The sequence below is a fragment of the Lampetra planeri genome, chromosome 50 (genome assembly GCF_965212315.1).
Source record: "Lampetra planeri chromosome 50, kcLamPlan1.2.h2, whole genome shotgun sequence".
Lineage (NCBI taxonomy): Eukaryota > Metazoa > Chordata > Hyperoartia > Petromyzontiformes > Petromyzontidae > Lampetra > Lampetra planeri.
The window spans coordinates 4005661-4149013 of record NC_136156.1 but is presented as its reverse complement, the minus strand read 5'-3'; the positions used below and the strand labels follow the sequence as shown (position 1 = coordinate 4149013).

At 51.3% G+C, this 143353-nt stretch overlaps 6 protein-coding genes across 7 annotated transcripts; 5 read left to right on the top strand and 1 right to left on the bottom strand.

Annotated features, from left to right (window-relative positions):
- Positions 1-24594: 24594 nt before the first annotated feature.
- Positions 24595-32486, top strand: LOC144734235 (thread biopolymer filament subunit alpha-like). The gene is made up of 10 exons (XM_078616359.1): positions 24595-25368; positions 25900-26111; positions 27138-27198; positions 27999-28094; positions 28574-28750; positions 29204-29329; positions 29911-30024; positions 30674-30780; positions 30968-31389; positions 32210-32486. Exons 1-10 carry the CDS (start codon positions 24682-24684, stop codon positions 32233-32235), a joined length of 2028 nt encoding a protein of 675 aa, XP_078472485.1. The 5' UTR covers positions 24595-24681; the 3' UTR covers positions 32236-32486.
- Positions 32487-38745: 6259 nt separating this feature from the next.
- On the top strand, positions 38746-63795 carry LOC144734249 (uncharacterized). The gene is made up of 7 exons (XM_078616372.1): positions 38746-39121; positions 44546-44751; positions 54665-54825; positions 60623-60851; positions 62073-62133; positions 62846-62918; positions 63510-63795. The coding sequence occupies exons 2-7, from the start codon at positions 44576-44578 to the stop codon at positions 63791-63793; spliced, it is 984 nt and encodes a 327-aa protein (XP_078472498.1). The 5' UTR covers positions 38746-39121; positions 44546-44575; the 3' UTR covers positions 63794-63795.
- On the top strand, positions 63795-71080 carry LOC144734246 (uncharacterized). Its single transcript, XM_078616370.1, has one exon. It carries the CDS (start codon positions 64845-64847, stop codon positions 68679-68681), a length of 3837 nt encoding a protein of 1278 aa, XP_078472496.1. The 5' UTR covers positions 63795-64844; the 3' UTR covers positions 68682-71080.
- Positions 71081-72125: 1045 nt separating this feature from the next.
- On the bottom strand, positions 72126-81181 carry SNIP1 (Smad nuclear interacting protein 1). Its single transcript, XM_078616371.1, has 3 exons — positions 80912-81181; positions 77592-78502; positions 72126-76472 (listed from the first exon to the last, which is right to left on the bottom strand). Exons 1-3 carry the CDS (start codon positions 80966-80968, stop codon positions 76124-76126), a joined length of 1317 nt encoding a protein of 438 aa, XP_078472497.1. The 5' UTR covers positions 80969-81181; the 3' UTR covers positions 72126-76123.
- A 210-nt stretch (positions 81182-81391) lies between these two features.
- Positions 81392-111521, top strand: C50H11orf65 (chromosome 50 C11orf65 homolog). 2 transcript variants are annotated; one of them, XM_078616199.1, is made up of 9 exons: positions 81392-81555; positions 87110-87173; positions 94154-94271; positions 94738-94830; positions 99372-99425; positions 101726-101998; positions 105556-105704; positions 106482-106601; positions 107662-111521. In XM_078616199.1, the coding sequence occupies exons 2-9, from the start codon at positions 87118-87120 to the stop codon at positions 107741-107743; spliced, it is 945 nt and encodes a 314-aa protein (XP_078472325.1). In that variant the 5' UTR covers positions 81392-81555; positions 87110-87117; the 3' UTR covers positions 107744-111521. The 2 variants fall into 2 exon arrangements, with proteins under 2 accessions (XP_078472325.1, XP_078472324.1); XM_078616198.1 differs by lacking the exon at positions 81392-81555 and having other exon boundaries at positions 87100-87173.
- Positions 111522-113033: 1512 nt separating this feature from the next.
- Positions 113034-129941, top strand: MBTPS2 (membrane bound transcription factor peptidase, site 2). The gene is made up of 11 exons (XM_078616195.1): positions 113034-113627; positions 115937-116082; positions 117580-117727; positions 118769-118872; positions 120952-121079; positions 121763-121881; positions 123582-123768; positions 124783-124886; positions 125512-125746; positions 127193-127268; positions 127971-129941. The coding sequence occupies exons 1-11, from the start codon at positions 113553-113555 to the stop codon at positions 128176-128178; spliced, it is 1530 nt and encodes a 509-aa protein (XP_078472321.1). The 5' UTR covers positions 113034-113552; the 3' UTR covers positions 128179-129941.
- The last annotated feature ends 13412 nt before the right edge of the window (positions 129942-143353 follow it).

Here is a 143353-nt window from a genome sequence, read left to right as displayed (position 1 = left end):
AGACTGTTAGGCCAAGTGCTGTTAGAGAGCACCTAAGAAGGCCGGAATGGCACACGAGGGGGGGGGGGATGGCCAGCACCACTCCCGGCCACCTTCGTCTCTCGAGTGGCAATATTTTACACATCGCACCAGGTGCTCATTTGAGGCCGAGTCGACCTAGGGGAGACCCAGGACCGGTTGATATAACCGTCAGTGGTATTGGCTGTGAGCGGGAATCGAACTCGGGACGCCGGCTTCGTAGCGCAGTCCACGCTAACCCATCCACTACCGCTCCCCATACATACACGAAAATATTCACGTGCACACAGGCATGCATACACACACACACACACGTGTGTACATGCGTGTGTGCATGTATGTACAAGTAGGCTGCGCTAGGATGGGCTATAAGCTATGACAATGCTGTACAGCATGAGGCTGTGGTAAACTGTGCCAAGAGGTTAATCATATATGCTTTAGCACACAGCTGACTATGTTAGGCTATGCTATAGCCTCATTATATAGGCTGTTTGGTATGCTATACGATAGGCTGCAATGGTGCTTTATATGGCATTGCTGTTACCAGTGCTGAACTGTGCTGGACAGCTCCAGGTTGTGTAACATTCGCTTCTCATTGGCTCGTCAAAGACAAATATCCTACCCCCGCCCGCCCTGAATCGCCTTAACCGACTTTCGGGGCAAGTTCTGTTTGCCAGCACCCTATGAAGGAAGGCCTGGGCATGGCGCACGGGCGGGTGAGTGGCCAATACCACGCCCGACCGCCTTTGTTTCTACAGTGCACGTAATTACACACTGCATCGGGTACTCGTTTAAGGCCGAGTCGACCCAGAAGGGGCCCGGGATCGCCTAAAATGTGCCGATATTATTGGTCGTGAGTGGGAATCGAACTCGCACACACACACACACCGACACATACATATCTATCCCAATCATCCATGAAGACAAATACAACACACACACACATGCAAGGATGCTGCCAAATGTAATTATTAGAAAATAGTTTTTCAGAAATCTCCGGTCCGATCTCCTGACGAGGCAGTTAAAACAATGGGTCAAGCTACTCTGGTGCGGACAATTGTGGTGGTGGCTCAAAACCACGCCGGACCGCCTTTGTATCCCCATTGCTGGTGTTTGCACACAACACCGGGTACCAGTTTAAGGACGAGTCTGCCTAGAAGGAGCGGCGTGCCAGGACCAGTTCAGATATATTCGTCACTGGCGTTTGGATCTTGAGCGGGAATCGAACTCGGGTTTTGCCTGGGATCGTAGCGCAGCGCGCTAACCACTGCGCCACCGCTCACCCACCACAAAGACAAAGGGCCCCCGTATAGCCCTAACAGACCGTTTGGTTTCGATTTAAAGCTTTCGTGACTGCAGGGATTCATCTTCTTGGTTCTTTCGGTAAAGTCACGTAGAAGCGAAATAATAAAATAATAAAAATAAAACGTAATAAAATACAATTCTCACGACGTTTCGGCCACAACGCAAGCAGCCGTCCTCAGGTGAAGAACAGGGCTGTCGGAAAGACAGCGTCTGAATGAACCGTTTGGTTCAAGTGCTATTGGCGAGCATCTTTGAAGGCCGGCACGGTACACAAGGAGTGGGGGGGGGGTGTGGGCCAACACCACTCCAGGCCGCCTTTGTCTACCCAGTGGCGATGTTTTACACACCACGCCAGGTACAGATTTGAGGCCGGGTTGTCCCCACCACGCACACGGGCACCGATAGTAATGCATTCAGAAGGTGGCGGCTGCTGCTGCTGCTGCTGCTGCTACTCCTGCCGGCGCTAAGTGTCGATTACAAATGCTTTTAGCAGGATTGCTGTATATTGCTGTGACGGTTCCACCTGAAAACGGAAGCTTGTGTTGCCTCCGAAACATCGTGATTTTATTTTTTATTTGACTTTTATTAATTTTAATTTATTTTTTACCTACGTGACTTTACCGAAAAAAACCTATGAGTATGAATCCTTGCAGTCACGAAAGCTTCAAATCTAGAATTACAAATGCTGTCCACTCGTGACACGCGCCCTTCATTCCCTAAATGCCCCCCCCCCTCCCTTTAGCCCCCCCCCCCTCCTCCACCTGGCCGCACGGGCTAGCCGCCTCGTGGCAGCGCGCGGGACACCCACGGCAAATCGACGAGCGATGACGATTGGCGATGCGATCAGTGGGCACGAGTGTGGAGGGTTGGCAAGGAATTAAATTGAGGGGCCTCTCCACCACCTCCCCCCCCCAGTCCCCTCCTCGTCCAATCGCCCCCCCCCCCCTCCGTCCCTTTCTACCTCGACCCCAAGGCGCCTGGCTCCGATTGAGTGCAGTTGCGCTGCCTGCGCACGCGACAGAGCGGGTTGTGCTGCAGAGAGCTTTGAGATGCTGGGGCATTTAAACGCTCAATGAATGCAAATCCTTAATTCCTTAATACCTTACAGTGAACAACACCGACGACTGAACCCTAGGGGAGCCTTAGCCTGGCTCTATGAGCCTCAGTGATGAGCTACCGAACCCTAGGGGAGCCTTAGCCTGGCTCTATGAGCCTCAGTGATGAGCTACTGAACCCTAGGGGAGCCATAGCCTGGCTCTATGAGCCTCAGTGATGAGCTACTGAACCCTGGGGGAGACTTAGCCTGGCTCTATGAGCCTCAGTGATGAGCTACTGAACCCTGGGAGAGCCTTAGCCTAGCTCTATGAGCCTCAGTGATGAGCTACTAACTCCTGGGGGAGCCTTAGCCTGGCTCTATGAGCCTCAGTGATGAGCTACTGAACCCTAGGGGAGCCTTAGCCTGGCTCTATGAGCCTCAGTGATGAGCTACTGAACCCTGGGGGAGCCTTAGCCTGGCTCTATGAGCCTCAGTGATGAGCTACTGAACCCTGGGGGAGCCTTAGCCTGGCTCTATGAGCCTCAGTGATGAGCTACTGAACCCTAGGGGAGCCTTAGCCTGGCTCTGTGAGCCTCAGCCTAGCTCTATGAGCCTCAGTGATGAGCTACTGAACCCTGGGGGAGCCTTAGCCTGGCTCTATAAGCCTCAGTGATGAGCTACTGAACCCTGGGGGAGCCTTAGCATGGCTCTATAAGCCTCAGTGATGAGCTACTGAACCCTGGGGGAGCCTTAGCCTGGCTCTACGAGCCTCAGTGATGAGCTACTGAACCCTAGGGGAGCCTTAGCCTGGCTCTATGAGCCTCAGCCTGGCTCTATGAGCCTCAGCCTGGCTCTATGAGCCTCAGTGATGAGCTACTGAACCCTGGGGGAGCCTTAGCCTGGCTCTATGAGCCTCAGTGATGAGCTACTGAACCCTAGGGGAGCCTTAGCCTGGCTCAATGAGCCTCAGCCTAGCTCTATGAGCCTCAGTGATGAGCTACTGAACCCTGGGGGAGCCTTAGCCTGGCTCTATAAGCCTCAGTGATGAGCTACTGAACCCTGGGGGAGCCTTAGCATGGCTCTATAAGCCTCAGTGATGAGCTACTGAACCCTGGGGGAGCCTTAGCCTGGCTCTACGAGCTTCAGTGATGAGCTACTGAACCCTAGGGGAGCCTTAGCCTGGCTCTATGAGCCTCAGTGATGAGCTACTGAACCCTGGGGGAGCCTTAGCCTGGCTCTATGAGCCTCAGTGATGAGCTACTGAACCCTGGGGGAGCCTTAGCCTGGCTCTATGAGCCTCAGTGATGAGCTACTGAACCCTAGGGGAGCCTTAGCCTGGCTCTGTGAGCCTCAGCCTAGCTCTATGAGCCTCAGTGATGAGCTACTGAACCCTGGGGGAGCCTTAGCCTGGCTCTATAAGCCTCAGTGATGAGCTACTGAACCCTGGGGGAGCCTTAGCATGGCTCTATAAGCCTCAGTGATGAGCTACTGAACCCTGGGGGAGCCTTAGCCTGGCTCTACGAGCCTCAGTGATGAGCTACTGAACCCTAGGGGAGCCTTAGCCTGGCTCTATGAGCCTCAGCCTGGCTCTATGAGCCTCAGCCTGGCTCTATGAGCCTCAGTGATGAGCTACTGAACCCTGGGGGAGCCTTAGCCTGGCTCTATGAGCCTCAGTAATGAGCTACTGAACCCTAGGGGAGCCTTAGCCTGGCTCAATGAGCCTCAGCCTAGCTCTATGAGCCTCAGTGATGAGCTACTGAACCCTGGGGGAGCCTTAGCCTGGCTCTATAAGCCTCAGTGATGAGCTACTGAACCCTGGGGGAGCCTTAGCCTGGCTCTACGAGCTTCAGTGATGAGCTACTGAACCCTAAGGGAGCCTTAGCCTGGCTCTATGAGCCTCAGCCTGGCTCTATGAGCCTCAGCCTGGCTCTATGAGCCTCAGTGATGAGCTACTGAACCCTGGGGGAGCCTTAGCCTGGCTCTATGAGCCTCAGTGATGAGCTACTGAACCCTGGGGGAGCCTTAGCCTGGCTCTATGAGCCTCAGCCTGGCTCTATGAGCCTCAGCCTGGCTCTAGGAGCCTCAGTGATGAGCTACTGAACCCTGGGGGAGCCTTAGCCTGGCTCTATGAGCCTCAGTGATGAGCTACTGAACCCTGGGGGAGCCTTAGCCTGGCTCTACGAGCCTCAGTGATGAGCTACTGAACCCTAGGGGAGCCTTGGCCTGGCTTTATGAGCCTCAGCCTGGCTCTATGAGCCTCAGCCTGGCTCTATGAGCCTCAGTGATGAGCTACTGAACCCTGGGGGAGCCTTAGCCTGGCTCTATGAGCCTCAGTGATGAGCTACTGAACCCTGGGGGAGCCTTAGCCTGGCTCTATAAGCCTCAGCCTGGCTCTATGAGCCTCAGTGATGAGCTACTGAACCCTGGGGGAGCCTTAGCATGGCTCTATAAGCCTCAGCCTGGCTCTATGAGCCTCAGTGATGAGCTACTGAACCCTGGGGGAGCCTTAGCCTGGCTCTATGAGCCTCAGTGATGAGCTACTAAACCCTAGGGGAGCCTTAGCCTGGCTCTATGAGCCTCAGTGATGAGCTATTGAACCCTGGGGGAGCATTAGCTTGGCTCTATGAGCCTCAGTGATGAGCTACTGAACCCTGGGGGAGCCTTAGCCTGGCTCTATGAGCCTCAATGATGAGCTACTGAACCCTGGGGGAGCCTTAGCCTGGCTCTATGAGCCTCAGTGATGAGCTACTGAACCCTAGGGGAGCCTTAGCCTGGCTCTATGAGCCTCAGCCTAGCTCTATGAGCCTCAGTGATGAGCTACTGAACCCTGGGGGAGCCTTAGCCTGGCTCTATAAGCCTCAGTGATGAGCTACTGAACCCTGGAGGAGCCTTAGCATGGCTCTATAAGCCTCAGTGATGAGCTACTGAACCCTGGGGGAGCCTTAGCCTGGCTCTACGAGCCTCAGTGATGAGCTACTGAACCCTAGGGGAGCCTTAGCCTGGCTCTATGAGCCTCAGCCTGGCTCTATGAGCCTCAGCCTGGCTCTATGAGCCTCAGTGATGAGCTACTGAACCCTGGGGGAGCCTTAGCCTGGCTCTATGAGCCTCAGTGATGAGCTACTGAACCCTGGGGGAGCCTTAGCCTGGCTCTATGAGCCTCAGTGATGAGCTACTGAACCCTGGGGGAGCCTTAGCCTGGCTCTATGAGCCTCAGTGATGAGCTACTGAACCCTAGGGGAGCCTTAGCCTGGCTCTATGAGCCTCAGCCTAGCTCTATGAGCCTCAGTGATGAGCTACTGAACCCTGGGGGAGCCTTAGCCTGGCTCTATAAGCCTCAGTGATGAGCTACTGAACCCTGGAGGAGCCTTAGCATGGCTCTATAAGCCTCAGTGATGAGCTACTGAACCCTGGGGGAGCCTTAGCCTGGCTCTACGAGCCTCAGTGATGAGCTACTGAACCCTAGGGGAGCCTTAGCCTGGCTCTATGAGCCTCAGCCTGGCTCTATGAGCCTCAGCCTGGCTCTATGAGCCTCAGTGATGAGCTACTGAACCCTGGGGGAGCCTTAGCCTGGCTCTATGAGCCTCAGTGATGAGCTACTGAACCCTGGGGGAGCCTTAGCCTGGCTCTATGAGCCTCAGTGATGAGCTACTGAACCCTGGGGGAGCTCACCCCTGTCAAATATATACCCCCCGCCCCCTCTTCCCATGCTGGGACTCGGTGCATTTTCACCGCCTGCACCCCCCGTAACTAACGCCACTTTGAACTCTGAAAATCATTGTGGTGAGTGTCATCGACCTCGAGTGGCTGACCGGTGTCACGTGACCCCCATCACACACATACATACAACATACATGTTGCTGTCGGATGAAGGCCTCTCCTCCCCCCCGCCCGCCCCACGTTGCGTCGTTTTTGGCCAAATGCCGTGCACCCCGATGTCTATTGCGAGCTTATTCAATCGATCGCCGATGATAATCGATGACAACCGATTATTATATTTTTTCGGTGCAAAGTTACACCCCCCGCCCCCCCCCGCCCCCAACCTCACCTAACCCCCGTGTGACGTCACCCCGCTGTTGTGCAGACGTGAAACGTAACGTCGGTGTCGCCTCTCTGCCTCCCTCCCTCCCACAACCCCCCCCCCCCTTCTCGTGTGTTGCGAGGATAGCCACCACTCGGGGTGGTGGTGGTGGGGGGGGAGAGGAGGAGAACTTGGGGGTGGTGGTGAGAGGGACAAGTCTCCTCCGGGAGCAACCCCTACCGCTGACAAGACATCGCCACGGCACGCGCGAGATATTTCCCCATCCGGAAGATCATCAAGCGTGGGGATAAAAATACGTGGACGAGAGCACGCACACGCCTGCAGTGGTAACGGTGAGATCGAGGAGCTCCTGCGGGACGTCGACAACGCACGGAAGCTACCTGCGCGGCGCGTTGAGACCCCAAGTTTGTTTGTTTGTTTTTTTTTTACCACGGAGCGGATCTGCGCGTTGGCCACACGTCCAAGAAAAAGTAGCCACTGAGCGCCAAAGGTGGGAGGCGGCTGGTGGTCGCGGCCGGCAGTGGAGTGAGGGGTGTTAGGGGGGCTAGTGCTATTGGCTGGTTAGTAAGGGGTAGGGGGCTAGTACGAGTGGCTAGTTTATTAGGGCTAGTCCTATTGGCTAGTTTATTAGGGCTAGTACTAGTGGCTAGTTTATAAGTGGTAGGGGGCTAGTCCTATTGGCTAGTTTGTTAGGGCTAGTACGAGTGGCTAGTTTATTAGGGCTAGTACCAGTGGCTAGTTTATTAGGGCTAGTCCTATTGGCTAGTTTATTAGGGCTAGTCCTATTGGCTAGTTTGTTAGGGCTAGTACCAGTGGCTAGTTTATTAGGGCTAGTCCTATTGGCTAGTTTATTAGGGCTAGTCCTATTGGCTAGTTTGTTAGGGCTAGTACCAGTGGCTAGTTTATTAGGGCTAGTCCTATTGGCTAGTTTATTAGGGCTAGTACTAGTGGCTGATTAGTTATTCGAGTCGAGCTCGTCATTGTAACCGTTAGTCGAGGTTCGGGTAAGGTTTGGTAGTAGTGTCTGATTGGCCAGGTGGGTGGTTGGCACCGTCTCTTCCCCCAGCATCACAACTCATCATCATAGCATCTACAGTCCAAAGCGTCACCAAAGCTCAACGATGGAGGCTGCCACCTTCGAAACAACCACCACAACAACCACCACAACCACCACCACCGCCGCCGCCACCAACTCGGCCGTCAACCAAACCGTGGCCGAAGCCGTCAGCACTTGGCCGCCGCCTCGGGATCGAATTTGGCCGAGCGAGGAGGGACTTCTCTCCCGCTTGCATGCTGCGTCACAGCCCCGGCAGCCGCTGCAGTATCTGCAGCAGGTGGTCCAGCAGCAGCAGCACGAGGAGCAGCAGCAGCTGCTTCAGCAGACACACATAGCTCCCTCGTCGCTGCTCGTGCTGTGCCTGCTGCTGTCCCTGCTGTGCCTGCTGCTGTTCGCGTCTCTCGCCGCCTTCTGCTGTCGCCGGCGCGGAGTCAAGGAACGGGAACTGCGACGCGCACAGGAAGAGTTTGAGCGCGACCAGGGGGGCGGCCCCAGGGGGTCGCGGCCTCCGACCCGCGACGCGCCCAGTCGCGGGGGGCCACCCGATAGATTGGCCTGAGAGCGGCGGTGGTTGTGGAAAGGTGGGGAGGGGGGGGGGGCGGTGGTGGTGGGGTGGTGGGGGCCCCGAGTAGAGCGGGCAGCACGTGAAGACGACGCTGCACACAAAGACAAAGGTTCCCCGTGAAGCCGGGCGAACTGTGAGGGCAAGTGCTGTGAGCACGCATCGAGTGGTAATAAGGTCGGAGCGAAGCACGGGGGGGGGGGGGGGGTGCTGCCGTGGACAGCACGACGACGCCCGACCGCCTTTGTCTCCCCGCTGCTGCAGATGTTGTTTTATTCGCCGCATCGGTTACTCATGTTCAGGCTGCCGACCATTCAAGGGAGGCCAAAGCGACTGGTTCGTGGATGTGATTTCTCGCTACTGATGTTAGCCGTGGCCTGGACTCGAACTCAGGTTGCCGGGGTTCGTATCGCTCCCATGTATACTGTACACATACACTCAAACACACACACTCATAAAGACAAAGATCCCCCGTATAGCCTTTAACAGACTGTTGAGGCAAGTGCTATTAGCGAGCACATATGAAGGCCGGCACGGCACACGAGGGGGTGGGTGAGCAGAACCACGCCCGGCCGCCTTTGTCTCCCCAGTGGCAATGTTTACACATCGCACCACGTATCACTTTGAGGCCGAGTCGACCTCGGGGAGGCCCAGCACAGCTTAAGATATTCGTCATTGGTGTTGGTTAGATAAACACAGGGACACGCGCGCGCGCACACACACACAAACCCTACACACGACACAACAACGCTTGTGCCAGGCTAGGTGCAACTTTGAGACGATCACGTGGAGTGGTGGTGAAGGCTTGCTGGCAGGAGTTCACGCGTACGCACACCCAGGTGTTATAGGTTACCCGACGTGGATGACTGCCGGAGATACGCACACACACTCGTGCACACTCGTACGTGCGACACGTGTGCGATATACTGAATTGCTATATATTGCTTAACGTATCCGAACTACTATTTATATATGCAGACATGCTTACAAACGCACACACACACACACACGTATGTACATACACATGCATGTACACATCCCTGTGTCAATCCACTGCTGGATGAGTGCATCTCCACTCCGCCGTGCGAGCCGTGGAGACGGCGGGAGGAGGAGGGGTGGGAGGGCTATTTGACCATACTTCACCTCGCTGGGTCACTTCTGGTTTGGTGAACTTCAGGAGGGGAGCATAGACGTGGAGGGGGGGGGGATAGAAGTTCAGTACAACGGTGGATTTGGCTGCACTGCTGCTCTGCTGTCTATACATACACAGCGTGGGCGACGGGTCCTACAAAGAGGGCTATTCCATCCCATCGGTTTCCACCAACCCTGACACCATCGACGTATCGATTTACCCGCGACAACGAGATAATCAGTAGCCTCGATTCGATTCGGGCTCACGATTCGAAACAAACGAACATCGATGGGGCGGTGTACTGCTGTTCCCGACGACTCCGCGTGTCCTTTATCTGTTGATCCCAACGCCTATCCACTGCTGGATGATAGCCCCCCCCGCCCCCCCCGCATGTCGAGTGGAGGTCCGCACGTCCTATCAATGCAATGCCACCCTCACCCCTCCCCTCTATCCACCCATGCACTCCGACAGCCCTCCCCTCAAGCCTTACCCATCCGCTCCAACAACCCCCCCCCCCAGAGGCCCCCCTCCCCCCCAGTGCCCCGCCCCCCCAGAACCACGTGGGAGCGGGATTAATTGGTTGCGCGCACGCACGCGCACGAAGGATCCTACCCCCCCCCCCTACATCCCCACACTGCCAAAGTCGCCATGGCAACCATTAATTGCTTCTCTGAATATATATACACAAATGGTGAAGTATGGTTAAAAGGAATCTCACCACTTCTCGAGTCAATGGGTTGTCGCGATGCAATAATTATTAATCGATTTTATTGTGGGTGGGTTTTTTTTTCTTTCGGGACCTTGCGAGGAATGCAGCGGCCTCTAGTGGCTACAGAGAACGCATCGCATAGAACGATTAATAAACACATTGTCCTGCGGAGGGAGCTGGTAGGAACGTTGGGTTGCTCGGTCAATGGCCTGCAGGGTCAACGGCGGCGTGGTGTATTCCGCAAATATGGCCGACTGTGAGGGCGGGCACAAGCCGGCGTGAGTAGGTTAAACGTTGAGTTTTATGAGGGCACCACGGGGTGACCAGCCCCTCCCCACTCAGCCCCAACCCCTCCCACCCCCCACCCAGCCCCTCCCCACCCTCGCCACCCAGCCCCTCCCTCCCCTCCCCACCCAGCACCACCCTCCCCGCCGATCCCCTCCCCACCCAGCCCCTCCCTACCCAGCCCCTCCCTGCACGACGAACACAATAATCCCTTGTGGGCTGGTGTAACCAGGAGGTTCCTACCAGTATAATGTACAGCGTTTCGTGTCAATCCTCCCACCATGCCATGCGGGTCCGTCGATGTTATTAGACCATACTTCACCACGATGGTCAACGGAGATTTGGTGGCTTCCAGGCGGGGGCGTGGAGGCACAGTCCGGCAATGGATTTGTTTACTTAAGGTTTGACAGAAAAGCTGTCCGTAACGCCTGCTCTGTGCGTGTGTGTATAGAGAGGTGGTCACCCATCTAATTGGGAGCGGTAGTGTAGCGGTTAGTGCGCTGCGCTACGAAGCCAGCGTCCCGGATTCGATGTCCGCTCATGGCCAACACCAGTGACGATTACTTGAACGGGCCCTGCGCCCCTAGGTCGACTCGGCCTCAAATAAGTACCTGGTGCGGTGTGTAAACATCGTCACTGGGGAGACAAAGGCGACCGGGCGTGGTGTTGGCCACCCACTCCCTCGTGTGCCGTGCCGGCCTTCATACGTGCACGCTAACAGCACTTTCGACCAAGTCTGTAAAGGCTATACGGGGGATCTTTGTTTTTCATTTCTGGTCACCAATCTAAAGCATTATCCCAGGCTAAACCCAAAATCGCTGGGGAGACAAAGACGGCCGGGCGTGCATCATGGCCACAGGCACAACACACACACAGTCACGCGTACGGCAGGGCGTTATAACCAGGCTAATACTTAATTGATGATGCATTAATTGGCTTTAATTACGCGTGTCACTAATTAGCGACACGCGCGGTCTGCTGCACAGTGAACAGTTAAAGATCCAGTGACGTCATTACGCATGAGGCGTGCCCATTGCGTGCCTACGTCACGGCGCTCCGCGTTTTTTCAATTTTTGCAAAAAAAAATTACCACGCAGATTACCGAGGTTAGGATTCCACAGCCTTAACAGACTGTTGGGGCAAGTGTTGTTATCGAGCACCTTATGAAGGCGGGCATGGCACCAAAGGGGGTGGGGGGGTGTCCAGCACCACGCCGCACCAGGTATTTATTTGAGGCCGAGTCGACCTAGGGGAGGGCCCAGGACCGGGTTCAGATACACGTCACTGCTGTTGATCGTGTGCGGGAATCGAACTCGGGTCGCCGGGTTTCGTAGCGCAGCGCGCTAACCACGACGCTACCGCTCCACCCTTGGGATTTCACAAAGGCAAATATCCCCCGTATAGCCTTAACAAACTTTTTGAGGCAAGTGCTGTTAGCGAGCACCTATGAAGGCCAGAACGGCACACGAGGGGGTGGGTGGGCCAGCTCCTCGCCTAGCCGCCTTTGTCTCTCTCGTGGCGACGTTTACACACCGCACCAGGTACTAATTTTAGGCCAAATAGACCTAGGGGAGGCCCAGGACCGGCTCAGATAATCGTCACGCTGGTGTTGGCCGTCAGCGGGAATCGAACCCGGGTCGCTAGGTTCGCAGCGCAGCGCGCTAACCGCTACACCACCGCTCCCCCACCACACACAGCTGCTCCTAACCTGGTCCTTTGAGTTGGCACATGGTTACAACCAAATCAATTTGAGAGCTCAACTCACACAGCCATCATCCGATTCACTCAACTCCCCACTCGCCTGCTCCTTTATTTAATGCGCTTCGCTCGTTCATTCACTCGCTCGTGGCAAACGAGACCGCTCGCCCTGGTCTCGTCTCTTGGGTTCTTCTCAGCCGGTTAGACAAGTTAAACTTGTATGAAGAGTTATAATTAAACCACATTAATCATCGTCGCTGATCTTCGACGGCAAATATATTTTTATAATAATCATGAGCCCTGATTGATCCACTGCTGGATGAAGCCCCCCCCCCCGCCAAAGCTGTCGCCACCCCCATCTCACTCCGCACGCGAACGGATCTCACCTCTGCATCTCAAATGTACACAGGCACAGCTACCCGGTATAGCCTACATAACCATGTGGGGCAAGTGCTGTCAGCGAGCACCTATTGAGTCCGACACGCCTTCACGAGCCGTTTTGCTGTGGCCAGCACTCCACGCCCAGCCGCCTTTGTCTCCCCAGCATAAGTCGATCTCGTGGAGGCCCAGAAACGGTTCGGTCATTTTCTTGGGTCTGTCGCCTCGACAGACCTGGTTTTCACCTGAGGACGGCTGCTTGCGTTGTGGCCGAAACGTCGTGAGAATTGTTTTATTATGTTTTATTGTTATTATTTTATTATTTCCCTTCTACGTGACTTTACCGAAAGAACCAAGAAGATGAATCCCTGCAGTCACGGAAGCTTTAAATCGAAATTTAGGTTCGGTCATTATCATGGCTGTGAATCCTGAGATTGCTGGAGGCTCCTGTGCGCTAACCACTGCGCCACCGCTCATAACATCGTGACACACACAACACATACACTATACACGCAATTACATCCAATTAAAGCAGACACGTGTGGGTGAGTGTATTGATTGCTGAAATGTGTTGAAGTCCATGCGTACATGTTTAGTCCACTGCTGGATGAAGACATCTCCACGCCGACACAATAAAAAAAACACACAACGCTCTCAATTCTGTTCGAGGTGGTCGAAAAGTCTCTATACCCCTGCCGTATAAGCTGCTCACACCGTTTCCCTAGACTCGTATCGTTAAAGGGGTACAGGGACTTCCCGCCCACATCTGTACAGCGTACTGTACCTCGTTACGTCACCCCCTGAAGCCACTAGATGCCGCTATATTATAATTATATTAAGCAATTAGTAACCCGTTGATTGCAAACAAAAATAATGGATTACATTTGGGGGAGGGGTGGAGTATGGGGGATTCTATTAACGCAGAGGGCGTAGCATACATCACACATCGCCTGTACACTATAATAATCACTTTAGAATAATTAAAATGATAATTACTTCTCAGCCCCGTTGTCAATCCACTGCTGGATGATTTTAAGGCCTCCCCCACCGCCGTGTGCTGGTCATTGAGGGGAGGGGGTGTTCATTGTGTTTGACCATACTTCACCACGCTGGTCAGTGCGGGTTAGTGGCGGTAATCATATTGTTATTATTATAATTGCAGTATTATCAGTGTTGAAGTATCTATTATCATGATTACTATTCCTACAGTGCTATACTATCACCCAAATGGCAATATGCACATGGTCTGATATATTTGCCTTTACGTATTCATTTACCTATTAAAATCGTGCTAATGGGTTAGCTAGAGTATTGTTAGTTACTTAGATAATTAAGCGACATAAGAGGGACAGGAAAATGATTATGAGAACGTGAACAATAAAAGTTGATGATTTTGTGGTTAATGCCGATGTGCATGTCCTCTTTGTCTTCACAAATGTAAGACGTTTCCCGTATATCCTTCAAGACACTCAAGATTGTGTGCGTTTATTTCGCGTGCTGCCCCGCGTGCTCCTGACACAAACCAGGATGATGGTTAAAGCCACGATGGGTTGGAGGCAGGGTAGCCTGCATCGGACTCCCTCTCTGGGGTCCACGATTGTGACCATGTAACCCAAAGTATGGACCATTTGAGAATCTTTATACTGGTAGGAACCCACTGGTTCCACCAGCCCACAGAGGATTATTGTGTCCGTCCATCCGTCATGCAGGGAGGGGCTGGGTGGGGAGGGTTGGGAGGGTGGTGGAGGGTGGGGAGGGTGGGGAGGGAGGGGCTGGGTGGGGAGGGAGGGTGGGGAGGGTGGAGAAGGGCTGGGTGGGGAGGATGGGGCTGGGTGGGGGGTGGGAGGGGTGGGGCTGGGTGGGGAGGGGCTGGTCACCCCGTGGTGCCCTTATAAATCTCAACGTTTTACCTACTCACGCCGGCTTGTGCCCGCCCTCACAGTCGGGCATATTTGCGGAATACACCACGCCGCCGTTGACCCTGGCCATTGACCGAGCAACCCAACGTTCCTACCAGTTCCCTCCGCAGGAATGTGTTTTAGACTGCAAGAGGAGTAATCCGATGAGCTATGAATCTCTTTTATTTCCACAGATGTCCCATATGGGCACGGGTTTCAGCGTGTTACAACAGCGAACACTACAAAACACGATTGGAGTGCAACAGAGAAAAATCTAAGCAGGTCGTTCAATATGAATTTATTATAAATTAATTACTTCTACAAATCCGATTTATCAAGGCTGGGGCAAGGCAACAAAAAAACAGCCCCAGACCACACCGAGATGACACCACACAGAAGTCCCTCAGCAAAAATTGCATTAATATTGAACTATCGATAATATAATTACACAGGCAATGACCAACGTTACAAATCACATTTGCAAGTGTGACTGCAGTAATCCAGCACTAACCTTCTGCTTCAGGATATCTTGACTTTTTTAAAGGGAAGATTTACGATGTTCAAGGGAGGAAACAAGGTTGTTGTTGTTGTTCTAGTGAACCCACTGTGGTCTGCGCTCATTCAATGGAGGGGGAAACAGCAAGACGGCACGAACTCTCGTTGTGACCACCACGAGGCCCTGGACAGATTTGGGCCATCATACCGCCAACACGCAATAGAACACAAACCATAGTTCTCACTCGAGCTACGAGGACGTCACTTGTGCCAGGCTAGGTGCACTTTGAGGCGACTCACACTCTCTACCCAGACACCCACCTCACTCAACTGCCCCCCCCCTCTCTCGTGTCTCCATGATCTCTGCTGCTGTAAACCCAGGGGAGCGCTGTTGAAGTAAGACGCGTTCGGACAGCAGGAGATTCATCCCCAACATCATCAACATCAGTTTAACACGTAGGCTTTCGCGACCTATATCATCCATAAAATTTACGCAATCTAACCCAAACAAACCTCGATTATGGATCATCAACAACATCATCAACATCATCATCAACAACATCATCAACAACAACAACAACATCGTCATCCGCGCGGAGATGAATCACCGACCTTGCTCCTTCTCTTCTCTCGTTCGCTCTCCTCCTCTTCCCCATCGTCTCCCAATTCCTCCTCCTCCTCCTCTTCTGACCTCGTCAGCCCCTGGCCATGATGGCTTTGGCTACGTCACCATCTACTGATAAGCCCTCGATGACGTCACGAGTTGTTGAACATCCACACATGGCCAATCAAGCTGCAGACTTAAACATGAATAATATTACACTGGTCTCGATTTAAAGCTTTCGTGACTGCAGGGATTCATCTTCTTGGTTCTTCTTGGTTCTTTCGGTAAAGTCACGTAGAAGGGAAGTAATAAAATAATTAAAATAAAACATTAAAAATAAAACATTATTATGTTTTTTATTATGTTTTTTATTATGTTTTATTTTTATTATTTTATTACTTCCCTTCTACGTGACTTTACCGAAAGAACCAAGAAGATTACACTGGTCAAAAAAAAAAAACTTTTTTCTGGCCTGGACTTTTGCAGCTGTTTTAGACTATTTTCAGGGTGCTGATTCAAAATCTGATCTCAGATTTGCTCTATCACATCTCATTTTTATGCTATCGGCATACCCCATTTTCATTTATTTTACGCGAAATTAACTCAGTCATTTATGATTGCAAGTTGTTGCGAGTCAGTGACTGCTTTAGTGTTAAAATATGGTGCTGTATTTTTAGGATAGTGTGTTTATAATATCATTTTATGTAGATATCCACATTTATTTAATATTTTTCTTCTGCAGTTTTTATTGAAAATGCAATATTTGATATCTAAAAAACCTGATGTTATAGACAAAAACTGATGCCAGATTTGGAATCAGCACCCCAAAATTACCTTAAAACCGTTGGAATACTTAATGCAAGAAAAAGTGTGTTGACCAGTGATAATCGGTGACGTTTCAGGCAATGACCCCTTCTCCAGAGCACATAACGAAACGTTGCCAGAAACACACATGATGTGCTTTGAAAAAGGGCCATTACCTGAAACGTCGCCAATTATATATATTTCCCCATCAAGAAGGCACACTGTTTCTTTTCTTTCAGGAATGCGTATGGGAGCTTATGGGATGATTTAGTACATCGCAACGATTCAATTCCTACAGATGTGGCGATTCCATTAAATACAGATAGGCTCACGATCGGTCACCACGTGTTTGTCTCTCCACAAACGCAACACATATATAAATATATAAACTGTAATGCATGTTCATTCCCCCACCCTCCCACCTACGGCCTTCTGGGAGTGCATTCCAGGCCACGGCTAAGATCAGTGGTGAATGATAACCAACCCGCTCCTGGGGCCTCCAATGTTGTTGTTGTGCGTGTGTGTGTGTACACGTGTGTGTGTGTACACGTGTGTGTGTGTACACGTGTGTGTGTGTACACGTGTGTGTGTGTACACGTGTGTGTGTGTACACGTGTGTGTGTGTACACGTGTGTGTGTGTACACGTGTGTGTGTGTACACGTGTGTGTGTGTACACGTGTGTGTGTGTACACGTGTGTGTGTGTACACGTGTGTGTGTGTACACGTGTGTGTGTGTACACGCTGCGCCACGTACCCGGCCACCCGAGTTCGAATCCCGCTCCGAGTCCTCCGTTTTCCCCTCCACATTTCGACTCAAAACGCACGTTGAGAATATTTGACTCCAATACATTTCCACGCGATAAGCCACTTCGTTAAGCTATCATTTTTGATAGTCGGGTCGCTTCTGAAAAAAAAATCGCTACATAAAATAAAACAAATATTGAAATGATTTTGTTGTATTCCTGAGTGTTTACCTGCGGAATAAAAACTGTAGCACTGGAGAAACCTCCACACGTGCGAAGAGGTGAAGCTATCCAGTACAGACTAAACATTATTTATAGTCTACAAAGTATACATTATTTGTTTTATCTTACCAGATAAGGCCCACTGAGCTAATAATAGCTCAACGAAGTGGCTAATCATGTAAGAAATGTATAGCAGCCGAATACTCTAAACGCGTGATGTTGATTCTAAAACGTGGAAGGAAAAAACCAGAGGACCCGGAGAGAAATCACGGAGACAAAGAGAGACACCCGAAGACTTCAAATATACAGCAGCAGGCGTCAGGGTCGGGGATCGAACCCACGACCTCCTGCATACCAGGCGAGGTCGTTAACATCTCTTAGCCACCGACTCGATGACGACGTGGACCCAGCGCTTAGACCGTTCGCCACTTGTCGCAGAGATGTTCCACTGTGTCGAATCCAACAGGCTGCCCTGGTAAATGCTGCCAGGATGGGGGGGGGGGTTAATTAACCGTACAGATACGCGCCGGTCTGCTGCACAGCGAACGTTCAAAAGACGTTCGCCCAACGTCATTCGGAACGGGTGGGCCAATGCGTTGGAAAATGCCAACTGCTTGAATTAGCACAACGTGATGAATGTATGAAAAAAACAATTCGAGAAAGGCTCACGGTATAGATTTCCTGGGCGCGCGATGAGATAAACGAGAGACGGTGCGTGAGCGCGTATAGACCGACCGGGGACATTCGAGGTAACCGCGATATGCCCGGAGGAAGATGGCGAATTGAGTTCGCGCAGAGAGCAGCTTGAGCGAGCGAGCGAGCGGACACGCGACCGGGAAGAGAAATTCTGATGCGACGTTGTAGAGTGAAGATCGTGGACAGAGCAATGGGTGGAGATTGAGGGGGGGCAGGGGGGGAGGCACATGGTGGCAATGCACCCCCCCCCCCGCCCCCCCAAACTGGACACCTTTATAGATTTATTTTCAGTAGTTTACAATTAAGATTCAAAATTAATACATTCATTATATGCACCCGCAATTCCTAATTTTGGGGGACAAAACGAACCCCTGCCCCCCCCCCCCCCAAATATAGAAGTCAACCTCCGGCTATGGACAGAGCTGCACAGATGGAATGCCACGAGCAACCGCGTCTGCGAGGACGGACACGGCCCATGGGGAGAGAGTGAGAATACTGCACGTGACTCATTGGGGTCAGATCTGACGAAATCCCCGAAGGAATTTGCTTCTCAGCATCCGCGCTCTCTCGAAGTCGACTCAGCCTTGAATGAGCACCCGGAACTAGGGAGACAAAGGCGGCCGGGCGTTGTGATGGCCACCGCACCCCCCCCCCCCCCCCCTCGTGTGCCCGCTGCGGCCTGCAGTGGTTTGCTCGCTCACGAGCACTTGCCCCAACAGCCCGTTAAGGCTTTACGGGGGATCTTTGTCGTTGTGCGTGTGCGAGGAGTGGTGGCGCAGTGGTTAGTGCACCGCGCTTCTAACCCATCACTTGAGTTCGAGTCCTGGCCACGGCTAACATCAGTGGCGAGTGTGATATCTGAACCTGCTCTGAGCCTCCACTACATCGACTCAGCCTTAAATGAGTATACCTGGTGCGATGTGTAATCAACAAAAGCACTGGGGAGACAAAGGCGGTCTGGCGTTGTTTTGACCACACCACCACGTGGGTGCGCGGTAACAGCCTTAATAGGTGCTCGCTAACAGCGTTCGTTCCAACATTCTCTCTGTCTGTCTAAGTTCGATTGTCTGTCCCGTGCCCTCTAGGTCAACTCAGCCGGAACTTATCCAAGCTTCACCGGTTCGATTATATCTCCCGGCGCGGCTGGTAAAACAATACGAATGGAAAGCCGGACAGTCCAGCGTAGGAGTGCATAGTACAGCAATTATACTCGTTGGTTCTTTCGGTAAAGTCACGTAGCTATAAAATAAAATAAAATACCAAGTGATATTCTTAGGTTTTATCGGTAAAGTCACGTAGGTAAAAGGTTAAAATTCAAATTAATAAAAGTAAAATTAATAAAAGTAAAATTAAAATAAAATAAAGATCACGACGTTTCGGAGGCAACACAAGCTTCCATCTTCAGGTGGAACCGTCACAGCACGATAGCTGTATAAAGTTACAGCTATCGTGCTGTGACGGTTCTTGATACAGCTATCGTGCTGTGACGGTTCCACCTGAAGACGGAAGCTTGTGTTGCCCCCGAAACGTCGTGATTTTAATTGTATTTTTATTTTACTTTTATAAATTTTAATTTTTTACCTACGTGACTTTACCGAAAAAAAACCTAAGAATATGAATCCTTGCAGTCACGAAAGCTTCAAATCTAGAATTAATACCCACGTGACTTTACCGAAGGTAACCCAATGAGTATGGATTCCTGCAGCCACGGAAGCTTCAAATCAAGTGCAATTGTCGACGTTGACTCTTGTTTACGCAGTTGTATCGTTCGTAGCGTGCGTACCTTATAACTCTAGCGCAGGGGTCGACAGCCTGCGGCTCAGCAACCACGTGGGGCTCTGTGAGCACCGCTTTGTGACGTCATCTATCAATGACTTCGTCGTCTCGTATTCACCACGATGCATTGAAACTCTTTTTTTTTACCGAATTCAGCAAAAAATGTTTTTATTCTTAGTGTTATTTTGGTCTAGTGGTAGTGCCTTACGCCGACATCCCCTGCTCCAAGCGAGCGCAGCTTCAGCGGCGTTCCGGCAAATATCGAGCGAGAAATCCATCTCCGCCCCGCTACATTATACACCATTATACAGTCCACACATCAACAGTGGGAGAGAGAGACAAAGGCGGCCGGGCGCGGTACCGTCCACACCGCCACCACCACCAGGTTCCGTGATCCGTGTGCCTGACTTAATAAGCACTCGCAATCAGCACCCCCACGGGGGTTCTGGTGGGGGGTGGGGTGGGGGGCGCGGGGGGGAGGGGCAAGCAGAGAGGGGGGGTGTGAAGGGGATGACTTTGTGTCTGATAGTTCTGCTGAGTTGGCGGTGAAAGGAGGTGAGCGATGTTTGTGAGCGTGTCAGGGCAGACACGGAAGAATTTGAGCAACTCTGTGACCGTGGCGTCTCGGGGAGATGATGGTGGTGGTGGCGGTGATGATGATGATGCGAATTCTGCATCACGCAGCAAGAGTAGACGACACGGCTCGGCATTATTGGAGGCAGCGCAACGCGCCTATCCGGTGTATGATGTCGAATCGCGGAGCGCATCACGCGCGAGCCTCTTCTAAAATGGTGCAGTGGATAAGCAAAGAGGGATATCAAAAATCACCCGGATAGCCTCGGCAGATTGTTGGCGCAAGTGCTGTTAGCGGGCACCTGTGATGGCCGAGACGGGTTTTGTCTCCCAAGTGGCTTTGTTTACGCACCGCACCAGGTTCTCATTTGAGGTTGAGTGGACCTAGGGGAGGCACATGAGCAATTCAGATAATCATCACCGGTGTTGGCCGTAAGCGGGAAGTAAACTCGGGTGGCCGGGTTCGTAGCGCAGCGCGCTAACCGTTGCACTACCGCTCCCCAACATACACACACCACCACAAAGACAAAGATCCCCCGTATAGCTTTACAATACTGTTGAGGCAAGTGTTGTTAGCGAGCACCTATGAAGGCCGGCCCGGCACACGAGGGGGTGGGTGGCCAACACCACGCCCGGCTGTCTTTGTCTCCAAAGTGGCGATGTTTACACACCGCACCAGGTACTCGTTTAAGGTTGAGTCAACCTAGGGGAGGCCCACGACCAATTCAGATAATCGTCACCGGTGTTGGCCGTGAGCGGGAATCGAACTCGGGTGGCCGGGTTCGTAGCGCAACGTGCTAACCGCTACACCACCGCTCCCACCACCACACAAAGACCCACACAGACATTCATCCACACACACCTGAATACGTCTTTGTTTCTCTTCCAAGCCAAGACAACATTCCAATCGTCGGTGGAATTGAAAATGATTTGGAGGGGGAAAAAGGGGGATGGGTGGGGGCGGCTGCATTGCACCCAACTAAACGCAGGTTACAACACCACGCTCACCCACCCACTCGCTCAGCCACTCACCCACCCACTCACTCAGCCACTCACCCACTCGTTCAGCCACTCACCCACCCACTCACTCACTCAGCCACTCACCCACTCGTTCAGCCACCCACCCACTCGTTCAGCCACTCACCCACTCGTTCAGCCACTCACCCACTCGTTCAGCCACTCACCCACTCGTTCAGCCACTCACCCACTCGTTCAGCCACTCACCCACTCGTTCAGCCACTCACCCACTCGTTCAGCCACTCACCCACCCACTCGCTCAGCCACCCACCCACTCGCTCAGCCACTCACCCACTCGTTCAGCCACTCACCCACTCGTTCAGCCACTCACCCACTCGTTCAGCCACTCACCCACTCGTTCAGCCACTCACCCACTCGTTCAGCCACTCACCCACTCGTTCAGCCACTCACCCACTCGTTCAGCCACTCACCCACTCGTTCAGCCAATCACCCACTCGTTCAGCCACTCACCCACTCGTTCAGCCACTCACCCACTCGTTCAGCCACTCACCCACCCACTCGCTCAGCCACTCACCCACTCGTTCAGCCACTCACCCACCCACTCGCTCAGCCACTCACCCACCCACTCGTTCAGCCACTCACCCACCCACTCGCTCAGCCACTCACTCACCCACTCACTCACCCACTCGCTTAACCACTCACTCGACAATTCAACCAACCACTCACTATACCGCCTCAGTCAGCCACTCGCTCAGCCACTCACCCACCCACTCGCTCAGCCACTCACTCACCCACTCACTCACCCACTCGCTTAACCACTCACTCGACAATTAAATCAACCACTCACTATACCGCCTCAGTCAGCCACTCGTTCAGCCACTCACTCATCCACTCAATAAACCACTCGCTCAGCCACTCGCTCAACTACTCACTCACCCACTCACACACCCACTCACCCACTCACTCACCCACCCACTCACACACTCACCCACTCACTCACCCACCCACCCACTCACACACTCACACACCCACTCACACGCCCACTCACCCGCTCACTCACCCGCTCACACACCCGCTCACACACCCGCTCACACACCCGCTCACTCACCCGCTCACTCACCCGCTCACTCACCCGCCCACTCACTCGCTCACCCACTCGCTCAGCCACTCGCTCAACTACTCACTCAGCCACTTAGGACACCCCGAAGGTGGATATAGAAACATGCCGAGTTGAACGGTCCCGAAAGTTCAAGCTTTTTTAAAAAGTGCCAAACATACATAATAGTGAGGGGGGCGCCCCCCCCCATCCCTATGCATTTATATAGGTCTCTATTTATCTCTATGAGTACCTATTAATCACTTTGGGTCTCTATGGTCTGTACGAGTCTCTATGAGTTTACTAAATGGTCCATGGTTTGGGTTGCATGGCCACGATCGCACTGCTGTGGCTTGTCTTTAATGCGTCTCCATGGGTCTCGATGTATCTCTGTGGGTCTATAGGACCCTCTATTCATCTCTTTGAGTCCAGATAAAAATTTACATTTGTAAGGCGCGTTTCATCCATGGATCCCAATGCGCCGTATATCGAAAGCAGGAAATAATACAGAGCCAGCGCTAAACGACCAAAACTATTGGGGAAAGGCCCTTTTAAAGAGGTGAGTTTTCAGGGCAGATTTAAATAGCTCTTAAGATCACGATTGGCTTATTATCTAGAGGCCAACGCGTTTCATAGTCTTGGAGCTGCACTGGCAAAAGCCCCGCTTACTAGGTCAATACGGGACCTTATCATTCAGCAGAAGGAAGTCAGAGGATCTCAAGGACCTCACTGGTGATGGATATAAGTTGATCAGTTCTTGTAATGTGGGGCTAAGCCCGTGACAGCCTTGTAGGTCAATACGGGACCTTATCATCAATTCGATATTTGATTGATAGTCAACGCAGGGACAAGAGAATGGGTGTGATGTGCTCACGAAGTGGAGTCCGTTTAAAGCATTCGAGCAAGCAGCATTCGGAACGAGCTTGAAGTCTACCGAGCACTTTAGTCCGGCATCCCGATCAGTAATTGCGTTGCAATGGTCACGTTTGGGAGGACACGAACGCGTGGTCCGCTCTCTGTAAATCATCGGGCGACAGGCTTCGATGCAGTCGGACAATGATGTGGAGCCTCAAAGGACAAAGGCCGATCAAATTTGACACCAAGATTTGTGACCCCCTGCGATGGACAGACAGCGTGACCCATCTACAGACACACACAGTGAACTGATTTTTAAACAACCTGGTAAGGGCGAACCAATGAATATGAACTCCGTTTTTTGTCGGCATTTAATGAGAGAACGTTCTTCCGAAGCTACGATCTCACTAAGGCAGGGGTCGGCAACCAAAATAACAAGAAGAGCCATTTCTTTCCAATTCGGTACAAAATTCAGTATTTCAAGAGCCGCAATGCATCTGAGTACATACGTACATATCGTCAAGAAGCAGCCCGTAAAGAGCCGCATGCGGCTCCGGAGCCGTAGGTTGCCGACCCCTGCACTAAGGGATAACGATGCAGACAAAGCGACTGCACTCACCCAATCGGAGCCTATGCGGACGTGAATTTGCGTGTCATCGGCATAGCAGCGATATGACAAGCCCCGATGTCGTAGCAAAATGCCCAGAGGTGCCATACAGACATTGACTAAAGTGGGGGTTTGGGGGGCAAGTACAGGTCCCTGTGCAACACCGCATTGAACCGATCTAATTGGAGATGTATAACCATCAATTGTAACATAATAGGAGTGAAACCACTGTAAAGCAAAACGAGAAATTCCCACTGAGTCTCCCAGTCGATGGTTGTCAAACGCAGCACTGAGATCTATCAGGATAAGCACGCTCGCCTGCCCCCTGTCCACTTGCAGGAACACATCGTTGGTCACCCTCCCGGGAGCTGTCTCGGTGCTGTGTGCAGCCCTGTATCTCTTCGAGTCTCTATGCATAATCTCTATGGGTCTCTACATATCTCCACAAGTCCCTACGGCTTCACGATATGGCCCCACAGACCTGCTTGGGCTGCATGGACACAATCTCTTTCGCAATGGACCACGTTACGACACTTGAGCGGAGTTACTTTGGAGTCCACCCCACAATCATCCCCATCCTCTCCCCCCCTCGCCCCCACGAGTCTCTTCTGAGCATCGTTGTTGGCGGACGACGACGACGCGCGGTTTCAGGGCTTTGGTGGACGGGCGCGCATAGCTCGCATCGCGAACGTCGCTTAGGAATCGGGTCGAGACACGCGGGCGACGCGGCGAGGGGCTGCGTGGCCCCTCTGGCTGAACGCGGCGCTGAACAAGGAGCGCCGTTGAGTCGAGGAATTGCGAATTAACGCTGAGTCGGGCGCGACGCTCGCCAGGACGATCTCGAGCTGAGCAGACGCGGCCAAGACCTGCCCCCCCCTTCATCCTCCCACCAGCTCCCACCACCCCCACGCTTCGTTCCATCTTTCTGGGGCGAGCCCCATAAATACAGCAGGGCAGACGTGACCAGAAGCACACAGCATCAACAGCTCGGAGGACCAGAGGCAGCTGCGAGCAAAGCCACCTCAGCCACTCACACGACTCCGACTCTTCCTCACCCTCCTCACCGACCGACTCCTCCGAACCCCCCTTCGTGTCGAGACAACCGCAGACCGCAATGGCAGAAAAGATGCGTATCCGGGGAGCTTCCGTGCGCTACGGCGGAAGCTACGGCGGGCAGCTGAGCAGCGTGCTGGGCAGCGGCGTGTCCAGAGGGTTTGGAGCAGCGTCATCCTTCGGGATGGGCAGCAGCCTGGGACTGGGGGGCGGCCTGGGATTGGGGGGCGGCCTGGGTCTGGGGGGCGGCCTGGGACTGGGGGGCGGCCTGGGATTGGGGGGCGGCCTGGGTCTGGGGGGCGGCTTGGGGGGCGGCCTAGGGATGGCGCGGGCTCTCGGCGGAGGCTTCAGGGGGGCTGGTTTTGGGATCGGTGTGGGTCTCGGATTAGGCGGCGCTTCGAGGGGGGCCATGGCCGCCGGGTTGAATCTTAGGGGGCTGGGGAGCCTCGGAGGTGGATACGGAGTCGGCCTTGGCGGGGTGGGTCGAGTGGGGGGTTTGGGCGGCCCGGGAGCCGGTTTCGTATCGCCTCGCCGGCACCTGGGTGGACGTGGGTTCATGGTCGGGGGCTATGGCGTCAGCCCCGGGTTCCTGTACCCATCTGGCGCCGGGGGTCTGCCAAGCATGCCCTCCCTGCCCACCATCGACGTGGCCAACCTGCCCTCGCTCGACTTCGTGCAGGGCGTGAGGCTCAAGGAGAAGCTGGACATGCAGAGCTTGAACAACAAGTTCGCCACCTTCATTGACAAGGTGGGCGAGAAGCCGTCGACTCGGCCTCGGGTTTCGTGCCTCGGTGCGGCCGGGCAAGCGTCGCCACGAGGGAGACAAAGGCGGCCGGGCGTGGTGCTGTCCACTCACCACCACCGCCTCCCCTCGTGTGCGCCGTTGCCGATCTTAATAGGTGCTCGCTAACGGCACTTGCCCCTATAAGTCTGTTAAGGCTATACGGGGGAGCTTCGCCTTGCGTGTAGATTTAGGTGAGCGCTACAAACCTGGCGACTCGAAGTTGATTCCCGCTCACGACCGACAACGGTGAGGGATGTTTGAATCGGTCCTGGGCCTCCCCTAAGGTCGACCCAGCCTTAAATGAACAATACCCAGTGCTGTGTGTGTAAACATACGCACTGGGGAGACAAAGGCGGTCGGGCGTCATGCAGGCCAATCACCCCCTCGTATACCGCGCCGGTCTTCGTGGGCGCTACTCGCGAACAGCAGCACTTGCCCCAAAACGTCCGGTGAGGCTACACGGGGTGGGGGATCTTTGTCTTTGTGTGAGTGCAGGTGCGTCTGCTGGAGCAGCAGAACGCGATTCTGAAGGCGCAGATCTCCATGTTCTCAAACAACGACCCGAGCGGGCCCAGTAGCCCCGCGGTGGTCATCAGCGCCGTGACGGCCAGCTACAACTCACAGATCGAGTTCCTCAAGCAGACCAAGGCGGCCCTCACGGCTGAGATCCAGCACTACAACTCCATCATCTCGGAGTACACCACCAAGTAAGGACGACGAGGAGCCCAGCCAGCAGCCAGCCACGAAACTCGAGGCGTAGATGAGTTTTTTTTTATTGGTAGCAGCAGGAGCAGGATTAATCGTCACGCTGCCGTTAGGGTTAATGCGTGGCCTCGAGTTTAATTGGCTGGCCGCGTGCAGCCATTGTGACGTCACCGCCGCTCGGTGGCTGAGCGGGAAGCACGCGGAGGCTGCGCGTCGTGGGGCTGGCGGGTTCAAATCCAACCTTTTGTTTTGTTAATTAAATCACCAAAAAAATCTAGAAAAGTAAAACTTTCTCAAATTGTCCTCTCCACTCCAACAAATCAAAGCAATCCCACTGATGTCAGCGCGCGATTGTCCGCAACTGTCTCCATCCTCGGCACATTTAAGACGGGGGGTGTCGTCTTCGTCGATTGCTGTTGTGAACGAAGAGAATGGTGACCCCCTCCCCCCCCCCCCCCGTAAATGTGGGGAACGGTGGCGCAGCGGTTAGCGCTACGCTACGCGACGAACCCCGTCGCTGACCCGAGTTCGCTCCCCCAACACCGGTGACGATTATCTCAACCGGTCCTGGGCATCGCCTAGGTCGACTCAGCCTCAAATACGTAAACGTCGCTACTCGGGGAGACAAAGGCGGCCCGGCGTGGCACTGGCCATACCCCCCCCCCCCTCGTGTCTTGTACCGGCCCTAACAGGTTCTCGCTAACAGCACTCGTCCCAAGTCTGATGAAGGCTACATGGGGGATCTTTGTATCTTATCTGTGTTACATGATGATATGGAGTGGACATGTTACATTCCTATGACAGGTCCAGTGTATACATTCTACACGTCTATAAAACAATGTGACAATTCCACGTTCTTATGACAGGAGCAGTCCATTTCTAACTAAAATGCTGTTGATGTCCCCAAAATTGTCAGCCTATTGTATACAAGATGATGATTAAGATTGTGGTGCAGATGACCACGATGGTGATACTGATGATGATGATGATGATGTTGTTGCTGATGATGATCTTCGTCTTGAATGCAGGTACACGGAAGAGGTTGAGACGACGCGAGTTCTCGAGGTCGAATGGACCAACCTCAAGGAGGTAATTCGCATGCGGTCGGCTGATCACGCAGAGATATGCGAGATTCTAAAACCCTCGGGGCTGCAAGGCGATGTCCATGAGATGGAAGCACGGGGAGTATGTTCGTGAACCCGTATGTGTGGACCTTTATTTGTCCAGGAAGACCTCACTGAGTCCCGGGACACGCTTTAAGGAGGGTCCTGCTACATCGGGATGGTTTGGTCACGAACACATAGATGAAAAGAAAACGAATGTTAAAAAGGAAAATTATTTCATAGGTGATGTTTCACGCGATTGTTATTCTCCATATGCAACGAAGAAAGGCTATAGCCCGAAACGTCACCTATTGTATTATTTAGGACTACAGTGTTATTGACGAATGTGCCGATGCTTATCGGTGTTATTGTTCGCTGTGCTTGTGCACCGCTGCCAACTTGTACAATACTCTTTGGTTCTTTCGGTAAAGTCACGTAGGTATAAGAATAAAACAACACAAGCGGTCGTCTTTGCTTCTTTCGGTGACTTTACCGAAAGAACCAACGAGTATGGATTCCTGCAGTCACGAAAGCTTCAAATCAACTTGTACAATGTTGAGAATGATGCCGATGATGATGATTTTGCGATGCAAAGATAAACCCTGAACGTGCGCTGAGTGATAGAGGCGAGGGGGGGGGGGGGAACGAGATGATGGGTGGGAGACAGAGGAAAGAGGAGAGGGTGGGTGATTCGGTGAAATTAGTAGGTTACCTGAAGGCGATAAGATAAAGTCAAATATCCCTCCTATAGCCTTTGACAGGTCGTGCGTGACTCCTCTCTGCCAGGATATTGACTCGATCTACCTGGGCATCGTGGACCTGCAGACCAAGGTCACGGGCCTGGAGGATCAGATCACGCTCACCAAGCAGCTTTACACCGCGGTGAGTGGCGCTGTCGCTCACCCGCTCGCTGGACCCGCGCACTCACCCCGCCTCGACGCGTCAACTCGCTCACTCGCCCATTCACTCGATCGTGCTTACAGCCCACTCAACTCGGCCACTCACCAACTAGTCGACTCGTCCACTCAACAGCTCAATTACACCCCGAGCTCACCTGGGTCAATCACTCACCCGCCCTCCCTCGTTTCTCTTTTCCTCCATCACACCCTTTCCTCGCTGCATCTCCCCGATCTCCGCCTCTCCCCCCCCCCCTCCCACCTTTGCCTTCCTCCCTTCCCCTCTCCCGCCTCTGCCCCCCCCTTCCCCCCCTACCCCCCTTCGCCTTTCCCCTCTCTCTGCCTCCATCCCTCCCTTCCCTCTTCCTCCCTCCCCCCTCCGCCTCTCCGCCTCTCTTCCCTCTCTCTGCCTCCATCCCTCCCTTCCCTCGCCTCCTCTGCCCCCCCCCCCTCGCCCACCCACAGAAAACTCGCGAGATCCAGGCCCTGCTTGCCGGAGGCTCCACCACGGCCGTGTCCATCACGGTGGACAACTCGGCGCAGGCGCTGGACCTCACCACGGCGCTGCAGGAGGTCAAGTCGCACTACGAGCTCCTGGCGGCCAAGAGCAAGGAGGAGGCGTTTGCGGCCGTGCAGCAGAAGGTAGATTGGGGGGGTTCGCACCCCGACCCGGGCTCTGTCAAAGTCGCTCACCTTGCGCAAGGAGCCGTGCTCGACATTGCCCGGCGCTAGCGTAGGGACAGCTGCTGCCACTGACGATGAACTGACAGCTGAATTGATGATGATGATGATGATCAATCTATTGGAGGCTGTTGAAGAATTACATGTATTTGATGATTATCTGATTAACGTAGAGGTGATGATTACGATGATGACAATTATGGTGATGGTGGTGATGACGGTAACGGCGGTGATGACGATAACCACCACGATGACTTTGACGGAGTCCACCTTTGTTAAAAGTCATCCGTGGACCATGAAACAGAAGTCCAGGGGCCGTTTCACCCAACAATGGGAGGAGAAAGCCACGCGTTTTGACTTCTCATAGTGACCGGGTCACCACCCCCACTCCTAACCCCCCCCCACCCCCGCCAGATCACGGCGGTGAGCGGAGTGTCTCAATCGAGCGTGCAAGTGCTGACCCAGTCGAGGGAGGAGCTGCGCACCTACAAGCTCCAGTTGGAGTCCATCACCCGCGAGATCGAGCGCATCCGTAGCGTGGTAAGGAGCACATCATCAGCAGCAGCAGCAGCAGCCGTGGTCAATCCACTGCTGGATAAACGTCTCTCCAAAGCCGCCACCGCCGCCTCCACCTCTTCACGATTCCACGATGCAACAATCCACCGCTAGACACCGCTAGAGATGATGTTGCTGCTGCGCGCCTCTCTCCGCGACGCTGTTGCGCCGTGTTTTCGTGAATGCCTTACGTGTCATTCTGCAACACGTGTCATCGCGGGCGAGACGCGCGATTTGCCGCTCGAATGAACATTGAGGTATTGGTGCCCTATCTCCTAAGCAATGGCAATTCCACGTTCGTGTGGCGGGAGCGATTGAAGCACAACACAACCACTGTTGATCTTCTCTCACAAAGTGGTACCTTTATCGACCCCCGGAGGGAGGGATGATGGGTCGAGTCAACCCCGGTCAATCTGGATTGGAACTTGCCGCTCGTTCTGCCGCTGAGCCACCAGGCTGGATTTGATGATGATGATGATAATTACGCTGATGCTTTTGGTGTATAAATAATATTCATTAAAAACGTTGACTTTAAACTCACGGCTGTCGCGTTCCCCGCGGTGCAGAACGTGAAGCTGGAGTCGCAGGTGAAGGAGCTGGAGGTGAGCAGCACCACGGAGGTGGACCAGTGGCAGAGCAAGGTGACCGTGCTCAAAGCCTCGCTCGACGAAGTCCGCAAGGTGAGTGCGCCTTCGTCTGGCTCCACGAGCCGCCTCGCGCGTCAACACTGAACCCTACCGAGACACTCACGAACCTACAGGTGACTTCGTCTGGCTCCACGCGACTCGTGCCATCACAATGAACCCCACGAAGTCCCTAAGAACGTAACGGGTATATTTACACCATTGGAACCTCATTTGCCAGTAAAAAAATATAATAGATGTTTTACCCTTCTATCTGGCAACAAAACTGATAGAAGGGTAAAAAAACAATTATATTTTTTACTGGCAAATGAGGTCCCGATGGTGTAAATGCTTACCCCGAGCTCTCATACTCTGATGGTGCATTGTCTTTGAGTTGTACGCCTTTTGGCGTCATCTGGTCTAACCCATGTGAGACTAGGCTCTAAGGAAAGCTGTCTCGGGTGTGGACCAATCAACTTCAAGGACAGTGCATTCATTATCAGAGTTATGTTTTTTGTTTGCATTATGACTGTAGGTATTGTGGTCTATGCAAACATGACTCCTTGTAAAAAAAAGGTGTCAGTTTTGTTGCCAGATAGAAGGGTAAAAAAACTATTATAATGTAACGGGTTCTTTAGTCTCACGACACCCGAACGCGTTGGTGACCCACAAACCCCGGCTCTAACGCGGGACCCGTGCCCAACAGGACATCGCGCACTACGCACAAGAATACCAGGACCTCCTGGCCACCAAGATGTCCCTGGACATCGAAATCGCCGCCTACAGGAAGCTTCTGGACAGCGAGGAGGCCAGGTGAGAACGCTCAGCGTTTCAAAACATTCATCGTCGGCCACGATCGAGCCACTGCCGGACGAAGGCCTCCCTTCCCCACGGCCGTCGCGATCCCTTACTGCTGTTATCTCGGTCGCTTTGCGATGGTTTGGCATTGAGCTGTATCACCGTCGTGGTCATCGTCGGTGTCTTTTTTGCTCGCGCGCAGGCTGAGCAGCGGCGGCGGCATCACCGTCGTCACCCGGGGAGGAGGAGGCGTCGGAGGTTTCGGCGTTGGTGCCGGCCTGGGCTACGGTGGTGCCGGCTTGGGTCTGGTCGGTGCCGGCCTGGGTTACGGCGGCGGTGCCGGTCTGGGTTACGGTGGCGGTGTCGGCTTGGGTCTGGGCTACGGTGGTGCCGGCTTGGGTCTGGGCGGTGCCGGCCTGAGTTACGGCGCTGGCGGCTTGGGTCTGGGGGGATACGGGCTGGGCAGCGGGCTGGGCAGCGGGCTGGGCAGCGGGCTGGGACTCGGACTTGGCGGTGGCATCGGGCTGGCCGGCGGTTACGGGGCCTCTTCCATGGGCAGCTTCTCGACGGCAAGAGGCTACGGGGGCAGCAGCAGCTTGTACGGGGCACGGTCCCGCTTCTCCGGTACTTGAAACGATTCGATATTGTTTGTTGTTAGTTTTGGGGAGAGGGGATGGGTGGGTTGCTTTGTGATGCTCGTTGTAATTACTGGCGAAGCGTCGCACTCGAATTGTAAATGCTGTGGGTTTACTCTCCAACGCAGCGGTGCCGCTGGACTAGTAGCGAATTTGCACGTTTTGTTGACGTGACAAACCTTACTAATTGGCTGTGTCGGGTGGTGGCGGGTTTAACGACACATTTATATTTTTGCGATTTAACCACCCAAAAAACCCCTCTATTGTACATTTTTTTTCTTTCATTTTATTTTACCAGGTAATGGCCCACTGAGCTGCATTCCAGCTCTTTTTTTTTCAAAAGCGACTTGGCCATCACCAAATGATAGCTCATCGAAGTGGCTTATCGTCACGTGCAAATGCATAGCAGCCAAATGCTCTGAATGCACTTCGGAGGACCCGGAGAAAAATCCACCCGACCGCGGGGAGACACCGCAAAATTCCCAAATATACAGCAGCAGGCTTCATGGTCGAGGGTCGAACCCACGACCTCCTGTATACCAGGCGAGAAAATTAACATCTTTGGCACTGGTACTTCATATAGACCACCCACGCCATCCCCCATCACCCCCACTCATCGGAAGAGGGCATTGAAGCAACATCCATTGTTGTACTGTGCCGCTATGCTCCCCACAACCCCCTCCGCCATGCACGAATGACCGGCATGGCGTGCGGGTGGACACCTCATCCAGCAGCAGATTGTGCATGGTCACACATTTTGTTTGTTGTTAAACCAAAGTTCTTGTCTCTGTCTCTCTCTCTCTCTCCAGCGTCCTCTTCGGGCTACGGGATGTGAGTCCATCGCTCAGCTCGCCTCTCCTCTCCACGACCCTGGTTCGAACTCACGCTTCCAATGTCTCCGGCTCCTGCCGGTCGCTGCCAACTCCTGGCTGATTCGCGGCTCGGCTTAGCCTTAGATGATGACGGCGATGATCAACGATGACGACGATGATCAACGATGATGATGATTTTCACTTCTATCGTGATTAGCACTGGAGGTAACCGGACCATAACCGCTACTCAACACAATTGGCCACGCGGTTGGGATTTGCACGAGCAAAGTGTGTAATTGATTACATCGCTACCCCCTCCCCTCGCCCCCCCCCCCACTCCCCCACTGCCCCCCCCCCAACCACACTCACTCACCACCACTCACCAACCAGAAAGTTCAGTTCAATTCCCCCCCCCCCCCCCCAAAAGTCCGTGCTGAGTCTTCACGTGTTCCGCGTGGTGGCGTCGGGTTGAGTTCTGGTCGCTGGGAACTGAGAACTAATCGCTTGGTTGATGTTGATGTTGTTGTTGTTGTTGTGGTTGTTGTTGTTGATGCTTTGGTCCGTCATATTGTTTGAGCAGAAACTCGTGGCTCAACGCGCGCGCGGCTCTTGGCAATAAAAGTTGATCTTGAAGCTACGGAACTTGTCATGTTGTGTTCTTGATGGTCACCCGGCAACTGTTATTACCTAAGGTCAACTTCAGTGGCGTAGTGACTACATTATCAGTGGGAGTCACTACATTATCAGTGGGAGTCACTACATTATCAGTGACGTAGTGACTACATTATCAGTGACGTAGTCACTACATTATCAGTGAGAGTCACTACATTATCAGTGGTAGTCACTACATTATCAGTGGGAGTCACTACATTATCAGTGACGTAGTGACTACATTATCAATGACGTAGTCACTACATTATCAGTGGGAGTCACTACATTATCAGTGGGAGTCACTACATTATCAGTGGGAGTCACTACATTTTCAGTGACGTAGTGACTACATTATCAGTGGTAGTCACTACATTATCAGTGACGTAGTGACTATATTATCAGTGATGTAGTCACTACATTATGAGTGACGTAGTGACTACATTATCAGTGGGAGTCACTACATTATCAGTGACGTAGTGACTACATTATGAGTGACGTAGTGACTACATTATGAGTGACGTAGTGAATACATTATCAGTGACGTAGTCACTACATTATGAGTGGGAGACACTACATTATGAGTGACGTATTCACTACATTATCAGTGACGTAGTCACTACATTATGAGTGGGAGTCACTACATTGTGAGTGACGTAGTGACCGCATTATGAGTGACGTATTCACTACATTATCAGCTCGGGGGGTGCGGCAATCGGTCAGGTGGGGCCCCCCAATATTTGATTTGTCTCGTACGGCCGCACCCAGGCGATTATACACCGCGACTCCTCTTGCCTCACCACATCATTACTACCCAGGTGTTAGTTTACACTGATGTTGAAGACAAATCTCATGGTGGTTGTCAAGGGGGCGAGGCAGGGCAGCCCCCTTGCCCAGCCACGCGCGTGACGCCACTGGGCAACTCTGTCATCTCACCTGGATAGGGCCCTCACCTCGAGCCTCACCTCACCTGAGACTGACGCTCCACCTAACACGCACGGCGCTGCGTTCCCGACACCGTCAGCACACCTCACCTGGGACTGAAATATCGACCTCACCTGGGAATCAACACACATCACCTGGTGCTGCTGCTGCTGCGTTGGAAGTGGTGGCGCAGAAGCACGCAGCAACAACAACAACAACAACTCGGCACGTACAGTGTCAATAACACCGTGTGCGTGGCCTTCAAAGGAAAATGTAGATAATAATTGACACTTCGGGCAATGGGCCTCCAAAGCACATTGGACATGTGCTATGGAGCGCCATTCCTATTGGTCACGTGATTTGCCACTAGGAGGCATCAGAGGCACGTGGCGCGCTCGACAACCCAAAAACTACAAAGACAAAGACCACCCGTTTAGCCTTAACCCACTTTTCAGGTCAAGTGCTATTAGCGAGCATATATATAAAGGCCGGCACAACACACGAGGGGGTGGGTGGCCAGCACCACACCCGACCGCCTTTGTCTCTCCCCAGTGGAGATGTTGACACATTGCACCAACTGCTCAATTGAGGCTGAGTCGACCTAGGGGAGACCCGGCGCCGAAGTTGAGATAACCGTCATCGTTGTTTGGTGGCCGTGAGCGGGAATCGAACTCGGGTGGTCGGGGTTCGTAGCGCAGGAGGGTCCTGCTCTAGTGGTGCGTTTGGCGAGTGGGCCTCATTCGTAAACGAGAGTTTTCTCGCGCAGATGGAGCAGATGGAGATTAGTCCACCCTTCCCCGTGCTCTAACTCGTGGCGGGTAGAGCGGGGCAGGGTAACGGCTTCTCGACTCTCACGCGAAAGCTGGCTTCCCAACATTTGTGCGATCCACTGACCCTTGATGAGCAGGCAGCCTCTCTAATTTAAATTTGCCAAACTAATTAGCGTAGCTGTTTAGTGCGTACCCGTACACTATATACATCAAGACTACAAATAGAGGCCCTTCATCTATCCACGGCTGGATTAAGGCCTCCCCACACCGTGTAGGTCATTGAGGGTCGTTTGACCATACTTCACCACGCTGGTCTGTGCCGGTTGGATGAAGTTGTGGGTTCGGATATCACTCGACATTAATGTCAGCTGTGCCAGGAATCTCACTTAGGTTGTCAGGTTGAGTGCCCCGTTTGTTAACAACTGCCCCATCAACTTGCAAATACAAGATTATTATTATTTTTAAGTTTACATAGTATTGGTTCAAATATGTATATTTGCATATTTGTCAATATTGATGTAAGAAAAAAATTATTCAACAAACGCAAAAGAATGTTTGCACAATGTTGATAGCACACATAGATAAAAACAAAGATTCCCCGGGTAGCCGACACAGGCTGCTGGAGGCAAGTGCTGTTGTTAGCGAGCACTCACGAAGGCCGGGACGGCATGACCAGACCTCACCGCCACCACCGCCACCACCACCGCCACCGCCACCGCCACCACCTCCACCACCACCACCACCACCACCACCCCCACCACCTCCATCACCGCGACCACTACCACCACCACCACCACCGCCACCACCACCACCTCCGCTACCGCCACCACCGCTACCACCACCATCGCTATCGCCACCACCATCGTCACCGTCCCCGCCACCACCATCGCCACCACCGCCGCCACCACTACTGCCACCACCTCCACCACCGTTACCGCCACCACCTCCACCAACGCCATTGCTACCGTCACCGCCACTACCACTACTGCCACCACATCCACCACCGCTACCACCACCATCGCTATCGCCACCACCGTCACCGCCACCACCATCGTCACCGTCACCGCCACCACCTCCTCTCGGCGATGGTCCTCAATTTCGGCCCACTAACCCCCGTCAGGTGCTCAACTCAACCCCGCGATCTTTGCGACAGCTGTTCATTCAAGGTATCACTCTTTTGACCGATCCTAGCCTTTGGGTTTTTCTTGATTTATACATTGCTTTCATGTCTATTAATATATATATTAATTTTAAAACAAAAACTGCAACAACTGCGCAATTGTGTCACCGACAGCAGAGGCGAGGCGATCGGCATGGCAGCGAGTGCAAACATCACTCCGCAGCTGTCAAAATCAACGCCTCTGCCGGAATATTTTACACCGTGCTCTACACGAGCATCTGCCACCATACATCCAATGGCTGGACGGATGCGTCCTCCAGAGCCATGGTCTTCTCGATGAGAAAATCCACCGAAGATTGCTGATTTAATCGCTCCATCTCTCGGCGGCGTACGTCCTCTCTCCCGTGATGCCCCCCCCTCCATCCTGCTGCCACTCCGTAGCGAACCGCACCTCCGATTAGCATGGTTGGCTACGTACGGTACGTAAGAAGTTCAACATCCAGGGACTCCTCGATGTACGAACATTCGACTTACGTACTTTCAGAGATACGAACAAACCTGACGTGTGTCCAGTTGCCTGTACAGACCAAGTGTGGTAAGTTCAACCGCCACGCAATAGCTGACGGTGCTGGCATCTACATCTGCAGAACATGAATAACCAGTGGCATCTACATCTACATGCAATTAAACAACTTTTAAAGCCATTCCCCCGTTTTTAGTGAACACGCCGTACAACATGTTTGCAATCGACAGGAGTAAAGTTGGACTTACGAACAATTCGACTTACGAACAGACCTCTAGAACCTAACTCGTTCGTAAGTAGAGGAGTCCCAGTACATACGCAGATGAATCCAGACCGTAATCCATCATCTCTTCTCGCCATGGCCAAACCCTACTTCCTTTTTTGAAATTGTCACTTTGATGCACTTTATTTTACGTGTTTTTTTTACATTTGACATTTATGGTGACGCAAGTCGTCGCTCTTGGCGAACGAGACTCTATTCTTGCCGAACTTGACTTGCCGAACTTGACTTGCCGAACTTGACTTGCCGAACTTGACTTGCCGAACTTGACTTGCCGAACTTGACTCCCTATTCGAGACTCAATTCGAGTCTCTTCGAGACTCTTGCCAAACGCGATGCACTATTCCTGGTCTCTTGAGTTTTCCTCTTGGTTCAACGCAACGGAGCTGTACGACTCGGCAATTCTCAGCTGGTCAAACTCCCCGTGTGGGGTGTGGGGGTGGGGGTCACAGACTATAAAAGATTCGGATTTAAATTTTAGTTTGTTTGCTCTGATTTGCAATTGTTTTTCCACTCGTGCAAATCGACGTCACGTCGTGTTTATAATTAAGGAATCGCCCTCTTTCGGACAACAACAACAACAGCAGCCGCCACAGTATGTTAAAGGCAATATTTAACACGTTATTTAGTTGATACAGGAGAAGAAGACATCGGCACACTGAGTTGTAGGGCTCGCTATCACGAGAGCGCTGCCTGCTGCTGCTGCTGCAACAATGAGTTGATTATTCATTTTGAAAATGTTTCCAGCCAATGCACGACGACGAGTCGCGTCTATTATTCGCGTGATGGTGTCGGGAAACCTGAGCACCCGGAGAGAAAAAAACCCACGCCATTGCGCGAGGGAGCAACGCTCGATCCCCCCGTACAGATGGAATACACAGATGGGGGTGAGTCCAAAATTGCTGTACCGCCTCCTCTAGGCGAGCCCGGACTACCCGGCATCTTCTCCGCTCTCACGGCAGAAGGGGAGTTTCACAACATTCGAGTGATGATCCATCAACCCTCCCTGCTGCTGCTGCTGTCACTGCCTCCAAAGCGCAGTGTCGCAGGCGCCCTGTGGACCTTTGTCTTCGTAAAGGTGAGGCCAGCGCGTCGTTAACAAAATCAATGATTGACACTGGTGTGAGCGCAGATTCAAATATAGAACACACACGTACAACGCGCACTTTGAAACATACACCCCCTCCCACGCACACACACAGATACAAACAACAAAGACAAAGATCCCCCGTATAGCCTTTAAACAGACGTTCGGGGCAAGTGCTGTTAGCGAGCACCTATGAAGGTCGAAAATGGCACACAAGGGGGTGGGTGGCCAGAATCACGCCCGGCCGCCTTTGTCTCCCCAGTGGCCATGTTTACACATTACACCAGTTACTCATTTGAGGCTGGGGAAGCCCAGGACCGGTTCAAATAATCGGCACTGGTGTTGGCCGTGAGCGGGAATCGAACTGCGGCCGTGGGGTTCGTAGCGCAGCGCGCTAACCACTGCACCACAGCTCACACACACGCACAGTCACACTCACAATTGGAAGATTTCAAAGGTCAAAAACTGTGCTGCGTTGGTCGCGTTTCCGCCCATCAATTAGACGGGCGCTGTCTCAACAGCAGCAGCAGCAGCAACAACATCAGCAGCAGCAACAACAGCAGCATCGGTAACAGCAACACCAACACGAGTACAGTAGTTGTAACAACAGCAGTTTCAGCAACATTAGCAGCAGCAGCGTAATGATGATCAGCTGTCAGTAAAACACCAACAGCATTAACAGCAACAGCAGGAAGAGCAGCAGCAGCACTAACAGCAGCAGCATTAGCAGCATCAGTATTAACAGCAGCAGTAGCAGCAGCATTAACAGCAGCAGTAGTAGCAGCAGCATTAGCAGAAGCACCACTAACAGCAGCAGCAGCACTAACAGCAGCAGCATTAGCAGCATCAGTATTAACAGCAGCAGTAGCAGCAGCATTAACAGCAGCAGTAGTAGCAGCAGCATTAGCAGAAGCACCACTAACAGCAGCAGCAGCACTAACAGCAGCAGTAGCAGCAGCATTAGCAGCAGCAGCAACATTAGCAGCAGCAGCAACATTAGCAGCAGCAGCACTAACAGCAGCAGTAGCAGCAGCATTAGCAGAAGCACCACTAACAGCAGCAGCAGCACTAACAGCAGCAGTAGCAGCAGCATTAGCAGCAGCAGCAACATTAGCAGCAGCAGCAACATTAGCAGCAGCAGCACTAACAGCAGCAGTAGCAGCAGCATTAGCAGCAGCAGCAACATTAGCAGCAGCAGCAACATTAGCAACAGCAGCAGCATTAACAGCAGCAGTAGCAGCATTAGCAGCAACATTAGCAGCAGCAGCGGCAGTAGTGTCAACAGCAGGAAGACCGCCAACATCAGCAGCGTTCACAGCGGGAGCAGCAGCGTCGGGATCCGAGCGAACCGGTCTGGCGAGCTTGGCGTGTGTGTTGTGTGTGTGTCTGTGTGTTGCGTGTGTGTGTCTGTGTTGTGTGTGTGTCAAGGTGGGCGAGTGGGAGTGCACTGACGCATCACAGAGGGGCTTCCTGTCGCAGTTGAACACGCGGCACGGACTCCGTGCGGATTGTTCCGGGACGCCGGGCGCGGATTAAAGAGGCAGCACCAGTCGAGAAGTAGGGACTCGAGCCTGCTCTGTGTGTGTGTGTGTGTGGAACTGGTCCTGGGCGTCCCCTAGGTCGACTCGGCCTTTAAAACGAGTACCTGGCGCGGTGTGTAAAGTAGCGCCGCTGGGCAGACAAAGACGGAATGGTCGTGGTGCTGCCAAACACTGAATTCTCAACCCGTGCGCCGTGTTGGCCTTCCTAGGTGCTCACTCACAGAACTTGCCCCAGCAGTCTGGTCAGGGCTACATGGAGGGGGGGGATCTGTGTATTTTATTTGTGAATGGGTTAAAGTGTTTGCGTAAAAGGTGGGTGTATGTGTAAGAATGCATGTGATTGTACGTGTCGGTGAGCGTGTTTGCCTTTGGGAGTGACTGTGCGCGCGCGTGTGTGTGGTTTGCGACCTTCAATAGGTGCTCGCTAACAGCACTTGTCCCAAAAGTCGGTTAAAGGCTACACGGGAGATCTTTGTCTTTGTGTTGCCCCGTGATCTCTTGCGAGCGAGCCTTCGACACTTCACGTGGCCTCAAGGTGCACATAGCCTGGCACAAGCGCCGTGGTAGCGTCACAACTACTAAGTGGCGAATATCGGTTGTTGTTGTCTGCGTGTCCACACATGGTGCGGTGTGTACACGTCACCATTGGGGAGACACAGGCGGCCGGGCGGAGTGTTGGCCACCTATTTCCCCACGTGTGCCGTTCCGGTCTTCATAAGTGCTACTCGCGAACAGGACTTGCACCAAAGGTGCGAGTGCGTTGTTGGGTTTGATATTTTTTTCGTGGTTTAGTGGTGATTTATTCTTGGTTCTTTCGGTAAAGTCACATAGAAGGGAAATAATAAAAAATAAAACATAATAAATTTGTTTTTATTATTTCCCTTCTACGTGACTTTGCCGAAAGAACCAAGAATATGAATCCCTGCAATCACGAAAGCTTTAAATCGAAATTTAGTGGTGATTTATTTGAAGGTGGAAGGGGTGGTTACCAGCCCCGCGCACCCGTCCAAAGCCCCCTTTGGCCGCTGTGGTGGCTACAAACGCCATGAGGGCAATGGCCAATCGTAATGGGTCCCCCGCCCCCCCCCCCCCCCCATGGCACTGCTCACCAAAGCGTTACCGTCCGGCACCAACGAGGAGGTTGGGGGCAGTTTTGCTGGACAAGGTCCCATCGGTGAGCTCCTCCGGCAGGCAAGGCTGCGTTGGCTGGGTCACGTAGCCCGCGTGCCAAGCCACCGCATGCCTAAACAGCTTTTGTTCGGCCGGATCGAGGGGGCTAAACGGGCGCGGCACGGGCTAGAGAAGAGATGGAGTGACGTGGTACAGGAGGACGTGGAGCTGAGTGGACTTGCTGATGACTGGTATCAGCGGTGTCAAGATCGGCCTCTGTGGAGGAGCCTCGTGAATGACGCTGCTACTGGGCAGTTGGAGGCAGTCGCCCTCCAACAACAACGGAGGGCAGAGGAGCGACGCTCACAACAACGAGTGAAGCGCCGGGTGGCTAAACCACAGCAAGATGGCAAAGTAGGGGGCACAGGTGGTGCATCAGCCAGTCATCTCAGTCATCTCAGTCAGTCGACCCGTGGCACTTGGGTTTGCCGCGTGACCTCCTGCCAGCGGGCGTTCGACTCTCCACGTGGCCTCAACGTGCACCTAGCCTGGCACAAGCGTCGTGGTGACGTCGCCGCCACTTAGTGGCGAATGGCGCTTGTTGTCGTTGCGTGAGTGTACGCGTGAGTTCGCGTGCGTCCTTGCGTTTCCCTCTGCCCTTGTGTTTAGCTCCGCGCGCGAGAGCTTTAGTGCACAAGTGCGTGAGTGTACAGCATCGGTGACAACAACAAAACAACCCGTTCCTGATCCTCGCCTAGATCAACTCGGCCTTAAATGCGGTGTGTAAACATCCGCACCGCAGGGGAGGCACAGTTTCAGCCGGGCGTGGTGCCCGGCCACAACCACTTCCGTCTGGCACTCGCAATCATTGATAGGCGCTCAGTGATAGTGACAGCACCTGCCCCGGTGGTCGACACAACCGTCCAGGTGATCTTTTGTGAGCGAGAGTGATCGGTGTCTGCCGCGTGTGCGTAGGAATACGAGTGCGTGCTTGGCTTTGTCGCGTGTTGGTTCGATTGCCATCCCCCCCACCCACCCCCATTTTTGGAGGTCTCGCAGTCTGCGTGAGTGCGTCTCTTACCCGTGTAAGAGCGTGCGGTGTGAGACATCGGTGCTCGCTAACAGCCTATACGGGGGGGGATCTTCGCCTTTGTTATTGATAGTCAGTGCTTGTTAACAACACATTCCCCAATAGGCTGTTAAAGTGCTATACGGGGGAATCTTTGTCTGTGCGACGTTGAATTGGTGTATTGCTTGTGTGTGTGTGGTTATTCCAATGTGCGGGGGAGCGGTAGTGTAGCGGTTAGCACGCTGCGCTATGAACCTGGCGACCCGGGTTCGATTCCCGCTCACGGTCAACACCAGTGACGATTATCTGAACCGGTCCTGGGCCTCCCCTAGGTCGACTCAGCCTTAAATGAGTACCTGGTGCGGTGTGTAAACATTGCCAATGGGGAGACAAAGGCGGTAGGGCGTGGTGCTGGCCACCCACCCCCTCGTGTACCATTCCGGCCTTCATAGGTACTCGCTAACAGCACTTGCCCCTACAGTCTGTTAAGACTATACGGGGGATTTTTGTCTTTGTATTTTTGTGTAAACCTCTACACTGGGGAGACAAAGGCGGCCGGACGTGGTGATTGCCACACCAACCCTTTATGCGCCTTAATAGGTTATCGCTAACAACATTTTCCCCAACAATCTGTGTAGGCTATACGGATGATATTTGTCTTCGCTGGTACGGTTTCTGTGTGATTGTGTGTGTCTATGAGATGAGTATGCGTGTGAGAGTGACAGAGTGTGAGTGAATCTGCGTTAATGCGCGCGTGTGTAAAGGTGAGACTCTCTCTGTGTTACGTGAGTGGCCTTAATAGGTGCTCGCTAATTCTAACTTGCCCCAACGGATGTATAAGCTATACGGGTGATCTTTATCAGTGTTTTTGTGTGAACGAGTACCCGTTAGAAATGAGTTTTTTAAATTAATATTTAGATATTGGGCGCACATTTTGGATGCAATTTAATGTGTTTTTGTAAATCTATTGCAGTGGAATAACTTGCCTCCGAAACGTCGTGATTTTATTGTTTTTATTTTGTATTAATTTTTATTTAATTTTTTACCTACGTGACTTTATCGAAAGAACTAAGAGTATCTTCTTAGGTTTTTTTTTCGGTAAAGTCACGTAGAAAGTAAAATAAAATAAAAACAAAAATCACGACGTTTCGGAGGCAACACAAGTCTCCGTCATCAGGTGGTTTTTATTTTATTTTACTTTCTACGTGACTTTACCGAAAAAACCTAAGAAGATGATTCCTTGCAGTCACGAAAGCTTCAAAACTAAGAGTATGAATCCTTGCAGTCACGAAAGCTTCAAATCTAGAATGGAATAACTTTGCTTGTGCAGTACATTTAATAATTTTAATGTAAAATATTAGCTGTTTTTTTTGTAACATCGAGTTTCGTCGATTGCTTTTCCATGTTAATCCTTTAAAGTGACGTCACCCATCGCCAAATTTCCATCACGTGACCGCGCTGTCAGTCGAGGAAAAGGAACGACGCCACGTGGCTGTGACGTCACTCACTGTGAGGTCACACTTTAGGATTCACCGAAAGCGAAAAATGTAACATTCGGAAAGTCCCAAACCTCCCCCCCCCCCACACACACATTTAGATTATAGCAATTCCTCGTTTAACGCGCAAGATGCGTTCCTGAAAAGTGAGGAATTGCTGAGTTACTTAGTCGCATTTGTGCTCTAAACTCAGCCGTGCAGTCACCACATGGCGTGCCGTATCATTGCGCTCAGCCGTGCAGCTCAAGAAAGCGTTGCAACAGTGCGTGCAGTCTGCATTGTGGAAAAAAAGTGTTCCGTGATGGAAGAACAGCGGTGAGCAAAAACGCGCTGTGTGAACACGCGTTAAGCGAGCACTTGCCGTATTTGTTTGTATACAAAAGAAAATCACAAACACACCCCCAGTGGTCACATACATCACGCAAGTCTATGTCGTGACGTTTCCCGTCTAAAGAAGTGATTTCCTGCTCAAATGAGCAATGGTGATTTAGTGTGCACCACCTGCTTTTAGCCCTGCAGGATAAGCAGTGGACATTCCACGTTCCAGTGGCGGGGGCGAGTCGACCCATAGGATAATCGACTTCACCACAAAGTGGTACTGATTTTTATCGACGCCCGATGGATGATGATGATGATGGGCCGAGTCAACCCCGAACCAAGATTTGAACTCGTGACCTTCTGATTGCTGTGAGCCGGCCTCTCTCTCTCTGTCACCTAGCGACCTGGCCAGGTGTCTGTGTAGGCTGTGCGGGAGGTGTTGGTTTCAAGAGTGAGTGAATTTGTGGTCACCAAGATGACAATCAAAATCTATTTTTTTTTAAATCGGTATCTATTTAAATACAATGCACAGCGGTGAAGGAAAGGAAAAAATATGAAATATATTTTCACAAAAAAATGTAATATGAAATTCTTTTCATGCTCATCGTATAAAATCCTGCCTTAAACACAACGTATATGAAATCCGACGTTTCGGGCAATGGCCCTTCTTCATAACGCATACATAGCTATACCAGAGAGATAATGAGGGCTTCTAATGATGTGCTATGAAAAAGGGCCATTGCCCGAAACGTTGCGTATGAAATACTTTTTTCTTTTGAAGGCTGTTATTGATGTACATAATCTCGCGTGTTTGTGTGTGGCCTGCGCACCAGTTGGCAACGCAGAGTCGCCAAATCGTCGCATAACGACAATCAAGCCACGTAAACATTAAACACACATCGGGTGACTATTGTACTAATATGTAACCAGGCAAGGGCGTCACATACTCGTGTGTACGTGTGTGTGAGTGATTCGTCCGTCCGTCCATCCGTATCTGAGCGGTTGCGCAGCGATGAGCGCACTGCGCTGCGAACCCGGCGACCCCGAGTTCGATTCCCGGACCAACAACCGTGGCGAATATCTGAACCGCTCCCTGTGCCTCCCCTAAGTCGACTCGGCCTCAAATGAGTACCCGGTGTCGCGTGTCAACATCAGCATCGGGGAGACAAAGGCGGCCGGCCGGTCGTGTTGCCGGCCACCCACCTCCTCGTGTGCTGTGTCCGGCCTTCATTAGGTGCTGCTCGCGAACAGCACTTGCCCCAACAGTCCGTTGAGGCTATCCGGGGGGGGGGGGGGTGGAGATCTTTGCATTTTCTTGGTTCTTTCGGTAAAGTCACGTGACTTTACCGAAAGAACCAAGACGATGAATCCCTGCAGTCACGAAAGCTTTAAATCGAAATCTTTGCATTTGTTTGCACACCCATTTGCCCTCCTTATCCCCAAACAGTGGCGCCTGCGGAGCTCCCGGCATGGGAACATGGATCTCGACGCCGCGAGTAGCCAAGTCCACCGCTCCGCCCGTGACGGCGGGGTACGGGCGGGTCGGCGCGAGATGATCGACTGGAGCTGCCTGAGCGAGGAAGAGAGGGAGTCCATCCGGCGGGTCCTGGAGCGCGACGCCAAACTGCGGCAGAGGGAGTCCAGCCGACTCAGGTGACGACAACGACAGCGACTATGAATTAGATCGTAAAATCACTCGCGCAATGGTTTATTATACATCCATAATGCAAGTGGTTAATAATTCATGAATGGCGCTGTCACGGCTTCTGTCATAGAGAGACTCAAGGTTGCTTTGCATCAGTGGCATTGTGGGGGAATCGATTCACATTCACGGACAACACCGGTGACGATTATCTGAACCGGTCCTGGGCCTCCCCTAGGTCGACTCAGCCTCAAATGAGTACCTGATGCGGCCGGGCGTGGTGTTGGCCACCCACCTCCTCCGCGTGCCGTGCCGGCCTTCATCGGTGTTACTCGCTGACAGCACTCGCCCCAACACACCTGTTAAGGCTACACGGGGGCTCTTTGTTTGTGTGTGCTTGTGTGTGCTTGTGTGCAAACGTTGTAGTATTCCTTACGTCGGCGTAACGTCACGTGAGTTCCCCATCTTCTGGTGGGGGGAAAACAAAAATCTGCGGCGTTTCTGCTGCGAACATCGCCGGGGAACTTTGCCCGGAAAAAATAATAAACACCCCACAAACGTTGTCTTCAAAGAGAGCAGAGAGGAACGCTGAGGTCATTCATCAGTCGCGGTCTCTCTCTTAGGCAAAATTCGTAAATGTCCACGCCTCAGGTCGTCCTCCGGCTTGTCGCTGTGAACAGTTTGGGAGACGGATTCGTGAGCGCCTTCTCGCGACGCCAGATCGTGTTGCTTGTGATTCAACGTTGTAGCCCGCGGCACACACCACGACCACCACAAGAAAGGGTAGTAGAGTCCAGGATGTAATGAGTGGTGGGGGCGGTGGGAGAATGAGGAAGGACATGCAGAGGGAAGGCCATTCGCACCTTGCTGTCCAATTATTTCACGTTTCTTGAGCCAGCTGGGCCAGGGATTGGGAAAACTCGAGCACCACTTTTCACCCAGCCACATGGAGAGCGCACGCTGCTGCAAACCCGGTTGGTGCTGGGGGCCGTCTCAAGCGAAACGTCGGACGACAAAATGTTGTTAATTGTTTTTTTTACCCTTTTATCTGGCAACAAAACTGACACCTTTTTTAACAAGGAGTCATGTTTGCATTGACCACAATACCTGCAGTCGGAATGCAAACAAAAAACATAACTCTGATAATGTATGCACTGTCCTTGAAATTGATTGGTCCACACCCGAGACAGCTTTCCTTAGAGCCTAGTCTCACATGGTGTTGGACCAGATGGCGCCAAAAGTGCGCATTTTGGCGTCATCTGGTCCAGATAAAAGGGTAAAAAAAACAATGATCATATTTTGCTACTGGCAAATGAGGTTCCAATGGGGACACAATGTTGCTCGCAAAAAAATTGCTGCTCGCTCTCACAACGCGACCGGTGTTGCTGAATGAACCCAAATCAATCGGCGTACACTTGCAGAATCGGAATATTTTTTTTATCGTGCAGGAATCCGATGAGCTATGAAGCTCTTTTTCACATGTGCCCAGTAGTGGCGGGTAAGAACGTTACAACAACAAGCAGTGCAAACACATGATAGCTGTGTCCCATGTGACAACTTCATCTGTTTTTGGCTACGTTGGGTGGTGGAGGGTACACGCATCTCTAATGTGCGTTTTAGCCACACACGATCTAACACAAAAAGGAAAGCTATCATGAATGATAAAAAAACAAAAACATTCGTTAATGTATGTTGAACTTCTGAGCATCGTACGTAGCCGACCGTGCGAATCGGAGGTGTGGGGGGAAGGACAACAAACTAAACACAAGAAGCAGTTCTAGAGAAATGAGTTTTCGATCTAGATGATTTAAAAGTGGCATAGCTCCAGCGGCTTCCTAGTATCGAAAGGGGAAGAGCGTTCCAGACGGCCGCAGAAGTGCATCTTAAAGCGCCGCGTGATGACGCGGTGACCACCGTCTTTACTCGATGGGCAGCCAGAAGCCGCTGCTGCTGCTGCAGCTGCTGCAGCTGCTGCAGCAGAAGCCGCTGCTGCAGCTGCTGCAGCAGAAGCCGCTGCTGCTGCTGCAGCTGCTGCAGCAGAAGCCGCTGCTGCTGCAGCTGCTGCAGCAGCTGCAGCTGCTGCGAGGATGACCGGAGTGAATAACCACGTGTGGCCTGAAACGGGAAAGACGTATTTAATAGGCGACTTTTCGAAGGGGGTCAGCAGAGAGACAGAGTGGACGATGAAGAGTTGGAGACTCCGCTGGCTAGAACCATGATGGTGTGGGGGGGGTCCTAACGAGAGCCACAGTTTTAGGGAGACTGCGGTGTGGCTAGCACCATGGCACAGGTTGCTGGAAGGACCGATTGACGTTGGTGGAGACTTCACCTCGGAGCCACCCCTAGCCTCGCGAGGAATTGCATTCATTCTCCATGTCAAGTTCAAGTTAATGTATTAGGTATAGCCCTGTGAGCCATTCGGCTCTTGAATCGGGTGCAACCGCAACAAACAAAAAACAAAAACATGAACAAAAAACATCTTAAAGTGAATATGTGACTGAGTGCAAACAGAAAATCCAAGAAAAGACAGCAAAATATTGCAGGAAAAAACACCGTACACCAACGCTGTGTGCAAAAATCCCAGTGGGATGCAAGTCAAACAACAACAACAACAACCACAAGACAACTTAGATTAAGGCCATCAGTCTAACTCTGTACTACAACACACAAACATGGCCAAACCAATACAATTTTCGAAATCACCAAAATAAAGCTATGAAAGCACTGCTCGTGAACTCAAGGGGGACGTCCCCCCAGACGCAGATAAGGCGGCCGTTATGTTTGCTGGGTTGGCTTTGTTGTGAGCCCTTTGCGTTGATGCGTTCCCTTTCAAACGACGCCCCTCCGAGCCAAAGTCCAAACACAGACCCAACCCTGCTTAGTCGCTCCCACTCGTTGGCTTTGACCCACCGGTAACCTCTTATGTAAATGTGTGCACGTTGAACAATTGCACCTGAACGCATTGGTCAATGACCACTGTATTGTGGCCTTACATAGAAAAAATATAATAGGCGACGTCTCGAGCAATGGTCCTTATTCATAGCGAATGTACTACGAAGGAGGCCTAAATTCGAGGCAAAGTGATTTGCTGCTGATAAAAGATTTTAAGGGATTGCTTTTCAACTCCCGTTTACAGCCCGGCAGAGCCCGCGGCGAAACTACCAAATTCCTCTGGCAGGGGCCGAGTCTATCCACAGGTCAACCGCTGTTGAACTTCCTCGCAAAGTGGCGACTCTTTGTTTGACCCGCGGGGAGGGAGGGATGATGATGGTGGTGGGCTGAGTCAACCTCCATGCACGATGTGAACTCACGCCCATTCTGATCGCGACCCTCTACCGCTGAGCTACCTGAACTGCAGAACACCTGAACTGCAGAACACCTAAACTACAGAACACCTGAACTGCAGAACACGTGAACTACACGACACGTGCCCGTGTTACTGCCCAGCTGTCTCGTCAACAGATGACGCAGTATTTTAAAACAATGTGCTCCCCCAGTGTTATCCCAATGGATGTATTTCACAAGACACCCTGCAAGAAGCAAAGCGTAGCTGATGTTGAACCGAGCGTCCAGGTGCTGAAAATTTACCACCGAATTACTCGATCCTAGATCAAAGGAAAAGATCCCCCATATAGCCTTTGCATACTGTAGGGGCAAGTGCTGTTAGCGAGCACCTATAAAGGCCGGCACGGCACACGAGGGGGTGGGTGGCCAGCACCACGCCCGACCGCCTCTGCCTCCCCCAGCGGCGAATATTTACACACCACACCAGGTACTCATTTGAGGTTGAGTCGACCTAGGCGGAGAGCGGGGGGGGGAGCGGGGGGGGGGGAGAATGGGGGGGGGGAGCGGCCAAAGTAATGAGTGGTTATTATTATTGTTATTACACGCGGGGGAGAAAACCGAATTGCCCTGAGCAAAACAAACGCGTGCGTGGTGGTAACCATCCCAGTGCTTCTCAACAAATTTTCAGAGTGGGTGGGGGGTGCCCACTTTCGCCGGTGAGACATCGTCAGTGTGAGCGAGGTTGCCGCCGCACATTTGAAACCATTGTGGGGGGTTTGACAGCAGCACGACGACGACGATGACGATGATGTTGGGTGGTGTTGTCACGTGTTCATCTTCTTGGTTATTTCGGTAAAGTCACGTAGAATGGAAATAATAAAATAATAAACATAAAACATAATAAAATTATTCTCACGACGTTTCGGCCACAATGCAAGCAGCCGTCCTCAGGTGGAGAGCAGGTCTGTCGAGTAGACAGAGTCTGAATGTTATTTCCATTCTACGTGACTTCACCGAAAGAACCAAGAAGATGAATCCCTGCAGTCATGAAAGCTTTAAATCAAAATTTTGTCAGGTGTTGTCACGTGTTGTTGGGGAGCCGCACGTCAGGGGCCGCACTGAAGGCCACCGCTCTATCCCGTGGAGAAGGGATGGGTGGAGGTTAGTCCGCGATTTGCTGTACCGCCTTCTCCTGGCCGAGCCCTGGGCACGGCTTCCTCTCCGATAACACCCACGAGGCAAGGGGAGTTTCACAACGGCATCTGTGTGTGATCCATCAACCCCCGCTGCTGCTGCTGCCTAAACTATTTAAACTGAACTGGCCACAAATGATAACTCAACGCAATGGCTTTTCACGTGGAAAGGTACAGCGGCCAAATGTTTTGAGCGCACGTTGATTCTAAATGCGGAGGGAAAATCCGGAGAATCCGGAGAAAAATCCACAAGACCACAGGGAGAGAGACACGCAAACTTCAAATATACAGCAGGAGTCTGGGTCTGGATCAAAACCACGATCTCCTGCATGCCAGGCTAGGTTGTTAACATCTCCACATGCAAACCACAAATATACAGCAGGCATCAGGGTCGGGATCGAACCCACGACCTCCTGTATACCAGGCGAGGTAATTAATATCTCCTAGCAACATGCAAACTCCAAATATACAGCAGGCATCAGGGTCGAGATCGAACCCACGATCTCCTGCATACCAGGCGAGGTAGTTAACATCTCCACATGCAAACTCCAAATATACAGCAGGCATCAGGGTCGGGATCGAACCCACGACCTCCTGTATACCAGGCGAGGTAGTTAACATCTCCACATGCAAACTACAAATATACAGCAGGCATTAGCGTCGAGATCGAACCCATGATCTCCTGTATACCAGGCGAGGTAGTTAACATCTCCACATGCAAACTCCAAATATACAGCAGGCATCAGGGTCGAGATCGAACCCATGATCTCCTGTATACCAGGCGAGGTAGTTAACATCTCCACATGCAAACTCCAAATATACAGCAGGCATCAGCGTCGGGATCGAACCCACGACCTCCTGTATACCAGGCGAGGTAGTTAACATCTCCACATGCAAACTCTAAATATACAGCAGGCATCAGGGTCGAGATGGCACCCACGACCTCCTGCATACCAGGCGAGGTAGTTAACATCTCCACATGCAAACTACAAATATACAGCAGGCATCAGGGTCGAGATGGAACCCACGACCTCCTGCATACCAGGCGAGGTAGTTAACATCTCCACATGCAAACTCTAAATATACACCAGGCATCAGGGTCGAGATGGCACCCACGACCTCCTGCATACCAGGCGAGGTAGTTAACATCTCCACATGCAAACTACAAATATACAGCAGGCATCAGGGTCGAGATGGAACCCACGACCTCCTGCCTACCAGGCGAGGTAGTTAACATCTCCACATGCAAACTCCAAATATACAGCAGGCATCAGGGTCGAGATGGAACCCACGACCTCCTGCCTACCAGGCGAGGTAGTTAACATCTCCACATGCAAACTACAAATATACAGCAGGCATCAGGGTCGAGATGGCACCCACGACCTCCTGCCTACCAGGCGAGGTAGTTAACATCTCCTAGCCACCGCGGCGTCTCCACAGTGCTGGGTTAGAGGTAGTCACTTGCTACTGCTGCAGCCGCAGCAGTAGCAGCAGCTGCAGCCGCAGCAGCAGTAGCTGCAGCTGCAGCAGTAGCAGCAGCTGCAGCCGCAGCAGCAGCAGCAGTAGCGTAGCCGCCACCACCACTGCTCACGTGCCAGTCCAGCTGGCAGTGATTCCTTTCCCAGAGCTGGAATGTGTCCACATTAAGGTGAAACGTTTAATTTGACGCGGTGGGTTTATTGTTCGTGCAGTCAGTGGTGAGCGAGTTCTCTGTTACAGCGTGTATCTATGTCGCGTTAAGTCAAAATTTGTGTAGCGTTAGCTAGTCGTTTAAACCATCACAGTCAGCAACATCATCATCATCATCACCAATCGTGCAGAGCATATATATCAATGTCACAAATCATGAGTTGTCATCATCGTCGCCGTCGTTCCGCATAACATCATCAATTATTGTTGAATGCATTATCATTCTCATCACTCCCATTGTCCCACAACATCATCGTGATCGTCGTTATTGCTGAATGGATCATCATCATCACCACCATCATCATCATTGTTCTACACGGCAACAGCAGCATCGCATCCAACATCACCATTTTAGTCGCCTTCAACATCATCATCATCATCGTCAAGATCATTGTGTTGCAAATCATCAATGTCACGTCGTCGTCATCATCATCATCAATCATCGTCAAGATCATTGTGTTGCAAATCATCAATGTCACGTCGTCGTCATCATCATCATCAATCATCGTCAAGATCATTGTGTTGCAAATCATCAATGTCACGTCGTCGGCATCATCATCATCAATCATCGTCAAGATCATTGTGTTGCAAATCATCAATGTCACGTCGTCGTCGTCATCATCATCATCATCAATCATCGTCAAGATCATTGTGTTGCAAATCATCAATGTCACGTCGTCGTCGTCATCATCATCATCAATCATCGTCATCACGCACGGGGCATTCCTGTGCGTGTGCGGCCTGTCGATCACGCGGCCCTCGCTGTGTTCCGCGTCGCCCGGGACACCGCGGCATTCTGCTGACGGCAAAATAGAAATCCGCGTGAGTTCCCCCCCCCCCCCCGACTCGGAGCTTCCGCGGATTTCCTCATCGATTGCGGGGCCACAGGCCGAGAGAGAGAGAGAGAGGTCAAGAGGCCGAACGGGCAGGTGAACGCAAGGCGAGAGACACGATACAACCTTACTCTCTGGTTCTTTTGGTAAAGTCACGGAGGTAGAAAAATAAAACAAAATAAAAACAATATATCACGACGTTTCGATCGCAACACAAGCTGCTGGAACTGCTGGATTATGTTTTCCGCCTGAGGACGGCCGCTTGTGTTGCGATCGAAACGTCGTGATTTGTTATTTTTGTTTTATTTTTCTACCCACGTGACTTCACCGAAAGAACCAAAGAGTATGTGGATTCCTGCAGTCACGGAAGCTTCAAATAAATAACGATACAACCTGACGGTGTAGGAAATCCTCACCAGCATTGACAAGTAGTTTAAAACGATTGTAAATCAATTGCCAATGGATATCACCCGTAGACTCGCCCCTGCCTCCCGTTTAAATCACCTATTTTGAAAACTCACTTCTTTAAACTGCTTTTTGTGTCATTGTTTGTTGTCCTTCCACCACGTAACCTCCGATTTAGCGCGGTACGTACGGTGCGAAAGAAGTTCAACATATCCACATGCATGGGTGGGTGGGTGAGTGGAAGGGTGCGTGAGTGGGTGAGCGGCGAAGCATCGAACAAAGACGGTTACTGCATCGCGCACTTTCAGATGCGCTAGAGTGGCCGTCTGGAACGCTCTTCCCCCCCAATATTAGGAAGCCACTGGAGCTATGCCACTTTAAAATCGCCTAGATTGAAAACTCATTTCTGTAGAACTGCCTTGTGTGTCGTACGGTGCGAAAGAAGTTCAACGTACATAACTCTCCCATCTCGTCTCGCTCTACTCCCCGTCACGCACTCTCCTACCTCTCCCCTCGAGTAACAGTAACAACAGCGACAACTCTCTCGTCATCGATGGATGAAAGTGCGGGGGGGGGGGGGTTGTCTCAGTTCAGCTACTCACGAAGCTCCCAGGACGTGCAGCAAAACGTCGGACACAGTGCCGAACAACACGCAAAGCTGTCGAGCAGCAGCAGGATCGACAGTGATATACTAACAATATAGATTCCATGGTCAAGCCACTGTTGGATGAAGGCCTCCCCCGCACCGCGTCGGTTGTGAAGCGTCGTATGACCATACTTCACCACCTTGCCCAGTGTCGGATGGTGAGAGATGCAGGTGGGGGGGGGGGTGGTGGGAGATGGCCCAGGACCGGTTCGGATATCACCGCGCACCGATTCTTATCGCCGTGGAATCGAACTCGGCTCGAGTGGTTCCCAACGCAGTGCAGCACTAACCTCTGCGCCACCGCTCCCACTCCCCCCCGTACTCCTATCGCTGCATTACTGCAATTAATGTAACCGCTGTGGGGGGTGATTTGGCTGACAGCGTAAATACGCCGTTGTCTGGGTGCTGCCACCGTCCGCGGCCCTTGCCTGCACGGGCACGTCCAGAGCCGCACCCAGAACCACAGCCCCGAGACTAGGGTGAGCGGGACGAGAGAGTGGTTGAGCGGGCGGGAGAGTGGGTGAGTGAGTGGGTGGGTGAGTGGGTGAGTGAGTGGGTGAGTGAGTGGGAGGGTGAGTGAGTGGGAGGGTGAGCGGAAGAGAGAGTGGGTGGGTGAGCGGAAGAGAGAGTGGGTGAGTGGGTGAGTGAGTGGGAGGGTGAGTGGGTGAGTGAGTGAGTGGGTGAGTGAGTGGGTGGGTGAGTGGGAGGGTGAGTGAGTGGGTGGGTGAGCGGAAGAGAGAGTGGGTGAGTGGAAGAGAGAGTGGGTGGGTGAGCGGGCCGGAGAGTGGGTGGGTGAGTGAGTGGGTGGGTGGCTGAGCAGGCCAGAGAGTGGGTTAGCGAGCAGGAGTGTGGATGAGCGGGAGAGTGGGTGAGTGAGTGGGTGGGTGAGCGAGCGGGCAGGAGAACGGGTGAGCGGGCGGGCGGGCGAGAGAGTTGTTGAGCGAGTGAGAGAGTTTGATTGAGCGGCCGGGAGGGTGGGAGGGTGAGCAGGCGGGTGGGAAGGAGGGAGGGAGGGGCGGGTCCGCCCCACTGTGGACACACACCTGTGCCGTGAGCTCATGCACTAGTTACTTCGGGGACACGCGAACAGAGAGAGAGAGAGACGCAGATCGGAGGGAAAGAGACAAACAGAGACAGCCGTACACCCGGACACATAGAGAGAGACACATACCCGAGAAGAGAGACGGAGAGAGACACGGAGAAAGTGAAAGGAAAGGGACAGATCGACAGAGAGACTGAGAGACAGAGGAGGGAAAGGAGCAGATGAAGAGCGATACAGTCAACGAGAGGGACACGGAGAGAGACACCGTCGGGAAGAAGAGACCAAAAGACACACAGATGGAAGGAGAGAGATAGAGAAACGCAGAAGGGAAGGAGCAGATAAAGACAGAGAGATACGTTAATGATGACACGCTTACAGAGGCGGCTATTCAGACAGATAGGCAGACACAGCCACTGACAAGCTGCTAGGCAGACAAGCAAACGACCACAGAGACGGAACCACAGAATAGACAACGCAGACACAGAAAGACACACGCGGACATGGACACATGCACAAAACTGACAGAGACGTAGCAGGCCGCGATACAGAGAGACGGACAGAGACAGACAGACACGGATAAGACACAAACCAGAGACGGAGAGAGGAGACACACGGAGAGAGAGAGAGGAAAGACACACGGAGAGAGAGAGAAGAGACACGAAGAGAGGAGAGACACACGGAGAGAGAGAAGAGACACGGAGAGAGAAGATAGACACGGAGAGAGAGAGAAGAGAGACACGGAGAGAGAAGAGACACACGGATAGAGAGGAAAGACACACAGAGAGAGAGAGAAGAGACACACGGAGAGATGTGCTCGCTGTCCGCGCGCAGGAAGCTGTCGGAGAGGCACGGAGACCGGCCCGGAGCGCGACTCCTGTTGGACCGAGCCGCGTGCCCCGAGTTGTCCATGATGAGCCGCCTCGACTCGAACCCTCGCGTCCAGCAGCTCTTGGCGCCGGGCGCGGCGACCGCGGGCGGCGAACACTCAGAGGGTAAGAGGCGCCAGCGGCCGTGGCAGTGCCGGGTTAAGCTAGTGCTGGTGGGGGGGGGGGGCTGTAGAGTTTGTTATAAAATTGCCCCTAGAAAAAATAACAAAACATAAATATTAAAACACACGTTTTTTACTTGCATAGTCAATTCATTGTATGTTTTCATTTGCTATGCGGCTGGATAATGCGACAAAACGATAACATTAAACACACAGTCGTTCGTAAATGTTGAAGGCAGTCTAGTACTATAGTAGTAGAGCAAGTGCAGAATCACTGAACCGGAATTGATTGCTTGAAAGTATTTAGCGCGGGGACCTTTCCAGTGCGGGGCCCGTAGCATATTTAGCTGCTTGTGCTACGAGGATACTCCGACACTGTGTGGTGGTGGTGCTGGTGGGGTGCTGGTGGTGATGATGGTGGTGAGTGGGGACGGTCGTGTAACGAATGGAGGGAAAGGGACATACGGACGCGCTGCGCTACGAACCCAGCCGTCCCGGGTTCCATTCCCGCTCACAACCAACACCGGCGACGGTTATCTGAGCGGGTCCCGGGTCTCCCCGAGATCGACTCGGCCTCAAATGAGTACCTGGTGCGGTGTGTGAACATCGCCACTGGGGAGACGAATGCGGTCGGCCGTGGTGCTGGCCACCCACCCCCTCGTGTGCTGTTCTGGCCTTCATAGGGGCTCGCTGACAGCACTTACCCCAACAGTCTGTTCACACTGTGTGGGGAATCTTTGTCTTTGATGCTGGTGGCGATGGTTGTGATGATGATGGTGGTGGTGGTGGTACTACTGCTGCAGGTGGTGTTGGTAGTGATCACGTGTCGGCCACCAAAATAAAAGTAAACAAATCCAATTTGGTAAACTCCCCCCCCCCGCCCCCATCAATATTTCAAGAGCGGCATTATGTGTGCATATGAGACTCTTCTTAATAAATAACGTCACGAAGCAGTCCATACAGAGCCACAGGTTGCCGACCCCCTGGTAGCGATGGTGCTGCTGTGACGACTGGCCTGGTGGTGATGGTAATGGTGATCGTGATCGTGGTGGTGATTCTATTCCAATCTTGCATATAATGGCAGCAGCAGCAGCAATATATTCAGGAGCTGGATGGAAATGTCGAGATCTGCTAGCCACGGGAGGGCTTCGGGAGTTAGAGTTTTGTAATTCCTCCATCGAAGGGACACAGACGACAGTGGTTTAACGACGGTGGTGGTGCTATAATGAGTGGGGTGGTCTGCTGCTGGTGCCAAGACTACTGCCACCTACAACAATAACAGCCACCATTCGCCACTAAGTGGCGGTGGCGTGACCACGGCGCCTGTGCCTGGCCAGGTGCACTTTGAGGCCACGTGAAGTGTCGAAGGCTCGCTGACGGGAGGTCACGGGACAGACCCAGCAGGTGCCATGGGTCGACTGACCGAGATGACGGGCAGATGCACCACCTGTGCCCCCTACTGTGTCAACTTGCTGTATTTTAGCCGCCCGGCCCTCCGCTCGTTGTTGTGAGCGTCGCGCCTCTGCCCTTTGTTGTTGTTGGAGGGCGACCTCCTCCAACTGACTCGTAGCGTATTTCACAAACCTCCATTGAGGCCCATCTTGACACTGCTGGTACCAGTCTTCCTAGTCTGTCGCTCCACACGAAGCTTCGGGTCTTCTAGATCACAGTCATGCCCTCTCTTCCCTATGCCTGTGAAACGTGGACTCCTCTAATAAAACATCTGTGCCGGTTAGAAACATTCAGGCTGGCCTGCCTACGATCCATCTCCTGGATATAACCAGGCTGGATTGTGTTGAGGAGCTCACAAATCCTTGAGAGATCTGGACACATTCCCATCAGTGAGCTTCTGCAGCAAGCAAGGCTGCGTTGGCTGGGTCATGTGGCCCGCATTCCCAGCCACCGCATTCCCAGCCATCGCATACCCAGCCACCGCATGCCCAGCCACCACATGCCCAGCCACTGCATGCCCAGCCACCGCACGCTCAGCCACCGCATGCCCAAGCAGCGCATGCTTGACTGGATAGAAGGGGCTAAATGGGCACGACACAGGCTGGAAAAGAGATAAACTCATGGACTGATGCGGTACAGGAGGATGTGGAACCGAGTGGACTTGCCGAAGGCATATGCACACAGTCATACATACGTGCACATACAAAAAAACGGCAAATAGCTGACATACAGATGCACTTAAAAATATCCATTGTAAAGCCTTCTTCTATAGACTGTTGGGGCAGGTGGTGTTTATGAGCACCTATCAAAAACACACATACATGCACACAAAAGACAAAGATCCCCCTTATAGCCTGAACAGACTGTTGGGGCAAGTGCTGTTAGCGAGCACCTATGAAGGCCGGCACGGCACACGTTGGGGTGGGTGGCCAACACCACGCCCGGCCAGCCTTGTGTGTAAGCGGGCGCGGAAAACACAACTAAACACGCACAGAGACACAAAGATACGTATAGAAACAGACAAAGACATCAACCGCCATTCGCCACGATGTCGTGGTGTTGACGGCTCGCCGACAAGTCACGGGACAGACCCAGGTGCCATGGGTTGACTGACTTAGAAAAAAACTGGTAGATGCACCACCTGTGCCCCGTACTGCGCCACGTCAATATATACAGTATATACAAATAGACACACATAGATTAACACATCCAAGACAAAGATCTGCCGTATAGCCTTTAAGACTGTTGGGGCAAGTGCAGTTAACTTGGACCTATGAAGGCCGGAACGACACACGAGGGCGTGGGCGGCCAGCACCACGCCCGGCCGCCTTTGTCTCCCTAGTGGCGATGTTTTTTTTACGCACCGCACCAGGTACTCATTTGAGGCTGAGTCGACCTAGGACCGGTTCAGAAAATCGTGACTGGTGTTGGCCGTGGGCGGGAGTCGAACTCGGGTCACCAAGTTCATAGCACAGCGTGCTAACCGCCACACAACCGCTCCTCGCAAATACAAAGACAAAGATCCCCCGTATAGCCTTAACAGACTGTAGGGGCAAGTGCTGTTAGCGAGCACTTATGAAGGCCGGAACGGTACACGAGGGGGTGGGTGGCTAGCACCACGCCCGACCGCCTTTGTCTCCCCAGTGGCGATGTTTACACACCGCACCAGGTACTCATTTAAGGCTGAGTCTACCTAGGGGAGGCCCAGGAACGGTTCAGATAATCGTCACTGATGTTGGCAGTGAGCGGGAATCGAACCCGGGTCACCAGGTTCATAGCGCAGCGCGCTAACCGCTACACTACCGCTCCCCGCAAATACAAACACACACACAGACACACACACACACGGCTTTGCTACCAACACCTCCAGGTACGCAATAGGCGTCTCACCTGTCAGCCCTGAGGCCACGCCTTCCCCCCCCACCCCTGCGACCTCCACCCCACGTGTGGGGGCCCCGCCGTCTCTGGTGTCACCTCGCTGGGACCGAGTTTCTCTGGGATCACGGCGCCATGAGACTCTCGACTGCAGTAGTTGGACACGTGGTAGTAGTAGCGGTAGTACTAGCGGTCGAAGCGGTAGTAGCAGTAGTAGTGGTAGTACTAGCGGTAGTAGTAGTGTTCGAAGCGGTAGTAGCGGTAGTAGTAGTTGGTTGTAGTAGTTGTGAGTAATAGTTGGTAGTAGTAGCGGCAGTAGTAGTAGTTGGTAATATAAAGTACTAGCAGCAGTAGTAGTAGTTGGTAGTATAAAGTGGTAGCAGTAGTTGGTAGTAGAAAGTAGTAGCAGCAGTAGTAGTAGTAGTTGGTAGTCTAAAGTAGTAGCAGCAGTAGTAGTAGCAGTAGTAGTAATGGTAGTAGCGGTAGTAGTAGTTGGTAGTAGAAAGTGGCAGTAGCCGTAGTAGTAGTTGGTAGTAGAAATAGTGGCTGTAACGGTAGTAGGCTTCTGCGACCAATATTATCCATAACAAAAACGTGTTCCGGGTGAAAGTAAAAGTGTCTTTGCAGTGGACCCCCGATTTAAGATTGACACTGATGTCACTCTGTGTGTGTGTTGTCGGGGGCCTGATGAAGCTGGTTGCTGTGTAATCACCAGCTGAAGGTCACTGTGCTCGAATTGTAAACGTTGTGGGTTCACTCCTCCCACACACCGGTGTGCAGAAGTAGCAACTAACTGGCACATGATAATTGTATTTTTACCCTTCCATCTGGCAACAAAACTGACACCTTTTTTTACAAGGAGTCATGTTTGCATAGACCACAATACCTGCGGTCATAATGCCAAAAGGCGTCATCTGGTCCAACCCATGTGAGACTAGGCTCTATAGAAAGCTGTCTCGGGTGTGGACCAATCAACTTCAAGGACAGTGCACATTATCAGAGTTATGTTTTTGTTTGCATTATGACTGCAGGTATTGTGGTCTATGCAAACATGACTCCTTGTTAAAAAAGGTGTCAGTTTTGTTGCCAGATGGAAGGGTAAAAAAGCAATTATCATATTTTTTACTGGCAAATGAGGTTCCAATGGTGTAACTGGCACATTTTGTCTACGTGACAAACCTTGCTATTCCACTGCAGTGAGTAGTCGTAGCAGTGGCAGTTGTTAGACACACGTAGATAGAAATACAAATATCACGACGTTTCAATCGCAACGCAAGCAATCGGCTGATGACGATTGCTTGCGTTGCGAAAGACCCAAAGAAAAAAAAGCATTGGGGGTTTGACAGCAGCACGATGATGATGATGATGTCACTCTGTGTGTGTTGTCGGGGGCTGCACGGCAGAGGCAGCACTGAAGGCCACCAGGGGCGAAAGCTTTAAGTCACGAAAGCTTTAAGTCAAGATTGAAACCCCCAATGGTTTCAAATGTGAGTGGCAGCAATCTCACTCACACTGACGATGCCTTATTGGCGAAAGTGCCCCCCAGCCCCCCCCCCCCCCTCTGAAAATTAGCGAAGAACCACCACTATACGAAGACCAGCAACGGCACACGCGGGGGTTGGGTGGCCAGCACCACGCCCGGCCGCCTTTGTCTCCCTCGTGGCGATGTTTACTGCACACCGCACCGGGCGCTCATTTGAGGCCGAGTCAACCCAGCCGAGGCCCAGGACCGGTTCAGATAATAATCGTCACTGGTGTTAGTGGCCGCGAGCGTGAATCGAACTCGGGTCACTGTGTTCGTAGCGCGGCACGCTAACCGCTGCACTCCCGTTCCCTGCTGACAGCACCGCAAAGCCAGAGCGTGTAGACAGAGGCGTGTACGTGCGTATGTAGATCTTCTTTCACGCCATACGTAGCCAAACGTGCTAATCGAAGGGACGAAAGTCATCCACTAATGTAAACAAACCACTTGGTGATGCTGCGGCAACAACACACACACGTGCATGCCATGACGAAGGACCATTGCCCGAAACGTCGATTATCATGTAATATTTGTTCCATTTAAGGGCCACACAGTATTATTGGGTTCTTATAGATATATGGATAGAGATCCTGTCCCCTCGGTTACAGCTCCTCCACACAGATAAACTAATCCACCCCATGCCATGTCCCCAGGGCCGTTTATAGGAGTTGGGGGGGTGGGGGTGCGGGGCCCAGGGCAAACCCCACGGTGTGGGCACCCCCCCCCCCCCAAAGTGCGGGGCACGGGGCAGTCCACCGTACCCCTAGGGGATGGGCCCTGCCTGTCCCCCTCGGCTTAGTTTTAACCGTCGGGGAGCTGTAGACTGACAGGGTGCGACAGCTCCACGGAAACGATCGCCTGCACCCCCAGAGTGGAGTGGGGCTCGTACGTCACCCCCCGTGAGCTCATCTCCGTGTCCTCCGCTTTCCTCCCACCTCCTCCCGGTGCGCAGCGTCTCCCCTGGCAGACGCCCTGGGGCGGATGGTGTCCGTGTGCGAGAGCAAATTCCGGAGCCTCCGAGCTCCGACCGTGAGCCTCCAACTCTCGCTGTTCGGCGGAGAGAGGCGAGGCGGGGGCCACGAGCGAGGCGGCGGGTGCGGGTACACGGACGAGGTGGACATGGAGGAGGTGGAGGTGGTGGAGAAGTCCACCCACGTCTTCAGCAGCAGCTCCACCAGCGTGTGAGTCATGTCACGCGCGTAATCGGCGGCGGCGTCGTCGGCATCAGGCAGCGTCATTGGCATCGCAGCAGGAGCAGCAACAGCAACATCAGAATGATCGTCATCAGCAGTAGCATCATTCTCATCTTTGATAGCAGCAGAAGCATTATTATCATCATCAGCAGCACCATCGGCAGTGGCAGAAATATCAGCAACAGCACAGAAGCATTACCATCAGCAACATGATCACAATCATTATCATCAGTGCTATCCGCATCAGCAGCATCTATAGCAGGGGTGGGGAACGTCCTGCCCGCGGGCCGTATGAGGCCCGCGAAATCATTTGGGTCTGGCCCTGCCAAGGCAACCGCAGGCGGGACTCGAAATTCAATAAATCTCGGAGCAAACCTGGAAAAGCAGCTGCGAGTAGCAACATCATCAATAGCAGCTAACATCACACGCCTCGCCAAAGAGAAGCAGCTCCAGCCATCACATTAGGGGTGAGTTAATTAAATGTTTGACCAAATATAACAGGCTAATTTTTAAGTTGATAATTTAGTATGGCCCGCGAATGATGTTATACATACCCAAATGGCCCTTGGCAGAAAAAAGGTTCCCCGCCCTTGGCCTACAGCATCATCATCATCATCATCAAAAACTCTCCAGTGTGTGACTGCGGTCAACCAGGACAGACCATGATATAATGACTCACAGTCCGGGTTACAACTCTGAAGGAGGAGAGGAGGCATCATTGGAGCAGCGTTGCACACCACTCCACTACTCCTGATGCAATTATCTGGCCCATTAACCACGTCAGTGTAAAATTATTGCTGTTGCTCTACATCAACATCAGCCACACGCAGAAGTTCATCAACATCGTCAGCAGCAGCAGCAGCAGCAGCAATGGATGCAGCGTTAAACGCAAGCTACTAAATGGGACCTTTTTGTCTCTGGTGTAGACCAATCAGTTTCAAAGACCATATATTATCAGAGCATGTTTTTTTTTGCATGTTCACCACAATTACGTGTGGATAATGCAGACATGATTCTTCGCAAAAGTTTTTGTTTGGTGTTTGAAGATCTTAACACCTCCTGTTTTTATTGCCAGAAAGGGTAAAACCCTGTTCTTATTTTGTTCAAGCTACAAGTCCGGCGGAGAACCTTGGAGAGTGTTGAGAGAGACCCTCGCGATTGGTGGGCCGGCGTGATCATTAATTACAAACTTCCCTCTTCTCCCTCCAGGACATCTTACACGCACGCCAAGTTCACATCCACGCTGCAGGTGCTCATGCCCTCGCCCAAGGTGAGACCCATCGCCTCCGGTTCAGCGTATAAACGCCCGTCATCAATAAAGCTGAAACACCGTAAATATAATCGAGGACCGCAGAGCTTGGTAGCGCCGGTGGCTCATCGCCACCAGGCTGCTGCTGCTGCGTTTCCAGCTCGTCTTGTGTGGTTCCTTGGTCGGTTGCGAGCGATGCAATTTGCACAAACGGAGATGGCGCTGCCTATATGACGTCAGCGCATGACAATTAAGGTGGAGATTCGATTCACGATTTATTTTTTTAAATTCGGGCCACATTACGACCCGATCGAATTTGTGTCGCTATGCCCTCCACCACCCGACGTGATGGGTGGTTAATGGGCAAATGGTGATGGTCGGCGACGTTGAGCGGCGGTGATGTCCGGTGACGATGTTGGACGATGGTTGATGAAAGTGATCGTGATGTTGGGTGATGGTTGACGAGCACTGATGATGATGATGGGGGATGGATAATGCTGGCTGATTGATGGTTGATGACGTTGGCCGATTATGATGTTGGATAATAATGGTTGATGGCGATGACGGTGTTGGGTGATGGTTGATGATCGTGATGATGATGGTGATGACGTTGGGTGACGATGGTTGACGATGCTTGGGGTGGTCGACGTTGTTGAACGATAACTGCGACGGTGGTGTTGGACGGCGATCACCACGATGACCGCGATGGACGTTGTGACTTTTCTGACCTCAGGTGGAGCCGAGGAGACTCCTTGAGAGGTCAAACTCGCAAGAGGGAGGATCGGCCCTCCGCTCGCTCAACAGCGGTGCGTTCCGTGGACACACCGATTAGCGGCGCGTTTGCCGGATTGTCGCAAGAGGTCCACGGTTCGAACCCGGCCGTCGCCCTGGTTAATACACAATGGCCTACTCCAGTGTCCTTCACTGATTTTCAGAGGGGGGCACTTTCGCCGATACGACATCATCAGTGTGCGTGAGGTTGCCGCCACGCATTTGAAACCATTGGGGGTTTGACAGCAGCACGACGATGATGACGATGGGGGGGTCTTTGTGTGTTGTCGGCGGGCCGCATGTCAGGGGCCGCGCTAAAGGCCATCAGGGGCCGCCAGTGGCCCGCGAGGCCTTGCGGTTAAGGACACTGGCCTACTCCTTTCCGAATGACGTTCACGTTGTGTCCATCATAGGATTGCGAAATCTCCACAAACCGATTTAGAGCCAGCAAACATAGAGCCAGCCGCCACTCCACACACAGGGAGGGATACAATTTCGAATCTCCTTCTGAAAAGTCTAAAGCTGCCATCCTTGCAAGAGATTGGGATTTCAAAGTTCACGAACCCACTTGCTGTACTGCCACCCGCTCACGAGTCACGTGCCTCCCCCCCCCCGTGTCCCCCCAGGCCCCACCCCGGCCGCTCACCTCTCCCGAGCTCACGAGGCCGAACGTCGCTCCGCCCCCTCCCCCCGGATCCCCCGGACCTCGCGGATCCCCTCGGACATCCTCACCGGCACCAGCCCCCCTCCGCGGGTGCCGCCCCCCCCCGACCTCGCCACCGACGAGTTCCATCTCCTCCGAGGACGTCGCCGGCAGAGCATCGACGACGACGGCGTCGGAAACCCCGCCGCCACGGTCCGACTCCATCGGCGCGGGGAGTCGAATCCGGAGCCTGTCCTTCGGCAGTAGCGGAGGAGTGACGCCGTTCCAGGTCCTCTCCCTGCGCAAGGGTCTCGAGGAGGGCCAGTCACGAGACGCCGGCCAGGCCGGCCTGACCACCGGATACGAGGGACAGTCCTCCTCCTCCTCCGCCACCTCCTCCACCTTCTCCTCGCTGCCCGCCCAGCAGAAGAGCCACGCGCGCTTTCGTGGCGATGTGACCGGCGCCCACCGGCCGCGGCTCGGAGCCGACGGCACCTTCTCCTTCTCCACCGTCAGCCTGGACCGGCTGCTGGAGGACGACGGCGACGGCGCCGGCGCCGGGGACGCGCGCCGGACGGGGGCGGTGGGCGGCGACCTGATCGCACCGGGCAGAGACCGGTCCATCTCCACCGGCCAACTGGTCTCTCCGAAAAGGGAAGCGCCGGTCCCCCGGGTTGACCGCTCGGCCTCCGGCACCGACCGGACCGCTCCGCGAAGCGACCGGCTCTCGCCGAGCGGCGACCGCTCCGCCGCACAGAACCGTTTCATCCCCACGAGCCACCGCACCGCTCCCGCCGGTGAGCGGCCAGTCCCCGCAAGCGACCGGCTCTCGCCGGACAGCAACGGGTCGGCGCCAGGCAGTGCCCGAGTCGCTCCTGGAAGAGACCGCTTCATCCCGTCCAGCCACAGGAACTCGTCGGCCAGTGACCAGCTAACCGGCCGTGACCGGGCAGTCCCGGCAAGAGACCGCTTCATCCCCACCAGCCAGCGGACTTCCTCAGCCAGTGACCGGCCTGCCTCTGCCACCAGTGACCGGCCAGTTCCCGGTAACGACCGCCTCTCACCGGGCAGCAACCGATCACCGCCGGGCAATGAGCGTCTGACCCCAAGCGAAGACCGCTTCATCCCCACCAGCCAGCGGACTTCCTCAGCCAGTGACCGGCCTGCCTCTGCCACCAGTGACCGGCAAGTTCCCAGTAACGACCGCCTCTCACCGGGCAGCAACCGATCACCGCCGGGCAATGAGCGTCTGACCCCAAGCGAAGACCGCTTCATCCCTACCAGCCAGCGGTCCCCTCTGGCCAGAGATCGGCCCGGAATGGTGAGCGACCGGCCCACTCCAGCCAGTGACCTACCAGTGTCAGTCGGTAATCAGTCCGCTCCAGCCAGTGACCGGCCAGTTCCCAGTAACGACCGCCTCTCACCGGGCAGCAACCGGTCACCGCCAGGCAATGACCGTCTGACCCCAAGCGAAGACCGGTTCATCCCTACCAGCCACCAGTCCCCTCTGGCCAGAGACCGGCCCGGACCGATGAGCGACCGGCCCACTCCAGCCAGAGACCTACCAGTGTCAGTCAGTGGCCAGTCCACTCCAGCCAGTGACCGGCCTGCACCGGGCAGCGAGCGTCTCGCCACGCTGACCGGTGAGCGGCCCACGCCGGTCAGGAACCAGACGCCGGGGTCGAGGGTCAGGGAGAGTAAACTGAAGGCGCCGGACGCGAGGGCTGACGCCGTGCCGAGCCCGGCCGTGGGTCGCGGCAGCCAGGGCTGGCGCGGCAGAGTGCCGGCGGTGGCTGCCGGCGCTGGAGAGACTGGAGGTGGGGCTCGAGGAGGAGAGGGAGAAGCGGTGGAAGGAAGAGGAGGAGCAGGAGGGGAGGGAGGAGGAGGAGATGGAGGAGTTGGACAAGGAGGAGAGGGAGTAAGGGGAGCAGGAGGGGAGGGAGTAGAAGGAGGGGGAGGAGAAGAGTCTGGCCAGCAGAGCGCCGGCAGGAACAAGAGGACGAGAAGCTTCGCGGAGGAAGTCCCCGAAGGCAGCGGCGTCGACGCAACGGGGAGCGCGGGGAGCGCGGAGGCCGAGTGGCGCTGCGCACGCCGCCCGGGCCGGCGGAACCCCGGCGCCCGCCCCCACGAGTTCCCCCGGCCGCGGGGGGCACTCTCCGTCTTCTCGCCAGGGGGGCCTGAGGGGACGCCGGTGGTGGGGATCGAGGGGATAGAGGAGGAGGAGGAGGCCGAGAAGCGGGAGGGGATCGACGCCGCGACGGCGACGGCGGCGGCGGCGATGCCGCACTCGTTGCCGAGCGCCGTGCGTGCACCGCGCCTGGCGCAGAGGGCGGCGTCGGCGAGGCGAATGGGGATCAGCGAGGTTCCCGCGGGGAGGGGGTCCGGTGGGGAGACCCCGCTGGACGCGCGGCAGGCCGGAGGGAACAAACGGCCGGCCGAGGAACCGGAGGGATCGGGAGTCGCGCTCGGCGATGGACGCGTGGAAAGACCCGGCCCGGAGCTCACGGAGAGCAGGAGCCGCAAGTTTAAACGGGAGTCGTGGCAGCAGTATCGCCATCATCAGAAAGAGCAGTGGGAGAAAGGGCAGCGGGAGAAAGGGCAGCAGGAGAAAGGGCAGCAGGAGAAAGGGCAGCAGGTGAAAGGGCAGCAGGTGAAAGAGCAGCAGGAGATGGGGCAGCAGGAGAAAGGGAAGCAGGAGAAAGGGCAGCAGGAGAAAGGGCAGCAGGAGAAAGGGCAGCAGGTGATAGGGCAGCAGGAGAAAAGGCAGCAGGAGAAAAGGCAGCAGGTGATAGGGCAGCAGGTGAAAGGGCAGAAGGTGAAAGGGCAGCAGGTGATAGGGCAGCAGGAGAAAGGGCAGCAGGAGAAAGGGCAGCAGGAGAAAGGGCAGCAGGAGAAAGGGCAGCAGGAGAAAGGGCAGCAGGTGAAAGGGCAGCAGGTGAAAGGGCAGGAGGAGAAACAGCAGCAGGCGAAAGGACAGCAGGCAAAAGAGCAGCAGGAGAAAGGGCAGCAGGAGATAGGGCAGCAGGAGAAAGGGCAGCATCTTCTGCAGCAGCAGGATCAGACAGGGCAGCAGCAGCAGCAGAAGAAGAAAGAGCAACATCAGGATCAGCAGGAGTCTCTGCAGGAACAGCCACAGCACCAGCAACAGCAGCGGGAGAAAGAACCGCAAGATCTTCAGCAGTCGCAACAGCAGCAGAAAGAGCAGCAGCAGGATCAGCTGCAGGCACAGCAGAAACAGCAGCAGCAGCAGCAGAAAGAGCAGCAGCAGGATCAGCTGCAGGCACAGCAGAAACAGCAGCAGCAGCAGAAAGAGCAGCAGCAGGATCAGCTGCAGGCACAGCAGAAACAGCAGCAGCAGCAGCAGAAAGAGCAGCAGCAGGATCAGCTGCAGGCACAGCAGAAACAGCAGCAGCAGAAAGAGCAGCAGCAGGATCAGCTGCAGGCACAGCAGAAACAGCAGCAGCAGAAAGAACAGCAGCAGGATCAGCTGCAGGCACAGCAGAAACAGCAGCAGCAGCAGCAAGAGCAGCAGCTGCAGCCGCCGCCGCCCTCCGAGGAAGAACCCACGACGACCCCTGTGACGACAGGGGTCAAGGCCCCAACGAGACGAACCCCCTTCTCAGAGCGCAGCGCCAACACCAACAACTGCTCAGTGCAACAACCTCCTGGGGCTGTAAACAGCAACAACAGCAGCAGCGACAACAACAACAACGACAAAAGAGCCCAGGAGAACCTCAACAAAAACAACAACGGTAGCAGCGGCGGCGGCGGCAACGGAGGGATCCAGCTGCTGTTCGGAACCCTCGGGAAGGGGTCCAAGCGTGTCGGGGAGGAAGGGGACTGGGCCGAGGGGGTGGCGGCGCCGTGGCGCATCGCCGGGGTGAGGCCCGTGGACCTCACCCGCGGGTCGCGGCCCGCGGCGGGCGGCAAGAGCGTGGAGGCGGTGGTCGACGCCAAGAGGAGCGATGGGAACAACAACAACAACAACGACAACAACAACGGCGGCGGCGTCATCGGCAGGCCGACGCGGCTGGCGCTGGCGGCGTACGCGAGCCGCTACCGCCCGCACGTCTACGAGTTCATCGTCGCGTCGCGCCGCGCGCTCGACGGCGAGCGCAAGCGGCGGCTGTCGCTGCTGCGCTGCCAAGGCGGCGGCGGCGCCGGTGGCGGCACGGGAGCCGGCGGCGCCAAGGAGAATTGGCTGAGCGGCGCCGACGAGGCGCGGCGGGCGGGCCCCAGGACGTTCCATGCGTCGCTGCACGCCGGCTCGGCCGGCGCGAGGCCCCGCTCGTGCCCCGAGTGCGGGGACGTCACCCCGAGCCCTCTGCACGACGCCGAATCGGGCTACTCGTTCCCGCCGCCGGCGGCGCCGTCGTCGCAACCGCAGTCGTTGCCGCCGCCGACGCCGGCGCCGCAACGACAGCCGCCGCCGACGTTGGTGCTGCCCGCCGAGCAGCTGCGCAGGATGCGGCACCTCAGCGCCGACGTCTTCCACCCCGAGGCGAGAGGAGGAGGAGGTGGCGGCGACGGCGGCGGTGACGGCGGGGACGACGAGACGGAGCCCTGCACGGTGCACGTGTTTGACCACACCATGCTGTGGCCCAGGGAGGACCCGGGCGACATCGCGCGGCTCCTCGGGGGAGGCCCGAGGGCCACGCGCGGCCCGGGCAGGCGAAGCGCCGCGAGCCGCGACACGGTCCGCGGTGACGACGACGACGACCACGACGAGGAGATGGTGGAGGTGTTCTCCTGCAGCAGCGCCCTCACCGACACGGACACGACCATGTCCGATGAGTACTACGTGTGCGACGACGGATGCTGGGGAACGCCGGCCCAGCAGCAGCAGCAGCAGTCAAAGCAGCAGAAGAAGCTACAATTAAAGCAGCAGAAGAAGCAACAATCAAAGCAGCAGCCAAAGCAACAGCAGCAGCCAAAGCAGCAGCAGCAGCAGCAGCCAAAGCAGCAGCAGCAGTCAAATCAGCGGCAGCAGTTAAAGCAGCGGCCGAAGCAGCAGGAGTCAAAGCAGCGGCCGAAGCAGCAGCCGCAGCAGCAGCAGCAGCAGCAGAACAAGAAGCAGAAGACCTCGCCCACAGACAGGACCGTGGGGTTGGCGTCTCCCAAGGCATTTCGGGTCGTGAAGGAGACGGAGCTTTAGGCGACGGCCGTGTGCACTTGTCCCTGCAGCAGTCACAAGCGAAAGCAACGATGCTGACGTTTTTTGTTTAGGCGTCGTCGCCGTTCGCGCAAATCGCGGAAACCAGAAGTGGCCGCGGCGGAATCGGCGACGCCGCACGTGAAATCGTGAAATCCGCAGCCAGCTGCCATCAGTCGCCCAAGCTCTGTGGTCCTATATTGGGATGTTTGGTCAACTCTGAAATCGATGTCCATCTCTAGCTCTCTGTTCCATCTATCTCCACGTGTATCCAGCCCTGTGCACCGATTCAGTACGTGCTGTATATATGCGTAGCGCGTGTGTTATGTTGTACCTCCGACGAGGTCAGTGTACATGCGTGGGTGTGATGTACCGGGTGGTGTGGTGAGCGGTGACACAGCACTTAGCGTGCTGCATTATGGACCCAGTAACCCGAGTTCGATTCCCGCTCATGGCCAAAACCAGTGACCATTATCTGAACTGGTCCTGGGCTTCCCCTAGATCGACTGGGCCTCAAAATGAGTACCTGGTGCGATGTGTAAGCATGAGCACTGGGAAGACGAGGCGGCCGGGCGTGGTGCTGGCCATTGCACCCCCTTTGTGTGCCATGCCGGACTTAATAGGCGCTCACTAACAGCACTTGGCCCAACAGCCTCTCAAAGGCTACGTGGGGGATCTTTGTATGTGCGTCGTTGCATAAACATCTGCGCGTCTTCTGCACAATGGTATGCTCGTTGCATGCAGGATGATCCATCTATGGACATCCCACTCAAAAGGCAGCGGAGAAATGTTACAGGAGAAAGAAAAAAACATTACATTTTTCGGAGCCTCCGCACGTCTGCCGCCAATCTCAATACAACCTCTTACGGCTTGCGAGGCCTCTCCCCTTCTGCAAGACACAGAGCCCCATCGCTTACACAACATTCAATCTGCTGTGAAGTTGAGTCATCGTTCAAAATCAGTGGGGCATCCATAAATGAATTACCCTGTATGCATTTATCGTATTGTTATGGCTGGCATTGTGCGTGCAATGTAGCGCATGTGCCTGTGTGTATGCGAGTCGCACAGAGCAGCGCTTTGTATTGGCATCACCGCTAGCAGCACAGCCATCGCGCGTGTCGAGACTTGATTCTCTAGCAGCAATCATCACAACTGACCCGCTCTGACCTCCAACCACACACACCCACTCATCCGTCCATCAATCCATCCAGTTACCCAGTCAACCATCGACTCAACCACCTACCCAAATACGCACGCACTCCCTCCACCGTCCATCCAACCACCCACTAAACCATCCATCCATGCAACCACCAACCCAAATACTCATCCACCCACTCAACCCATTTACTCATCCACCCGCTCAACCATCCATCCACTCAACCACCCAACCATCCACTCAACCACCCACCCACTCAACCAGCCGTCCACTCACTCAACCACCCAATTACTCATCCACCCACTCAACCACCCATCGAAATACTCGACCATCCACTCAACCATCCATCCACTCAACCAGCCACCCACTCACTCAACCACCCACCCACCCAATTACTCATCCACCCACTCAACCGTCCATCGAAACCAAGACTCACCCCAACACGCACGGCGTTGATACAAAGCGCATCTCACATTCGCTGAGAAACCAGACGAGCTGGAAGGCATTCGCAGCAGTCAGGCGGGTGAGCCGGCGCTGCCAACAATTGCCAAAGCTCTGCAGTCCTCTATATATATAAAGATGTTTCAGCCTGTTTTTTTTACAAATCGCGCTTTTTTATTTTATTTAGCGATGCTAAACGTGAACACTTAACGGGAGCTGCCACGCGCAGTTGAAAAAAAATTGTCAAAGGCCAATGTATATAGTGTACAGCGATGGTGCGATTTCGATTCGCGGCGGTATAGGGTAAGCAACTGGGAAATTGGGAATCGATCTCGGTGAGGATGCAGGAGGGCAGGTCACCGAGACGGACATTGGAATTGCACCCGGAGGTCAAAAACGAAGTGGGAAAAGAAGACCAAAGACTGGACGATGTAGATGACGGTTGCGACGATGCTCTCAAGAGCGCTCGTCGTCGGAAGACGCATCGACGGCGCGAGCAACGGGAGTGACCTGAAACCGCCACGTTCTCAACTGCACAAACGACGATGACATCTTGGCAGGAGTGAGGAAGCGGTGGCGGCGGTGATGGTCGCGATGGCTTTTTTTTCTCCTTTACTGTTTGGACCCCGCGGGGATGTTTTGTGAGGTTTTGCCAAAGTCCGCCAGGGGTGTGTTGTCGTGTACCTTGCACCCCCCCCGCCCCTCACGGCTAATTAACCCACACACAGCGCCAGCGAAGAGCTCGTGGGATATCTCGCGCGCGCGCGCACACACGGGATTAAATAAAGCACTCAATCATAAAGCCCCAGGGGCTCCGATGTCTTTTCGTTTTGGATATTCGCCGCTCGTGTTTAGAGGGGGGGCGATTTCCCCATCGCCCCCCACACCTCCCCCTGTATGCTAATGAGTCGAGGCAGTGACCTGCGCGGGTTGCTGTTGCCGTAAATCAACTGCCCCCCCCCCCCTTTCACCTTGTCCCCTGGGGGTGTCGTGAGCCGTGCGGGGTTTAGCCGACAGAGCCGTATGGAATTACCGCTCGCGCGAGCGTAATAATCCCCACTGCTGCTGCTGCAAGAGGAGGCGGCGAACACCTGAGCACAGATCCAGTTACAGGCGGCATGGTACAGCTTGTGACGACTGCATGAATAGACACACACACTTGGCAAATATCTCCCCCCACCCCCACACCAACCTCTATAGCCTCAAACAGATTGCTGGGGCAAGTGCTGTTAGCGAGCGCCTCTGAAGGCCGGCACGGCACACGAGGGGGTGAGTGTCCAACACCACGCCCGGTCGCCTGTCTCTCGAGTGGCGATGTTTACTCATCATCACGCTGGGTACTCATTTAAAGCTGAATCGACCTAGGGGAGTCCCAGGACCGGTTCAGATAATCGTCACTCGTGTTGGCTGCGAACAAGATTGGTAGCGCAGCGCGCTAATCGCTACACTACCACTCCCCACACACCTGGACACACACCAACACTGCTCATCACCACCAAAAACCCACCGAGCACCTTCATACACACCGATTTCAATGTTCCATCTCCAGGGGGCTGCCACTCCGTCATTATTCTCGACCGTCAGTCATTATCCCCTTCTAGCGACGCGTCCAGTCCAGACTCCCAATGGCTTTTCTTCGTAAAAACCGATGTCGTTTCCCTAACTTGCGCGCGCTCTGCAATCCACATGGCTCCTCTTTCTGCCTCTCGATGCAATTCGAAGCGTGCGCCATCTCCGTCACACTTCCTTAGGCACTTTTTCGGCTTGTCCATTTTATTTTTCAACTGGAAAACAGCAGAATTAGACACGGTGGGGGTGATTACTTTGCTCATAGCAATACGCAGAAGCTGTTCAGGGGTCGTACGTAAATACATTTATTTTATAAAGCAACACATCGACTTAAGGGCACACCTATAACCAGATCCAAACGTAATTTGTATCCACTCGTACATCCGAGCCAAGGCAGCGCGGTACAGGTGGTGTTTTTCCATTGGCTATCTGCCGTGCCGAGCCAGAACCAAACCGTGATACGCCGCCCTCACAAGACGTCCGAGTCTGGCTCGGGGCCAAGCAGGGCCAGGGGGGGAATGGTGTGACGTCAGTCGATACGCTTCGAAGGCATGGCGTCACCTGCACGGCACCGACTTGTTCGCCGTGTACGATGTCGGTGGCATCGGCTCTAACGGCGCAGTGGAAAAACAACGATCAGGTACTTAAACGTGTGCAGGGCACGGCCTCTGCTCGGCCGTGCTGGGGGGGGGGGAAGCGCTAGAAGTGTTACGCGTTACACCTCGACACTGCGAACCCCAAAACATACAGAGCGCATTGTACAATTGATCAATCTAAACCGCGAAGACGAAAACGCGGCCATTTTATATTACGCCGACGCATCTTAACCATACAAAAATACTATTAGTTAGAAAAATGTAATCGGTTCAAGCTACCTCCCTGTCACAATAGTACTGGCCGCGGAAAAACCTGGGATACGCGTCGTCACCGTTTCGTCTCTGAAACTCCAGTCCCCGTGAACAAAACCACGGCCCGCCTTTTACCTAGAGTCGTTTCCACGCTGTATGCTCCCGATGTTTGGTAAACAAGTCTCACGTGGTGACGAGTTCGATCCCCGCTCACGTCCAACTCCAATGACGATTATCTGGGCTTCCCCTAGATCCACTCAAATGAGTACCAGGTGCGGTGTGTACACATCGCCACTAAGGAGACAAAGGCGGTCAGGCGTGGTGCTGGCCACCCACCCCCTCGTGTGGCGTTCCGGCCTTCAGAGCTGTTCGCTAACAGCACTTGCCCCAACAGTCTGTTAAGGCTGTACGGAGGAACTTTGTCTCCTGTCGTCTGTGCTGCGATTGATCTGGAGGCAGATCTGCGCCGCAGGCAAGTTAACATTTCACTTTTGATTTAACATTTTGTGCATGCAATAATTTCAGCGACGCTTGTGTTTCTTGTCCCGATTGATATTTGCTTCATTGCCGTACCCACGTTTCGTTTCTCTTTTGCTTTCGTCGTTGTTGGTGACCGAGGTCACCCTTCCAAATGCGACTCCTCTATCCTGGCCCACCCCCCTCCACCCCCCACTTTAGTTCTCACGCCAGTTCAACCAAACAAAACATGAAGCTTGCCCGAAATTCTGCCCCCCCCCCCCCGCGACGTGATGCAGACGGCACCGATTTACGCAAAATAACAAAACGTTGCGCACACGTGCGCACACCTACGGTTGACGTGGGATACGCTTTACCAAACATCGGGCGCACGCGGCGTTCAACGAAACACTTCACTCCGACCGGAGGAGTACCGCCGAGATGTGCAAAAGACGGACCCACGGACGGAGCGCAGCGCCACACAACAAGAACTGGCGTTGGGGAGACCCATTTCGAGCATTATTATGGACGGTCGCGCAAACTCCCGCTCCCCGTGGAGCAGGGCGATACGCCGGGGGCGTGACGGTCTCGAGAGACTCCCACCTCTTCCAAGACGTCCGGTTACGGTGAAAGAGTAGGCCAAAATACCCTCTAGAGGATCGATTTTCTGTAAAGTACTTGATTTTGTTTTTTGTCATTTAGGTGACACAGGTCACTCTTTTGCAGCTGAGACTCCTCTATCCTGGTCTCTTTTGAGTTCTCACCCCTCGTTAAACGCAAACTCGAAACTCAAACCGATCAACCACTTGGTGGAGGCCCCTTCGGCCGACAGTGACGCATGAAAGCCGCTGCACCACCTTTCACTCCGTGACGCAGATCCAAGAACGGTCAACCTTGAACCTTTGCGTCACAGTTCCGTATTTAATTTCTCGTTGGCACTGCAAGGTTGCCGGTGGCGATGAATGGAGGCTGTGGCAATGGTGGGCCCCCTCTGGCACCATCCTGTTGGCATTGGTGTGCGCAAGGAATTTCGGGGATGTGCCTTTGCCTTTTAAACTGCAATCTGGTGGCTCAAAGATCCAGACTGGGGATTGACTCGGGCCCATCATTATTTCGGGGTCGATAAAACGAGGGCCACGTTGTGGGGAAGTTAACAGTGGTCGTCGTGTGTATCGATTCGCCCCTGTTACAGAAATGTTGAATTTCCACCACTGGATCGTGGCTGTAAATGGAAGAACACCATTGCCGAAATGCTCATCGAAGCAGGAAGTCTGTTTTTATTTCAAGATTGGGGTTGGTTTGCTAGTTGGTTTGGGGAGGTTCTAATTTATGATAATCAACTGAGACAAGACACAGACAGACACAGACAGACACAGCGACAGACGCAGAAAAGAGAGACGCAGAGACACACGGAGTCACAGAGAAACCACATCTAAACCCTGAGCCCTGACCTGCGTCTCCGTGCGGCAGACGCAGAAGGCAACACGTCTTTACAAAACACAAGGACACTCCGTGTGTGGTTGGGTGTAATGACGCACACCGATTAGTACGGATTGTTAAACTCCTGCAATCCTATGAATTATATGCGAGTCAATAAGTCCTATATTAGTTTGCGAGTCCCAAATATATGGGTGGTCTGCAAGTCTACGAGTCCCTATGCAAAGGGGTTAATTTCAAATCGGGTCTATTCAAGCGGACAGAGCAAGGGAGATTGAATCGAACTGGCAGCCTCTGGACTGCAAATCCAGTGTGCTGATCTTTACACTGCTGGGGCAGCATCTCCTTTAAACTTAAACAAGAAACTCAAAAGCACCTCTTGCTCGTGGCTATACACATAGGCTGTGTGTCCCAGGTTGTCATACAAAACTTGCTCTAAGTGTGGTGAAATATGTTCAAACAACCACCATGACAAACACGGCATGGGGGAGACCTTGATCCAGCAGTGGACTGGCAAATAAAAGATTCAACAACACACACGAGCGTGCAGCATCGCATGTACAAATGCTCTCAGCCTTGTCCAGACCATCAGCCCAAAATAACTGAATTTGTGATGATTCTGTTTAGGGTCACCAACTCAAAGAGTTGAGAAACTTGTGGCCATACCAACAGGCATCGGTGAAACAAGCGCACAACTCCAGATATGTTTCGACCTCAGAACTCATCAGCACAGCACAGCACAGCCGTCAATGTTCGCCGCTGCATGGGCCTCTGGGAGCCCCCATATGTGGAGAGGGCTCTTACATCGACACAACGTAGACCGACGACACATGAGCACTTGCAATGCACGCGTCTCTGCAAGTTGTTAAATCTGTTTGTATTTCCAGTCTTGCTTTAATGTTTCTGTTGCGATGAGCTTTCTCATCATTTGCAAAATTAAACGACCGACGGAGAGACAATCAACTCCGCGACAATGGCACCTTGTCCACGGCAGAAAACTACCGACGATCGTACGGAGACTCTCTCTCGAGCGCACACCGCAAGCGTTCGCGAGAATCCATCTCAACCGAAAAATTAGCGCGTCGTTCAATGCCCGGCAGGTTATGGTCACTGGCGTGCAAACACCGCCTCCCCCCCCCGCCTCCAAAATAACAGAAATATACAACGGCCGCATCGTTGTGAACAGCTCCGTTCGACCAGACCGCCCTACAACCCACGGCCCGACCCCCTTTCCACGTTCTCCAGGAGGTCCTCGTCTCAACAACGGCGGCCCACATCGTTTATTCCGAGGCTGCGTTCATCATCGTTTCTCCACTTCGCGATGACAGCGATGATGACGACCAAAGTGGGGGGGGGGGGGGTCCCTCGATTTCTTCATTCAGCTCCTGAATATTTTTTTCGGGTTGCTGTGCAAGGCTTGGGAGTAGGCTACGCGTGACCAGTCCTAGTAGCCACGGCTCGTAGTGAGAGGTAAAACTGGATGTGGCGTGCCGGGGCGAGAACATTTTTCTCCTGGCGGGCGATCCGTTCTGCGCCATTCACTTTTTCTTGCTCATCACGGACCGTTTCGTCTTCAAGTCGTCTTCCTTGGCCTTCGCCGCCTCCCCAACCATCTCCTCGGCAGACGCCTCCGGCTCCTCCTCCTCCTCTTCGTCCTCTTCCTCACCGGCTGCCCCCACGACCGTGGTGTCGCTGCCCTCGTGGAGGAGCACGTACTCCCGCGAGCTGAAGCCGAACCGGAGCACGTCGCGCTCGCGCAGTTCGTAGTAGCGCTGCGCGTCCATGCGCTGGTTGTTGAGGTACGTGCCGTTGGCAGAGCCCAGGTCGATGATGTACGGCTTCACGCGCCGGCCCGTCGTACCGTCCTGACGCTCAAACTCCACCAGCCTGCGCCGCACACACAAAGACAAAGATTCCCCAGTATAGCCTTAACAGACTTTGGGGTAAGTCCTTTTAGCGATCACCTATGTAGGGGGTGAACAGCACACGAGGGGGTAGGTGGCCAGCACCACACCTAGACGCCTGTGTCTCCCAAGTGGCAATGTTTTTACACATTGGGGTAAGTGCTAAGCGAGCATCGATGGCGAAGTGAAGTCAACTGAACTTGGGTTACTGGGGTTCGTAGCGCAGTGGACTAATCGCTACAAAGACCTCCCCCCCCCCATCCGCTAATAGCTTTACAGACTATTGGGGCAAGTGCTGTTACTGAGAACCTATGAAGACCAGAACAGCACACGAGGAGGTAATGTGATGAGCACCATGCCCGGCCACCTTTGTGTCCCTAGTGGCGATCTTTACACACCACACCAGGTACTAATTTAAAGCCGAATGAGCCTACTGAGGGCCTAGGATTGGTTTAGATATCACTCGCCTAAAGTTATTAGCCGTGGCGGGGAATATAATTGAGGTCACTGGGTCCGTAGCGCAACTCATTACTGTGCCACCACTCCCAATGAACGCACACACACACGAACGCACACACAGACACACACGTGCACACCAACACACAGTTTATTCCCAGTGTTCCCAGGCAAGCACAGGCATGCGTCGTTCAGGTAAACACCGCTGCTGTGTAAAATGCTACAGATGCCGACAATCGGAATCGTTTCTGCGATATGCAGAACACAGTAATCGTTGGCGAGTCAATGGACACAACTCAGCGATGTATGGGGTTAAAAGACCCTGTGATGTAATTCGAAAAGAGTCGGCCATCGTGTGCTGGCATTAACATACACAGTTCACAAATTCGTTCTAGATTTGAAGTTTTCGTGACTGCAAGGATCCATACTCTTTGGTTCTTTCATTAAAGTCACGTCGGTCAAAAATAAAATAAATAAAAATAAATTGTGATTTAATTTACTTTTATTTCTTTTTATTTAATTTTTCACCTACGTGACTTTACCGAAAGAGCCAAAGAGTTCAACAAATTGGAAAAATTACACACAAGTTACTCAAATGTGATAAAGCGGCCCCAAAGTGTCCCCCTCCCCCCGACCCTGACCCCACCTGTACTGCAGCACAGCGTGCTGCTTCGAGCAGCTCGGGTGATCGATGGGGATGTCGGCGATGCGGCGCTGGCGCCCCAGCAGATACGCGCTCTGCCGGTGCACGTGCATGATGGGCAGCGGCTCGTCATTCTTAAACGGGTACAGCCGCCACCGCTTGCGCGGCATGCGCGACTCGGGCGGCTCGTTGTACTTGATGACGACGCCGCGGAAAGTGTTGGTGTCCTCCGTTAGCGCCCCCGACAGCGCGAAGTTCGGCTGCTCCTTCTCGACCCCACCGCCGCCGTCGCCCGGCTCCTCCTCTTCGTTCGCGTCGGCCGGCTGCCCGAAGCGCTGGCTCTCAGTGGGCGACTGTGTTTCGAAAGGGTTGCCCACCGGCGACTGCTGCTGGCGCTGCTGGCGAGCCGCTAGACGGCGCCGGTCGTTCATCTCTCGCTCGCGCTGCGTGTCGGTGGCAGCATCGCCCCCGCTAGAATCCTGCACCCGCTGGCGCTCCCTGTCGTGCCTGTGCGAGGCGCCGGCACGATCAACTCTCTGCTCATCGCTCCGTTGTCTTCTCTGCTCGTCTCTCCGATGATCGTCCTTTCTCTGATCGTCCCTTCTCTGATCGTCCCTTCTCTGATCATCCCTTCTCGGATCATCTCTCCGCTGATCGTCTCTCCGCTGATCATCCCTGTCGTGAACGCGTTCTCGGCCGTTCCGGCCCAGCTCCCTCTTGCGATCGCTGGCACTGTCGTCATGTTCGCTCCTGTCGCGCGGCTCCTGCTTGATTTTCTTGCGCAAGCTCGCATCTGCCAGTGCCGGCGCCGCCTCGTGTACCCTCTGTCGTTCTCTAAGATCGTCGCGTCCACTGGAATTCTTGTGTTCCCTCCGCCTGTGCCGATCGTCCGGAACACCTTCCACTTTCACGCGCTTTATGCCAAGCGTCGACAGACACAAAGAAACACGCACACATGTGTACTGGTTAGCCGGGCGGTGGTGACGCCTGCATATAATCCAGCACTGTGGAGGTGAGGATTGATGGGTCGGTCAAACGTTGAGAAACTCCCTTCCCGTGGGAGCCATACTCTGACTATCCAGAAGAAGCCAGCACGGCAAAATGTGTTCCTTCTGTATGGGATAAGCGTGTAACCCCCTCACACGTGTGGGTTGCCTCTGGGTGTTTATTTCCTCCCACATAAATAAGCACTCGCTTATAGGCTGAAAACATCTTTATAGAGGACCACAGCTGGTCTGCGGTTCCGTAGCGCGATATAAAACTAAACATTGTAAGCAATATAATCACTAGAGACTGTTATAATAATCTATCATTGATACTTGTGTCCATCTGTGAATGGTGCTCAAGTGTGTGCTGGTCAGCCAGCACTCACCAGCATAGATAGAGAAGTATGGTCAACTGACCACCACGGCCCACATAGCTGGGAGCGGATCCGCAAAGGGCAGAATTAGTCGAGAATTACACTGTCAGAAAGTTTCGGGTCTTCCTGCCCATTCGAGTGTGGTGGGAATTTCACGTTCCTCTTGCAAGGACCAGCTGATCCACAAGACAATCGCCCTTGACTACCACAAACCAGTAATCGTTTTATTGACCATGCGGGACGATTATATTGTCGATAACTGTTCATCTACATATCTAAGTTCGCTCAAAGCCTCCCACACTGCACCCTGCCCCTCTCCCCGCCGCCCACTGTGAACATACAGCCGCTACACCTCCATGCAGCTGCGGTCAGAAAACAGGGTTGCTTCTAAAAAATGTAAACACTTATATGGGACTAATCTTGATTTGAAGCTTTCGTAACTGCAGAAATCCATACTCTTTGGTTCTTTCGGTAAAGTCACGTAGATAGAAAAGAAAAGAAATCACGACGTCAACGGATGACGGACGCTTGTGTTGCGCCCGAAACGTCGTGATTTATTTTATTTTATACCTACGTGACTTTATATGGGCCTATCGGTTTTAATGGAAATATAACGGACAATAATACACTGTTACATGATAACAAATGTATGTTAATAGCTTCAGAAGGTCAAAGAGTCTCCACTTCTTCTAGATTTGAAGCTTTCGTGACTGCAATGATTCATATTCTCAGGTTTTTTCGGTAAAGTCACGTAGGTAAAAACATTAAAATTAATGAAAGTAAAATAAAACAAAACAAAATAAAATTCACGACGTTTCGGAGGCAACACAAGTCTCCGTCATCAGGTGGGACCGTCACAGCCGAATTAGCTGCATCACTTGATGCAGCTAATTCGGCTGTGACGGTCCCACCTGATGAATTTTATTTTGTTTTGTTTTATTTTATTTTGTTTTGTTTTATTTTACTTTCATTAATTTTAATGTTTTTACCTACCTGACTTTACCGAAAAAACCTGAGAATAGTCTCCACTTCCATAATAGTCTCCACTTATTCGCCATCATTGTCAACACGTGCCTGGAATCTTCTCCAGGTGGTCTCCAGAGCCCGAAGGCACATTTATCGTGGCACTGTTGCAAATTCTCAGGCGTATTAACATTTTGTTGAAGCACCCAGCATTTATTCATGCTGGAGGAATCCCATGAGCTCCACAGCTCGTTTTGCACATGAGGTCGTCGGAGGCCCTGATGTTAGCATCTGTCTTCCCTCTCCGTCATCCCTCCTGTCCTGTGCTCCCCCGTTTCTCCGTCTCTTATCCTATCATCTCACATTCTCTCTCCTCCTTTCACGTCCCTCTCTCCCGTTCCTGTCTCGTGCGTTAACACCCTTGACTCTACACCCGCTGGAGACACGGGTAACCAATTGCTGGTGACGTTAACGACGATGGCGATAACGGTGGGGATAAATAACAGTGGCAATGATGTCGAGGTTGAAGTTTACGACGGTGAAGATGGCGATACATTATGAGCTTGACGATCGTCGATGATGAATGATGATTAATTAAAATGCGACAACTTTGACTGTAACAATGTGTGCACCTGAACCGAAATTGAATTACACTTCGTAACCTTCACGTCGAGTGGAGCGATCTGACCACACACACACACATCATCATCCATCCATCCATTCACGGCCGATAAAATCGAGTACCACTTATTAACAACTCAAGTCGCCGCCGTCACAGATCTGCCTCGTCCCGCCATAGCAAAGGCGAATTTCCACCAGAGCACACAACGAACTCCACGACATCACCTCCCTTCCTCACACTTTCTCGAAGATTAAAAAGAAAAAAGAGACCACGACCAAACACCATAACACCGCCTACCTGTACAACAACAAACGATCGTATAACAACGCGAAGTTCGATCACAACTTAAAGACAACCCCAACGCAAAGCGGCTCTGACCTGGCTTAGGCGAGGGGAGGCTGAGCGGCGTTTCCTCGTCCCATCCCGGTGCGGCATTTTGCTCCCCTACGAAACTTTGTAAATCCTTAACACGCCACTGGTGACCGCTGGTGACGAACGCCGGCTTGGGGGTAGGGGAGGGGAGGTCTAGCGGCGGTGGTTAATCGCGGCGGAGCCGTGAGCGAAGCCGCGAAACCTCCTCCGCCAACAAGGCCGCGACTTAGGCCTTGACGCGCACGATGTGGAGGGGTGAGGGAGGCGCACTGCAGACCAATCAGAGCGCGCGATGTTGCCGACGTTCGCGAAACGCACCAATGAGAGCGCGTCTAACTGAGGCGTTTAGAGATGGAATTGCGCTTCTGCCCCGAGGGCGGATTTTTGCCGGCGCGACTAGGAAACGCCCCAGCGTGAAGTTGCCCCGGAGGCAGCAATGCCCACTACAAGGATTTCACACGTGTTTACAATGCGGTTACCATGGTGACCGCTGTGCTTTGGCTTATATCGATGGCCTCGATCGATCTTGTTGTCGAAAACTTTCGCGATTAAACAACGCGAATCATTTGCGAGCTGATCGCCAATTGATCACCGCGGCCGAAGTTGCGACGCGAGACGCCGCTCAAGCCGCCCGTTGCTGTTTTCGAAAGGTGAAGCCCCTGGTCGCACTCCGTGAGCTGTTTAATTAAGGCGCATGATGCATATTCTTAGGTTTATTTCGGTGAAGTCACGTAGGTAAAACATTCAAATTAATAAAAGTAAAATAAAATAAAAATCACGACGTTTCGGAACGTCGTGATTTATAAAAGTAAAATAAAATAAAAATCACGACGTTTCGGAACGTCGTGATTTTTATTTTACTTTTAAAATCACGACGTTCCGAAACGTCGTGATTTTTATTTTATTTTACTTTTATTAATTTCAATGTTTTACCTACGTGACTTTACCGAAAAAAACCTAAGAATATGAATCCTTGCAGTCACGAAAGCTTCAAATCTAGCGCATGATGCAATTAAGAATTCAAAATCTGTATTTACTGTATATTGGAGGAATCCGATGCGCTATAAAGCTCTTTTTTCCCCACAGATGTCCAAGTCAGACGTGATTGTGGTCATGGAACATGAACTCTGGAACATTGAGCAAACCACTATGGTCTGAACTCCATTTAAATAAGTAATATTTTTTTTAAACTTTTTTAAAAACACGCTTTTATCAAATGTTCTAGTAATGGAAATAACTCCACGACTCCAGGAAGTGGCCCCGAAGCTTGCCATAACGTAAGGGACCGTGGGCAATTACAGCCAACGTCAGTTTGAGCGTGGACAATTAGACCCAAGCCGAAACGTAACTTATAAAAAATAATCTTGTTGGTTCTTTCGGTGAAGTCACGTAAAAGGGAAATAATAAAATAATAAAACATTTTTTTTAATTTTTATTATTTTATTTCCCTTCTACGTGACTTTACCGAAAGAACCAAGAAGATGAATCCCTGCAGTCACGAAAGCTTTAAATCGAAATTAAAAAGAATGTTTAAAAATATTCATTTTCTATGATAGAATATAGTATTGTCACAAGTATGACATAAGTATAGCGAGTTTGCAGTCGATACCACATTGGGAAGTGGGTTAAAATTGAGTTACACGATTTGACGATACAACAACGACCACAACAACAATAACAGAGTGAGTTAAATTAAACCGTGTACTGTAATATAATAACAAAATTGTGATAATTGGTTTTTTTTACCCTTTTATCTGGCAACAAAACTGACACCTTTTTTTAACAAATAACAAAAAAAAGTGTCAGTTTTGTTGCCAGATAAAAGGGTAAAAAAACAATTATCATATGTTTTCTTCTGGCAAATGAGGTTCCAATAGTGTAATAACAAAATTATCAAAACCACACGAACTCTCCTGAAGCCTTCTCCTGGCGAGGAAACCTCGACATTGGCACACAGCTCCTCAACACATTTGCCAAACACGCAAGGCTATAACTGAATGCGTAAATTCCAGTATTAATATAAATATATATAAACCACCCATCTGCTGTGACAGGCACGGAATTTTTCGAGATTATATAAGCGATTGACTTGCAAATAGCTTCGCATACGCATCGGGCTCTTACGATGTTTATAAGATCTATCTGGATTTAGCGGCGAGTCTGTGTGCAGTGTCTGTGTTTGTGTGTGAATGAAACCACATTTAACACATTCCTGCGGAGGGAGCTGGTAGGAACGTTGGGTTGCTCGGTCAATGGCCAGGGTCAACGGCGGCGTGGTGTATTCCGCAAATATGGCCGACTGTGAGGGCGGGCACAAGCCGGCGTGAGTAGGTTAAACGTTGAGTTTTATAAGGGCACCACGGGGTGACCAGCCCCTCCCCACCCAGCCCCTCCCCACCCTCCCCACCCAGCCCCTCCCCACCCTCCCCACCCAGCCCCACCCTCCCCACCCAGCCCCACGCAGCCCCACCCTCCCCACCCTCCCCTCCCCACCCAGCCCCACCCCTCCCATTTTTGGATGCACGACGGACGGACACAATAATCCCCTGTGGGCTGGTGGAACCAGGTGGTTCCTACCAGTAATAAATCTATACCAGTGGTTCTTTAACCTTTACTGCAGCATTGTACCCCTTTGGTTCACATTCATTACGAAATGTTTTACACTATTAATAAATACATAGGTTTGACGAAACAAAGTAGTTACGTGCCCGTGTTTACTTTGTGTTTCGATTTCCCTTTAAAAATAAATCTGTCCATGTCTCGCACCCGCCGGGTTCAAAAGAACCACTGCTCTAGAACAAAGCGGTCCAACGTTTCGGTAGCATGGCCACAATCGCAGGACTGTGGCTTGCTGCGAACTTTCCACTTCATGAAGGAGATTGTGCGCATCGGCCGGTTGATGTTTTGATGTGCTTGTTGGTAAAATTACAATATTTTTCATCGCCAAAACAGAACACTTTTTTGTTTACGTCAAAGCCAGGAGGTGCCATGATGTTTGGGTCTCGAATGAGGCATTTATAATGAACGTCTGTGTTGTTCCACTGTTCGCCAGCGTTCTAATTACCACACACACACACACCTCACACTGAAATCCCTTGTGGCAATTATATAAGCACCCGCACTCCCCATTCGCTAAGCTACTCTGGCGTGTGCGTCATGCCCTCTATTTAATGGCAAAACAGATGATGATGGTGGTGGTGATTTCATTCATAAGCCCCACCCACAGAAAAACCCATTGGAGCCAGGCAGCATCTCACCCCAGAGATCTCACACTCTGGGTGAGATGCTGCCCCCTCTCTCCCTGCCGCCTCCGTCTAGCGCCAGGGTTCAGCAACCTGCGGCTCTTTAAGGACTGCAGTGGGACTCTTTCAAATTCGAAAAAAATGGCTATTCTTCTTATTTGGGTTGCTGATCGTGGAAGTCCAGTTCACTATGGAAGTTCAGTTCACCATGGAAGTTCAGTTCACCATGGAAGACCATATTCTTTGGGTCTTTCGGTAAAGTCACTTAGATAAGTTCAAAGAAGACCAGTTCACCATGGATGTCCAGTTCACCATGGAAGTCCAGTTCACCATGGAAGTCCAGTTCACCATGGAAGTCAAGTTCACCATGGAAGTCCAGTTCACCTTGGAAGTCCAGGTCACCATGGAAGTCCAGTTTACCATGGAAGTCTAGTTCACCATGGAAGTCCAGTTCACCATGGAAGTCAAGTTCACCTTGGAAGTCCAGGTCACCATGGAAGTCCAGGTCACCATGGAAGTCCAGTTCACCATGGATGTCCAGTTCACCATGGAAGTCCAGTTCACCATGGAAGTCCAGTTCACCATGGAAGTCAAGTTCACCATGGAAGTCCAGTTCACCTTGGAAGTCCAGGTCACCATGGAAGTCCAGTTTACCATGGAAGTCTAGTTCACCATGGAAGTCCAGTTCACCATGGAAGTCAAGTTCACCTTGGAAGTCCAGGTCACCATGGAAGTCCAGGTCACCATGGAAGTCCAGTTCACCATGGAAATCCAGTTCACCATGGAAGTTCAGTTCACCATGGAAGTCCAGTTCACCGTGGAAGTTCAGTTCACCGTGGAAGTCCAGTTCACCATGGAAGTCAAGTTCACCATGGAAGTCCAGTTCACCTTGGAAGTCCAGGTCACCATGGAAGTCCAGTTTACCATGGAAGTCTAGTTCACCATGGAAGTCCAGTTCACCATGGAAGTCAAGTTCACCTTGGAAGTCCAGGTCACCATGGAAGTCCAGGTCACCATGGAAGTCCAGTTCACCATGGAAATCCAGTTCACCATGGAAGTTCAGTTCACCATGGAAGTCCAGTTCACCGTGGAAGTTCAGTTCACCGTGGAAGTCTAGTTCACCTTGGAAGTCCAGGTCACCATGGAAGTCCAGGTCACCATGGAAGTCCAGTTCACCATGGAAATCCAGTTCACCATGGAAGTTCAGTTCACCATGGAAGTCCAGTTCACCGTGGAAGTTCAGTTCACCGTGGAAGTCCAGTTCACCATGGAAGTCAAGTTCACCATGGAAGTCCAGTTCACCTTGGAAGTCCAGGTCACCATGGAAGTCCAGTTTACCATGGAAGTCTAGTTCACCATGGAAGTCCAGTTCACCATGGAAATCCAGTTCACCATGGAAGTTCAGTTCACCATGGAAGTCCAGTTCACCGTGGAAGTTCAGTTCACCGTGGAAGTATAGTTCACCTTGGAAGTCCAGGTCACCATGGAAGTCCAGGTCACCATGGAAGTCCAGTTCACCATGGAAATCCAGTTCACCATGGAAGTTCAGTTCACCATGGAAGTCCAGTTCACCGTGGAAGTTCAGTTCACCGTGGAAGTCTAGTTCACCATCGGCAGCGGTTGGCAAACCTGCGGCGCTGGAGCCGCGTGCGTCTCTTTAGGGACCGTCTCGGATTCACCACGTTGCATTGCGGCTCTTGAAGTGTCGTTATTTTTCTTCTTGGTTCTTTCGGTAAAGTCACGTAGAAGGGAAGTAATAAAATGATACAAATAAAACATAATAAAATAATTCTCACGACGTTTCGGCTACTTGCGTTGTGGCCGAAACGTCGTGAGAATTATTTTATTATGTTTTATTTTTATTATTGTATTCCTTCCCTTCTACGTGACTTTACCGAAAGAACCAAGAAGATGAATCCCTGCAGTCACGAAAGCTTTAAATCGAAAGTGTAGTTATTTGTTTTACCGAATTCGAACAAAAATGTCTCTTCTTGTTATTGTGGTTGCCGAGCCCTGACCTAGCCTTACATACAAACTATTTGGGAGCCAGTGCTGTGAGCGAACACCTACATCTGTGTAAGCGCGTTATAGCTCATCGGATTTCTCCAGTATGAATACTAATTCTGATTCTATGGAGGCTGGCATGGAGCACGAGGGAGTAGTGTGGTCAGTACCACGCCTTCCGGCCCCTGGTGTGATCACCGGTAGTGTGGCGTCTGCATGCAAAATGCAGGCGCTCAATTTCGGGCCAAGTAGACTGAGGAATGATTGGGTATAAGGGGCCGTTCATAAATGACGTCACGCACCTAGGGGGGGGGGTCAGACATTTGTGACGATGTGTGACGAGGGTGGGGGGGGTTAGAAATGTGACGTCACATCAAAATGCGCAACTTTAAGTAAATATAGACAACACGTTCTACTTAATTAAAACCAAGCCCGCTAACTTTCAGTCATCATCACGTCCCCAGCCTGCGTTCGCTATCTGAATCCCATGCACGCCTCCTCTGCTATCCCGCCTCTCGGTGTAATTCCGATTAGAAAGCAGGCGCGCCTCTTTTCACCACAACACACCGTGGTGAGCGCGCAGATCCCACGACAACTGCACATTGCATGTGGCCACGGTCAAATAAGGAGGGCGTTCCATCATTTTTTTAACCCAGCGATTCGTAACATCGCTGACGCCTTCGCCTACCCTGCTATTACAAGGGACGGTGGTTACAGTTGCAGGCGACTTGAGGACCGGGTCTCTCTTTACATCGTAACAGCCACACAAAAAAAACCCACGGCATTGCTCTGCCATTCTCATGCAGTAACAATAACTCATTGAAATGGACTGACTTATGCTCTTCCTCTATCGGATTACATTTCAAAAAATTCCGCTTAACTACGTGACCGTGTTTCTCAATGCCCGGCTAGTGATTACATCAGCTGCGTTACTGTATTGTCTGCGTGATGGATGAAGGGAGGAGGATGGCGAAGAGGGCTGGGCATGAACCAGAGATGGCCCGGGAGGACAGAGTGCGCAGGTATTTGTATTATATATATTAAAAAATATTTCATTGTGTGCGCACGATTGCTTAACATTCGAATGGCATCGGGTCAAACCTGTCACTCGCGAATTAATCTGGGGTAGGCTTTCCGTTGAATGAATAGAACAAATCACAAAGATGTATAGTTTACATCCGTCGTCATCGATGCCATCGTCGTCATCACCATGATCCAGCCACCGCTGGATGAAGAAGTTCAACGTACATTCGCCACTCTGCGTGTTTGCTTATAATAGTGGTAGAACGGCTTTGTTTGACCATACCTCACCCCGCTGGTCAGTTGCTAGTTGTCAAGAGAGGTGGTTGCCCAGGACTGGTTCAGGTATAACTTGCCACTGATACTGGTAGGAACCTCCTGGTTGCACCAGCCCACAGGGGATTATTGTGTCCGTCGTGCAGGGAGGAGCTGGGTGGGGAGGGAGGGGTTGGGTGGGGAGGGAGGGGTTGGGTGGGGAGGGAGGGGAGGGTGGGGAGGGGCTGGGTGAGGAGGGTGGGGCTGGGAGGGGAAAGGGCTGGGGGAGAGGGGCTGGGTGGGGAAGGTGGGGCTGGGTGAGGGGTGAGAGGGGTGGGGCTGGGTGGGGAGGGGCTGGTCACCCCGTGGTGCCCTTATAAAACTAAACGTTTAACCTACTCACGCCGGCTTGTGCCCGCCCTCACAGTCGGGCATATTTGCGGAATACACCACGCCGCCATTGACCCTGGCCATTGACCGAGCAACCCAACGTTCCTACCAGCTCCCTCCGCAGGAATGTGCTATCTTTGGCTGGGAATACATCTCAGTCCACCGGGTTCTTAGCGCAGTTCGCCAACCACTGTGCCACCATTCCTCCTCGGTAATAGCCTGTGCTAAATTCGAGCAGTGACGCGGCCCAGTATTGCACAGGTTTGCGGTTCAAACCCTGTAGGCTGCCCTGGTTATTACCGTGGGTGTTTGAACCGTAACGTACTACGCGCCGTCTGCTTCATAGTGGACGTTAAAGATCCCCGGACGTCATTCGAAGAGAGTAACGCGATTGTTTCCGGCGTGATGGTCCACATTTTAAAAAATTTCAAATTGCACTTCAAATTACTCAATTTAGAACTTCTCTTTACTCAATTTAGAACTACTCAAATTACTCTTTAGAATACATTTTTGCGTTTAGTTTATCGTCCTTCCCTGCACCCTCCAATTGGCATGGTTGGCTACGTACGGGGCGAAAGAAGTACAACATAACATACATGCAATTGAGATCATCCACAGCCAGCCACATTGCCCCCTACTGTGAAACTACTGCCGACTTCGTCTGTGAAACGTAGCGTCGTCTTCCTTTGCGATGTCCTTGTGCTGCAAGAACGATGTGAATACCAAGTATACTCAATTATATTTTGCGTGGGATCCATGGCCTGGGTGGTAGGGTGGGTGGGGGGAGGCGGGAGAGGGGGGGGGCAAGGCGTGGTGACGTCAGCGCGACACAGTTCGCTCAACACTGGAATGTGGCTGACGTCATCATGCAGATGTGAGCGGTGGCGTCACCAGCGTACACTTGCCAGCCAGCCAAACTTTTTGTTTCGCATCTACTTTGATTACTAAACGGGGAATAATAGGCTGTGCCAGAGGTTGACCCAGTATTGTAACTGCGTGGCATATTGTAGGCAGTGGCAATGCACCACAGCTCCAGAGTGGCACATGTCACAGACAGGCATGCAGAACTACGCTCCTACATTAGACGATTGTATTGCAATGGCAATAGCATTAGGCTTAGGAATGCTTTTGCCATTGTCCTCCTAAGTAGGGAATCTCAGATTTCAGTTCTCACGAACCACGAGGGCAGGTCAATCTACCAGCTTACAAGTTGTTTAAATAAAAAAACTAAGTGGTTACATGCTACATGCATGCGATGATTGTGAAACATGTTCCATGATATATAGTGAACTAATTCACTATTGGTTTGAACAAAAATATCTTTTCCCTGAATGTTTGTGCCGGGTTGGCCAGGGGGCTCAGGAGGTTTCGAAATAGCCAAGCTGAGATTCAGAGGTTTGAATCTGAGATGGGTTAAGATATCACATTATGCCTGTTGCTTCATGTGAAACATTCTACAAATATACCACATTTCATCTCTGACACTGTTAACATGTGAGCCCACAGTGTGAATAAAGTGGCCTATGGAACTGACGTAAGAATTAGGTCTGTTACATCATCATCATCCAGTGCTGTTCCATAAAACAAGGTGGTCCACTTCGATTTAAAGCTTTCGTGACTGCAGGGATTCATCTTCTTGGTTCTTTCAGTAAAATCACGTAGAAGGGAAGTAATAAAATAATAAAAATAAAACATAACAAAATAATTCTCACGACGTTTCGGCCACAACGCAAGCAGCCGTCTTCAGGTGGAGAACAGGTCTGTCGAGAAGGCCGAAACGTCGTGAGAATTATTTTATTATGTTTTATTTTTATTATTTTATTACTTCCCTTCTACGTGACTTTACCGAAAGAACCAAGAAGAAGGTGGTCCACTGCTCTGTGAAAAGAGTTCCAAATGGAAATACCAACGTTGGAATACATCCGGGAGAAATCTGTTGCAACAACAACACAAATGAAACATTTAAACGAAAGTCGATTCGGCACCATGGTTACAAGCCACGGTTGTTTAGGTTCCGATCGCTAATGAGCACAGAACAGAAATGACACCATCGTGCTGTCACATGGCCCAGACTGCAACACACATGCCCGCCCGCCTGCCTGCCTGCCCAAAAACTTGGCCAGACTTCAAAGGCAATCAAAATTATTAGGCGTGAGCCGTAGCGAACCCCTGAAAAACACACGGTGCTCACACCCAGCGCGGCCGTCATGCGTACCTTCACAGGGCGTGAGACATGCCCTGCAGCAGCGCGAGAACGAGAGCGACACAGATGCGCGGACGGAGACGACGTGGCGTTTGCCGGGTTCAGTAACGTGCACTCGGTGGTGTGCGCGCGTAAGTGTGGATGTCACCGTCACCGCCGCCCCCCCCCCGCCTGGGTTTGTCATGACGTTGGGTTTGTTGTTGTGAAGTTCGCACCATTGGTGCGGCGCTTGCAGATTGTTGTCGGTCTCAATGGCCTGGGCCACCAGTTTCTAGCCCCCTCCCCGCCACCCATCAGCAGCAAACATCGCACGGGGCTCTGATTACCTGCCTTTAATGAGCCAACACTTAATTAGGGTTTATGGCATGTTGCAAATTCTTCTTTCAAATCACCAGTTGCTGAGCACACGCCCAAAGGCCCCACAATGCCAAGCTGCCACAAACGGAACTTGAATTGAGCAAGGTAATTGAAGAAACTTGGGGAAAAGAGACGACGGGAGGGAATTCCCAAGCGGAGCAGTGCAGCAGAAGGAGCAGAAAGAGGAGTGTTGTGATCTGCAATGTGGCGAGTGAGTAAGTGCATGAGTGGATGAATGAATAAGTGGGTGAGTAATTGGCTAAGTGAGTGGATGGGTGAGCGAGTGTGTTGTTGTGACCTGCAGTGTGGTGGCTGCACTCAGTGTGGACGAGACAAACGCCATTCTGGTAGTCATACGTCCTCAGCATGGGTATGAAGAATGAATGAGTCAAGTTCATGGGAATGTTAACCGTGGTGGTAGCGCTAGAAGAGTGTTTTGAAATGATGCGCCCGTAACACAGATGTCCTTTCTCCCTCGATTGTATCGCGTTTCCTGCATCGCAGCGGTGGATGCTCAGTGGTTAAAATTCCACGGATCACGCTATTGAAAGAGACACACTGCATGCCAACGGAGAGCTTTCAATTAATGACAGCGACAGTGACAGAGGTCACAGACGCAGGCGGTGCAGGTCAGTGTATTTGAGGTCACCGTCTTGCCTCACGGATGCTCTGGTGGTTTCCACAACATCAATTTGAAGAAGTATTTGTCGAGTTTAGAATAAGTCTGGGAGTGTTAAGGGAGTGAGAAACAACCTCACAAACGTTGTAAAGGCTTTTGTTTTGCTTTTAATCATAACCCCCCCGCCCCCGCCAATGAGTCACGACAATTTTCAACTTGTAACGCTCACTCTCAAAGAGAGAATGACTGGAGGTGCAGGGAACCACAGACAAGTTCAAGTTTCAAGTTCATTTATTAGGTATAGCCCTGTGAGCCATTCGGCTCTTGAATCGGGTGCAACCGCAACAAACACAAAACAAAAACATGAACAAGAATACATCTTAAAGTGACTATGCGCAAACAGAAAATCCAAGAAAAGACAGCAAAATATTGCAGAAAAATCACCATACACCAACACTGTGTGCAAAAATCCCAGTGGGATGCAAGTCAAACAACAACAACACGCGGGGGAGGCAGCCACGCGGTGAGCCGGTGCCAACAACTGCCCAAGCTCTGCGGTCCTCTTTATGTTAAGGTGTTATCGGCCAAGAGAATGAGTGTCTACATGTGGAAGTTAACCAGAGCGATTTGAAGCTTTCGTGACTGCAGGGATTCATCTTCTTGGTTCTTTCGGTAAAGTCACGTAGAATGGAAATAATAAAATAATTTTTTTTTACTAAAACATAATAAAATAATTCTCGTCGATAAGACAGAGTCTTATCGACGGACCTGTTCTTCACCTGAGGACGGCTGCTTGCGTTGTGGCCGAAACGTCGTGAGAATTATTTTATTATGTTTTCTTTTTATTATTTTATTATTTCCATTCTACGTGACTTTACCGAAAGAACCAAGAAGATTAACCAGAGCGCTCGAAGAAAACCAATGTGTGCGCAGGCGAAACACTCTCTCCCGTACAAAAAGAACAGGTGGAGTCCACATTTTGTTCTGCACCACCTTCTGCCTGAGCCAGGCTACGGCTCCCTCCTCGACGCCCACGGGGGAAGGAAGTTTCACAACATTTGTGCGATCAAACTTGATTTGAAGCTTTCGTGACTGCAGGAATTACTCTTTGGTTATTTCGGTAAAGTCACGTAGAAAGAAAATAAATTAAATAATATAGTATGACGTTTCGATTGCAACACAAGCAACCGTCATCAGGTAGAACTACATTTGAGAGACAAAACACAGACACGGAGACGCACAGACAGACACACAAGCAGAGAGAGACAACACAGAGACACACAGAGAGAGACACACAACATAGACACACAGACAGACACACAAGCAGAGAGAGACAACACAGAGACACACAGAGAGAGACACACAACATAGACACACAGAGACCCAATGTCTCTGTGTCGAGGCCTTAAATAGAGAGGGGGGGCAGAGAGAGAGAGGTGGGTCTGCTGGTTGCTGCTGCTGGAGCAGATAAATTAGCATGTCAATGATAAAATGAATCTACCCCGAAGCGACCGAGGGAAAGAAGAAGATCGAATGGCCCTATGAGAGCCTGGTGAAGTTTTTTTTTAGAGAGAGAAATAGGTTGAGAAAACTAAATGTAGTAATTTTTTGTGCAATCCTTCAATCCTCGCTGCTGCCTCCAGTGCTGATGCATCACAGGCCATGTGCACAGCAGAACGGCGCTGTGGAGTTCTACACAGAGCGCTGATATCACGGCTCCATCTCCGTCGTGGACGTAGATTTTGGACGCGCTTCCCTCCTTTGGCTGTCACTCCATCGTTAGTCTCAACCATGTGGCCATTGTCCCTTCTAGCCACGTCCTGTCCAAGGCAAGATGATGATGCCTCTAACGTTCGCGTATTCTCGACTCCACGTGTCAGCGTGCAAGAACTTCTGCGCGCTTCTTTGTGCTGTTTTCAGTGTTTTTTTTATCCATTTCCTTTTGTCCACGAGCTTAAGACATTAACTTAATAATGAAGAGCGGCATGCCAATTGCCTAAAATGTCAAGCTATAATTACTTTGTGTTAAAAGGCAGATTTAACGATGCGGGTAGAACGGTCGTGTGGTGGCTAGCACATTGTGGGCTTGAACTTTGGAAATCTGAGTTCGATTTCCGGCCACAGCTAACATCATTGGCGAGCGATATCCTAACCAGTTCTAGGCTTCACCGTTCACCAACTCCCACTCACCATCGTGAAGTATTTTCGAAAAGCCTCCACAACCGAACTGGCATAGAGACGCCTTCATCCAGCAGTGGATTGACAGAGGGCTGTAATTCATCAACCATTTGCGATTAATGCGGAGAGTGGTTTTACTTCTTTTTTTATGAAATAAAAGGCATCGGCTTCATTCTAGAAACGTCTTGACGGCATTTAGCATTCATACCCACATGTCAAGCAGAAAAGAGAGATCAATCACACAGGCAGCCTGCGACATTCTCAAAAGGAAAGGGTGCAGCCCAGCAATTGCTCGCTAACTCCACTGTTGGTGGAAGGGGCCTTCACTCGAGCGAGCTCTAGAGAGGCCCCCCCCCCGCCACATGGTATTTTGGGGTGGGAGTACCCACACTTTACCCCACCACACAAGAACCGCCGATCGACTGCAGTGAACCCATTTACACTGCTGGGTAGGGCAGAGATGACGATTGGGGGTGGGGGGGAGGAGGAGATTCAAGAAACGTTCCCGTTGCTTCAACTGGCATTCCGGGAGATCAAATCGAAGCGGCGACCTCTGAATTGCAAGGCCAGTTTGCTGCCAATTTTTTAAAATTTATTTGTCTGAGCCAAATATCGTAAAAAATTATCATTGTGGTTTACATTCGATTGTTTTTTGCCCCGATTTCTATTTGCTACATTGCCATGTGCTTACTGTTTATGCGACTACTCTTTGCCGTCGTGGTGACCCTGGCTCACAAAACGAGACGCTATCCTTGTCTCTCAAATTCTCACCCTGGGCTCAGCAAAAAAAATAACTCGAAACGCCACAGCAGCACCTGTACTGTGCATCAAAACTGGCCACTGGTAAAACCGCAAATATGTCAAAAAACCAGCTTACAAATTTTTTTTTTCCTTTCTTGTTGTTAAACAAAAAGCTGACATCTAATGTTTTTCTGTCGCCCCCCACACATCCTCCCACTCTCCCCCCACCGTTGAAATAGCGCCACAGGCGAGGATCAGACCGAGAAGGCACGGGAGGGGAGCGATGAGGTGAGGGGGTTGTTGGAGAGCCATCGGCGTTCCGCCATCGTTATCCAACGTGCCTGGAGGAGATACATCGTGAGTTTTAGCTCAACCCTCGTAATTCGCTGATGTCGTGTTTCGAAGGGCCTCCCTGCTAGAGCCAACTATAGGAGGTGCATTTGGCCTACTCTTCCACGAGTGACCGGACGTGTTGTAAGAGGTGAGCGTACCCACACTTTACCCCACCACACCCAACCAGAAGCTCAACTAACTGGTAGTATCTATTTATACTTCTGGGTGGACAGAGGCTTAGGTGTTGACTCAGCCCATCATCATCCCTCTGGGGTAGATAAAATACCTACCACTTTGTGGAGTAGTCAACAGTGGTTGTCCCGTGAACAGACTCGCCCCTACCGCAGGAATGTGGAATTTGCACCACTGGCTCTGCAGGGCTATAAACAGGAGATGAACACCAGTGGTCATTTGAGCAGTAAATACCTCTGACATGCTTATATGTTACGCGATGTCCCCAGATGCTAACCTGAGTGTGGAACGTGTGTAGGACCTGCAGGTGTTCCGCTACTACCGCGAGCTGCTCAGCTTCAGGGCGAGTGGGGAGCCGCGCCACATGCTTCGATGTGTCAACCCCAAGGAGGTAGTCCTCTTCGCCAGGCCTGATGCTGCAGTTTACCTTTCTGGGGTTAATGGGGTCAACCGTGCCATTCACACCCAGTCACGCCTGAGGAGGCAGTTCTTTTTGCGAAGTTCGTCATCACGAGCCATAGTCGATTCACTGCTGGATGAAGGCTTCCCAAAGCCACTGCCACCTCTCACGATCCTGCGATGTAACAACAACAACAACCCCCATTCACCACTAGGTGGCGGTGATTCGAATTGCATTGGCCTAACGGCATTGGCCTAATTACATTGCCCTAATTGCATTGGCCTAATGAGATTGGCCTAATTGCATTGGCCTACTGAGATTGGTCTCATTATATTGACCTAATGGCATTGACCTAATGGCATTGGCCTAATTAGAAGTGTCTAATGGCATTGACCTAATTAGATTCGTCTAATGCATTGGCCTAATGAGATTTGGCCTAATGGCATTGGCCAAATTTGATTGGCCTAATAGCATTGGCCTAATGGCATTGTGCTAATGAGATTGGCCTAATTGCATTGGCCTAATAAGATTGGCTTAATGGTATTGGCCTAATTGCATTGGCCTAATGGCATCGATCAACCTCCCAGGTAAAGATTCCTTTGGTACAGTCACGGAAAGCTTCTCAAACTACGTAGTCGAAAAAGATGTTAAATAGTGTAGGAGCCAGAGGACATTCCCTTTCGCACACCAAGGTGAGCATGGAATGGCTCTGGCTCCTAGCGACGTAGCTTTGATAATTGTGAGCAGAGAGTCAGGGAATTCCCTACACCTCTGTTGTAGCAGCTGGACCGAAAATATGGCATCTGAAACCACATTGGCTCTCCGAATAATCCTTGACAGGACATTTCCCGGCACACAAGAGGTCGATGCCCCTGTAGTTTGTACAGTCTGTGCGGTCCCCCTTCTTTAAGAGGGGGACCTTCCAATCCTGCAGAACCCGCCCAGTGGTCCAGACAGTTATTATGATGCCATATAGGAGAGTCTGCACACAAACGCCACCCTCCCTCAGAAGTTCGCTTGGGAGATCATCTCTGCCCGGCCATTTTCCTGGTCTCAGACTCTGGATCGCCTTCCATACTTCCTCAACAGAGGCACTTCAGCCAGTTACTCGCAGGGGGTGACTACTCCTGCCAATATTTGAGGCACAGCAGCCTCAGCAGGGTCATCCCCACTTTTCCCCATAATTCTAGATTTGAAGCTTTCGTGACTGCAAGGATTCATATTCTTAGGTTTTTTTGGTAAAGTCATGTAGGTAAAACATTAAAATTAATAAAAGTAAAATAAAATAAAATATTTTACTTTTATTAATTTTAATTAATAAAAGTAAAATATTTTAATTAATACAAGTAAAATATTTTATTTTACTTTTATTAATTTTATTAATTTTAATGTTTTACCTACGTGACTTTACCGAAAAAAATCTAAGAATATTTCCCCATAATGTTTTCTGGGCTGAGGGATTTCCCCTCCCCCAAGATCTCACAGAAATGCTCAACGAACCTGTTCTTGGGGGTCAGAGTTTGGATCACCTTTCATTCCCTTAAGGATGGAAATAGGTGCGCTGCTGATAGTTACTTTTTTATGGAATTAAAGAGTGATTGATAGAATCCACCTAAGCACCTGCACACGAGGTGATTTCATCGCTCCATTTCCTCGGCGGATCAACTCCTGGATGCGTTCCGTGCCTTGACCGCCACTCCATCATCACCTCTAGTGACCTGTCCTTCCCGGGCCCATATAGTTTTCTTATCTTACGCTTTGAATTATTTCATTACATTAACCTCAGTGTTCTCTAATCCATTATATTGCAACACTACAAACACTTTTATCTACATGCTCCCTTTTCTGTCGGCTCAGTGTTATTACAAGCATGCATGTCTCCACGCTTTTTTGCTGACCTGTTACCTTGGTGTGTGTATCTGCAGTCGAAAAGCTCTTTGTTTTTGTGGGGGTTGTGTCTTTAAACACATCTGCTTTGGAGGTACCGAGCCTCCAATCCCTGCGCCTCTGTGCAGGCTCAAGTACTGTGTGCGAGATTAAACCCCCCCCAGTGACGATTAGCTAGGCGGTGGCGGCTATGCACGTGGCCTGTAATCTAGCACTGGTGTTGGGACAATGAGGGTTGAAGGATCATACGACAAGCATCACAAACATCCCTTCTTGCGGTCGGCAAGGAGACGGCACAGCAAAAATATGCATCCGACCCGTTCCATCTCACATGGGATAGAGCGTTGCTCCCTCGCACGTGTGGCGTTTTCCGGGTGCTCCAGTTTCATCCCACAAGTACAAACACTCATTACTTGGCCGGTAACACCTCAATATCTAGAAGACCGCAGAGCTTTGGGGGAATTTGACGCCAGCTTACCGCTCTTCTGTGGTTCCTCCTCGCGCCTGTTAGTTGCCCTCTGTACGAGAGCGAGCGATTACTGTGCGCTGCCGTATGACAAGTTGACATTATTGCCATTGCAATAGATAAATCTAGGCTGCTTAGTGAACATCCTGCTTTAAAAAAAATCAATATCGCGATTGTGCGTTATCACAAGGCTAAGAATCCATTCGAAAATATCGCCGAGCGATGCACAACCCTGTGTCGGAGAACGGATCGCAGAAGTGGATTTCAAAGAGCTACCTCCCGAGATCCCTGCAAGAAGTGAACCTCTTGTCCGCACACCACAGGGGGCAGCACTTTCTCACCCGCCCTGCCACAGAGCGTAATGCTCGTCGCATGCTAGACAAACCAACGCACTATTTGGAATTCTCAAGAGCTGGAATTTCGTCAAACTACATGCAGAATCAAATTTAAGGGTGATTTGTTTTTACGCGGCCATTGACGACCAGACTGAGACCATCAACTCGCTATGCTTGTGAGTGTATGGGTCCCTGGGAGTCTATGCAAGTCTATTTGTCTCTCAACGTAAGTCTATAGATATCTACGTGAGCCTATGCGTCACAATCTAATTAATCGGTGACCAACCTGAGGCCATCAACCCGGTTTAAATACATTCCTGCGGAGGGAGCTGGAAGGAACGTTGGGTTGCTCGGTCAATGGCCAGGGTCAACGGCGGCGTGGTGTATTCCGCAAATATGGCCGACTGTGAGGGCGGGCACAAGCCGGCGTGAGTAGGTTAAACGTTGAGTTTTATCAGGGCACCACCCAGCCCCACCCCTCCCACCCCCCACCCAGCCCCTCCCACCCTCCCAGCCCCTCCCCACCCTCTCCTCTCCACCCAGCCCCACCCCTCCCATTTTTGGATGCACGACGGACGGACGGACACAATAATCCCCTGTGGGCTGGTGTAATCAGGAGGTTCCTACCAGTACCACAGGTGGCTAAAACCCAGCGGTGCTGACTCAACGCCCCCCCCAACCCCCGACAGTGGCAGCTACCCCGGCCACCAGTCGTAGCCACGTGCTTCTTGATTAGCGCAGCCTGGGTAAAGATAATCAATCAAAAAAAATCGAGACTATATTGTCAACAAGCTGTGCTCAGCCTAATAGAGTTGCCCGGCTTGAAGACAATCGATATGTGAGGAGGGCCCCCCCCCACACCATGTGTAAACAAGGCACATGCAGCTCAATTGAACGGGCCTGTGCAGAGCCAACGCAAACAATGTTCTCAGCGTAAACAACCCGTTTAAGAAATGTGCGGAGTGTCACTGCATGGAAGTTGCAACGCTTGAACGAACATGTTGCACGGGAAAGAAATTGGCCAATTTAGCCACGGGGTCGGATGCGGAACGTTTACGCTTAGTTGGGCGTGGCGGCGCGCGCGCCAGCGAGGGTAGGTGGATCACACACAGATTCGTGGAATTCACAAAGCCACCGTTGGGCTGCTGTGACGTGGTAGGCGGTGGCGGTACAGACAGTGCCGTTTGCGAATCCACTGCTGGATGAGGGCCTCCCCTAAGCCGTCGCCATCTCTTAACGGTCACATGATCTATCCACATGTAGCTCCTACGTGCAAGTTAATCACATTACTCCACATCCGTGGAGGACGGTCTCTCGGACGAGTTTTCTTTCCCTCCCTGGGCTGCCACTCATTAGCGAGTCTCGACCGCCGGCTGTCATCCCGTGTCGGTGACGAATCCTGCCACAGCGCAGGCAATATTTATTAGCCGTCAATGCACGGCCCCATTACTTGTGACTGATGTAACGCGTGACCTCTGCTGGGCCACAAAGATACCCCATCGTCCGTGGATGGACCTTTTAATAGCCACACTAATACCGATAAGGAGTGACTCAGAAGTGTGGTTAGTGCACCGCGATAAGAGTCCGGCATCCTGAGTTAAATTCCCGGCCACGACTAACATCAGTGGCGAGTGATATTAAAACCGGTCCCGCTTGACTGAAATGAGTACCTGGTGCGGTGCCGTAAACATAAATACTGGGGAGGCGAAGGCGGTCGGGTGTGGCGCTAGGCACATCGACCCATCGCGTGTGCAGTGCCGGCCTTTATAGGTGCTCGCTAACAGCACTTGCCCAAACGGCCAATGTGGACTCCACGGGATCTTTGTCTTGGTTTGCGTGTGCAGGCGGAGTTACTCGATGGAGCTGCGGGAGCGCATGTGAGATTCCGCCTTGGAGGGGTCAGTAGCACCCCAATCCCGCGGCGCCACCACCCCCACAAAGAGATCACGATTATATTGTTCTCCTATGGAGACACAGGACAGTGTCATTGGAATGTGGAATTGCCACGACTGGCGCAGGGTTCGCCAAATGGACATAAGTGCATACATTGACGTGCTATACATTCAGACGTACATATATATTTGCCGACATAGATAGGTCTTTATTGAGGGTTTTTTTCAGGGTTTATTTTGGCACAAATAAAACCCATTGGGAAATAAATGCATTTTTTTTATGGGGACCTGGTTACATCACAGAAATCTGGTTACAGCGAAAATACATTAACAAAACAATCAGAAACCAACTCTACATGGTACATTTTCTTCTCAGTGCTGCTTGGAAGCGAATTATCAAGTAATATACTGTTTAACTGCATGCCTATACCAGTCACCATACGTCCATGATGATTAACTGTGAGCAAACAACAGCATGTATTGTGATTTCTTGCACCCAAAGAACGGCAGGATGTACATGCATTATGAACATGCATAATGAGCATGCATAATGTATGTTAATTACCCTTTGAATAACCTAAACGGTATTGGATATCCATTTTTATTGGATATCAATTTTTATGGATATCCAATAGGTAGGAACGTTGGGTTGCTCTGTCAATGGCCAGGATCAACGGCGGCGTGGTGTATTCCGCAAATATGCCCGACTGTGAGGGCGGGCACAAGCCGGCGTGAGTAGGTTAAACGTTGAGTTTTATAAGGGCACCACGGGGTGACCAGCCCCTCCCCACCCAGCCCCACCCCTCACACCCCCCACCCAGCCCCACCCTTCCCACCCAGCCCCTCCCCACCCTCCCCACCCAGCCCCTCCCCACCCTCCCCTCCCCACCCAGCCCCACCCAGCCCCTCCCTGCACGACGGACGGACGGACACAATAATCCCCTGTGGGCTGGTGGAACCAGTGGGTTCCTACCAGTACCAGGTGTTAAACGTACATGGTCAAGTTCCGAATGGCAAGGTCGTGCATCAACATGATACAACCAGCACATATAGACGCAAGCACGTACAAACCTGTATATATAGACACTATAATAACGTTGAGTACAGCGCTTTGTCAGTCCACTGCTGCATGAAGAAACCTCTCCATGCATGCCATGTGACTTGTGGGTAATGGTCTGACCATACTCCACCATGCCGGTCAGTGTGCAGTGCGGTGGAGGGGTGTGGAGGACCAGGTTTAGATCTCACCCCGCCACTGATGTAAGTCACGGCCGCCAATCAAACTCAAAGTCGTCGGGATCACAGCGCGACTCGCTAACTGCTGCGCCTCCACTCTCTCGCAAACACCGAGCACCAATTATCGGTTGAAGTTGGCCGAGCTTGGCCCAGTGCAGGCGTTTCATTTTTATGAAACACGAGCCATGGCACGATCCCATTAATTAGTTGAGAATATTAGTTCTGGAGGCATTTAATTATGTATTGACCCCTGCCTGCTCACGTTACCTACGTAACAACGATCGCAGACGAAACATCTGTGCGGCCAGACGTTAACACTGTAAGGCCAAACCCTGCCTACAGGGAGCTGCTGCGTGTTTAAATACATGCCAATCATTCGAGTCTTGCGAATGGCAATGTGTGCATGGGCTAAATGCCAATGTCGAGGTCTGCTAGCCAGATTTTTGTGTAGTTGTGCTGTTCCCGCTTCTGTTGAAGGAGCGCAGACTACAGTTGTTATGGTCCTTGGTTTGGGTTGCATGGCCAGTCACACTGTAGCTTGCCCTTCAGTGTATCTCTATGGGTCTCTATGTATCTCTGAGTCTCTACATATCTCTGTGTCTATGGCAGGGGCCGGCATCCTATGGCTTCGGAGCCGCGTGCGGCTCTTCAACGACCGCTTCGTGACGTTATTTATTAAGGAACCACCGTCTCGTAATCACGTGGCATTGCGGCTCTTGAAATATTGAGAGTTTTACCGAATTGGAAAAAAAATGTCTCTTCTTGTTATTTCGGTTGCAGACCCGTGGCCTATGGGCTTACTATATGGTCCATAGTTTGGGGTGCATGGCCACTTTCACCAAGCCGTGTTGACCGGCATGGTGAAGTAAGGTCAAATGACCCCCACGACCGACCGACACGGCATGCGGAGGACCTCATCCGTCCAGCGGTGGATTGACGCGGAGATATGATTATTATATCATCGTGAATTGAGGGCCGTGTTAATTGGTCACACGGTGCGTATGTTAAATGTTGCGTGAGATTAAATCGCCCGCAGGGTTAAGATGTAGTGTTGATGCCGTGTGAAACAGGAGCGCTTCCCTCCAAACATCTACTACAAGATTTTCACGCACCGCCCCGTGCAAGACCTGTGCGCAAACAGCCCCAAGGTGTACGCGGCCACCGCAGTCAAAACACTGCCTGCCAGACCACCACCACGCTACAGCATCGCGCGCCACGGAGCTCACGGGACCGGAGTGCGGGCAACACCCGGCACCGAGCGGTCGGTCCGGGATGCAGATCCGGGTCGCAGCGGGTGGTACAAGAGAGTGGAGAACAATGGGTGGAGGCTGGTGTCGGAGAGGGTAAACTGCCAAGTAACCCTGGATTTGAAGCTTTCGTGACTGCAGGGATTCATATTCTTAGGTTTTTGTTCGGTAAAGTCACGTATGTAAAAAAAAAATGAAATTAATAAAAGTATGATGCAGCAGTCGTGCTGTGACGGTTCCACCTGAAGACGGAAGCTTGTGTTGCCTCCGAAACGTGATTTTTATTTTATTTTTTATATTACTTTTATTATTTTACCTACGTGACTTTACCGAAAAAACCTAAGAATATGCCAAGTACCCCCTTTACTGTGTGGCCTCTCTCCTTCTGTCCATCTCAGAAATATTGGCAGACCCTGGTCACTCTATGTCTGATGTGGTGGCGCACTTGGCCTGTAAGCCAGCACTGTGGAGACAACAGTGAGGGTTTGTGGATTGCGCGCACGCACACACACGTTGTGAAATTCTCTTCGCTTGAGCGTCGAGGAGACGTAACCCTGGCGCGCCAGAAGGCGAGTACAGAAAACATGTGGACCCCACCTGTTCCGTTTGTATGGGGGTAGAGTGTTTCCAACCTCGCTCACGTGGGTTTGCTCCAGGCGCTATGGTTTTTTCCCACTGGCGAGACAATATCTTTAAAAAAAACAATGCATGATCCTCCTGAAAGAGAGTCCGAGGACTCAGCATGGCTTTCATGGATAAATAAGTAAATTATGAGAATTAATCGTCATGGAGTGGTTGATAAGAGTTGGAGATTAAATTTCGATTTAAAGCTTTCGTGACTGCAGGGATTCATCTTCTTGGTTCTTTCGGTAAAGTCACGTAGAAGGGAAATAATAAAATGAAAAAAATAAAACATAATAAAATACAATTCTCACGACGTTTCGGCCACAACGCAGGCTGTCGGAAAGACAGCGTCTGAATGAGCCATTCAGACGCTGTCTTTCCGACAAACCTGTTCTTCACCTGAGGACGGCTGCTTGCGTTGTGGCCGAAACGTCGTGAGAATTGTATTTTATTATGTTTTATTTTTATCATTTTATTATTTCCCTTCTACGTGACTTCACCGAAAGAACCAAGAAGAAGAGTTGGAGACTGTACTTGTTTACGCCATGGGGGCCTGATGAGAATAACCGTGCACTGCCTCCACCACCGTGTGGCAAAACCCACAACATTAAAGCGCTCGCAGCCGGCAGCTCCCAACGTTACGTTTCCATTGCCTCGCAGCGGATTCGTGCCACGAGTCGCACCATCGTCATCAGTCACGATCTATCCACTGGTGGATGAAGGCCCTCAACATCTCGTCGTGGTGGCGAGATGTTAATTGCCTCGTCTGGTATACAGGAGGTCGTGGGTTCTATCCCGAGCCCTGACACCTGTATATTTGGAGTTTGCATGTTCTCCCTGCGGTCATGTGTTTTTTTTCTCCGGGTCCCTCCGGTTTTTCCCTCCACATTTAGAAACATGCATTCAGAGTATTTGGCTGATCTAAATTTCCACGTGATGAGCCACTTTGTTGAACTATCATTTGTAGCCAGGTCGCTTCTGAAAAAAGAGCTATATAGCTTAACTGGAAAAATCTGGTGAAATAAAAAATAGTTTATAGTTTTTAAGTCGTGGGTTTTTCACAAGACGGTATTCCACTGGTATAATGCTCTGGGCTAGCGCCGGCACGCGAACCAAATTCCACGCTGCCATTTTCACGGGTGGCGTCTTCTCGGGCGTGTTTCCCTCCTCTGACTGGCATTCCATCGTTAGTCTCCACCACCGACCAACAGCTCTTGCAGCGATGTGTCTTGCCCAAGCCCGCTTACTTCTTTTTACACCGTAAATATGATGCTGTTCTTGCTCTCATGATGGCAGCAGCAGCCATCATGAGTTCAGGAACTCAATACCAATATCGATTTCTAGATTTGAAACTTTCGTGACTGCAAGGATTCATATTCTTAGGTTTTTTCGGTAAAGTCACGTAGGTAAAAATTTAAAATTAATAAAAATAAAATACAAATCACACAAGCTTGTGTTGCCTCCGAAACGTCGTGATTTTTATTTTATTTTTATTAATTAAAATTTTTTACCTACGTGACTTTACCGAAAAAACCTAAGAATACCAATATCGAAGTCTGCTGCTCGCCATAACGAGAGGGCTTCAGCAAAGAAGTGTAGACCACAGCGGGTTCACTATACGGTCCATAGTTTTGGGTTGCGTGGCCACAATCGCACAATTGTGGCTGTGCATCTGAGTATGATGTCCTTATTCTTGGTTCTTTCGGTAAAATCACGTAGAAGGGAAATAATAAAATAATAAAAATAAAACATATAATAAAATTCTCACGACGTTTTTTTTTCTTCACCTGAGGACGGATGCTTGCGTTGTGGCCGAAACGTCGTGAGAATTGTATTATATTATGTTTTATTTTATTTATTTAATTATTTCCCTTCTACGTGACTTTACCGAAAGAACCAAGAATATGAATCCCTGCAGTCACGAAAGGTTTAAATCGAAATTTATGATGTCCTTAACGTCTTTTTTCTAATAAAAAAAACCCCAACACATTAATCAATAACACTGTGTGGCCTTAACAGGGAAAAAAAACTAGAATCGGCGACGTTTCGGCCAATGGCCCTTCTTCACAGTACGTAGAAAGAGGCCAGCAGACAGCGGATGATGCGAATTAGAAACTGCGCTTGTTGACGCCATGGGGACTGGAGAATTACATTTAAAATGATTTCTGATGACCTCTTTTAAAATGTACTCCTGAATAATAGACATCCCTTGGATAATCAAATTCATGTGTTCTTCTTGCCGTCTCCCAGTGTAATTCCAAATGCACACCTCTTTTGTGATTTTCGCTATATATATGCAAATGTGTCTGCATGTATTGGGCATGGAACAATGCGTTGATTCATATTTATAAGTCATTTGTTTATGTAGGAAAGTGTCACTGAATCCCTTTTCACGAGGATCCTGCATTGGGAAGTTTGGTCGCTTTCCCTTTTAAAATATGCAAACACATTGGGGGATAAACCGTAGTATACGACTAACAGCACTTGTCCTAACAGTCTTCGTCGTCTATACGGGGAATCTTTGTCTATATAGTTATATCTGTGTCTACATGTCTAAAAGCACTTGCCCCAACAATCTTTGTAGGCTATACGAGTGATCTTTGTATTTAGCCATATATGTGTGTGTATATGGCTAAACATTCTTAGGTTTTTTCGGTAAAGTCACGTAGGTAAAACATTAAAATTAATAAAGTAAAATAAAAAATAAAATAAAAATCACGACGTTTCGGAGGCAACACAAGCTTCCGTCCACCTGAAGACAGAAGCTTGTGTTGCCTCCGAAACGTCGTGATTTTTATTTTATTTTACTTTTATTAATTTAAATTTTTTACCTACGTGACTTTACCAAAAAAACCTAAGAATATGAATCCTTGCAGTCACCAAAGCTTCAAATCTATATGGCTAAAAGCACTTTCCCCAACAACCTGTGCAGTCCACACAGGTGATCCCGTTGTCTCTGTTTGCTCCGGGCTTGCCCACCGCACTCCACATGTTCTGCCGTGTGCCCACCGTATGCTCGCCTTCCCCAGCTGGTGGGCCGCCCGTTGGCAGCGCAGCCCTGCGGGGAGGCTGGCGGTACGGTGCCGCCCGCGGCTCCGTTCTCCCCGAGCCGGCGCCAACGCAGCCACGACTCGAGCTCGCGGCGCCGACGCAGGCAGATCCAGTGGCTGCGCAAACTGTGAGTCAGAGGTCGCAACCGAGTACCCGATACCAGTACCCTACCCGATACCCGGCCGTTTGCGACCCTGGTGCGGCCGGGTACGGGTACGGGTAGGCCGTGAGTCACTGGTGAGTCACCGTTTGTCACTCATTTCGGGTAAGGTACGGGTAGGGAACGGGTACGGGTAACCATTTGCGACCCTGGTGCGGCCGGGTACGGGTAAGGAATCAAAACCCGTTTGCGACATCTGCTGTGAGTAGCGTCGCATGCAGAGGCTTTAAAAAGACTAAGAAGACCCCCCCCCCCCCCGCTATAGCCTCTAACAGGTTGTCGGCTGTCGGAGCAAGTCCGTCAGTAAATGGCAGCTATGGAGGTCGGCACGGTGCACGAGGGGGTGGGTGGGTGGGTGGCCAGCACCGCACCGTGCCCAGCCGTCGTTGTCACCCCAATGCTCATGTTTACACACTGCACCAGGGTACTCATTTAAGGTCGAGTCGACCTAGGGGAGCCCCAGCACTGGTTCAGGTGGTATTCATGGAGGGTAGCCGAGAGCAGGAAATCAAACTTCCATCTACACACAAGACAAAACATCACCCGTGTAACCTCAACAGACTTTTGAGGCAAGTGCTGTAAGGGAGCACCTGCACACACACGTTCATACGAGCGCATTCAAACCTACACATTGACACACAATCACGACACGCTACTGTCTAATGCTGCTCCGCAATAACGTGTGTGTGTGCGCGCATGTTCACAAGAGTAACGCCCTTTTCGCGTGTGGTGACATCACCACAGGTACGAGGGAGGGCAGCATGCCCCTGGGAGCTGTGGATCAGAAGGAACGGCGCCTGGACCACTTGTGGACTCGGAGCTCGAGGATTTACTGACATGGACCAAGGCGCTCGACTTTGAAGAGTACGTTTCGATGGTTTTATGTTAGAATTTCCGTCATGTATTTGTATTCGTGAGTTGATGGTCTCAGCCCGGTCACCAATGAGTGACAGAGAAATGTAAGAACTCTAGATTTGAAGCTTTCGTGACTGCAAGGATTCATATTTTTAGGTTTTTTCGGTAAAGTCACTTTTATTAATTTTAATTTTTTTACCTACGTGACTTTACCGAAAAAACCTAAGAATATGTAAGAACTCACTGTGACCCAGAGCCTGACAGAGACCCATTGACTCATGGATATCCATGTACAGTACTCACAGAACCTTAGACTCATATGAAACATAAACGGTGTTGTGATTAAACTAGGTTCTCAAGTGTAGCGAGTTGGTGGTATCATACAAAGCAGGCGGGGAAGTGCTGCCATCTGCAGTCTTTGGACCAGAGTGGCGCTTTTCGATTTAAAGCTTTCGTGACTGCAGGGATTCATATTCTTGGTTCTTTCGGTAAAGTCACGTAGAAGGGAAATAATGATGATCGCTTGTGCTGCAATCGAAACGTCGTGAGAATTTTATTGTTTCATTTTTTAATTTTTTATTACTTCCCTTCTACGTGACTTTACCGAAAGAACCACGAATAAGAGTGGCATTTTTCAAGCTTTCAATTTTCAAGTTTAATTTATTTGGTATAGCCCTGTGAGCCATGCGGCTCTTGAGTCGGGTGCAACCGCAACAAACAAAATATGAACAGAGAACATCTTAAAGCGACGACGCGCAACAGAAACATCCTGGATAAACCAGCAAATCTTTCAGAAAAAAACCCCACCGTATTACAACGCTGTGTGCAAAAATCCCAGTGTGATGCAAGTCAAACAAGGGATCTCAGAGTTTGCTCTGTAATATTGGCTTCTGTGCACCGTTCTCTCATGCTAAGGGTTGCACTGCTCCGCGAGAGATACGAATGGGATGTTCGTCACGTGACGACCCGGCGCCGATAGCACGGTGGGGATACAATTGGGGGATAATGAGAGGAAATATTAATTCCATTCTGCTGTTTATTTTGAATAATGCATTCGCTTTTCCTCAAGGTACATCAACGGCTGGAAGGAGCTTGGGACTACCAACACGTCAGACAGGCTTTATGGCAAGTCCCCTGTTAACCTTCAGTGACGGTCATTACTATTTAAGTCGTCTTTAATTATTCCACGTTAATGGTGCTGCATCACAAGCGGAAAAGTCAATGCGTGTGTGTGCGCGTGTTCATGTGTGTGTGCCGCAGGTTTCCAGTGCGTGGGCTGGGACGACCCCAAAGATGTCGCAAATGTGTTCCAAAACTGAGCTGGTTCTGATTCCAATCCCTAATCAATATCAAGATCACACTCACGGTCTTCAAGATCCTACACATTGACTTGGTCCCTGCCTACCTCTTCCCTCTCATACTGAACTCCCCTTTCATCTCAATCTACTCCCCGTCACACACTCACCTACCTCTCCCCTTTCATCTCACTCTACTCCCCTTCACACACTCACCGACCTCTCCCCTTTCATCTCACTCTACTCCCCTTCACATACTCACCTACATCTCCCCTTTCATCTCACTCTACTCCCTTCACACACTCACCTACCTCTCCACTTTCATTTCACTCTACTCCCTTCACACACTCACCTATCTCTCCCCTTTCATCTCACTCTACTCCCATTCACACACTCACCTACCTCTCCCCTTTCATCTCACTCTACTCCCTTCACACACTCACCTATCTCTCCCCTTTCATCTCACTCTACTCCCTTCACACACTCACCTACCTCTCCCCTTTCATCTCACTCTACTCCCATTCACACACTCACCTACATCTCCCCTTTCATCTCACTCTACTCCCTTCACACACTCACCTACCTCTCCACTTTCATTTCACTCTACTCCCTTCACACACTCACCTATCTCTCCCCTTTCATCTCACTCTACTCCCATTCACACACTCACCTACCTCTCCCCTTTCATCTCACTCTACTCCCTTCACACACTCACCTATCTCTCCCCTTTCATCTCACTCTACTCCCTTCACACACTCACCTACCTCTCCACTTTCATCTCACTCTACTCCCATTCACACACTCACCTATCTCTCCCCTTTCATCTCACTCTACTCCCTTCACACACTTACCTATCTCTCCCCTTTCATCTCACTCTACTCCCATTCACACACTCACCGACCTCTCCCCTTTCATCTCACTCTACTTCCCTCCACGCACGCTCCGATCTCGCCCCTCTCAACTCACTCTATATCCCCTCCGCACACTCAGCGATTGAGCTTCTTGTCCAAGAATCCCCAGGCAGCTTTCCTGGGACCCGTTTCGAATCCAGGTTTCAGTTGCTCATGATTTCAACTACGTTGTCATGTGTAGTCAAGTTGACGGTATCAGCCCAGTCACCAATGAATGCACACAAAAAACCAACTCATCCATGTTAAGCTTGGTTGAATAACTTAGTGTGGCCTATACCAACATTCACTCTTTTCTAGGCCGTATAAATAACGTGGCGCTAATTATAGATAAGCAATGAAATTGACTCTTAGAAGTATATTCTTGATTCTTTCGGTAGGAAAAAACGCCACTTTTTTCCAAATTTCTTGCTGTGAATTTCACACGTGATGATGATTGCTTGTATTGCAGTCGAAACGTCGTGATCATTTTTATTGTTTAATATTTTTATTATTTTATTATTTCCCTTCTACGTGACTTTACCGAAAGAACCAAGAATATGAATCCCTGCAGTCACGAAAGCTTTAAATCAAAATCTTAGAAGTATGTACAGTGATCCCTCGTTTATCGCGGTTAATGGGGACCGGAACCCCTCGCGATAGGTGAAAATCCGCCAAGTAGGATTGGCCCCCTAGGAATTTCCGTATATGTGTGTGTGGGTACCAGAATGTTTAAAATATGTATATTTATACTTTATATATATATTTTACTTAAATCTATTTAATTATTAAACCTTAATATTATACATTCACTCTCTCTCATACGATACGTATTATGGTGTTCTACACTCACCAATGACAGTAGTATCTTGAGACTTGACTCCAGTAATGACGACGACGACAATGACAATGACGATGACAATGACGACGATGACAGACCTCTGCAGTTCGATGAATGTGATGATGAATGATGATGATGATGGTGTTACTGCACAGGTATAATGAGGCCTTTAAATCAGTTCGAAAAATCCGCGATGCACTGAGGCCGCGAAACTTGAACCGCGAAGTGGCGAGGGATTACTGTATGTCACTTCATAGTCTAGGGCAGTGACGGGCAACCCAGACGTGTCGGTCGACCACGTGAGCGGGCCTGCTTCACCTCAGTGGGCCGCAAGCTTGATAACAGCGCTTGTGCACCAATCGTGACCCCACGCGTGACCCTAGAGACACACCGAGGCCACCACGAGGAGGGGCTCCACGGCACGCATAGGGCCCATGCGCCACAGGTGGCGCACCACTGCTCTAGGGCCTCGCTCTGACACACTGCTGCTGCCCGCGAGAGTTATGAATCTAAATGTCGTAGGTCTCATGACGTGACCCTAACAGAATAATTGGAATGTAGATGGGAGGTAAACGAAATTAAACAAATTCATCTCCAATTGCCAGTCAATACAACTGCCCTTTGTCTCTTCCCCAAGGATAGCATATACACAGTACGAGGCTAATGTTAAAGACAGTTCCACATAACATTAGGCTTGTACAGTGTATATTTTATCTGTTCTAAGGCAGCGTTAATAATAACAAAGAAGTCGATCGTCGTTGCTTAAGGGGGAATGCAAATGTGACCATTCCGTTCAAACGGCGGCAGGGAGTGTAGACACGACTATGCATGCAAATGTAAATACGATGGTGAATTACGTTATTGAAGGCAACTTGTGTACAGAATTAAATTTCAAAGCGAACGTTCATATTTGCTTGTTCAGATGTACATTTCATCAAATTTATCTTACGAAGTTGCAATGTAATTTATTCGTGCGCAGTGTTGCTGTCGTTTTCTTTGAGCCTGTTTAGTGCAACGGTGTATTTCATATAATCCTGAATAGCAGTGGGAAACAATTTGAATGAAGGATTTGGTTTTGAATGACCATCTTTAGTTTAGTACTGGTTTCCCTCGCTTTGTGCGGGTAGTGTGTTCTAAAACAAGGGCGCCCAAAAGCGAAATCGCAAAGCATGGACTCACAATGCACAATGTTGTCTCACGTCTGACCGCAAAGGAGCGAATTCAAACCGCATATCGCGAATTTTGGTTAGAATTAGGTTAACCGTATATACGCGAAATCGGACAAACTGAACCCGCATAAAGCGAGGGAGACATCCACACTGTTGGCGTTCCAGGTTTAGGTTGTGAGCATCTTCAGTAGTGTGTGGTGAAATCGTGAAAGAATATACAGGTGGGACGACACGCAGCCCAACCCCGACAACCGCAATTGGATTACAAGCCCCTGCAAAAGCTTAGCATTGAATCCACTGCATATTATGAATCTGTTATTATTTCAGATCAATGTGTACTCGTAGCCCAAGTGTGCAGTCAGGACACACACATGCACATGCCGGCATCATCCAGAAGTGAACACCGGACGTGGCTGTGTTTTGAAATCACCACTCGGCCGGAATGCGGACCATCTCGTCAGATCTCAAAGACAGCTAACAGAGCCTGGATTATAGTACTTGTGTAGAGGAGTAGAGGAGAGTGGTGGCGTCGTGTGCCCTGTCCGGTGCGGTGACATGACGGGACGTGGGGTCGCACGCGCTGGGCAGTGCACGTGACGTCACCCCTCCTAGGGTATTTAAGGGAGACCCCGTGACGTAGGCGGGATCACTGGAGGAACGGGGATAGTAGAAGGGGTAAAGAGGGAACCAGGGATAGTGATATGTGTTAATAAACCCTGGCGGAAGCCCCTAACTCACCTCCGTCTCCGAGTACCTCCGTCTACTACTCAACAACTACTCAACACTTGTACGGTAGTTGGATGGGCTAACCACCATGCGTAATGGGTGTTAAGATACTACAGGGGGTGTCAGCGCCCACCCCCTCCATTTTCTAGACCGCGAACATCATTGCATTGATATTTACTGGAGAAAATGCATTGAATGTATTATTATAAACGTGGGACCCTATTTATTTAGAACTACCCCATGCTGTGGGGATACGTGGTTGGCAGTAGAGGATAGTCTATCAAAATCCATTTCACGAAGGCTTAATACCCAGGTGAATTGTCCAACCCGCACTGACCAGCGCGAAGTATGATCAAATAAACCTCATTCAGCAGTGGATTTAAGATGAGAGGGCTGCACATCTTAATGTATCAATAATTAGCAAATTGATTTTGCAGTTTTAGTTTGTTCTCCCTTAAGACCTTATTGTAAAACCGTGTTTATAAGGTATTCTACATTTTAAGCTTTAATACAAAATGTAATTTCAGTTCTATTATTTACTGGTTCAAGTGTTTTATATACAACACGTTTTTGACAGCAGAGGGCGGTACAGCAAACTCGATTGCTACGCTCGTGGGGAACTTTGACGGGTCACGTGGCTCAGCGGTAGCGCGAGCCGTCCTCAATCGGTTGCGATTCAAATCCTGGTTAGGGGCCGTCCATAAATGACGTCACGCACCTGGGGGGGGGAGGGGGGTCAAACATTTGTGACGATGTGTGACGAGGGGAGGGGGGTTTGAGAAATGTGACGTTACATCAAAATGCGCAACACGTTCTACTTAATGAAATATACTTTTAAAAAAAATGTTTTATCCTACATCAGAGTGCAGCGGCACATTAAATACGCACTACAATGACAATAGTTTAAAGCGATTTGAAGCATGTTTTATTTGGGGGGGGGGGTAGAGCTTTGTGATGTCATATTTGAGGGGGGGGTCTGACTTTTTGTGTCGTCGTGACGAAGGGGGGAGGGGTCAAAAATCGTCCAAAACCGCGTGACATCATTTATGGACGGCCCCTTATGTGTTTGACTTAGCGTATCATCTCTAAAATATATATTACTTTGTATGTAAGTCAAAAGTGGTTGTCCTATGGTTAGACTCGCCCCCCCCCCCCCCCCCCCCCGAATGGAAACGTGTAAATTCCACCACTGGCTCATGGGTGTAAACAGATGAGCACCGCCTAAATAGGCCCCAAAAAATGTTTCGCTTTGTGGTTCATAATTCACCAAACCGCACTGACTGGCGTAGTGAAGTGTGGCCCATATAACCCACACGCACTGCACGACGTGATAAGGTCCTCATCCAGCAGCGGCACGCACAAAAACAACATTCGTCAATAACACTGTTGTAAAAATAACAAGATATCTAATCGGCGACGTTTCGGACAATGCCCCTTCAAAGCAATTGAACCTTCATCGCAACCAGCAGTGGACCGACAGCACATGGCGAATAACACGTGCAGGTTACAGTGGAGATCCGGGAAGCTAGCAGCGCATTTTACTGTTGCACATTCGCTCGTCACTCCGTCGCAAAGTGTACGAACACTTAATATTTTCTCCCTTAAATACATTCGGATAATTAAACCGATTTAATCGAAATCAAACTGGGAGATAAAATTATTACTACGCGCTGGCTATATTTGTCAAATGCTAAAGTTATTTTTTTTTATTAAATGAACTTGTCTCCCGCTCAGCCGGGTGCGCTCATTCGCCGCTATTTAAACAATACGGGAAGTTACCCAGTCCTCTCATCACCGCACAAATTAAATACATCTTCCTGAATTACCAACGCACGGACACGCATCATTCTATCATTTAGCGCAGACATCAGCAAGCGGCGCCCGAATTTAACATGTCTCGTCCCGGACCCCGACCCGGCACCTCTACGGCCCGCTGATCTTCAACCGAGAGGCTTCGGGCTGAAGATCCAGGCGAGGTCGGTCGTGCGTGGGAACTCCGACGGCGCTATCCAGAGGGAAGGAAGCGACGGCGCCCGGCAAGGATGGCTTTTGCGACCTCTGCGCTCGTCTTGCTGACATTCTGGGCGCTCGTGTCTGCCTTGGACGCGTTGATCCGGGTGAGTGAGAGGGATGAGAAGAGAGAGTGAGCGATAGGTGGGGGTTTACAGAAAGCAAAGTTTAAAAATGTTAAATTAAATAAAAAAAATTACGAAATGATGAACGAAGCAAAGTGCCGAATACACCGAGCATCTTCTTGTTTCCACTTATTGTAAAAAAAAGAGAAGGGTGGTGGGTGGGGGGGGGTAAGTCATTGTTGTTGGTGAGTGACGTCACGGCGTTTGACAGAGCCCGGCTCTGCTGATGAGTCTCAGAGGGAAACCGGCCTCGAGTTCGCCTGCTTAGTCGAATGACAGAACAATAATATCCTCACAATCGTCAATAACACCACCGTAATGGGGGGGGGGGGGGGGTATGAAGAAGGGTTATTGCCTGAAACGTCGCCATCTACAGGGCTGTATAAATATTTTTTTGTTTTTTTCTTCTTGGTTCTGTCGGTAAAGTCACGTAGAAGGGAAGTAATAAAATAATACAAATAAAACATAATAAAAATAATTCTCACGACGTTTCGGCCACAACGCAATCAGCCGTCCTCAGGTGGAGAACAGGTCCGTCAAGTAGACAGAGTCTGAATGGCAATATTTTGTCAAGACGCTCTTCACTCCTCCATCCCAGCATAAATAGTCGCTCCAAGCCTGGAGCGTGCCATTCAGACTCTGTCTACTTGACGGACCTGTTCTCCACCTGAGGACGGCTGCTTGCGTTGTGGCCGAAACGTCGTGAGAATTATTTTATTATGTTTTATTTGTATTATTTTATTACTTCCCTTCTACGTGACTTTACCGAAAGAACCAAGAAGATGAATCCCTGCAGTCACGAAAGCTTTAAGTGGAAATTTTTTTTTTGTTGTTGACAGCGTTAGTGTCCAATGTGTATCGCAAAAAACAATTGGACAAAGTATTGCTGAATTATAGCGGTCTATAAAACCAATGTGCTGACGTTTCTTGTAAATGATTTGCGTCTTTGCTCTCGTTGGCACATTCCCAACCTGCAATGTCCTAGAGCTCAGAATCAGAATATCTCTCTACCCTGGAGGAATCCGATGAGCTATAAAGCACTTTTTTCACACTGTCAACGGCCTTGTGCCGTGGTCGTCATGGCAACAACTCCTTAGCTTCAATGGTGCCTTGCCGGCTGACTTCATGATCAAATCTGAGTCTAAACGTTGACATGTGGAGACAGAAGGGAGCTAATGAGGGCTTGGAGTAAGCATCTACATCATTAGACCTCCTTTACCAGTACCAAACTATAATAATACTTACTTTGAGAGTGCATTGTCTTTGAGCTGTACGCCTTTTGGCGTCATCTAGTCTAACACCAATTGAGACGAGGCTCAAAAGAAAGCTGTCTCTGGTGTGGACCAATCAGATTCAAGGACAATGCATATATTATCAGAGTGTTTTTTGTTTGCATTTTGACTGCAAGTATTGTGGTTAATGCAGACACGAATCCTTGTAAAAAGGTTTCAGTTTTGTTGCCAGAAAAAAGGGGGAAAACCCCTATTATTATATTTAGGTACTGGCAAAGGAGGTCTAATGATATTGGTAAGTTTATAAGCCAACCCACCCAAACCCTTCCTCGGCAGGCCACGGTCCTATTTACATCAGGCTACACCGGTGTTCTACTCTGCAAGGCCCGCGGGCCACTGGCAGCCCCTGGTGGCCTTTAGTGCGGCCCCTGGCGTGCCGCCCCCCAACAATACGCAAAGAGTGACAACACCCCCCCCCCCATCATCATCATCGTGCTGCTGTCAAATGTGTGGCGGTCCTCGCACACACTGATGAAGTCTTCTCAGCAAAAGTGCCCCCCTCTGAAAATGAGTGAAGAGCACTGGACCACACCCCACCCCAGACGATGCTACGATACAACCGACCGACTGTGATAACCCAGTAAAAACGAGCAAAGTTGCGCTAACATCGGTGGGTTGTTTGCCCATCATTCCATGTTTACTGGGAAGTAAGATGCGTTGTCCTGCCCCCGCACCTCCGATAAGCGTGGTTGGCTCGAAAGGATTTTAAAATGCATCCCTGGCTGTCGCCTGACGATGCTAGTTGTCATTACAGGCGAAACGTCGTACTCTAATTGTAAATGTTGTGGGTTTACTCGCCAACACACCGCTGTGCTGTACTAGTGACGAATTGGCACGTTGTGTTTACGTGACAAACCTTAGTCGTTGCCTGTGTCGGGTGGCGGCGGGTTTAACGACACATTTATATATTTATGCGATCTGACTAAAATAAACTTCTTATGGATACAAGATATATTGTCCTTAAGACTCGCTCTCATCCCTCCATGGCGCGTGGCACAGGCGAGCTGGCTGGGTACGCGGTACGAGCATTGGATGACAACGCACAGCGTGACCGTGTCGCCTGGGCACGTGCGTTGGACCAGCACGATACTCAACCGGGCCTTCCTGCGAGCCGGACACTGGCGCCCTCGACTGCTGCACATCTGGTGGGGTCATCTGGGGGGGTGATGGGGGGGTTGTTTGACCATACTTCACCATGCTGGACAAACGAAAACATTGCTTATGAAAAAAGAATCGACTTTATCCTTTCCGGCAAAGGTGGTGTTGAGATGTTCAAACACCAAATAGACACCTATTACAAATCATCAATTCGCAACACGTGCTTGTGGGAAAACATGCAAACACACATACTTTGATAATAATGTGTGCATTGCCCTTGGAACTGATTGGCCTTCACTGGAGTGAGTCTCCTTGATGGCCTTATCTCACCACCGGTGTGAGACCAAAGAACGGCAAACAGCACAAAGGCAGTGCAAATAACAAGGCATTAATAGCTCGGGATGAGCAGTGATATCTGAAGTCTGTATTATCACCAGAAATTGTAAAGCCTATTCTTTTTTCGTAATTTTTATACCGGCAAAAAAAGTGGCCCATACAGAAAACATTCCTCACCCCCTGCTCTCCACGATCCACCAACCCTTGCCTCCAAGGCGCCGTTAACTAAATTGGTGACGCAAAATGTCCATCTGCGATGATGGCGGGCAGACGAAAAGCATCGAGCGCGACGACGGACCAAAGCGTGACCGATTTAAGTCGAGATTAACTTATCCAGTCAGAGTGAAGACGCAAGGTCATTTTGGCGATGTTATTAAGAGGCCGCAGTGCACTGGGGAAGACCATCGATGGTTTGCTGGCTATATATGTACATAAATAAAATAAATTACTTGACCGAGTTCGCCGATTCGCCGACCTGATAATATTGGGGGATTGAGAATAGGTTTTCACCTTTTTTTTCTGGCAACAAACAGGTGTTAAGATGTTAAAACACCAATCTGAAACCTTTTACAAGGAATCATGTTACTGCATTAACCACAATACTTGTGGTCAGAATGCAAACAAAAAAATAACTACTAATATATGCATTGTCTTTGAAACTGATTGGTCCACACCAGAGATGGATTTCTTTTGAGCCGAGCCTTTTGGCGTCCTCTGGTCTAACACCGTTTTGAGACTAGGCTCAAAAGAAAGCTGTCTCTGGTGTGGACCAATCAGTTTAAAAGACAATGCATATATTATGAGAGTATGTTTTTTGTTTGCATTCTGACCACAAGTATTGTGGTTAATGCAGACATGGTTCCTTGTAAAAGGTTTCAGTTTGGTGTTTTAACATCTTAACACCTTTTTTGTTGCCAGAAAAAAGGGGAAAACCTATTCTCATATTTTAGTACTGGCAAAGGAGATCCCACGATATTGGGGAATTGTGGCGGAAAACGATGCACGCCTGACACGGTCATTTACGAACGAAGCGCGGACTTCAGCGTTTTGACCGCTTCAGTCGATAAGATTTAGGAGAACGACCGAGTGCAACCGACGGACTGGGACTCGACTCACGTTCCACAGGCCGTCCTCCACGGGGCTGAGACTGAGGCTTGAAGGAGAAAAAGCGCCGACCGAAAGCTCGAACGCCTCTTCCCGCTACCTAGGTTCACGGCGGGGCTGGTGTTTGGGCTGGCCGGGATGGTGCTGTCCGTGGTGCTGCTAACCAGCAACCTCGCCAGCATGCTGAGGATCCTGCTTTTCCCGGCGCCAGCCCAACAGCAGCAGCAGCAGCAGCAGGTCCTGCAAGTCATTGTAAGTCTCCGCGCAGCAACCGCGTAGCAATCGTGCTTTTATGTTGCTGTTTTTGTTGAAACGTAGGCGTTCGCAGCCAACGTTATGGTTCATAATTGATTGGATTTTGTTGGGTGAGGCCACCTATTGGTCTGCTCAAATTTGTGTGGTAAAATCCTCCACAACCTGACATAGCCAAACAGATTGGAAAATCAATCGTGAATGGGACCTCACATTTTCGAATAAAAGAAACTCATTTTGAAAAGTAGCCTGTTTTTTTGTTGCCCTCCCTCCCACCTCCGATTAGCACGGTTGGCTACTTACAGTGCGAAAGAAGTTCAACATACGTATGTGAAGACTGTCAGCAAGTCTCGATGTGAAGACAGGGTGTCAGCGAGGCTGGATGCAAAGACACGGCGCCAGCAAGTCTGCAGGACTTTGGTTGGGAAACTCCCCAGAGTGTACAAAATAGGCAGTTGGGGAAATTCCCCCAGATTAATCCACGAGGATAAAAGCAGGGCAAGAATGGGTGTTAGGGGTTATCGAGAAGGACTCGGGCCATCGTCACTGTGTTCACGTCATCACTATCTGCTCGGTCATACGATCTCCACGTCGTCATTATTTCATGATGACGTGGTCCTAAGCCACATTACGTGCATTAAAAGAAACCTCTACAGCTCGTGTCCGGAGTCATTACACATAAATTGACACTAAGGCCAGTTGATGGGATACTTTGCGGGCAGAATTATAGTTTTCTGTGTGGGTCTGTGGGTCTGTTTGTGGGTATATAGGTCCTTCTTTGGGTATATGGGTCTTTGTGTAAGCTTGTGGGTTCCTCTGCAAGTCTGTGGATCTCTGTGTAAATCTATGGGTGTCTGTGGGTCTTTGTGTGGGAATATAGGTAACTGTTTGACTCCATGAACGTGACTCTGTTTCAGTCGGTGAATGGTGGGAGAGACTGTCAGGACAGATCTTGGGGGTCACGTATCGACTGTGAGATCTGACAGAGGGTTGAATGATTGCGCCCCGTGTGTGCGTGCGTGCGTCTGCGTACCCCGACAGGTACCAGGTGTGAACTTGCCGCTGTCTCAAGCCTCTTACTTCTTCCTCGCCGTGCTGCTGAGCGGCGTCGTGCACGAATTCGGCCACGCCGTGGCGGCAGTCAAGTAACCAGCGCACCCTTCATCATCGCCATAACAATCATGATTTATATTTTTTACGTAACAGAAAAAAACACGTGACGCATTTCTCAATAACACTGCCCTTAAGTGAAGAATATCTAATTGATGACGTTTCAGTCAATGGCCCTTCTTCATAATGCATAAATAGAGGCGCCTCCATTGTCTGTTGTACATTTTCGCGTTTAAGGCCACGGTGCCATTGACGAATGTGGTGAGTTTGTTGCTGTTTGTGCACCACCATCACCACAGCTGTCAACCCCTTATCAGTGCTCGACCTTATTACAAACCAATTCAGACCTTACTGGTCACCCCGTGCCCTTACAAATCTCTACGTTCATCCTGCAAAAGTCCTATCGCAAGGGTGAAACACAAACACACGGACGATAATTTTGTTTCCCGTAATTAAAACGGCTGTACAACGTATGAACCTGAAAACACGTTTGAAAGGGCACCGCCAGTGGCGTTTGTGCCTGTGTGTCGGTGTGACACAAGGTCACTCAGCACCTGGCCTGCCCGCGGGCATTAGTCTGCCGGTAGGGGGCGACGGTGGCCACTGTGCGTGCAATCCCAATGGAGCAATGTGCGAGTAAATCTCCGAATTGCACCGTGACACCGGCACACAATGGCCTAGTCTGTCGAAGGACATCACGGGTATCTTTAACATCCACTGTAAAGCGGACGCCGCATTCCCCACGGTTAATGCACTCGCAGTAATAACCAGGGCGGGCAGCCGCATTCAAACCGCGGACCACCGCAACGAACTTGTTTCCACTGCGCCGTGTCATCGCCCCCCTCCCCGCATTGTCACCATCATCAGCAATTATTTATCCACTGCTGGATGAGGGCCTCCCCCCCCCCCCCCACAATGCATTGCCGTCTCAGACTCTCATGCAGAGCGACAATCCACGGTAGCTCCTGCACGCGAGTCCGATTTTGTCGTTTCCATATCCGCAACGGATGCTACACACACTGCTCTGAATTTTTAAAATAAAAATTACCAGCTGTTCACCCGTTTGTATTTCCAAACTGCCCTCTGCGTGGTACAAATCAGGAGATCGGTGGAAGCGGAGGATTCAATTCCCTTAGTGGATTGCTCTATAAATGTTTGATTGAGAGCGCACGGTAAATATTTGAAGTGAAACCACATTGACGGCTAAAATGTATTGGATAGGAAAAAATGAACAGAGTGAAACCTTGTAGAGGTGGCTGGGTGGCTCAGTGGGGGGGGTGGGTCTGGTTCATAATCTCTGTGTCGGATACGCTCAGCCAGCACTGCTGAGATCTTGGGTTTTAGTCCACGCAGCCACCTCTGATTACGCCGGGTTCTCAAGTGTAGCAAGTTGATGGCCCCAGCGATGGTCATCGATGAATGCACAGAAGGGTTAAATTTGGTTCTGCACTGAATTTGCCTGAATTGCAGCTCCGAGAATTAGAAATATCTGTTTGGGCGTGATCCGCCGAGCATTAACCTCCGTGCCCAGAGTGGGTGGGAAGCTGCTGCCCTCATAGCGCAGAGGTCACTCGTTCCACGATATTACATTTCCGTGAGCCGCTCTCTTCATTCGAGAGGCTGCACTTCCCTGTGAAAGATCCGAAGGGGCACTTCATCTTGCGACGTGACGCCGATAGCACAGTTGTGTAGAGAAGCTCCCAGCAGCGCGTGGTGCGAAACGCCGGACATCGTGCCGAACAACGCGCACCATGACCCGAGAACAAAATTGATAAAGGGACATTCCGTCACCTCCACATACTCAAGTGCCTCCATTTAACAAGTAAAAGTATTTCTTACACAACCCATCGGCCGCTCGGCCTTCTGGGAGTGCGTCATTTTCAGGAGCATTGGGTCAAAACAAGCAACTTTTAAAAAGCATCGCTTGGCGATGCTGTGTTGGCCGCGGCGCATGAGCAAAGACAAACACGGGGAAAAAAAACACATCGACGTGTCCGTCGATAATAGAGCGGCCTTCAAAGGCGGCGTGTACGACGTTTCGGGCAGTGGCCCTTCTTCAGAGCGCATCGGAGCTCAGAGCCGCGCCGCTTCCGCGCGCGCCGTGTTTGCCACAGGGAGCAGGTTCGCGTCAACGGCTTCGGCTGTTTCCTGTTCGTCCTCTACCCCGGAGCCTTCGTGGAGCTGCACACCCCGCACCTGCAGCTCGCCTCCCCCAGCCAACAGCTGCGCATATTCTGCGCAGGTACGAGCGCGGCGGGATACGAGACACGCGGCGGGAGCCAGGGCCGGCTTTGATCGAAGCTCGCGGGCTAGCATGACGTGACTTTGGCAGCGGAGGTTCAACGAGAGAATGCGTCCGTGACGTGACTTTTAAACTAAATTCACCTTTTTTATTTGACAACGTAAGGCACACTGAGCGACGTAGCTCTTTTTCAGCAGCAACCTGGCTGTCACGAATGATGGCTCAACGAAGTGGCTTATCGCGTGGGGATTTAGAGAAGCCAAATACTCTTAAACGAACGTTGTGGAGGGAATAACCGGAGGGCCCGGAGAAAAATCAACGTGACCACGGGGAGAATATGCAAACTCCAAATATAAAGGCGTCAGGGTCGGGATTGAACCCACGACCTCCTGTACACCAGGCGAGTTAACATCTCGCCACCATAGGAAGGTCTTGAGCTGGAACTTTAATGAAGCGGTACTGATTTAATTGTCAACACCGCCCAACTGTGATTTGAACTCTCGACCTTTTGACTGCAAGCCACTCGCTCTACCGCTAAACTACCTTACCGGTTAGTAACACACATGGACAAGGCACGGCTAGTGGATGTCCACTACAGAGATGGAGCCACAAAATCGGGAGCCGGTTGGATAGACCACGGCCGATGGTGGTGATGATGATGACGCACGTGTGCTGCGTGACAGGTGTTTGGCACAACTTCGTGCTGGTGGTGGTGGCCGCGCTGGCGCTGCTGCTCATGCCCTGGGCACTGGCGCTGTTCTACCGGACCGGCGCTGGGGCCCTCGTCACGGCCGTGGTTGAGGTGCGTCATCCGTGTCTCATATGTTTCACTTCATCGTCTGTAATGATAATAATAACGACGATTAGTAAAACGTGATTCCTAGATGATGGAAAGTAGCATCTCCAACTATTATCCATTTCCGATTCGTAACTTTCTCCACCCGACACGGCCAATTAATAAAATTGTCACATGATGAACAAACGTGGCCAATATTTTTTTACCGCTGCAGCAGCTCCACTGTTGTAGCTGTTGGAGAGCGATCAACACACGTTTAACGATCGTGTGAGGACATTACGCCGGTCATTACAAGCAGCATCTTCTCTGCCTCTCCAGCCTCTCTACGTGTTGTGAAGAAGAAGCTCTTGGCTGAAATATTGCCTGCTACATACTTATCCTTGACGGCCACACAGTGTCATTGACGAACGCATTGAGTGTTTTAAATAATTAAACAGTAAGCACGTAGCGATTTCTCACTCGGTCGGCTGTTGGCCCTTACCTGCTCATTAGGCTCCTCGCACGAGCGCTCACAGTCACCGTCTGCCACCCCACACCGCCCCCACGCCCCCCCCACCTCTCACACAGTCGTAGCGAGAGTTTGTGACCTGAGGATATGGCGTCACGCAGCCGGACTTTCACAGCGCCGAGCAACAACGAGCGTCTGGCATCTTGGACGCAATTCGACAATGTGTCGTGGCCAATTAATATTATAATGATAATGAGTTGTGTTTGAAGGAGACGCCCTCCTAAATGCTGGGGCATCTCAGAAAGGACCCTCCTGAACAAAAGTCCTTTGACTTGACGTGGCTTTTGTGGATAAATAACTGATGATCATTATCAGTATATATCACAGAACACCATCAACGTTGTGACAGATAAATCGATAGATCGATTGATCGACCGATCACCTGGTTGATGCCACGGTGGCGAGACGTTAGCTACCTCACCTGGTATACAGGTCGTCGGTTCGATCCCGACCCTGACGCCTGAATGTTTGGAGTTTGCGCCTCTCTCCCCGTGGTCGTGTGGATTTTTCTCCGGCCCCTCCGGTTTTTCCCTCCGCATTTAGAATCAACAACGCGCGTTTTAGAGTATTTGGCTGCTATAAATGTCCACGTGATGATAAGTCACTTCCGCTGAGCTATCATTTGCAGCTTCTGATAAAAGAGCTAAGATAGCTAAGTTGGGCCTTACACGTGGTAAAATAAAAAAAAAGTACTTTTTATCTTCTTGGTTCTTTCGGTAAAGTGACGTAGAAGGGAAGTAATAAAATTATAAAAATAAAACATAATAAAATATTTTATTATAATTTCATCTTCTTGGTTCTTTCGGTAAAGTCATGTAGAAGGGAAGTAATAAATAATAAAAATAAAACATAATAAAATATTTTATTATATTTTCATCTTCTTGGTTCTTTCGGTAAAGTCACGTAGAAGGGAAGTAATAAAATAATAAAAATAAAACATAATAAAATATTTTATTATGTTTTATTTTTATTATTTTATTAAATATTATTTTATTAAATAATAAAATTAAAACATAATAAAATATTTTATTATGTTTTAATTTTATTATTTAATTACTTCCCTTCTACGTGACTTTACCGAAAGAACCAAGAAGATGAATCCCTGCAGTCACGAAAGCTTTAAATCGAAATAAAACAACTTTTTAGTTTAAATAGACCTCTTGACCCCCCCACCCCCACCACCGTACGCCGAGCGCAGGACTCTGGTGTGGGCGGCGGGCTGGGCCTGCGCGTGGGCGACGTGGTCACGACGGTGGGCGAGTGCCGTGTGGACGGAGCTGCGCGCTGGGCCGGCTGCCTGGTGGAGGAGGCGGCCAGACCGGCGCGGGGCTTCTGCTTGTCGAGCGCCAGCCTGCACTTCCTGCTGCTGCAGCGACCCGCACCCGGTGAGGGGGGCACGACCACGACTGCCTTTGCAACAGATGATGGTCATGATGGTGATAATATCCACGATACATTTGTATTTTTTTGGGGGGGTTAGATCGCGTAAATATGAATGCGTCGTTAAACCCGCCATGAGCCGACACAGCCCAATTAGTGAGGTTTGTCACTAAACAAAACGTGCCAATTAGTTACGAGTTCAGCACGCCGCTGTGTCGGAGAGGAAACCCACAACATTTTACATTTGAGTACGACATTTGGCTGGTGATTACAACCAACTTCATCAGGCGGTTTTGCCAAAATTGCGAAGAAGTCTTCGTGTTTTCGGTCTTAAATGAAACAAAAATCGTCTTTATTATGGATAATATTGGTCACGAAAGCCTACTTGTTAAACGATAATAATCATTGTGATTTGTTTGGGAAGAGCCTCCCTCCCCTGTACACCACGGTGACTCGGAGAAAGCTGCACACGCGATGAGCGACTTGCGTCGCATCTCATCTCGACACATTTCCGAAGAAGAATCTTTATCTTCTTGGTTCTTTCGGTAAAGTCACGTAGAAGGGAAATCATAAAATAATAAAAATAAAACATAATGAAATACAATTCTCACGACGTTTCGGCCACAACGCAAGCAGCCGTCCTCAGGTGAAGAACAGGTCAGTCTTCAGGTCCGACAGACCTGTTCTTCACCTGAGGACGGCTGCTTGCGTTGTGGCCGAAAGGTCGTGAGAATTGTATTTTATTATGTTTTATTTTTTATTATTTTATTATTTCCCTTCTACGTGACTTTACCGAAAGAACCAAGAAGATGAATCCCTGCAGTCACAAAAGCTTTAAATCGAAGAATCTTTATTTGGGCTGGAGGAATCCTATGAGCCGCGAAGCTCCTTTTGCACACGTTCATTTGGCAGGGCACCCCCGGCGGCACTCGTTGACTCGGTTGCAGCGGCGGTGCAAGTTTATGGAATTTCGCGAGCGGCGACGATGACGATGACGGCGGTGATGCCGTGTGCCGTAGTGTACCGCCGGGACGACGGGAGCGTTGAGTGCTGTCGGAACGGCAGCGAGACTGACCTCTGCTTCTCCTACTCCTCTTCCTACGCGAAGGATTACACCACCAAGGTACATCACCACCATCATCTCCATCATCACTATCATCACCATCACGATCATCATCACCATCAGCACGATCATCATCATCGATGATCGACCCTCAACATCGTCATGAATGGAATATTCATCATCACCATTATCATCACCACCACGATCATCATCTTCATCGCTATCATCACCATTATCAGCACCAACACCACCATCATCATTATTACGATAATCGTCACCATCAGCATGATCATCATCCGTGATCGACCGTCAACATCGTCATAAATGGAATATTCATCATCACTATCATCAGCATCATAGAACCTCCATCGCCATCATCACCATTATCATCATCACCATCATCACCATTATCATCACCACCACCACCATCATCATCACCATTATCATCACCACCACCACCATCACCATTATCATCACCACCACCACCATCATCACCATTATCATCATCATCACCATTATCATCATCACCACCACCATCATCACCATTATCATCACCACCACCACCATCATCATCACCATTATCACCACCATCACCATTATCACCACCACCATCACCACCATCACCACCATCACCACCATCACCGTCCCCTCGTCATCGTCTGTGCGTGCCCGCGCGTGTGGGCAGTACGCGTGCCTGCCGGTGCGCAGGGTGCTGGGCGAGAGCCGGGCGTGCGGGAGCAATGCGGATTGCCGGGGAGCGGCAGCGGCGGCGGCCGGTGGAGGTGGCGGCGGTGGCGGCGACGCTGGCGCGCTGTGCGTGTGGCCGGCGCTGGGGAACGGCACGCGGCTACTGCGCCTGGTGCACGCCCCGCGGCCGCACACGCTCTACGTGGGGCACCCCCTGCAGCCGCTCTACTCGGGTCGGCTTTACCAACACAAAATATCGACAGATAATAACGTTTTCTTGGTTCTTTCGGTAAAGTCACGTAGAATGGAAATAATAAAATAATAAAAATACAACATAATAAAATAATTCTCACGACGTTTCGGCCACAACGCAAGTAGCCCGTCCTCAGGTGGAGAACAGGTCTGTCGAGAAGACATTCTACGTGACTTTACCAAAAGAACCAAGAAGATGAATCCCTGCAGTCACGAAAGCTTTAAATCGAAAGATGATAATGTTCCAAAAAATGTTGAGTTTCTTTTTTATTTTTCGTTTATTAAGTCGTAGGCTTTCGCGACCAATATTGTCCACCTATTACGGATATATTATATATATTTAGAATCGGCGTATTTATTTAGACTGCAGGAATCCGATGCGTTTTGATGCTCTTTTTCACAGATGTCCAGTCGTGGTCGTGTATTGCACGCGATAGATCGCAGTGGTAGTGTGGTGCGCTAACCTTAACACGACCGTTCCTCACATTAACACACACCGCATTGCTCACGTACATACACGCACACAATGACACGCACAGACCGCATTGAACACACACGCAACTCACACTCACCGAGGTCACACACACACACACGCGACGTTACACATGCCATATTAAAGACTCACGATTACACACACACCAAATCAAAACGTGCGCGCAATCATAAATGGATACAATTACACGCAGAATTATGCTCGCGCATACACGATTGGGCACGCGCGCACACGATTAGGTACGCACAATTACAATACATTATACACAGACCGCACAATTACACATGCATGCATCACATTACACACACACACATACACCGTTTCAAAGACAAATACCCCCATTGTAGCCTTAACAGACTGTTGGACAACTGCTGTTAGTGAGTAGCGTATATGAAGGCCGGCCGGCACTGCACACGAGTGGGTGGGGTGGCCAACGCCACGGCTACACAAAGACAAAGATCCCCCGTGTAGCCTCAACAGACTGTAGGAGCAATTGCTGTTAGCGAACACCTATGAAGGTCGGCACGGCACATGAGTTGGGTGGCCAGCACCATGCCCGGCCACCTTTATCTCCCCAGTGGTGATGCTTACACACCGCACCAGGTGCTCATTTCAGGCTAAGTCGACCTAGGGGAGGCCCAGGACTGGTTCAGATAATCGTCACTGGTGATGGCCGTGAGCGTCAATCGAACTCGGGTCGCCAGGCTCGTAGCGCAGAGCGGGTAACCGCTACACGACTGCTCTACACACAGGCACACAGACACCACTCACACACGCGCGTGCAATCACGTGCACATCTACCGAAATAGCTGCGCTCGCTCAAAGAAATAAGCCATTAATGTTACAGAGGCACTTCCAGTGAGATGCTATTATTTTTTAAGTAAAATCTGTTGATATTATTTTGTAATGAGATTCTGTCTCATCCCACCCCCAGTCACGATGAGCGACTACGTGCCGAGATTCACCTTCCTCTCCATACACCTGCCTACCATGCTGGAAACTTTCTGCAAGTAAGTTCACAGTACATTAGGTGGCCGAGCGAGCGGGTGGGTGGGTGAGTGAGAGAGTTGGTGAGTCGGCGGGCGGGCGGGCGGGCGAGTGGGCGATTGTGTGGGCGGATTAGTGAGTGAGTGGGTGGGTGTGTTTTAAGTGACCGGGTGAGTTTGGGGCTAGATAAATGAGTGTGAAAATGGCTGCATGCCCGGACAGACTAGATTTAGACCATCAGCCCACTACACTCGAGGACCTGGTTTATTACCCTCGCTTGTGTGGCTGAAACCCAGATTCTAACCCAGGCTGTCAGCGGTGCCAGCCGGCACTCTGACACGTGTGTCACCCGGCCACCCACAAATGAGTCACAATACCTTTGCTGATTTCGTCAAGGAGCATAAACCATCACGCAAACTGTGGTCATCCTCGCAGCGGCTTTTGGCTCACCTTCGAACAAAGACTGTGACCGCATCGCGCACTTTCAGATGCGCTTCTGCGGCCGTCTGGAACGCTCTTTACGATATCGGGAAGCCACTGGAGCTATACACTGTTAAATCTAAATTGAATACTGATTTTTTCAGAACCGCTTTTTGTGTTTAGTTTGTTGTCCTTCCCCCGGGCACCCCTGATTCGCACGGTTTGGCTACGTACGCTGCGAAAAACGTATCAGCACACATACATGAACACGGTTCCCTGCTACTACTACCGCCACCACCACCCAGGTACCTGGTGTCGCTGTCGGGAGCGCTGGCGCTGGTGAACTCGGTCCCATGCTTCGCCCTCGACGGACAGTGGATCCTGACGGCGCTGCTTGAGCTGGTGCTGACGGGGCACGAACGCGTCACCTCCTGGGTGCTGCTGGGTGGCACCGCCTTGCTGGCAGGCAACGTTTGCCTGGGGATGTGGACGTTGGTCGCCGGGCAGATGTAACCGGCAGATGTAACCGGCGCCGCCGCGCCAGAGGTCGCAAACGGGTTTTGATTCCTTACCCGTACCAGTACCCCGGCTGCACCAGGGTCGCAAACGGGTACCCGTACCCGTACCCGGCCGGGTACGGGTAGTCGGGTATCGGGTAGGGTACGGGTATCGGGTACCCGGTTGCGACCTCTGCGCCGCGGTGGCGAGATGTTTACTGCCTCGCCTGGTGTACAGGAGGTCGTGGGTACGATCCCGACCCTGACGCCTGCTGCTGTATATTTGGAGTCCGCGTGTCTCTCTCCCCGTGGTCGCGTGGATTTTTCCCTCCGCTTTTCCCATCCACATGCAGACTCGACGTGCGTTGAGAGTATTTGGCCGCTGTAAATTCCCACGCGATAAGCCCACTCCGTTGAGCTGCCATTTGTTATCGCCAGGTCGCTTCTGAAATCGAGCTACACAGCTCAGTGAGGCCTTACCTGGTCAAATAAAAAAACAGCGGTCGCGGTGGCAGCAACCGCCGGTGCCGCCAGGCTTGCGCTGTGCAGGAGAGCCGTCGTGTATTTTTATTATTTTTATTTAAAAGAGCTTGTTGCGAAATGAAGAAAAAAAATTTAACGGGTAGCGTCGATAACACTGTGTGGCCTTGCAAGGAATAACAAGGTGTACGATGAGCGGAGTTTCGCAGGCAACGGGCGTTCTCCGTAGCGCGTTGCGAAGCGCCAACATGCGCGGAGACTTGGGAGGTCTCGCCTTGGCCACAACTGTTGATGCAAATTCTAGATTTGAAGCTTTCGTGACTGCAAGGATTCATACTCTTAGTTCTTTCGGTAAAGTCACGTAGGTAAAAAATGAAATTAAAATTAACAAAAAAAAATTACGACCTTTCGGAGGCAACACAAGTCTCCGTCATCAGGTGGGACCGTCACAGCCAGATTTGCTGCATCAGCAATTTTTATTTTTTTTACCTACGTGACTTTACCGAAAAACTAAGAGTATGTTGATGCAAATCCCAGGGCTTAAATGGTCATGGAACACTTTCTGCGCCCCCCCCTACCCCCTGCCTGCCTCCCGGGGAAAACGGAATGGCTTTGGTGGAGTTGAACGTGGGAACAAGGAAATATTTTTCAGAGCTCAGCCCCGGACAGCTCCTCTATTGAACTTCAGCCGCCGATGGCCACCACACCTCGGCAATCCGTTCTCGCCCTCTGGTCAGATCCCACAGATGCGGCGGGCACAGGAGATACGCTGCGACCTCTCATGTTCCCGCCTAAGCATACCCCACCATCTGATCTCAAGGTCTTCTCTTTCCCCTTGGTCAGAAAGACGACTTCTCACAAAAAATGCGTGTTCGTTTTATCCCTCCACAATTATTCGAGGCCCACGCACGATCAAATTTTGTGTTGTTGTTCGCGTTAGGCTGCGTAAACGGATCTGGACAAATCCGTGCCGTACGAAACCCCTCCAGCCACCGACCGCGGGCCAAACGGAATAAAATTGCTACGTGGGTGTACGAGCGTCGGAAGTGAATGACGTGCCAATTTTCCCGATCGTTTCAGCTCGCTCACCGGCGGCGAGCTGAAGAATGATTCTCGCAGCCACGCGGGCTAAGACCTTTTGGCGCTTGCTGGATGTGTCTGGCTGGAGGTTCGCAGGCGTGTTTACCCCCAAGAGGAAAAACATCTGGTGACTTTGACAGATTTGTCGTTTTAATCGGAACAATTTTTTTTCTTTTTACAATGACAATAAACTTGCAAAAACGTTTTGAGGCCCAGGTTCCCACTGCGTTGCGTTGCCTCTCGCGTCTCTGCGTCTGAAATCAGCTCGAGCCTCCTGTGTGGTCACGTGGCTTGTGTGGTCACCACCGCTTTGAATAGCCCTCTCGGCTTGCCCCTTGTGGTAACACAACAATGCATGGTAACACAACAATGCATGGTAACACAACAATGCATGGTAACACAACAATGCATGGTAACACAACAATGCATGGTAACACAACAATGCATGGTAACACAACAATGCATGGTAACACAACAATGCATGGTAACACAACAATGCATGGTAACACAACAATGCATGGTAACACAACAATGCATGGTAACACAACAATGCATGGTAACACAACAATGCATGGTAACACAACAATGCATGGTAACACAACAATGCATGGTAACACAATGACAAAGTGCTGCTTGCGAGCACCTATGAAGGCTGGAACATTACACGATTTGGTGGGTAACCAACACTACACCCGACCGCCTTTGTCTTCCCAGTGGCGATGTTAACACATCCCACCGGGTACTCGTTTAAGGCTGAGTCGACCTAGGAGATGCCCATGACCGGTTCAGATAATCGCAATGGTGTTGGCCGTGAGCGGGAATCGAACGCGGGTGGCCTGGTTCGTAGTGCAGCGCGCTAACCACTGAACTACCGCTCCCCACATGGTAACACAAAGACAAAGATCCCCTATGTAGCTTTTAACAGACTGTTGGGTCAAGTGCTGTTAGCGAGCACCTATGAAGGCCGGCACGGCACACGAGGGTGTGGGTGGCCAGCACCACCCCCGGCTGCCATTGTGGTAACACACATGGTAAGGGGCCGTCCATAAATGACGTCACGCACCTAGGGGGGGGGGGTGGTCAGACATTTGTAACGGTGTGACGAGGGGGGGGGGTTTGAGAAATGTGACGTCACATCAAAATGCGCAACTTTAAATAAATATAGACAACACGTTCTACTTAATTAAATCGACTTTTTAATACATGTTTTCTCCTATAACATCAGAGTGCAGCGCCAAATTAAATACGCACTACAATGACAATAGTTTAAAGCGATTCGAAGCATGTTTTATTTTTTATGGGGGGGGCAGAGCTTTGTGACGTCATATTTGAGGGGGGGTCTGACTTTTTGTGACGCCGTGTGACGAAGGTGGGGGGGTAAAAAATCGTCCAAAATCGCGTGACGTCATTTATGGACGGCCCTTAACGCACACACTTGGCAAGACAGCCGTGGTAATCCGTTGCGGCGGAGGGTAAACGTGGGAGCGCGTTCGTGACATCCGGACACCATGACCCAAACATCGAGTGTTCTTTTTGTTTTATTTTGTTGTTCACAAAATTGCGTTGCTTAGCAGCATCGTGAGTGCCAGCAGTGACACTGCAAGTCGGATGCGTCACATTGACCGTCACACACGGTGCGTGGTCCTGGGCGGGGCATTACCCAGGCAGCGTGGCTGTTATCCAACACGGGCGGAAGAAGCAGCGAGGGTTGATGGATCACACACAGATGGTGTATTGAGGTGCCATACCCTTACTCGCCAGATAAGGCAGTACAGTAAGTGCAAACTAATCTCCCATCACTTTCCGTCTGTACGGGGGAGAGAGTGCTTACCCTTCTCGCGCGCGTGGGGTTTTCTCCAGCTGCAAACATTTCCTACCCGCGTGTATAAACACGCATTCGATGTGCTGGAAACATCTTGATATATCGAGGACCACGGAGCTTGGCCAATCGTTGGTCGGTGCCGGCCCACGTGCAGAAGCTGGATGGATTGTCGAAGGCTGGCGGAGGCTTTGGGACGCTTTCACACAGCAGTGGATCGATCATAATAATGATGATTACGATTATGATATCTCACACCGGTTTTCAAACGGTCTAGTGTCGTAAAATAGATACCCAGACAAAAATCCATCTCCTTCACAAAAGCCACGTCTCTCCACGTAATACTAAATCGTATAATCATATTATTCTTACACATCCCATCAGCAACACACAAGCTGTCTTCCCTTCTGGTGAGCGCATCATTTCATCAGCATTGATTAAATACAAACCGAGCAGCAGCAACAACAAAAAAACGACTCTGGACCGGTTTTGTCAACACAGTGTCTCATCAGCAGTCAGACTTGCTGTCCAAATGGAGCGGGGTGGCCTAGATTTCCCCTGACACTGGACTGTGGCCCCCACCTCTGCGGGCAGGGGTATGGTGGGGGGAGGTTAATGATTCCTGAAAGGGCGACAGGCAACAGAGGAGGTGAGATGTGTGTTTATTGTGTGTCCATGCACGTGACCTTGTTTATTGTGGTGTCCGCGCACGTGACCTGTGTTTGTTGTGTGTCCGTGCACGTGACCTTTAAAAACCGCAGTTCTATAATTGCAGGCGAAGCAACCGAGGACACGCGGGTGTTGTGCAGGACGCGCGCCCGCCCGCCCGCCCGCCCACCCATCCAAACACCATCCAGGCTAACGATGTTATATATATGAGCTATATATATACTGCATTTACTTGATACAGCAAGCGTGCTGTGACGGTTCCACCTGAAGACGGAAGCTTGTGTTGCCTCCGAAACGTCGTGATTTTAAATTTTATTTTATTTTACTTTTATTAATTTTAATTTTTTACCTACGTGACTTGACCGAAAAAAAACCTACGAATATGAGCTATATATACTGCAGACGAGTTCGATTTGCAAATACAGGAATCAGATAAAAAAAAAACAATTTCAGATGTGGGGGGGGAGGGGGTGTTTTCCCCCCAGATCACTTGCATCACGGAGTCATTGAACGCGGCGCGTCTCCGCGGTGCTCACAAAGGCGACGTCAAACAAAACAAAGTCCGATCGCACGTGGCGGGCGCCAGATTCGCCACGGAAGTGAACGTCACGTGAGGTGACGTCACTCGTTGTGGCGTCACGGCCTTCGGATTCAACCCGAATAAATAACCGCGGGTGTGTTCAGCATTTTGTGTCTGGACTCAATTGACGGATTTTTCAGGATTATTTCGAAAATCGTAAAAACACCTCTCCTCGTACATGTGGACATATGCATAGTCTATAACTCTATATATATGTAATGTAGCTCTCAGAGACATCCGCTTGTTCATGTATATATGTATATTTCAAGGCCGTAGCCATGGAGTCAACATTGGGAGGGGACCAAATCTTATTTTTTATTTATTTTGTACAATAATGTCTAATAGTGTATTGTATTACATTGCTCTGTTTTTTCTTTTTTTACATGTTCTTGTTTCATTGCATGTAATGGCAGAGATTAGGGATTAATAAAGTACAACCATAACCGCAATCATATAAACAGAAATATATTTTATAGCAATATTTTTGGGGCATTTTGAGCATATTTGAATATTGGGGGAGGGGGGGGGGTGTGTCCCCCCCTCCCCCAAATATATATTATAATTACGGCCCTGGTATATTTAATATAAATAAAGTCCGCCGACTCACTGATAACTTAACGAGTAACCGCGAGTGACTATATACACGACCGTTAGGTTTTGTGCTTCCCCTCACGTGACTCTGTCAACGCTTGTCGCATCAATTATTATTAGCGACCACTTAGGTCCCAACGTTACCCTAACGTGACCCCGTCTGTACGTTACTTAGTAACCATGGCCACGGGGAGCCGTACTGTCCCTACATCACCCCGTACTGTCCTTACATATATATAGTACTAGCTTTACTACCCGGCTTCGCCCGGGACTTGGATTCTTGTCTTGGCCTACGCGGAGGGTGGGGGGTAGGGGTGCGTGACGTCAGCAGGCACACTGCGTGACGCTTCCGCATGCGGGTGACATCACAGGTGTGACGTCACCGCTCACTTGCCGTGCAAAATATTGTTTCCATTATTGCGCCCCCCCAAAATACAAAAGTCTATTTTCAGACGTTTTGCATTGTGTACAGACTGGAAGCTAACCACATGCCAAATTTCAAGTTTGTTGCATTTTGGGAAGTATGCTAAATATTTCGAACAGACACACATATTCACAAATTTCCCTTTTATACATATCTATATATATAGTCTATATTCATATTGGAGACAGTACACATTCAAATCACCTGTCTGGAAAGTAAACCAATCTTGTTGTATCGTGCAAGCCAAAGCGATTTAAGCCTGGTTAGTAATTGGATCAGTTATGCTCAGTCCTGGACATTGCAGATCGTAAATGCTTGGGCGGTGTGAGATTGCTCTGCATGAGATGGCAGGGACGGATTGTTGAATCCCAATTGTCAATGTTGTGGGTTTACTCTCCGACACACCGGTGTGCTGAACTAATGTAGAGGAGTAAAATATGGACATGACGTCAGGTGTGCCGTTCAGTGCGATGACGTCACGTCTCCTAGGGTACTTAAGGGAGACCCTGTGACGTAAGCGGGGTCACTGTGGGAACGGGTAGAGTAGGCAGGGTGAAGAGGGAACCAGGGGTAGAGAGGGATCGAATAGGGAGTCTGGGGAGAAGCCGGTGGTAGCCGTAGAGGTGCTTCTCTCTCCGCTCGGTGGAGTCGGCAGAGTCCACGATCCGACACGAGAGAGAGAGACCGGAGCTAGTCGGCAGGGACGCGGACTCAGAGTAGGACCCCTAGCCCCTGGGAGTTGTGTACCCTGCTGTGTAATATTGATAAGCTTTAATAAACCCTGGCGGAAGCCCTTAACTTACCTCCGTCTACGAGTACGTCCGTCGGAACTTCTCTACACTAGTAACGAATTGGCACGTTTTGTTTACGTCATGACGGCTGCACTGTCGAGACTCAGCACTGAGCGGTGGGCCAAGGGCTCCGCACGCAGAGTCGGGAGAGGAGAGACCGCCACAGCTTAGGGAGACGGAGCGACCAAATGAGCTCCGCTCGTAAAGATTCAGGCGGGTCGTTTCAAAGCAGGATCGTAAGAGATAGCGACAGCTTGCGGGGGGAAGAGAGCTTCATCCAGAAGTGCTGAGTGATGATGATGGAGTTGAGAAATATTTGCGTCCCACTTCAACATGTATTGATAATTGGCGCAATCAATCGGCAGCTTTGAAGATGTTTGTTCCCAGCGATGCATCGTAGACATTGATCGATTTTCATTTCTGTTTGTTCTCAAGGGATCGTTTGGAATATTCCCCCCCCCCCCGATACGCCTGCGCGGCCACACTTGGCCCAACTTGCCCGATCTCTCTCTGTGTGCTATGAAGAAGGGCCATTGCCCGAAACGTCGCCTATGATATATATAAAAAAAAATTAAGGTCACAGGGTTGTTATTGACGGGTGTATAGATTGATAATTGTTTTTTTACCCTTTTATCTGGCAACAAAACTGACACCTTTTTTCAAGGAGTCATGTTTGCATAGACCACAATACCTGCAGCCATAATGCAAAAAAAAACATAACTCTGATAATGTATGTGCACTGTCCTTGAAGTTGATTGGTCCACAACTTTGGAGGACGCTCCTGAGAAAGAGTGTTGAGACTCGGCGAGGCTTTCCTGGGCTAAGCGAGCTCTCAGCACCCTGCCGATGTGGCCGTTGTGAAGCGCTCAGAGCCAAAAACAGCCACAATCAGCCTCGCGAGAGGGCCCGATATAGAACTCTCACGCTGTGTGAAATTACCGACAGTTACAACAATGATAATAGACCGCGCCAGAGAAGGCGAGCAAGATGCAATCACGAGGAGGTGGAGGAGGATAGAGGAGGCAACTTGGAGGTTGTGAGTAGCAGGAGGTGGGGTGATGGGTGGGACGCGTGGTGAGTGCAGGGTGGAGGATGATGACTGGGTATGCAACTTGGAGATTTGGAGTAGCAGGAGGTGGGGTGATGGGTGGGACGCGTGGTGAGTGCAGGGTGGAGGATGATGACTGGGTAGGCAACTTGGAGATTTGGAGTAGCAGGAGGTGGAGTGATGGGTGGGACGCGTGGTGCGTGCAGGGTGGAGGATGATGACTGGGTCGGCAACTCGGAGGTTGTGAGTAGCAGGAGGAGGAGTGATGGGTGGGACGCGTGGTGAGTGCAGGGTGGAGGATGATGACTGGGTAGGCAACTCGGAGGCTTGGAGTAGCAGAGGGAGGAGGGAGTGATGGGTGGGACACGTGGTGAGTGCAGGGTGGAGGATGATGACTGGGTAGGCAACTCGGAGGCTTGGAGTAGCAGAGGGAGGAGGGAGTGATGGGTGGGACACGTGGTGAGTGCAGGGTGGAGGATGATGACTGGGTCGGCAACTCGGAGGTTGTGAGTAGCAGGAGGAGGAGTGATGGGTGGGACGCGTGGTGCGTGCAGGGTGGAGGATGATGACTGGGTAAGCAACTCGGAGGTTGTGAGTAGCAGGAGGTGGAGTGATGGGTGGGACGCGTGGTGAGTGCAGGGTGGAGGATGATGACTGGGTAAGCAACTTTGAGGTTGTGAGTAGCAGGAGGAGGAGTGATGGGTGGGACGCGTGGTGCGTGCAGGGTGGAGGATGATGACTGGGTAGGCAACTCGGAGGCTTGGAGTAGCAGAGGGAGGAGGGAGTGATGGGTGGGACACGTGGTGAGTGCAGGGTGGAGGATGATGACTGGGTAGGCCACTCGGAGGATTGGAGTAGCAGGAGGTGGAGTGATGGGTGGGAAGCGTGGTGAGTGCAGGGTGGAGGATGATGACTGGGTAGGCAACTCGGAGGCTTGGAGTAGCAGAGGGAGGAGGGAGTAATGGGTGGGACACGTGGTGAGTGCAGTGTGGAGGATGATGACTGGGTAAGCAACTTTGAGGTTGTGAGTAGCAGGAGGTGGAGTGATGGGTGGGACGCGTGGCGCGTGCAGGGCGGAGGATGATGACTGGGTAGGCGACTCGGAGGTTGTGAGTAGCAGGAGGTGGAGTGATGGGTGGGACACGTGGTGTGTGCAGGGTGGAGGATGATGACTGGGTAAGCAACTTGGAGGTTGTGAGTAGCAGGGGGAGGAGGGAGTGATGGGTGGGACGCGTGGTGTGCGCGGTGGAGGAGGAAGACGAGGGTGTTGGAGTGGGACCCGCCCATTCGAACTACTGCAGACAGATTGAATGTCATGATTATCACCACCACCATCATCACTGTCATTAGCAAAGACAAAGACCCCCTCCCTGTGACAGCCTTGACAGACTTTGGCGGCAAGATGCCGTTAGCGAGCACCTATTAAGGCCGGCACGACACACGAGGGGGAGGGGTGGGTGGCCAGCATCACGCCCGGCCGCCTTTGTCTCCCCGGTGGCGATGTTCACACACAACAGCAGGTACTAATTTGCGGCTGAGACGACTTAGGGGAGGGCCCGGGACCAGTTCAGATAATCGTCACTGGCGTTAGCGGCCTCGAGCTGGAATGGAACTGGGTTCGCCTGGTTCGTAGCGCAGCGCGGCGCTCACCGCTGCACCACCGCTCCCCACTATCATTATCACCACCATCACGGTCATCATCACCATCATCACGGTCATTATCACCACCATCACTTCCAATATTGTTTGCTCGACTAGCGGATTCAAAGGGGTGTGTGGGGGGGTGGACAGAGTCTTCAGCAGGGGGGGGGGGTTGCTCAATAGCCAGCCACGGCAATTAGGTATCCATGGTAACACTCATTTGGCATCTCATCCTTCCCCACGCACGTTGGCAATGAGCCCCAACTTCGCTGTGACGCAGCCCTAATTGCCAATCGCCGTCATCAGCTTGGCCTCCCCCGATGCGACAAAAACGAGGGCCGCTCAGAAAGGCAAAGCTCCCCCGTGTAGCCTGCACGGCCCTGATGGGGCAAGTGCTGCTGGCGGCCACCTATGGATGGGTGGAACGGCGCAAGGGGGGTAGGGGCGGGGCTTGTGGTATGTGGCCAGCACCACGCCCGGCAGTCTTTGTCTTCCCCAGTGCTGATTTGATTTTTTTTTTGGCTTTTGTTGACACACCGCACCAGGTGACTCGTTTTGAGGCCGAGTCGACCTAGGTGAGGCAACGGGACCGGTGCAGACTTCACCCGCCACTGTTGTTCGCCTTGGCCGGGAGTCGAACTCTTAATGATCGGAAGCGCGGTACGTTAAACCACTCGCCCTCTCTCGCGCGTTCGGGGCGTGATCCTCCCCTTTACCAGGATGGGTTCCACGTCATTTGATGATGATGATGAATGATGATGGATGATGATGATAAAGACGCATCGATATTAGCTACCCTCGTTCCAACCACGCCGCGGTCAATTTACTTTCGATGAACGTCTGAAGCACTCATTATCCACCCACTCTTATATATACATATACACCCACTCACAATGCAGCCACTCACCACCCCCATTCGCTATTCACACACCGCACCCTATCATCACCAACCCACTCTCCACACGCGCAAATACGCATCTGCTCCCACACGCTCATACAAAACAAATATCCCCCCGTGTAGCATTAACAGACTGTAGGGGCCAGTGCTGTTCGCGAGCACCTATGAAGTCCGGAACGTAGCACAAAGGGGTGGGTGGCCGGCACCACGCCCGACCGCCTTTGTCACCCCAAGTGCTAATATTTTACACACCGCACTAGGCCACTCGTTTTGAGGCTGAGTCGACCTAGGTGAGGCAGAGGATCGGTTCAAATATTTCGTCACCATTAGTGGTCATGATCTCGGGTCGCCGGGTTCGTAGCGCAGTGCGCTAACCACTGCGCCACCGCTCCCCGCACGCAAGCACAAAGATCCCCCTTGTAGCCTTGACAGATTGTTCGGGCAAGTGCTTGTCAACGAGCACACACACACACGTGCCTGGCTGTCCTTGTAAACACAGGTGAGGGAAATCCCACGGTTTCATTCAGTAAATTATATTTAATCCTCCTTCATATATCCCCCCCGCCCCCCTTTGCCCCGTTCGTTTAATGAGCCGGTCAATTGACTGCTTCCTGATTTTTCCCTTGTCACAATAGCGTTTGTATTTTTGATTTTTAAAAATGTATTATTTTTATTTGCATTTTTTTCATTTATATTTTAAACAAATTATATCTACGTGACTTTACCGAAATAACCAATAATATGAATTTCTGAAGTCCTACCAGTATTATCACACGAATTCGAATTGCCCGTCTCACTCCAACCTGGCCCATCAGCCCAGAGCACTGCGAACCTGGCTCCATCATTGGCCGGGCCACGTTAACCTAACGCAGCCAGGTGGTCGCACTGGACACGACAGTACGACACGTGGGAGGTTTCGTGAGCCCATCTGTGCGGAGCTTGAAGCGTTTAGCCACGTGTCTACACGCGTCTACGGGATGCATAGCCCAACGTATCTGAGTGTAGTCGTCATAGCAGGAACCCCTCCTGGCGAGGAGTCTTGAGACTCACCCTCTTGTCATCAACGACATCTTGACCCGGTCATTATTTCCCCTCTCTCCCCTCTCCCATGTTGCTCATCTTGAGCCGTGGCCTCCTCCTCCTCCACTCTGTCCGTCTTGGGAGACTCCCATCTCGACCTCCCCTCTTCCTTCTCCCGTTCCCTGCTGCTCCAGAACGGCAGCCCTGCCAAGACTCCCGTCCCCGTTCCCGTGCCTTGTGCCACGGGTAAGAGGTTTACACTTTAGTCACCCAGGAATGTCCTAGACGCTCGTGACGTCACTCCACATCGAACAGCTCCCCGCATTAATATTCACGAGCAGGTGACGTCCTCCAAATGGACACCCCACCCCATTATTATTACCTACTCGAATGAGCCAAGAATGTCTGTGTGCAAGGATCATGACGTCACTCCACATGGACAACCCTCCCACCTCATTAATAATCATGAGCAGATTTCGATTTAAAGCTTTCGTGACTGCAGGGATTCATCTTCTTGGTTCTTTCGGTAAAGTCACGTAGAAGGAAAGTAATGAAATAATACAAATAAAACATAGTAAAATGATTCTAACGACGTTTCGGCCACAACGCAAGCAGTCGTCCTCAGGTGAAGACCAGGTCTGTCGGGGAGACAGCGTTGTGGCCGAAACGTCGTGAGAATTATTTTATTATGTTTTATTTTATTATTTTATTACTTCCCTTCTACGTGACTTTACCGAAAGAACCAAGAAGAAAAAATAATCATGAGCAGGTGACGTCACTCCACATCGAACAGCCCCCCTGATTAATAATCATGATAAGGTGACGTCCTCCAAATGAACACCCCCCCCCTCCCCAATTCATAATAATTAGCGGCTGACGTCACTCCACATGGGGGGCCGAGGCGCCTCCTCCCCCCTCCTCGGCGTCAACTTACAACACTCACTGCAAAGGCAGAACCCTCACGTCACGTGGTCTCCGTAGCGCTGTTGAGACATCGAAGTAAAAAGGACGTCACGACGAACAAAGGGGTTATAACCTTAAAATGAAAGAGGTCTGTGTCACCGCACCCTTACAAAGTGCACACGAATTGATGCGATGAATATCACGTCGCGCTCTCTCTTTTTGCTTGCAAGTTTCAGATTTACTGCAATACACCCGCCGTCCTTGGACGGGCAAAAGGCGAGTTTTATTCTAATTATTTATTGAGTCGTGTCCCGCAGGCAACCGTCGTATATAATGAAAACATTTCAAATCCGAGCTTTGTTTGATGTGGAGGGGGGGAGGGAGTGCTTGATATGGTGAGACACGGGGATGACAGCTGCTGCACCTGTGGACAATTCAGAATCTCCCCCTCTCTGCAATTTATTGAAGAGTTCCTTTCATGTCTTTGTGTGTGTGCTGGGTGCTGGTGGGGAGCGGTAGTGCAGTGGTTAGCGCAACCCCCCCCCCCCCACAGCGCTACGAAACTCGGCGCCCCGAGTTCGATTCCCGTTCACGGCCAAACAACCAGTGGCGACTCATCTGAATCGGTCCTGGGCCTCCCCTTGGTCGACTCAGCCTCAAATGAGTACGTACCTGGTGCTGTGCGTAAACATTACCACTTGAAGTGTCCACGTAGCACCAGGTACCGTGTCGTACCCAGCAATCGCAGGTGCTCGCTAACAGCACTTGCCCCAGCAGTCAATGTGGTCTACGCGAACAGTGTCTTCAATGCGAATAAAAGACTCATACATATACATTCCGTGCACATGAAGTGTTTGCAATATATTCAAATGATATGATAACGACTTGCTAATGGTGAGGACAAAGCACCTATGAAGTACGCATAATACAGGGTTATTTTGGGTTAGATCGTGTAAATATATAAATGTGTATTCTTTTGGTCTTTCGATAAAGTCACGTAGATAGGTTCATTTGTTCTGTTAACATGACAAACTTTAGTAATTGGCTGTGTCGGGTGGTGGCGGGTTTAACGACACATTTATATATGTACGCGATCTAAGCCAATGGATGAGGACATTGCTCGCAAAAGCATACGTGCTAAACTGATCTATGAAGGACGCTGGCAAGCACTCAGCAAAGGGTACGAACGAGATGACAACATCGAGATATTCTAGATTTGAAGTTTTCGTGACTGCAAGGATCCATACTCTTTGGTTCTTTCGGTAAAGTCACGTAGGTGAAAATAAAATAAATCAACTAGAAATAACAAAATTAAATCACAAGCTTCTGTCATCATGTGGAACAACCACAGCAAGAAACAAAATTACTGTAGTGGGCAAAGAGAGTTGTTTGTGACAAGCGATTATACTGGTAGGAACCACCTGGTTCCACCAGCCCACAGGGGATTATTGTGTCCGTCCATCCGTCGTGCATCCAAAAATGGGAGGGGTCGGGCTGGGTGGAGAGGGGAGGGTGGGGTGGGGAGGGTGGGGAGGGGCTGGGTGGGGAGGGTGGGGAGGGTGGGGAGGGGCTGGGTGGGGAGGGGCTGGGTGGGGATGGTGGGGCTGGGTGGGGGGTGGGAGGGGTGGGGCTGAGTGGGGAGGGGCTGGTCACCCCGTGGTGCCCTGATAAAACTCAACGTTTAACCTACTCACGCCGGCTTGTGCCCGCCCTCACAGTCGGCCATATTTGCGGAATACACCACGCCGCCGTTGACCCAGGCCATTGACCGAGCAACCCAACGTTCCTACCAGCTCCCTCCGCAGGAATGTGTTAAGGTAATAGGGGGGGGGGGGGGTTAGGGAGGAGAAGCTTGTGTTGCTGATTTAATTTAGTTATTTCTAGTTTTTTTATTCTTATTTTTTATTTTTCACCTACGTGACTTTACCGAAAGAACCAAAGAGTATAAACATCGAGATAACGAAACAATGGCATTGTCATCAAAACCTGCAGGGACTCAAAGACAAAGATCCCCCGTGTAGCCTCAACATACTGTTGGGGCAAGTGCTGTTCGCGAGTAGCACCTATGAAGGCCGGCACGGCACACGAGGGGGTGGGTGGCCAGCAGCACGCCCGACCGCCTTTGTCTCCCCAGTGGCGATGCTTAAGCTGCACCAGGTAACTCATTTGAGGCCGAGTTGACCTAGTGAAGGTCCCAGGACCGGTTCTGATAATTGTCACTGATGTTGGCCGTTGAGCGGGAATCAAAATCGGGATTCAGGATTACTCACTCACTCCACATACACTCACTCACTCCACACACACACACTCCGCACACACTCACTACACACACTTACTCACTCCACACACACACTCACTCACTCCACACACACTCACTCCACACACACTCACTCCACACACACTCACTCACTCCACACTCACTCCACCCACACTCACTCACTCCACACATACACTCACTCCACACACACTCACTCCACACACACTCCACACACATTCACTCCACACACACACACTCACTCCACACACACACTCACGTCACACCCACATACACAATCATTCCACACACCCTCACTCCACACCCACACACTCACTCCACACACACTCACTCCACACACACACTCACTGCACAAACACACAATACACACTCACTCACTCCACACACACACACACACTCCCTCCACACACTCACTCACTCCACACCTACACACACACACTCACTCCACACCCACTCACTCCACACACACTCCCTCCACACCCACACACTCACTCCACACACACTCACTCCACTCCACACACTCACTTCACACACACATACACTCACTACACACACACACTCACTCCACACACACACTCACTCCACACAAGCACCCAGTCGCCCACATACGCTCACTCCACACATTCACTCCACACGCTCACTCCACACACACTCACTGCACACTCACTCCACACACACACTACACACACACTCACTCCACACACACACACTCACTCCACACAAGCACCCAGTCGCCCACACACACTCACTCCACACACTCACTCCACACACACTCACTCACTCCACACACACACTCACTCCACACACACACTCACTCCACCCACGCACCCAGTCGCCCACCACGTCGCCCACACTTTAACTGCAACGGACAAGGCGACAGCCGCAATTGTCTAGGGCGGCATCTTCTCAGCTCAGCTGATTGGACGTGATTAGTTCTGTGATGGAGCAGCGATTGCTACAAATACTAACCAA

What these genes read in the sequence shown, in the direction of transcription:
- LOC144734235 (XM_078616359.1), top strand. Translation starts at nt 24,682, where the DNA reads ATGGCAGAAAAGATGCGTATCCGGGGAGCTTCCGTGCGCTACGGCGGA. An exon ending in CTGGACAGCGAGGAGGCCAG is followed by an intron (nt 30,781 to 30,967) that starts GTGAGAACGCTC and finishes GCTCGCGCGCAG; the next exon opens with GCTGAGCAGCGGCGGCGGCA. An exon ending in GGCACGGTCCCGCTTCTCCG is followed by an intron (nt 31,390 to 32,209) that starts GTACTTGAAACG and finishes CTCTCTCTCCAG; the next exon opens with CGTCCTCTTCGGGCTACGGG.
- LOC144734249 (XM_078616372.1), top strand. Translation starts at nt 44,576, where the DNA reads ATGGATCTCGACGCCGCGAGTAGCCAAGTCCACCGCTCCGCCCGTGAC. An exon ending in TGCTCATGCCCTCGCCCAAG is followed by an intron (nt 62,134 to 62,845) that starts GTGAGACCCATC and finishes TTCTGACCTCAG; the next exon opens with GTGGAGCCGAGGAGACTCCT. An exon ending in CCTCCGCTCGCTCAACAGCG is followed by an intron (nt 62,919 to 63,509) that starts GTGCGTTCCGTG and finishes GTGTCCCCCCAG; the next exon opens with GCCCCACCCCGGCCGCTCAC.
- LOC144734246 (XM_078616370.1), top strand. Translation starts at nt 64,845, where the DNA reads ATGGTGAGCGACCGGCCCACTCCAGCCAGTGACCTACCAGTGTCAGTC.
- SNIP1 (XM_078616371.1), bottom strand. Translation starts at nt 80,968, where the DNA reads ATGCCGCACCGGGATGGGACGAGGAAACGCCGCTCAGCCTCCCCTCGC. An exon ending in CCTCCCCTCGCCTAAGCCAG is followed by an intron (nt 78,503 to 80,911) that starts GTCAGAGCCGCT and finishes CTTGGCATAAAG; the next exon opens with CGCGTGAAAGTGGAAGGTGT. An exon ending in CACGCTGTGCTGCAGTACAG is followed by an intron (nt 76,473 to 77,591) that starts GTGGGGTCAGGG and finishes TGTGCGGCGCAG; the next exon opens with GCTGGTGGAGTTTGAGCGTC.
- C50H11orf65 (XM_078616198.1), top strand. Translation starts at nt 87,100, where the DNA reads ATGGATGAAGGGAGGAGGATGGCGAAGAGGGCTGGGCATGAACCAGAG. An exon ending in TGAGATTCCGCCTTGGAGGG is followed by an intron (nt 99,426 to 101,725) that starts GTCAGTAGCACC and finishes CGTGTGAAACAG; the next exon opens with GAGCGCTTCCCTCCAAACAT. An exon ending in ATCCAGTGGCTGCGCAAACT is followed by an intron (nt 105,705 to 106,481) that starts GTGAGTCAGAGG and finishes ACATCACCACAG; the next exon opens with GTACGAGGGAGGGCAGCATG.
- MBTPS2 (XM_078616195.1), top strand. Translation starts at nt 113,553, where the DNA reads ATGGCTTTTGCGACCTCTGCGCTCGTCTTGCTGACATTCTGGGCGCTC. An exon ending in GCTGCGCATATTCTGCGCAG is followed by an intron (nt 121,080 to 121,762) that starts GTACGAGCGCGG and finishes GCTGCGTGACAG; the next exon opens with GTGTTTGGCACAACTTCGTG. An exon ending in CGAAGGATTACACCACCAAG is followed by an intron (nt 124,887 to 125,511) that starts GTACATCACCAC and finishes GCGTGTGGGCAG; the next exon opens with TACGCGTGCCTGCCGGTGCG.